Genomic DNA, 116,177 nt, shown 5'->3' on the forward strand with positions numbered 1-116,177 from the left:
ACAGGCAAGGATTCTGCTGCCTGCAAAAAAGATATTTTGGAGGTTGGAACAGAAGGGATGGCTCTAAAACTGTGAGCAATACAGAGAAGGTATATAGAAAGAGGGTCCACTCTTTTTCATAATACCAGAACTGGAGATGTTAAATGAAACAAGATAGTGCCAGAATTGAAGTCAAAAGGAGGTATTTCATCACAGGCACTGAAGTATGGAAAACATTGGCATAGGTTTGTGAATGGGAAAAGTTAGCATGGATTAAAAATTATTATTACTTACTTATATGGAAGAAAATGATGTTTTGACACAAAGGTAATATTTCTGGCAGAGGAGTTTCTGACCCAGAAACTACTCGAGGCTGTGAAGGTGCTCTAGGAAGGCCTGTAACTCTTCAGGACCTGTTTCTGGAGAGGAATGCTGAACTGGATAAATCTATAGTGTGACCCACTATAGCTTACTTACATCCTTATGGCCAGGAGAGGTAGCATCGGGAACAAAGAGGAAGAGGTGAGTGCAGAGTACAGGCTGTACGACGCTGGTAACATGCTGAAGTTGTCAGCCCATGGTGATATCCCGGCTGCTCTGCTTTCATCACTGTCTTTACCATGTAACAACATGCAAGATCACAGCTCTCAGAGGGAATGCCTCTTTTACTGCACCTGTGCTGCTAGACTGCAGAAAGAGTTTGTGCTCTGGCAAGCACACTCAAAACAGCAGATGACTTTTCTCCTAGGCACTCAGGTGCAAGTACCCTTGTGTTTCTCGCAACAGTTCTGCTTAATGTCGTTGCGTTTCTAGGATTATCTCCATGTATTAGTGTGTGTCTGAGTAACTGAATAGCCATGACAATAGCCTTTTTTTCCACTAGATGTCTCACAAAGCCAGTGATTGCAGTCATTCTGCTCAACTGGCACTTCTTTCAGATAAAAAAGTTTGTAGTCTTTAAAATAAAGGTTTTTAGGAAACATAAATGTTTTATTAATCTGAATGCTGATGCTTGAAATAGTACTGCATAGTAAGCTTAATATTCCAAAATACATTTATTAATCTAGGTTTCAGTGGGAATTTATTGTTACAAGCTGGACTTTCTTCAAGGAACCAAGTCAAGCAAGCTGTAAATATCTAACGGGACCAGAGGGGACATGAATGAACAGACCAGCTCAGGAGCTGGTGCTTCTTGGGCTGTAATGCAATTCTGCACAGCTCACAATCCAAGGGTTTCAAAGCCAGTCACATCTTGTTATTAATGGTGTTTGGGTTTTTTTGTTTCTTTTGGGAAACTGCCTTCTAAGGAAGGCTTTTGCTTTCAATCTTCCAACTCTTCCCTCTCTAAACATATATAGGATCTAATACAGAGATACCCACATCCATACAAGTTACTCTGCTTGGGGTATAAACATCTGGTTATTAACTCTTCCACTGAGGCTATGGAGATTTAGTTGCCAGAGTATTACTATCTTTTTGTTATTCTACCTATAGCCAAGAGCTGCTGCTCCTGCTTCAGGAGAGACCACAGTGCTCGATGCATGAGCTAAAAGATGTTGCAGTTACTGACTCTTCGGCTAGTACAGTGCCCTGGAATTCCCCTTCTGTGGTATCTAGGCAGATAAATTTGGGAATCCCTAATGTTGATAAACTACAGTTGCAGTTAAAAGATAAATTTTTATTTTTTTGCAGTAGGAATACTGCTCAAGAACTGGCTTAATAAGTTTAGTGATCTTTTTTTTTAAATAAATGCAAAGAACCGTAACAGCATTTTATCTGACATCCTTTACAATACAGACCAGAGATACAGGCCATACAGTTGCTAATGCAGGTACTCAGAAAGGTCTCTAGAGCTGTTGAGTGGAGTGTTTGCCCAGAGTAGCATAGTTTCTAGAAAGATACCCAGCTTGAATTTGTCCAGTTTTACTTAGACACTGGACCTGATTATGCCTTTCTGCGTTAGGCTGAAGACTATCAGGACCAATGTTGATGCCTAGGAACAAGGTTACTGTTTTTATTCTACATGATGATACACTTCAAGACTCATCATGTATCTACATGGTACAAATTTATTAAAAGATTTAGAAAAGAGACTGTGGGAACCAGATTTAGGTTGCCAAGAAGAAGCTTGTGTTCGAGAATCTTGACTCTTATATTCTTCAGAATGGACCTCCCTTCAAGTATCCTCCAAATAGTGTTCAAAAATGTGTAGAAGTGGCACTTCAGGGTATGGTTTAGGAGACATGGTAGCGTTGGGTTGACAGTTGGACTTGATGATCCTAGAGGTCTTTTCCAACCTGAATGATTCTATTCTATTCTATTCTATCTGCTCAGTTAGAGCTTGAGAAGATAACATAAAATTTTTTAGAGCAGTATGTTTAAGTGGGAGGGGAAACCTCTGTGTCTTCACAGCCCTGCCTGGCAGAGTCTTTGGTAAAGTCAAATGAAGAGTGAGGGTTGTCTTCTGTAGTTAATGTTTCTCTGGAATGATAGTCTCTGTTTAGGGGTGGGTGGCTGTGTAAACCCAGATAACAAGATAAGTCCAGATAATCCAAAATAACTGCCCAAGAACTCTTATGGCTGTTGCAGTGTTAGAGTAAAATCAACTGAAAATTTCATAACAAGATTTCTAGTGCTCCCGTTTTTCTCCAAACTGTGACAAGTTGTCTTCCCTCTGGAGAATGAAAATACTTTCATATTTTCGGCATGTTCTCGGCAGCTGCTGCCAAAATCTGGAGTCCTTTGACTTCATACTTCAACTTATGCCATGTCTCAGGGGAGACTTTCTAGCAGGCCTGAGGTGGAAGAGGCACTAGAGACTTTGGCTGCACAATGGGTACTGAAGGGACATTTGCCATGTAGTGGTAAGAAGGCAGTTGCGGAAGTGGTTTAGATACTGACCTTCAAGTTAGAAAGCAGCAAAATCTGGGACAGCAGAAGGAAATTCAGGAAACTGAAGGAAGAAAAGAGCTTGTGAAAGATGGTTGAGACAGAAACTAAGAGCAGATTTTCTTGAAGTTGGGAATGTTTTGAATAGACCCAAATGAGCCTGTTAATTCAGCCGTATTTTTGGAAGGTTGGGCAATGGCTGGAAGGGGCTTTTCTGGCCAGTAGGTCTGACCTCCTGTGGGATACCATCTCGCCTAGACCTAGTCCAGCTGCATCTGGATACTACTTTATTCTTGTCCCATGATTAATCCTGTTTGAGGACTTGCTCAGACATTTACTTCTTTGCTGATTACTAGTGTTCTGATTTTCAGATTAAATTTGCTCTGGTGCTGTTTGCAACCATTATTTTTTTTATGTCAGCACTTTCCTTTATTTTAAATAACTTTTTTCCTTCCTCATTTTTACCACCAGATTACAGTCATAGACAGAAATCATTCTCTCAGCCATCATTTTCTTGAAGTCTTTAGTCCAGTCCTGTGAGATAGTGTCTCTCTTTTTTCCTAAGAAATGCCTCTTCCTTAAACATTTTCTATTTAAACCTAGTACATTCATAAATGTTTCAAAACCATTATTGATTATCTGTGAAACCAGCATAACACGATTAAAAAGAAATGAGGCTATATTATTGTAATTTTCTTTTAAATATCTGTAAACATACCTGTTCTGTCAGATAGAAAACAGAGACTATCCCAAGCCTTTGTAAAGTAGGCGTTCAAGCTGAAATATGTTAGTTCAAGGATTGTATTTTTACCACTTGTTTTTATTCTGCATTCTGCTCTGCTCTCTTTCTGTGCAAGTATTTTGTTTGTTGTTTTCCACTGTAACAGATTGTTCTTTTCCCATTGTATGTGGAGGACTTGAACTTTTATATCAGAAAAATATTTGCTTAATGGAAGTAATATGTCAATTAGTCAACTATCTCAGTTACTGCATTTTGCATTTCAGAAGAACCTAATAGTTTACTTTTTTTCCCACTGAGTTCATTTTACAGTTTGAAAATGTATTTTCTTCCAAGTATCTCATGAAATGACACCTGAGTAAAAAGTGCTAGAGGGGCATCAAGTTTGCAGAGCTAAAAGAGTTTTTCTTTTCCTTTGGTGATTTGTTGTCATTGTTGAAAAAGGCGTTTGCGGTTTTGTTCTTTTGATGTAGAGATCTAGATGAAAAAAAGATAGATGTATATGATTAGCTTAATAAGTACACTCAAGCCTGATCCAGTACACAGCAAAGCAAAAGTCTTCCATTAGCTTTTATGGGCCTGATTTGATGCCCTTTAAACATTAGCATATCCTCCAGTGCAGTAGTTGATAAATTGCTGCTGATCGTGGCCTTTGAAAATGGAGTATGCCGGGTTTTTACCACTTCCAACAGGACCCCACCAAGTTAATAATTATGCATCAATATCCTTCTACAAAGCTAAGTAAAAGAAACATTTGGTCTATAGTATGTTAGGTATGATTTTCCCCTTGCCAGTATCTCTTTAATTGCACTATCCCTTTTCTGTTTATTATTTATAGTTGTAATTATATTCTTTCAGTATGCATAACCTGTTGGGATATAGTTGGTATGAAAGGCACCGTAGGAAATAAAGTTTTATAGCATAAAGAATTGTTTTTAAATGTTGGACATATTGGCCATTGATTTCATTTTTATTGCACTCCAAAATCATAAGCCACTTCAACAGCAAACCCTCATATCCTTAACAGCAAATAAGCAAGGAAGAAATTAATAATATATTTTATTTATGTTGCTTCCTGCAAGTTCCATCGAAATGCATCAGGCAAAGATTTAATCTTCATTGCACTGTGTATCTAGTCATCGCACATCCATAATCTACTACAAAGTAAGTACAAAGATATTTGTATTGCTGCATTAAAAAAAAAAAGTGAGGAGCTGTGCTCCCATTGAATAAGGCCCTTCTTTTTGTTTATGGACATGTATGATGAGTTATATGTTCCAGTGGAGGGGGGTGAAATTAAATTGTATTTAGGCACCTAAGAAAATGTATTTGGATAGCCAGACCATTAACTTAGGTTTCCAACAGGCTTTGACAATAAGGGTTGATGAGACTTCTTCACCAATGACACACAAGTGTTAGAACAGCCTCTTGCTTACTCCTACCACAGTCATTGGACATATGTACCACAAAAGACTTAAGAATTCAATTTGAATGTCTTGCCAGCACTGAGATGGCTATATGGATGTTAGTAAAACGAGGGATCATTCTCTAGCACACTCCCTTTCCAATCCATCCTTCTTCTGAATGGCTTGTTTACTTCATTCTTGCTAGCAAAATGACCCAGGGACAATTTGAGTTGTTTGGGTTTTTTTAACATATATGGTTTTGTCTAGCCTTTGCTGAAAAGCAGATTTGAGGGCTTATTATCAAAATAGTTACACAGTCAGTTTTAAAGGAGTAACAAAACAGGAAAAGGGACAGGCGTAGGATCAGAGTAACAAACTGAAGCACTGTTGTGGCAGCTTTTCAGGCAGCGGAACCCCTCCACAAAGCTACAGCCAAATGCTTATATTAACCCAAATGCATATATTCACACTTTCCAGTGCCTGTTTTGCCTTGACTTTGTTTATCTTAAGGATCGGGAACCCACTGCAACATAAGAAAGATTCAGAGGTGGCCTTTGTGATGCCTAGAACCATCACACAGATGGTTCTAGGCACTGCACGCATCTGTGGCACAGATGGGCCTGAGGCACCATCCAGACCTAGATCCCAGAGATCTGGACTCTACTGAGTAGTTTTGACCCTGCATGGCTGAGTGTCTTTCAGAAAGTCACTTCTCTATAGCTTGGTTTTCTCATCAGCTATGCAGGTGTAACCCCTTCCTAGTAAAACACTTTCAGCTCTGCTGATGGCAGTCTAAGAGCTTGGGATTGTTGGTATTGTAATGCAGCATGAGGGTGTGTCCCCCATACTCTAGTGACATTGCAGATAGACACTGCACATAAAGCAGCTCTGTGAAAATAGTCAAAGTTGTTCACCAACAGCTTAATGTTGAAACTGATCTGAGGGAGTTTTCTTCTAGAACCAAGTGACAGCAAGCAGAAAGGCTCTTCTAAACACAGTATAACATGTAAAACAATTCTCTTTCTTTCAAAGGATTGACTTTGTGTCTGTCATCTCTGATGCTGACAAGGCAGAGCTGGACTCTTGGTAGCCAGTACTTCCTGGTACCCAAGGCAGGTTGGTGTCATCACACTGAAGTTTTCTTCTATGGTTGCCTGTAATACCCAGGAAGAACAATACAGGAGACCTCTCGCAGTCCTATGAACCTTTATCCTCGCTGACCTTCTGAATTCTTTTTGTCCTACAACACCCAGAATTAATTTTTCTGCCACATCCAGTGGGCTGAAGCAAGGGCTGTGACTGAAATACCAGGGTAGCTCATATGCTTCATTACGATGGTTTCTAGCTATTTGTATCAGTTACCTTCAGTCATGTTTATAAGCTTCCTTTTTACTGCAAAGGCTAGGAACTTACTTTAAATGGAAGCTGTACTGCTGGATTAATCTCATGACTCTGGTACATGGGGATCTCAGTGTGGGATTGTAATGTTTATAATATGAGTTGAACCAGATACTCTTGAAGAACAAATGAAGATCAGATCAATTGGTAGTTAATCTGGGGGCAAGAAATTTCAGTGAGTTCTGTTTTTGCTGGTATGGATCCTCCATCTGTGGTCATTCATTGCTAAGCTTAACCAATCTTCCAAAGGTGCCTTCTTGTTCACCACAATTAGTAATTTTAAATGTTTCACCCCAAGCCTAAAATAAAGTCAAAGCTCAGATCTTGCCTCAGGGCTTCTCTGTCTTGGCGCTCTGCTGCTCTTCTGACCTCCCAAGGCCTTCCCCAGCCCATTGCTGTGGTCAGCTGCTGTCTTTTCCTCATTACTCGCAGAAGACTGACTTCTACAGGCTTAATCAGTATTGAACTGCACCAGGTGAGTGCCTTCTCAGAACTTGACATGATGTTCACAGAAAATGAAATTAAAACTCTGAATTATTCTAAATCTTTGTGTGCATATTCTCCTTGGACAAGGGTGAACTTCACATCTCATACAGGACTTTGCTGCTCACCAGCTTTTAAGCCATTGGGGATTGTTGCCAGCTTCCCTTGCTGACACACGTTTCCCTTGAATGTTGTAGCAGAAGCTAGGATACAGCTTTGCCAATCAAGCAGTGATATTGAACAGCAATAGCACTATACATGATCAGAAGTATTTTTCCAACAGGCAGCGCTTGGCAGCACAATGACCCCTCTCATAAGGCGATGCCTATGGATGTGCAGAATACAAAGTCAGTCTGTGTGCAGGAGCTGTTTAACAGAACACCACTATGCACTTTACCAAGTATAGGCGACAGCGGAAAGGGGAGCAGGGCATGGAAAGTCAGACTGAGAACAAAACTTGTTTCTTGGATACAGAGTCCAAATCTCATAACAGCTAAGCTCATCATGGAAAGACCCATTCAGAAAGAGCAGTCCCCCTGAAAATGCATTACAGAAAGCATTCTGACACAGAAAGAATATGTGTATATCCTATTTACCACATGGTAAATTATTATTATTACACAATCCATCTATAGGATGGAGGCCCTATGCTATAGGCAAAAGGATCAATGCCTGTGCAGAGATTTCTGAGAAATAAGCTCTGGGGTGATGGAAGGTTATAGAGCTGCTCAGAAGTGCCTTTCTCAGCAAAGGTGATCAATCCATGGGATGTGCGCAGGTATAATATAATGCCCACATTTAACAACAGGTTTCCCCACATACCCCACAGAAATCTCTTTTGCCTCTACACCAGTGCTACATAAACTGTGTGAGAAAGGCGATGTATTTAGGAGTCATCTTGGTTTTTTCTCTGAGTCTGGGCAGAAGTCTGAGACTGAAAACCTTGGAGGCACCATCCTTCATAAGAATTGTTCCTAAATTCCTGTTATTATTTGATGATTCACTTTCCACATGAGAATCACTCTAGTAGATTTCATGCTTCTCCTTTTTCTCCCAGAGCTGGACTAGTTATCCAGAGGGCCCAATGTGGGAGGTGATGCACAGAGTGGTTAAGAGATATCTTCTGATGATGATGGCAGCGCATCCAGCTAGGTGCCATGGGGGTTTCTCTGCCTGCAAGGTTGCGTTGTGGTGATGAGGTGATAACCCATCAATGTGTTCTGCCTCCTCCACAGGGAGTCGATGAGGTGAACACCCACAGAGGAATTACCGTGAGGTAACCAAGATGCTGCAATTCCATCACCAGGGAGGAACCTTCCTGGGCAGACAAGCCTTCTTCACAGTGTCACCTTAAACCAGTGCAGTGAAACATGTGCTTAGGACTGCTTTGCTTCAAACCAGGTGTGTCTGCTGTCCCAGTAAATGAGGACTGCTTTAACTGCTTGTGTGGAACAAACCTATCGTAGACTAAAATACAAGTGTCCACAGAGAAATTTGCTGGAGGTTGGCTGAAGAGGGTCTGTGCTTGAACAAGTCTGGGCAGCAAGGCACCCCTCTTGGGAGTCCTGGTACAGTATGGCCGTGCAGTGTCTTTGCTCAGCTGTAACAGCTGGGCTTGACTGGGCAGAAAAGGAAAGAGCCATCTCTCCTTTGAGTCCAAAACCCCACTAGGAATCCTGGTCTGTGAAAGAAACTTCCATTTCCGTATGCTGGGCTTTATATGCAGGTTTTTTTCTGTTTTACATCATTACGGTGCAGAAACAGCTGCCCACAGCAACAGATTTGGCCTCCCAGCATCTCTGTACAGGAGGGCAGGAGACTGCTGCTGCGGTACAGCAGTGCAGCCCCAGGCTCATGCCCTGTGTCTTTAGTAGATCAGCAGGGAGAGGAGAGTGAGCAGATTCTCCCCAAGTACCGAAGCTGCTTTTGACATATATTTTCCAGTAGTAACATTACCTGTTAGCTTAGTGTATTTAAATGACTAGAAATCCAGGGAATATAACAATGATGCACTGACGAAGACACTGACCAAAGATAGGGTGAGTCAGCTGGAGCTAGTACTGCTAATGCAGAAAAGTACTTTCATCCTTCATTGCTATCATATGCTGGGGGTGTGTGTGTATATTTAACAGCTTGGGGGTAGAATAGGACTAACTTCATTACCTCGAAGGAAAAATATTAACCATCTGTTACTGAAAGTATATGTTCCGCAATTGCATTCCACATCTATTTCCTTTGTTTTTTAAATTATTTCTACAATTACATCACCCACAGCTTTGTGGCCCTTTGCAGTCAATGAAAAAGTTTCTCTGTGGATAGGATTCACTCTTTTGTCTCTGTATCATCAAATGTATGTGGGAATTTGAGAATCTAGTATATAAAATACAGTGCAATAACAAAAGATATGACAATTGTTGGTATGAAAAAGATGAAGTTCATGTAGCATGAATACCTCAGAGAAAAAAGAAAAGAGTTCATTTCTGGGGAGAGGGAGGCAAAACAGAGAAAGAGAGAACAGTAATATAAATGGTCTGATAAAATGCAGAAATAGATCATATTTCTAGGCTTGCCCTTCTCATTAATTCCTAATAAGAAAACACACACATTTTTGTAGTGATTTAAATCCAGTCACAACATCAGTTGCTTTTCACTGATGTATTTACTGTTCGATGGCCTGAATTTAAAAGAATGGTAGAATCTGCATATCCTGCATTATCAGCTTGTGAACCAGGTGGTATTCAAAGACTCAGCTGAACCACACTGGTAAGGCAATATATAAAGGCAATGAACCTGCAGTTGCACCTTGTCCTTATCTGTGCTAGTAACAAACTTCCCACTGGCTTTAACCTAAATCTGTGTTTGTCTGTTAGGCTGGAGAAATTATTATTAACTTAATGCTGTGTAATAGAATTGCTAGAAGGGAAAGAAGAAATAGCAAGGACAAATTTGAATGTGAAATATAATTGTTATATGTTACAGAAACAATAAGTAAGAGTTCTTGAACTGTAAAATAACCTTACAGTTCACTCTTTAGCAGATTCCTGTAAAACCGAAGATCAAGAAAAGGTTTACAATTTCTCTCTGCAAATTTCCTTGTTGCATTAAAGAAAATTAAGACAAACAAGTAACATGGTTTTGAGTCTTGAAAGTTTTCGAAGGCTTGCAACAATACCATCAAATTTTAGACTTTTGCTGATAAATCTGTCCTTTGAAGGGTATGCATTTCCTTCTAGTTGCTACCAACCCTCCTCCAGAAATGTTCTTTGGGCTGAAACATTCTACTTAAAATTGATATTTCCTTGCACAGTGATATTTAAATGACAATGTGAATGAAAACAGCAATTTGAAACTAAACATTGATATTTTGAAATGAAGCACTTTAGTTAGATTTAAAATGTTGTTTTGGAAAATGGAAATATTTTCTCAAAATTTATATTTTCCCAGGGGTGTATGGGACTCTTCAAATTACAGAATGCATGAAACTTTCCTCCTACACTAATTCATTTACTTGGCCTCGGAATTTGAGAATGAAGCTAAGGCAGGTCTTTGAAAGAAGACTGAGTGGCTAGAAAGAAGAATAAACTCCAGTGTATCTCTCCATCTGCACAATATTATTTCATATTGCACATTTTCTTCACTTTGCAGAGCTTTTCAGAGCAGGAACGGAAGCAGGCTATACATCTGTGCAATGTTAGGCATAAACATATCCTGGTTTCTGCCACAGTGCAAACAAGAATCAAAATGGTTTTGTCTAGTTCGCTGTAACATTTAGTAAGCCAATATATAGGGCTTCTACCCATGTCCAGGGGAGGTAGCTTTGAACACTCTAGCCTACCATTTTTTTCTAAATACTTCTCAAGAAAGTACTAGGAGCTTCTGCTGTGCTATAGCACGTTCCAGGCTGCTGCAGTTGTAGCTCTGTCACTCATCTGTCTCAGAGCACTGATGTCTAACATGTTTCAGCTCTTTCTTCAAGACCATGACTTCCCTGCACTGAGTCAGATTTTCTGTACATTTGCTTGTGGTGAAAAGAACTCATACTCCAGACAAACTCAGCCCCCTTGTGCTGGATCCAGAGCTGATACTAACCTTGCTAAGCTCAGAAGCTCTGCTCTAATATCTGATATGGTAAATTGGTCTTATCCTGCTCCAGTTTCATAGCCAAAGATTTGGAATTTTACCTTACATGACGGTTTTCATCCAAAGGAACCACTTGTTTCAGCTGGATATGCTGAAGACATGCTGAGATGAGAAAAAGAATCTAGACAAGGTTAGTAATGAATGACAGCCAGAGCTGTGCTATGCTTAAATTCTCAGTGTTGACAGCTAAGACACTGGGATTACCTGTGTAGTAAGGACTGTACAAGGGCTGACTGTTTAAAAGAAAAACAAATAAACGACAGGCTAACTCAGCCCTTCCCAAACTGCATTGTCCTGTGTCTCACCTCTTTCTAGTCTTGCCCTAGCAAAGAGATGCATGTAGCCATCAAGCCTCGCTTTTCAGCCTGCTCCAGGTTCATTCCCACCATGCTGTGCTAGGATCTGCACCAGGCTTAGACCACAGCACAAACCACATGTGCTCTTGCTCGTTCCTCTGCCCTTAGCTCCCTGCACCCTAAATCTGAACATGCTGATAGGAAAGCACAGTCTGTCTCCATATGTTACAGTCTGCTGTGCTTCACTGTCCCGCTGCAGCCAAGAAGACAGCACTGACTCTTGGGTGCACAGGAGAACCCAGATTTCACCTGGGTTTGTGTCCTTCTTCCCTTCAGGTGCTAGCTTGGAAGATTTGCACTATCACAGCATGGAATGATAAGTCTGGGCCTCATTTTGATTTTTTATTAGTAGCTGATTGATGCTGGTAGTCAAGTAGAAGATAAGACTGTTATCCCAGAATACAGTGAAAAGCAAATTGAACTGACAGTTGCTGCAGATACCCTGAGTTAGCTTCTCAGGGAATGAGAGAAGATTCATTTTTCAGGACTTTGCTGTCATCTTGCCCTGTGAGCAAAAGCAGAGTGAGTGCAGCCATGTCCAGCTGTACAGGTGCCAGGCAGAGCACTCCAGCTCTCAGGGCTCCCTGCATGAGCTCAGTATAGCACTTGAACATCCCCTTTCTTCATCACTTGCTCTTTTTCAATGATTTTGTGGTAGCGCAAACACCTCCTTGTGAAGCCATAAGGCCTCCTGACTAAGTTATACTGGATAAGGGAGAACCCAACCCCTCACTTCCCCACCAGGCTTCAAAGGTGTGTATGTGTGTGCGTGTGTTTCTATTACAGTACACCCTCTCCTCACACTGAAAAAGTGGGGTAACATCAGGAATATAAGTTTGTACATGGATGTCATGTTCAAAGAGTTACTTTTTTTAGTAGGGCCTGTTGCAATAGGGCAAGGGGTGATACTTTAAATTAGAAGAGTGTAGATTCAGATAAATATAAAGAAGAAATTTTTTTTACGATGAGGGTGGTGAAACACTGGAACAGGCTGCCCAGAGAGGTGGTTGATGACCCATCCCTGGAAACATTCAAGTTCAGGCTGGAGTGGGCTCTGAGCAACCTGATGTAGTTGAAGATGTACCTGCTCACTGCAGGGGGGTTTGGTGACCTTTAAAGGTCCCTTCCAACTCAAACCACTCTATGATTCTATTATTTTTACCAGGCTAATTCCTTTAAAACACATATTTTCTAGTTCCAAGGTAAAACACCGTAACACCTTTATAACATCAGGCGAGACTGCCACACCCATTTCTGGGCTGTGAGGGGGAATAAACAGTACTGGAAATGTTTCTTCTAACTCCGCTGAATGGCTGTCCTCAAAGTGGGACTGGGGAGGCAGGGGGACTATGAATGTTCAGAAATAATATTTTTGGCTTAAAAATAATGTAAAAAATACCCAAAAGAATCCATTTGCTTCCCACTGATTGCCTTTTGCTGTTGGATTCCTTAGGATTTGTGCAGAACACTTTTTTCTCCAACTTAAACTACAGCAAATGTGTTCTAAAATTAAATCCTTAATTCTTCACATGATTGCGTAAACCAGGATCTGAAGCTTTACAACGCACATGAACCAGCAGGGTAAGCTGACACACAAGAAAAAAAGAAAAAAACTTTCCTTCCTCTCCTGGCCAAGAAGCAGCCCATTTGGGACCCAGTCTTGAATAACAGGTTGGTCTCCAGTTTGTTCCTGGAGTAACACAGCTGTCTCATGCTTCCTACCCAGGAAACAGGGATAATAAAAGAGTAGCCCAGAAAATGGTGTGCTAAGAGTGCTGTTGTTGAGGTCAAGGCATGAGAAATGCTAGAAAAGCCTCCCACAAAGAGTCTGTTGCCTCTGTACCTGAGTATTACAGTGTAGACTGGCATTGAGCCTTTCACTGTACCAAAGTGTCCCTCTCTTGGATGGTTAATACCCACCCTCCTGTCCTGAACGTGCCGCTCTCTCTTCCATCCAGATCAATCTCAGGTCAACCGTTGGATGCTGCTCTCCTCAGCAAGCAGAAAAAAATCACTTCAAACAAAATCTTTCACAGACAGTAAAGGAAATATGAATTCAATGCACTACATGTATTCCTTTTCTTTGCTGAAACATGTATTAAGTCCACAGCTTAAACCACTTTGATACTCAGGCTTTATGGCCACCCCAAATGTTTCCTTTAAAAAACTGAGGGATCCAGTTCAGGAGAGCTGTAGTTCTTAGGTGGTTTCTTTACCTTCTGTTGTGGTTTAACCTCAGCCAGCAACTAAGCCCCACACAGCCGCTCGCTCACTCCCCCACAATGGGATGAGAAAGAGGATCAGAAGAGTAAAAGCGAGGAAACTCACGGGTTGAGGTAAAACCAGTTTAACAGGTAAAGCAAAAGCTTGCACATGCAAACAAAGCAAAACAAGGAATCCATTCACTGCTTCCCATGGGCAGGCAGGTGCTCAGCCATCTCCAGGAGAGCAGGGCTCCATTATGTGTAACGGTTACTTGGGAAGACAAATGCCATCACTCCAAACGGCCCCCCCCTTCCTTCTTCTTCCCCCAGCTTTATATACTGAGCATGACATCATATGGTACGGAATGTCTCTTTGGTCAGCTGGGGTCAGCTGTCCCGGCTGTGCCCCCTCCCAGCTCCTTGTGCACCCCCAGCCGCTTGCTGGTGGGGTGGGGTGAGAGGCAGAAAAGGCCTTGACTCTGTGTAAGCCCCGCTCAGCAATGGCTAAAACATCCCTGTACTGTCAACACTGTTTCCTGCACAAATGTAGAACACAGCCCCATACTGGCTACTATGAAGGAAATTAACTCTGCTTCAGCCAAACCAGCACACCTCTATATTTGACTTCCTATCTTTAGCACTCTCCCTAGTCTTGTACCATATCCTCTGACATTACATACCCTGCACACTTACAGACTTGGCCCTAATTTTCCCCCCTGGAGTTTGGTCTTTGCTGGTTCCGCTCCATCTGGCACTCGCTTCATCTGTCTACCAAGATGCATCCTCTTTTTGAGTGTGTCTCTCAAATCTTCCTGTTTGCAGATAGAGTAAACCAATTTCAGGACTGTATCCGTATATTCATCATTGCCTTGCAAACAAAGTGGATTTTATCTTCTCTGTTATTTTATTTTATCTTTTCTTTTATCTTATGTATTTGTACAGTTTCTCTGTTTATAGGCAAGGCTGTGCTAAACTGTCTTGCACTTGCCTCTGGCCAAGCATTTTCTGACTCGCTGGGTGATAAAGCTGTATTATTATGTTGTGAATGCTAGTACTACTTCCTTGCATGCAACCCTCACTAATATTTTGTTCTGTTCTTTCCTCCTAGTGATCCAAGTTGGGTATGAAATTACCTTGATTATGCATTGACCATGCACATGGTTAATTAAGCATATTTGCATACACTATTTTGGCAACTGCACAATAATAATCTTGCTTTGAAATGATGACTCTCACCATTTAATAGATGGACTTGTTACACTGAAGATCATATCATTCAGTCACTAGAAGTTATCCATTTCCCATCTCCACCAACTGGAAATATGTCCATTTTTACCAAACAGTAGTTACTGAGCTACACAGGCTTCCAACAGAAGAAATGGAAAGCTGGGTCTTCTGTCGAGGACATCTGGTAGACCTAATGCCCTACAACCAGAATTTGCAAGAGTCTGTGTCTAGTCTATAATTCTCCCTTGTTGTGGGGAGAAAGGGAGGAACAATATAGCCACTGATGGTATAGAGGCCTTTCTCCTTAGTGCTTCCTTCAGTTCAAAGGGGAAAAGTTTAGCTGTGGTGTCCCACCTCTGCCCATCCTTTCTCTCCCCAGTTGCATGGGAGAAGCAGCTACCATCACAGGAAGTAGTTTGATATCTCAGACTGGGCTGCAGCACTTCAGAGTGGAGATGGGGAAGGACAGCATCAGCTATACCTACTGGATAGTGCCAGACCGTGAGGGAGGGGAAAAACTATAGCATCCTCTTTCATTTACTTACACCGATAGGAGTGAGTGGAAGGTTTCAGTCCCTTTGTTTATAAGAACTGCTCTTGAAAAGGCAAATGTCCCAGTTAACTGCAGCTGTCCTTCAATTTTGCTGATTATCCATGTGCTGATTTTCCCTTTCTGTGCTAGTTATTTTCTGGGGGTTATTTCCTCAGAGTTTTCCAGCCTTTTCATCCCCAACATCTTCCAAGGTAGACTCTAGCTGACTCATCAAATCTAAGAGAAGAGAGCAGTCGCTTAGGGCTGGATTGTGAATCTCCAATCAAAGCTGAGCTGGACAGGAGGAGCAGCATCACCTCAGGTGGAGATCAAAATGTAGACTTTAGCCTTACCACGTTGCCCCCCCCTTTTTCTGGAAAAGCTCATATCTCTAGGCTATGTAACTTCCCCCCGCCCCATTTGCCATCAGCCCCTGATGGCTGGCTTCCGCAAGAACAGGAGGAACTCGTTTTTCTCCACTCTGTTGCTGCCCATTTCCTTATGTATGTAAGGCATCACTTTCCTTCTCATGGTAGAGGGAAATTTAAAGTCTTTTTATTTCCTTCACCCGCTAAATTGGAGCAGTGTCAATTTAGTTCTCAGACAGCATGTCACGCCAGCAAATATATAAATAAACCCCAATGATCCCCTACAGCTTTCACAGGCCTGCACTTTAGCATTTGATTTCTGAGGCTCCTGCTGTAGCTAATTGAAAAGGTCTGTTTACATTTTGTTTCTAAGTGCTCTCCATGACATACAAACTATCTTGTGTAAGTGCAACATGGGCAAAGAATTTGAAGGCTTATAACATGGCTAGGTATTCATAAGTGTTTAAAGAGAAATAGAGTCCCTGAGCCCAAGCTCCCAGTGCATGACTGCATTTCTGAGTCCCATTTTTTGTTTGAAATCCTTCTTGTTCATAAGAAGACAATTAGACAATTTTTTTACTCCCTAAAACAATTTTGCTTTTTGTTTTTCTGGAGTTCATGAACAATGGGTTTGCAAATAGCAAGAGAAGTGGTTACAGCATGTGATTATAACCAGCAGCTGAGCACATCTGGAAGGATTGTCACAGCCATAGTGACACCAAGTCTTTTTCACTTGAAGGTGACAGATCTGCCAATGGGGTTCAGATGTCCGTGCTACCCCAGCTGCTTCAAAGTTAGGGGCCTGACTGCAGAACGGTTTACTGTTATGTGGGTGTGTTTGCATGCAAGCTGTGGATTTTCTGGTGTGGGTTCTGGGCTCTGGTAGCAAGTGATGCTGCAGTGCAGTTGTGAGCCCTGGCCTGAAAGCCAGAGCATCCTGGGGAGAGCAGAGGAGGCAGGGCACTGCAGACACCCTCTTACTGCTGTGGGTTTTTGGCTGTGCTGGACAGAGAAAATAGTAGTTATTTAAGAATTAAAGTCTGCATCAAGTCAGTATCAGATTAATAGTGAAAGGAAAGGTTACAGTAATGGTTTTCAGCAGTAAATATTGATGTAATACCTCTCAAAAAGAAGATGAAACCATTTTAGGCTCTTAATTATGTGCCACATGGGCATCATGCAATAGATTTGGTTCATCAAGATCAAGATGAACTGACAGGCTATGGAAGAGGGAAACATATAAAGTTTATTGGGCAGGGAGGTTAAAAGAGTGAGCCTGGAATAACTGAAATTTTATTGCATGTAAAGAAGACAGCATTAGATGAATCGAAGAGGCTCTTAACAGAAAATAGCATGGCTTACTTCTGGGATTGGCACAGGAATAGAAATAAATCAAAGAAAAATTATTCCCAGAAAGCTACAGAACTGTATTCCTGGGGAAAAAGACCTGAATATGACACCAGCAAAACAGGGTTCAATACATTTTAAATTGGCTTAATCCAAGAGGCAGCATGATGTCTCACAGATACAATACAACAGATGCAAGCTTCTATTATTTCTGTTAACAAAGTGCATCTGGAAGCCTGTAAAGATCTGACAAGTTTTTATGGACTTAAGTTTGTTCTGTACTTCTTTCTTTTGAAAATATTTATTTTATTTCTGAAGGTAGCCAAAGGGAGGACAAACACACATAAATTATCTCTATGTAAAATGAAAAGTCAAAATAGTTTGTAATGTTAAATATCATGTTAGAAAGTTCTAATGAATAGGAAGACTTGATCATCATTGTCTGTCACCTGGATGAGGTGAGAAAAAAAAACCTTGAAGATTTTGAGGAAGGGTTTGGAAAACACAAGAAACATCAACACTGGAATTTTATTTCATGAGTAGGCTGTTCATCTCTACTCCCCATGCTGTTGTAGGGTAATATGCTGGGGCCAGACCCTTGGTCACTGTAGGAGGCTGTGTTTTTTTGAAGCTGATGCAGTCTCCAGGGAGATGTCCTGACTTAAACCCACAGAGGATCTGGCCTAATATGTTACAAAAGATAATATGGTTAATGTAAAGAGGGCATACGTCTATATCCTTATTGGCCATCTGTCTGTTTGGCAGGAATGATGTTGACATCAGGAAAGGTGGCTGCAAAACAAAGACATTGGTGGCATTTGTTGCTATGGTAGGTCCAGAAGAAGCCATGAGTTACATAGCAAAAAACTGACTCAGTATCTTCTTTTAATAATATTTTCTGCACCCAGTGGCTGTGAGATTTGACTCTTTCATGTGCAGGGTCCTTTTGTGGAAAAAAAATTAATCCTGTCACCTAGTAACTAGAATACTGAAAAATAGCCCAGTTCATTCCACTTAACCTATAGTTATTTATATGCCCTTTACCACTGCTCTGTCTTGAGCTTGATTCTGAACTGAAAAATGGTAGTATAAATCCAGAATGGCTCCACAGATATGGGTAGAGATGGGTAGATTAATCTGAGTGTAAGCTGTTGTATATTCATTTTTCAAGCTGTGTAATGGTCAGAATTTACTACCTTCTCCAAAGGAGGTAATTTATCTAATTTTTGATAGAACTCATCACTTACTAGAACATAAAAGTAAAGTAGTCTGCTATTTGATATAGTTAGAGCAACCATTTTTCTGTTTTTCTTGTTCTGTCTGGAAATTTTGTCTGGACAGAATTTAAGAACTTTTGCACATTTTGTAGGATTCCTGGGTATCAGCCCTAATGCAGCAGCAGGTCTGATGATACTGATTAAGTATCCACATTCCATCTGGTACGCGTGGTCTTTATACAAGCAGAGCAGGTGCTACACAATGCACATGCAGATGTGTTTCTGAAAGGAGAACATTGATAAAAACACAGCAGTACTAATGAAATTGTAATATTAGAGTACTGTAATAGAAAACAGTTTTAGAGTTGTGGCATATTGTAAGGAAGTCCTTCAAAAATGTGAAGTTCTCAACTCTTAGAATACAGAACCTTAAAAAAAGAAACTTATTCTTTTATCTTTTCCCTTTAGCTCTTTATTTTCAGTATTGAAGATTATTTAGTTTGGCCTTAATTTTACATTCCTTGTTGCATCATATCTCCGCAGATATTAAGACTATATAGGAAATCCTATTAATTTGTAGCATGTGCACCTGAAGAACTAAAAAGAGCAGTCTGTAGGGGGCTGGGTCAATAGCTTTCTCTCTGTCTTTTCTTGGTTAGCCAAAACATAATTTGTTGCTTCTTAAGCTTTTATGAGAAAGTAAATTTGATGGGTTCTTCTTCCAGTGTCCACATGAGATTTCTGGACTCACTAAGACTACCCAGAGTTTTGCTAGTTGCTCTGTTGAGAGCAGCGTAGCTCAGAGAACTTCATGCTGTTTCATAGCTGAATAGAAAGTCCCATATATGCATAGATCAGAATATAGGAAGGGAAGTTTCCCAACTATAGCAGTTGCCCTTTCTGCCTTGAGTTCAACTGCTGTAGGAACAGAGGGGTTGCAGCTTCAAGCAGTTTCAGGCAGAGAGGTGCTATAAATTATGCCTAAACCCATGACTTTTCTCACTTTTACTCTTCTGATTCTTTCCCCCATCTCACCACAGGGCAGGGGCGGGGAGTGAGCAAGCAGCTGTGTGTGTTTTTTTCTCCACCCATTATTCCACACCATTTATGTCATCCTCAGGTCCCACACTATCCAATACATCCTCATTAACCACCACCCCCTTCCCATCCTTTGACACAATACACAGATATCATTCCCTTAGTGTATGGACCATCCCTGTGGGATGTCTGTAAAATGTCCACAAATGTCCACTGAGTTTATTTAGTCCATTTAGACTTTGAGCTCCATCTGTTCTGGTGGTCACTCAGGGCAGGAGAGGTGGTGTGTTGCGTAGAGTTACTGGGCACCAAAGCCAGCTCAGGTCAGGTCACTGCTGCACTTGCACTGTTTCTTGTAAGGCTTGTCCTCCATTGGCTCAGGTGGTTCCTGCTATAGTAATTCCCATAACATGTAACTCAACTCATACGTTACAACAGTTTAAAGGTATTTCCATTACAATCTCCACCCAAGTCCCTTTGGACCAGACCATAGCGTCTAACGTTGCAATGAATGCCTACCCTTGCCCCTGCTCCAGCTTGGACTTATCTACAGACTGCGGTCCTTTAGGGTTGTACCTGCTCCAAGTAGAGCCTTATCTATGAGCCACAGTCTCTCCAGGGGTGTACCTGCTGTGGCATAGACTTATCCAGAGCCACAGTCATTTTGAGGTACACCTGTTCTTGTGTGGCCTTCTCCATGTGCCACAATGCCTTCAAAGATACACCTGCTTCAGCATGGCCTTACCTGCAGCCACAGTCCCTTCAGAAGTGAACCTGCTCCAACATGGCCTTGCCCATGGCTGCAGTCTCTCCAGGGGTGTACCTGCTCTGTTGTGGGCTTATCCATGGCCACATGATTTGAGGTGCTCCAGCATGGCCACATGCACAGCCACCGATGTTTCAAGGTGTACCTGCTGCAGTATGGACTTATCTACAGGCAGAGAGGCTTTGAGGTGTCCCTTCTCCAGCGTGGACTTATCCTTGGGACACACTCTCCTCAGAAACATACCTGCTGCAGCACAGGCATAAATAAGGCCACAGACACTTCAAGATTTACCTGCTCTGGTGTGGACTTATCCATGGCCACAGACACTTCGAGGTGTCCATAGGTCACAGTCCCTTCGACTCGTGTTCACACTGGAGTCCAGCCTGTGCAGCACAGCAGCACAGAGACGGCAGTGATGCCCTGGCCATTTGCCAGCCCAGACGCATTGCTGTTGCTGTTATCAAAATGCTCCCAGGCACAGCAAAGTAAGATGATCAGCAGCACAGCAGTACAGCAAGCATCAAAAGCAAAAATCAGCCACTAATGAGCACTAGACTCTAAAATACAGTAAGGCAAGCAAGCCCCACGGCAAGCACAGGAGCCAGCCGATTAAGAGCTAAACAGCAATTACAGCTATAAATTTGATCTAACACATTCCAGTCAAACCTGTTATCTAGAACCCTTCAAGCCCCACATTGGGCGCCAAAAAGGAATGTCATGGTTTAACCTCAGCCAGCAACTAAGCCCCACACAGCCGCTCGCTCACTCCCCCACAATGGGATGAGAAAGAGGATCAGAAGAGTAAAAGCGAGGAAACTCACGGGTTGAGATAAAACCAGTTTAACAGGTAAAGCAAAAGCTTGCACATGCAAACAAAGCAAAACAAGGAATCCATTCACTGCTTCCCATGGGCAGGCAGGTGCTCAGCCATCTCCAGGAGAGCAGGGCTCCATTATGTGTAACGGTTACTTGGGAAGACAAATGCCATCACTCCAAACGGCCCCCCCCTTCCTTCTTCTTCCCCCAGCTTTATATACTGAGCATGACATCATATGGTACGGAATGTCTCTTTGGTCAGTTGGGGTCAGCTGTCCCAGCTGTGTCCCCTCCCAGCTCCTTGTGCACCCCCAGCCGCTTGCTGGTGGGGTGGGGTGAGAGGCAGAAAAGGCCTTGACTCTGTGTAAGCCCCGCTCAGCAATGGCTAAAACATCCCTGTACTGTCAACACTGTTTCCTGCACAAATGTAGAACACAGCCCCATACTGGCTACTATGAAGGAAATTAACTCTGCTTCAGCCAAACCAGCTTAATAAACAGAGATGAACTTATCCCTCAAGAATTTGGTGGAAACTTATTGCCCTTTGCAGGTGAGGCAAAGGAAAATGGTTATATTGTATAAAACATCTTTCAGCCCAAATAATAAGACTCATGGTTTTATGATAAAATGAGTACCTCACTAACTGACTAGTTTCAAGCAGGAGGCTTTTCCGATTATAAAAAAGAGGTAAGATTATTTCAAGTTAGGCTTATGAAATAAATAACAGAAGTTTCTTTTGTTTTCTTGGGCAAATATGAAAAAGTTAAAGATTTCACAATTTCTTCACCATGTAATCCTACTTTGGTGCTATCAGTATCTTAATGGTCTTTTGATTGGATCTTGCTATCTGCTATTTTTAAAGAAACATTATTACTCTGTTAGGGAAAACATGAAAAATGGCTTTTAAAGGTCTTTTAAAACTTTTATGATTTTTCAAAAGCTTATTAGAGGCTTGTCAAGCTCCAAAGCAGTTGGAATTAACTCTACAGTATTCTTGCTGTGTTTCTGAGACAGTGAATTAATCTGTGGCCAGTGAATTTTTCACTGATCTTTGGAAAGAGACAGAGGAGAAACATACTAGATGAATCAGTGCACAGAGTTAGTTGGAGACCTCTTATCTTTTACTTTCATCCAAATTGGGATACTATGTGATGCCTACAAGTGGGTTTTTAAATGTCAAGTCCCAGAGGTAAGCTGGTATGTGGTGGACTGTGTGGCATCCAGGGTGATCTATTAAAAACCTGAGGCTTTGAGATCATGACTGGCCTTCTACAAGGCATGTTGTCCTCATTCTGAAGTTTTCTCCTTGGTCCTCTGACTTAGAAAGAAAAATTCAACTTCTTAAAAGTTTTGCTCTTTCCTCCAGTACTTATATTTCCCTATGAAAGGAGCAGAAGAGACTGACTGAGTGGACTAGCAGATCTTGTGGTCTTCCACCTCTCCTTCAATGGCCTTTCCAGAAGTGTCATTCCTCTGCAAATCCATCCTTTACTGCTCTTTCCTGCAAGTAAGGAGGACTGTGAGTTTCATGGAGAACCAGGTAATTCACTGGGGCACAATGAATAGCTACTAGTGTGTAAAGGAAATGAAGCTGCATACATTCATACTTCTCCCTGTTGTTTGCCTCACAGGAGTATCATCAGCATAAGGGAGAAGTGATAAAACTGCAGCAGTATTCTCCCCTTTAGACTTCACTTCTCCCTAGCAGAGATTAATAAGAATCACATTCCTTCTGCACACAGAGTAGAAGCAGACAGTAGTGCACTTGTCTATAGTGTATGAGTACTCCATCCAACAGAATGGGAATTATCACCAAATTTGAAAAAGCCAGAAACTATGGTACTTAAAATGTGTTATTTCTGCAGAATTCATCCCCTCTCCTCCTCTCACTGTAAATAAACTATGCAAGTCCAAAGAGTTCACTGTAAAATCTAGATGGCTCTTTGTGATCCATCACTTCTTTCCTCATTCTGAGACCCTACTTGGTAAAATGGAGGAAATATCCCAGGAGATTACATCATAAGCAGGAGCTATGTACCAGTCTGTGACTTTAACAGATGAGAGGTTGGGAAGAGCGTACATATTACATTAAATAGAAAAACAATGAAAGTCAATCTTTGAAGTAATATTTTTTGAGAGCAGCAGAAAGACTGAAATGGGAAAATGAATATGAAGATGGTGCCTGCACTCCTCAAAGCACAGTCGATCATTCATTTTTCTTTATATTATCATCATAAACTGAAAAGAAACAAGAAAAGGAGCCTATATTGGGCAATACATCATTTCCACAACACCTCCCACACTTGCAAATACTGAATATGTAATATTTAGTGCAAGCAAATTTTATGAATGTCTCAAGCAACACTTAGTTTTGTAAAAGAGGTCATTTATTCTTTCTGCTGCTTTTCATTACATTTACCATATGTCCAAAGTTCAGCAAGAATTTACTTGTTAACAAGAAGAGAAGAATGTGCTCCACTAAATCACCAGGAATAAAACTGGCAAATATTGACCTATCTGAGATGAGATGGTGAGATGTGAGAGAGATGCATAACAATACACTTAGATTTTTAGGTGAGAATTTTTTTGAAATGGTATCTTTTTGCTTCTGCTGTTTCTTTATGAGCTGAATAAGGTACAATATAAAGGACAATCTGAGCTCAAAACAATACTTTCTCCACCTTACCAACATCTAGCTGAAGAAGATAAAAGGAGAAGGCAGACAAAGTTATGAAAATGGGAACCTATAAATCCACAAACAACTCTAATGGAAAGAATAACTCAACAACTTTCTAATAAACCATGAGTGTAAAAAGCTACCACTCAGGTTGCTATTTCCAAGTGGGTCCTTCTGCTTATGAATCTGCTAATCTTGAGGTTAAATTTACTCAGATTGACTGATCTTTGGAGCTTACGTTGGGCATTTGTAGCATACTGGCATCCTAATCCATTGCCAAAGTACTGTAAACTAATTTGCTATATACAAGTAAGAAACAGTAGTATTTACAAAAAGAAGCTTGCAGGATAAAAATTTAGGATTTGAAAACATAGACTACAACATCCATTTTGGAGTGCTGGCATGAATGAATGATTGCTAATCACATTAATTTTAAATTTTAAAGTCATAAAATTGGCCTACGAATGGAAGAAAGGAACATTAAATGTTTATCCATTTTAAACCTGTTGTTTTACCAGTGTAACGCATCATAATTGTTATTTATAAAAATACTGCTGATGCTTGGCAGTGTCGTCCTGTGACTAATAAAAATGTGTAACATGTTAGGAAAGAGCCCTTTATAACATGATAAATAGCAATGTGGTATAAAAATGTGAAAATGAGTGAGGGTAAAAAAGTGAGAGAACAATCTGGAATGTCATGGTTTATACTGGCCAGGTGACTGCAGAGCTATGACTGTTATTTATCTGTTTCCTTATCATCCTCCCTTTTGTTCTCAGTATTTATTTGTTACATGCTCAAAAGTTTTAGGCACAACAAGGATTTCTATGATCTCTATTTGTCTCTGTGTGTAGAACTACAAGCCTTTACTGGGGTTGTAAGTCCTGATACAGTACAAGTAACCAGTGAACGGTAATTGATAAAGATAGCCTGAAATACAGTAGGAAACAGGGAGATTGGGAGACAAAGCTGACATCACAAACTCTCATCTGATATAGGTGTGGTCAGTAGAGGCCTTTCTTTGTAGCACTGTTATCGCTTGCAGATATATGGGCTGCTCACATATATTGATTTTCTGTCTATGCCACAGCCAATCTGTATGAGAGACAATGAAGAAGAGAAGCACTCTGAGTCCTTGGAAAGTGTGATGGGCTTAAACTGTCAGTTTGGTGAATAAATATATGGCAAATATTTATTGATGTGACAAGACAGAAAACATGTTGCTTTCTTTGTGTTTGTATTTTCAGCATTTAATATGTGTAAATGATTAGTATGTCTATGATGTACAGTTGTTACTATATTAAAATATGAGTAAATGGCAGGCAGTTTGTTGTGGGGTTTTTTTTGCCCCAAATGAATTAAATCTAGGCTCCATAGACTGTCTGATGGAAAACAGGGAGCGGAAAAGAGCCTTGAAGGCTCAGTTCAGAGTGAGATCTAAAATAAGTAGATGGTGTCAGAAGTTAAGACCCTGACTGGATAAAGTAATCCCTTCACCATTTCAAGGGAGTTTAAATTTATGTTAACGTTTATGTGTTTCCTAATAATATTCTAAAGAAGAAACCTTACCAACTCTGCAGGGAAACTAGAGTTTCTGTGACCCTTGCTCCCTGAGTTTGTTGGGCAGCCTTCCCAACCTTCCTGACCTGTTCACATGTAGACTGGCTGTAGGGCCATTTTTTCACATACATAAAGCTGCTCGAAGTATGTGTTGTGGACTTCTCTGGTGCCCTAGGCAGCAAAATTCTCTTAAATACTCTCAGTCACCATCCTCTGTGCAATCAGAAACAGGTTTATCCAAGACACTCTACTTAGTTAAGCCAGAGGGAAACAGCGTACACAGAAGAGTTATGACTTTAGATGGCATATTGTAACATGAACTCCATGCACATCTATGAGATTTTGTAGAATCATAGAATCAATTAAGGTTGGAAAAGATCTCTAGGATCATCAGGTCCAACCGTCAACCCAACAGTACCGTATCTCCTAAACCATGCCCTGAAGTGCCACGTCTACACATCTTTTAAATACCTCCAGGGATGGCGACTCTACCACCTCTCTGGGCAGCCTGTTCCAATGTCTGACCACTCTCTCAGTAAAGAAATTCTTCCTACTGTCTAATCTAAACCTCCACTGGTGCAGCTTGAAGCCATTTCCTCTCGTTCCAACACCCACCTTACTACAACATCCTTTCAGGTAGTTGTAGAGAGCAATAAGGTCTCCCCTCAGCCTCCTCTTCTCCAGGCTAAATAATGCCAGTTCCCTCATCCTCTCCTCATAAGACTTGTTCTCTAGACCCTTCACTAGCTTTGTTGCCCTTCTCTGGACACGCTGCAGCACCTCAATGTCCTTCTTGTACTGAGGGGCCCAAAACTGAACACAATATTCAAGGTGCGGCCTCACCAGTGCCAAGTACAGGGGCACAAACACTTCCCTACTCCTGCTGGCCACACTATTCCTGATACAAGCCAGGACGCTGCTGGCCGCCTTGGCCACCTGGGTACACTGATGGCTCATGTTCAGCCGACTGTCAACCAGCAACCCCAGGTCCTTCTCCACCAGGCAGCTCTCCAGCCACTCCTCCCCAAGCCTGTAGCATTGCATGGGGTTGTCGTGACCAAAGTGCAAGACCCAGCACTGAGCCTTGTTAAACCTCATACAATTAGCCTTGGCCCATTGATCCAGCCTGTCCAGGTCTCTCTGTAGGGCCTTTCTACTCTCGAGCAGGTCAACACTCCCACCCAACTTTGTGTTGTCTGCAAACTTACTGAGGGTGCACTCAATCCCCTCATTCAGATCATTGATAAAGATATTAAACAAGAGCGGCCCCAAAACTGAGCCCTGGGGAACCCCACTCATGACCGGCCGCCAACTGGGTTTAGCTCTATTCACCACAACTCTCTGGGCTTGGCCATCCAGCCAGTTTTTAACCCATCGAAGAGCACACCCATCGAAGCCATGAGCCGCCAGCTTCTCTAGGAGGATGCTGTGGGAGACAGTATCAAAGGCTTTACTAAAGTCCAGGTAGATAACATCCACAGCCTTTCCCTCATGAACTAGGCAGGTCACCTGGTCATAGAAGGAGATCAGGTTGGTAGGCAGGACCTGCTTTTCATGAAGCCGTGCTGCCAGGGCCTGATCCCCTGGTTGTCCTGCACATGCTTGGTGAGCTCACCCAAGACAAACTGCTCCATAGTCTTCCCTGGTACCAAGGTCAGGCTGACTGGCCTGTAGTTCCCCAGCTCTCCTTCTGGCCCTTGTAGATGCATGTCACACCGGCAAGCCTCCAGTCATCTGGGAACTCCCCTGTTGACCAGGACTGCTGATAAATGATGGAGAGTGGCTTGGCGAGCTCCTCCACCAGCTCCCCCAGTACTCTTGGGTGGATCCCATCTGGTCCCATAGACTTGTGAGTGTCCAGGTAGCTCAACAGGTTGTAAACTGCTTCCTCCAGGATTATGGGGGATTTATTCTGCGATCCATCCTTGCCTTCCTGCTCCAGGGCTAAATACCCCAGAGATAACTGGTCTTACTCTTAAAGACTGAGGCAAAGGCGGCATTTAGTACCTCAGCCTTTTCCTCATCCTCATTTGCAGTGTTCCCCCCTGCATCCAATAAGGGATGGAGAATCGCCTTGGCTGTCTTTTAGTTTTTAATGTATTTGTAAAAACATTTTTTGTTATCCCTCACAGCAGTGGCCAGATTGAGTTCTAGCTGGGCATTTGCTGGTCTAATTTTCTCTCTGCAACACCTAAAAAAATCCCTGTACTCTTCTTGGGTTGCCTGCCCCTTCTTTCAAGAGGGGCAGGTAACAAAAGGGGCCGGTAACTGTAAGTTATAACTGGAATAATAAATGTAAACAGATACTATATTGCAAGTTAATTAATTATTTGCTTTTTTACCAGTTAGATAATTATTTATTATACCAGTTAGTAGAAGCAGTATATAAATTCATGAAACATCATTATTTTCTAATTAAAAGTTACAAATTACTGTGATTTGTATGTTATTGCTATAAAATGAAATGTAACCTGCTAAAATAAAGTTTGCTGGTTAAGTGACATTAACATTTATGAGGCTTGTATCTGAAAACTGGTAAGTAATGGTCCTTTATATTCCATAAATTTATGAAGTTACCAAGGTCAAGATTGTCACTTCTACGTAATTCTGTATATTGCTGATATAGATTGGTATAACTCATAGTCGGTGTCTCTGTGCTGAGAAGGGGTTAATTCTCCCCACCGTGGGGGGGCGGCTGCCTTTCCAGCTTCCCACGCGCTCTGCCGCGTGGCGGGGGGGGGGGGGGGCTGGGAGGGGCGGGGCCGTGGCGGGGGCGGCTGACCCCGACTGGCCAATGGCAGGTTCATTCCATACCACGTGACACCATGGCCAGTATATTGAGGGGGGGCAGTGGCGGCTGGGGGAGGGGTGGCCTCGGGTTGGTGGGTGGTGAGTGGCTGCGTTGTGGGTGGTTTGTTTTGGCGGTTCCTTCCCCTCCCCCCGCCCCGCCCCGGTTTTTATGCCTCTTGTTGTTCTCCTTTACATTGCATTATTAAACTCTTCTTATCTCAGCCCACGAGCGTTACCCTTCTGATTCTCTTCCCCATCCCACCGGTGGGGGAGTGAGTGGACAGCTGTGTGGGGCTGAGCTGCTGGCTAAACTATGACAGTCTCATATTGAAATTAATATCAGGATGGTAAAATAGGTAGAGTGATCTTAGCATACTAAGAGGACCTTAAAAGGTCAAGAGTTTATGCACTTCTTTCAAGAGGAACCTGTGAAAAATTCCTGACACTATAGTGGATTATGGATGAGTTGACATAATGCCATGTATTCAGAATTAATCTTTTAAAAAGTTGCAGACCATTAAGGAAAAAAATACTGAGAACCACAACATTTTTGAGGCTTTAGTTAAAGAGAGAAAAATCCATTCTTCATGAATATGAAAATGTACAGATTCCTAATTTCCTAAACTCAGCCCTATGCTGTCATAGTAAAAAGAATTATAAAGGTGTAAAATATCCCATTTCATCAAAGATGCCTCAATTTTTATACTTCTACCACAGAAGACTCCTTCACTGGTTTTCTTCTAATCTTACTCTGAACTAAATATGTCCACACATGGAGCTACTCTGGAAAATGCTATAAATTTTCACAGTCTTTTTGTCCCAAATATCTTTCAAGTGAAGACAAGCCCCAAGGCAAAGATGTGGCTTTCCCCCAGTGAATCACAGTGGAAAAGCCTCGTAACCCCACTGGCCAGGCTTCTATGCTCTCCAGTCTCTCTGTCTGTTCACTTAATTGCCCACAGAGGAAGGCTTCCTCACTTTTACCAAATAGTTTTGGGGTAAACATCCTGCTTTAGCTCCTTCCACAGCAAACTCTTTCCTCGGTGATTTATGGTAAAATCAGGTGTTGCAAATAATAGTAGTGATATATTGTTTACTATGAATGAATAATGGTCTAGATATCTGCTAAGAACACTTTGTTTCATCGTGAGACTTGATTACACCGGACCTCCAAAACCTGAAAGGAAGGCTATGACCATGTTTGAACATTTGGTGCTTTAATTTCATATCTATTTTTATCTTTTCAAAGAAAAGGGGTGGCTGTTGATTTCAGCACTTGCAAATCACAAGTGACATACCAGTATAATGCAGTTGCAAGCTGAATCAATCTGTATGTAGAGCTTTTAGAGGGGTCTGCATACACAGAAGTATAAGAAGGTGTTTCTCCTGCCTGCCCAGGACATCATTCCTTGCATTCCTGTTCCTGTACACACAGAGAAGGGCCATGTGTTCCCTCTTAGAGAAGAGATACGAGGGAAAAACTTTGTGCTCTGTGTTGTATCCCTTTGCTTCCCAGAGTAAGAAACTATGTGGACTGGAGCCCAATTCCCTCCCATAGCTACAGCAGGGGAGAAAGGATGGAATATTTGACCTGAACACAGGCCTAGTACATACAAATTAATGTGCTGGCTTAGTTAGCACCTTCCCTGGTAGAGTACGTGCAGCAGATAATGATGGAAAACTGCCTCCACCACCACTGGACTCCTGGGCTTACGGATTTCCTAAAGATTGTGTCTTAGTCCTTGTCAACAACTATATACAACTACTGATGAACCAGGCATGTGATGGATAGTTTACAGATCTACATAATCTCAATGGCAAAAAAATCTTATCACTGGCACAGAGATGGCTCTGAGGCTGGATCCATCAAAGATCACTGATTAAACTGAATCCAGACAAAACTAGTTTCAGGTGAGGACAGAGGAGCAACTGGATGAATATGGTGTGTCATTAGTAACAACTGTGCTTCTCTGGCACACCAAAATCCAGCACAATGAAGTAATATTTTTTTCATCTGTAACAGGACAATGTATCTCAGAAGCTGGTCTGAGGCTGGCAAATGAGTCCCTCATGAAACTCAGCACTCTCAGAAGTACGTGGCACACTTCACTCATCTTGCTTTCTCCCAGATCAATGAACAGCAAGGCATACATTTATTTTTTAACCTACTTCTAAGTTTTAGTTCTAGATACTCTGCTAAAATGCTTCTCCCTCTGGAGAGAGGTGGCAATAACAACTATGTGCCGACCATTATTCATGCTAATCAGTCTGCTACTGGAAGACAACCAAAGTGTAAAAATCTTACCAGTGAGAAAGCCACTGGGATTCTTTCTGTTATTTAGAGGGAATTAAATGGGCTTGCGGTGGATTACCTTGTTCATAGGGTTTTCAAGAAGAGCACCTGTCCATACACCCAGAACTGAATAACCCACTCCACCCTAGCAGAAGGCAAGTTTCCAGCTTGCATGGATGCAGAGATGATCTTCCCGAACTGTAATTAAAAATCACAAAATCTGTCTTAATCTCACAACTGCCTGAAATTTAGTGGTGTGAACTTTTGTGATCCAATCAATTTGTCCTCAATATGTCTAACTACTACTTCATCACCGATTACTTTTGGTAGATAGGCATACGTGAGAAAGAAGACAAACTACAGTGGCCAGTATGAGTGCTGCCAGGAAAGAAAGTCCAAGGAAAGAAGACGTATGGAGGGGAGAAAGAAGGAAGGAAGGAGATCAAGGAAGAAGAAAAGCAGAAATAGTAATGTATTTGATGACAGCACACTGTACAAGTAACAATTGGTTGGACCATATATAAAGGACAGACTTAGCTTTTCTCCATCCCTGGCTGTGATCTTTCTGCCATCTTTTACCAATGAGTGAGCAGTCCCATGTGACTTGTGGGCAAATGCGGAGTCCAGAGTTCATTCCCTGCCTTGTGAACTGCAGTTCCCTGACCCCACTGGGAATTCCTGCCATAGGCCCTGCACTTCTCCCACAAGTACTGCAGTTCCTCCAGCTCCACCAAGGCAGGCTGACAACGATGTGAGAGAGACACCATGGGCATCTCAAATACACTAACAGAATCACTCCTCATCTCTAATTCCTGCAGCCTTGAGCATGCCCTCCTGGCAGGGATCACTCCAAAACTCGCATGCTGTCCTTTCTAAGGGGACCAGATTTCTGCCTCCTTGCCTTGTCCCTGAGGGATGCAAGGGCTGTCCTTTACCCCATCTCCTGCGAGGACTTTGATTTCCCCCTCCAAGTTCTTCCTGAGGTGCTTGCTGTGCTTTTACAGGATATGGGCTCCAACTCCCTTTCTCTGATCTTCTGTCCAAAAGGACTTCATCACCATTTCCTTGTCTCCTGTCGTACCCCGAAAGGGTACATCTTTTCTTATTTTCCTGTCTCAGTGTTTTTCACGCAGCGAGACCGCTTTTCTTCTGATCTTCTCCCATTTTTTCCCCACATGCCATAAAATTACAGCCTGGAACTCATTGAACAGAGTATCAGTGTTACAAATTTAATAAAATTCAAAAAGGGACTGTATAAACATATGTAATTTATATGGACACCAAACACACTCAAAGTTATCAAAGTGAACAGCAAAAGAAACAAATGAAGCTCATTTCCAAAACAAAGCCCATGCAAGCCCTCAAGACATAACAACTCTGATGTTTCAGGGTTTACACTGATCTCTAACTAACCAAGATTAGGATGAGACCTAAAGCAGCAGGCAGATAATCCCACATCCGCCTAATACGAAGTTTCTTGCACCTTCTTCTGTCTGTTAAATTTCAAAGATGGGACACCGGACCAAAGAGATTTGGTCTGTTGTCCCATCAACGATATATTGCTCTGAAGGGATGCTTTGGGCTCCTTCTTGCACGTCCCTTCCTGTTTTTCTTGTGGGATCCTCAAATTCTGCGGTTTCCCCTTGCCTTCCTCCCCCAGCCCTCCCCATCCCCTCTAATCTCCACAAGGATTTCTATATTCGTCTGGGTGGCTGGATAGGTCTCAGCCTCCATCTGGGGGGATTAAACTTAATTTATCCTTTTAGCTCAGCAACAACTTCTTCACCGAATCCTCTCCCTAGCTTCGCCTTCGCCTCAGACTTGGCTACCAGTTCGGCCCCGTCCTTCCCGGGGAAACCAGGGAGAAAAGGAAGAAACCCTGAGCCCGAGTGTCAATGGCCGTGCCCCTGGGGGGAGGAGCAGCTGAGCCGGGGTCCCGCAGGATGGGAGGGAGCCGAGGACATCCCCTTGCGTAGGGGGAGGGCAGGCATACGGCAGGGGGGTCTCCGTTGAGGAGGGGGTGACACACCGCCCCATGGTGCCCGGTGGGTGGGGGTCCCCAGTGCCCACCTGACGGGCAGGGCCGGCCGGCCCGGGGGTCAGCCGGCGGGGGACGCACCCAGCCCTCCCTCGGGGCCGGTCCGGCGCCGGGGGGCTGCGGGACGGCGGGGGGCGGGGGCGCCCCGCAGGGGCGGTGCCGAGCCGTGCCCCGCGCCGCCGCGGCCGCCCCACGGGCGGCGGTAATCCCATCAAAGAACCGGACCCAGCCTCCTCTCCGCTTCCCTTCTCTTCCCTTCCTTTCCCTCCCCGTCCCTGCCCGGCGCGGGGACCAGCCCCGCTCCGCTCCGCTCCGCTCCGCGCCGGCCCCAGCCCCACTCCCCGCCCGACAGCCGTCCCCAGGGGACACGCGGCGGCGGCGGCGACCCCCGCCCGCGGGCCCCCCCAGCTCCCCCGCGCGGGCGGCGGCGTGGGAACGCGGCGCACATGGAGATGCCGGGGCGCTGCCGCCGCCGCCGCCGCCTCGCCTCGCTGCTCCTCCTGGCTTCGTGCCTCGGGTGCGCGGCGGCGGCGGCGGCGCCGCGGAGGAGCATCCCCCGCCGGCAAGGTAGGGTGGGCGGCGGCGCCGGGGTGCGGAGATGCCCTTTCAGCGCCGCCCTCGCACTCGGCAAAGTTTCGCGTCCCTGCAGAACTTGGCGCTGCCGCGGGCCGGGGGCGCGGCGGGGCGGGGGGAGACGCCGGCGGGGCCGGGCAGCGGCGGCGGGACAGCGGCGGGCGCTCCTCCGGGAGCAGCCGGGGGCGCTCCTGGGGGGCTGTCGGCCCTTGGGGCGGGTCGCGGCGCTGCTCTGAGAAATGAACTCCTCGGTGAGCTGCGGAGCGGCTGCTCCCCGCCCTTCCCTGCCAGCCCCTGCCTTGTCCTCCCACCCGCCGCTGGGAGCGGGTGCCCGGCAGCGGCAGGGAGTGTGCCCTGGGAAGCGGGGAAGTGGCGGCATCGGTGTACGAACCGTTTTCTCCCGCATTTTACAGTCAGTGCGTTCGCTCCGGTTACGGAGCAGGGCGCGACTGCTGCTGCTGCGGAAGCGATTTGCAGAAATTTTACCCGTTTCTCCCTGAAGTCCGTAACCTGTGGTGCTGCGTGAGCGGAGTTAGGAGCCAGGTGAACCTCTGCGCCAGTCAGAGATTTCCTGTCGCAAGGCTGTGCCTTGGCTGTGACATTTGTGTGCGTGGCAGCGAATAACGTAAAGCATAGAGTAGTAAATGGAAAAGAAAAATGGCTAGGGAAGCAATAACTTAATCAAAAAATTGTAGTTATTCTGTAACAAGCATGATGTGGGCTGCTTCAAGGTGCTTCTGGCTGGGTGTTACCGGTGACCTGCGGGCGAATTCCCACGGCTGTCATGGGGTTTTGCATGTTGATCAAGGTGCTGGTACATGGTCCTTAGTGGTTGAAAGTTAAAAACCTGGGCTCTGAGCAGCTTTTATAGCCCGTGCAGACTGCAGCGTATGGAACAGTAAGGTAAAATGTAAATAAACAGTGGGTTGGGACAGAGTGCATGGTGCATTTTGACATTCTGCATGCTTGAAAAATTGTGATGGTTAGAGGAAATATTGACACCCAGGACGGTTTCATGCACTGAGACTGTCCTGGAGTTTTTAAGGCCAGCACCGATTTTTATCACTAACTTCCCTGGTATCATACCAGTGTAAAATATAGCAATTTTAGTAGATCGTGCCTTAGCTCACAGAGTGTTTACAGGACACAGACCCTTTTTGTATATGTTCCACAGTGTTAAAAATTTTGAATTGCTGTTTTTAGAATCAGTGCTGTGCATTCTCTTGCTCTTGTGAGGAAAAAAAAATGCCTTTACAGTTGGAAACTTAATACTTAAATACAGCCTGAGCTTAAAGCCCTTACTGGACAGATGGCTAATTTTACTGGTCTGACCTTGTCTCTCAGGGATCTAGTCCCATGATCCTTGGTTATTATAATAGCTACCACTAAGTACTTGAGGAAATCAGATAGACGGTAGTTGTGAATGAGAAAATTAGTAGCTTGCATTAAAAGAATAGATATGTGAAGTTGGGGATGGGAATGTGTAAATATTTTTAAAGATTACTGTACTGGCGTACTTGTTTCCCCTAATCATGGAAGAATGACGGACCTAGTGGAAATGTATTCCTATGCATTTAATGAAAACGGTTTAAAACTTGGAAACAAATTATTTGTAGTACTGTGGAGGAGATGAATTAATCTGATAACATTGTGCATACGTTAATTTTGTTAGCTACACATTTTATGTTAGGTTTTTTATAACATGTTATTTCATGTTCATTGACTGATTCAGTTGTTCTTTTTCCACTTTTTTTTTTTTTTTCTGTATAAGAAGTAGCCAGTTTTATATGGGAACAATTTTTTTGAAATCTGTGCGAACATTTGAAAATCCACTTGTAGCAAGATTTGAAAAGGGAAATCCCCCAGATAGTTCGGGTGCAGCAGTATATGATTTAAATCCCACCTGCATTCTGCCAAGGTCTATTGGAATTGCAAGCTTCCAAGAACCCCACGGCTGGGTCCCTACTGTGAAAAGTTGCTGTTAAAACGCTGAGAACAGGTATAGTTCCAGGTAGCTCATATGTCTGCCTTGTTCTGCAGTGTATCCCATGCTGGGTCGTTAAGAGTGGAAGGGAACTGACGTTTACTTGCACATCCAAAAGTAATGGGTAAAGAAGAGATGAGATAGTAAACAGTTCTTTACAATGTTTTTTCCTTTCACTTTGCCCTTTTAATAGCAATAGAAGTGAGGCTTGTACAGGAATTGTAACTGAGGTGAAAGCAAAGGGTTGTATTGAGAGACAAGTGATAAACCAAATTCATCTTCACTAAAAGGAACTGACTGGGAGGTCCTGTGAGCCAAAAGAAAAAAAGAGAGCCAAACACATCTCCATTTTCCCAAGTTTTTCATTCAATGCTGACCTTACAAGGATCAATTTTGTAATCCCAAGAAAGCAGCGGAGTGAGAAATCTGTCCATGAAGTTAAAAATAAAGTATATAGTAAAATGGCCACAAATGGAACTTCTTAAATTGAACTTCGGGAAAAAAAGCTGTTGTGCTCAAATTTGAAACATCCTGATGACTGCTAAACTCATTTGAACATTTATTTACAGTTATGTGATACTTTTGCTGGAGACAAGGAAATAGGATGACAGACACTTTGGGAAGGGCTTAAAACAAATCCTTAGACGCCATGCAGTGAATAACGTAGTTGGGAACAGATTAGGCTGAGATTCTCTAAATCTTGTGCTCCCAGAAGCTGTCATTTGTGCTGCTGCTTTGACATTGTTTTCTTGATTTTGCCTTCTGCAAAGGCACAGGTTTTCACTGCTTCTGTTTGAAGTTTCAGTCAACTGGTTGAAGGCTGGAAAACCTAAATCTAGCTCCCAATGTGTAACAGTGCTACTAATATAAACACAATGATACTGAATTTTAATGGATCTATGGTTTTAGAGGCTTATAGCGGAAAGAGCCAACCACTTAGCTGATTTCCTATGGAAGTTCATGGCATGAACTTGTTGCACTATATCACATTGTTACTTTTTTAGTATCGGAGGATAAAGTTCCAGTGCCCTCTAAAATATTAAAACTGTTGAGTTGGTCTGCCCAGAGAAAATAAAATATTCATACCTGATGTCTAGGAATCTTTTTTTTTTAATATATATTATGCTTGCCAACTAACATCAACAAAGAATTGGGCTTGTATTGTATCTATTTCCCAGATGTCCATAACAGTAGACGTCACTGGTGTAAATGCTGGAGGAATCAGGCTGCTTAAGGTCTGAAGGCTTTATAAGAGTGTAGCACTCAATATCAGGGCCAGATTTTTGAAAGAGCCCAGCTCCTTGGTCAGCACTACAGTAAAGCACTTTTTTTCCCAAAGAACTTGGCACTGTGATGCTTGAATTCTTTAGAAAATCTGGATATAATAAGAGCTGCTGGATATGGAACACTTTTGAAAGTCTAGCCCTATTTAGGTATCAAAATAGGTCAATCTGCTGTAAAAATCAGGTCTACAGATAGGGAAAATGTAGCAGTCTTTGGGAAGGAAGGTGCTTATTTGAGTTTTTTAAATATTACAATTTTTTTTGGAACAATGATAGAATAAGTTGTAATTCACTGCCATAATAAATTCTGCATGTAAAGCATGCAAGGGTGAGACTGATCTGTGGCAGAATGTATAGTGTCTGAGGAAAGGCATGGGTCCAAAGCTGAATGATTCCTAACACTAGGGATGCAGAGCTGGTGCGTATCTGTGAGCTGAAACTAATAAAGAAGATGTAAATAATTTATTTGGGGGAATAATACACATATAATACACATATAATACACATATAATTCTTTTAATGTTTCAGACATAGGCCAAACACAGGCTATCAGACCCCACTGCTTCAACAGCAAGAAAATCAACCAAGTGCTAATTATATATGTATGTCATTTATCACATTTGGGTGTAAGCTGTGTCACAAGATTGTGTGACATTTTCATTTTGATTGGGCTTGATCTTGTACCTGTGGTGCCCATCTCCTGGTAAGTCCTGCTAGTGCTGATCAATCCCATCACCATCTCCCACAGATAGGAGCATTCCCCTAATACACTCTGAGACAGCAATGGGAATGCACTGAATTATTTCACTTGAGCACGTTACTTGCTATGTCACTGCTAATCACTAATTTTAAAGTATGTTTTCTCATTTTACTTGGTCTTATTTGCAACAAAACATGTTCTGTCCTTTCCATCCTGAAATCATTATTTCATGATTCCTCTGATTACAGAGGAAGCTAATCGCTTCCTTGGTAAGAAGGAAACCTTCAGTAAATATTTTTCTTGGGCACCCTTTTGCCAGTGTCCCCTCTAAGACTACTACATAGACTTCTACTGGTGTTCAGAAAGGTAGAATTAGCCAAGAAATTTTAAAAAATTGGTGGACTTATACCTATACCTGGTATTGGAGTTCCCAGTGATGCTTTGGAAGCAGGGGTTGTGTGGAGTTAAGGCACTAGAATGAGCCTTGGGAAATCTCTCTGTGCTGAAGCTGTCACAGACTTGCTTTGAGGGTTTTCCAGTCCTTCCCTGGCCAGATTTTCAGTTTTCAAAATGGGGTTAAGTGCTTTTGTGCTTTTATCCTTTTCCAACCATGTCACAGTAGGCAACAGTAGGACTTCTGTAGGGTGCTCAGCTCAGCTGCACCCCAATTTTAGTCAAGGCTGCTAGGCATTACCTTAGTAATAACATGTAGATGAACGCCTACATATCTTCCAGCGTGCCCTGCAGAAAAAAACACACTCTTTTTTTGTGGGAGATAAACAGTGACACTGGACTAGGTAGGGTACAGCACCGTGTACAGCTTGTTAGGAGTGAGCACATCTGATGATCAGATTCAGCTTCTTGAACTTAATGGCAGGGGTTCTGACTGTCAGTCACCCAAAATCATCCTGAGGAGCAGGAGAGTACCCTGTTGCCTTAAAACAGAAAATTTCAGTGAATGAGTTCTCTTCAGTGCCCCACAAACTCATCAATTAGCTGCGAGTATACTTAGAAGTTTCCCATTCCTCAGGTCATGCTTATATTGGCAGTCAACCTTATGCCTGTTTCTGCCTATATCCCTTTAATGTGGTCTTTAATGAAAATTAAAATAATTTAAAAATAAGGTGACTAATGTTGTTGCTTCATGATGGAGACTCAAGACCACACTGATAGGATCTTTTCACAGCTTTTCTGCCACAACAAAGTGAAACACTAACGTAAGTGGTTATAGAACACTTTTCTCATATTAATAAGTTATTAAAATATACCAACGATGCCTGTAATCTGAGTAAATTACCTTGAAGAGGTCTTTGCAGACTTTATTATTTCATATATTAAAGGGTATACAATTTGGTGCCTATTTATCAGTGAACGTGCAACAGTGGTCTGTGACCATGTAGTAAAAGACTTTCTAAACCACAAGCACACAGGAGACTATGTTAGCTGTATGATCTTGAATAAAATTTCCTAATGGTTTTCTGTGCAAACAAATGATCTATCTAAAAAAACCTCACCAACCAAACAAAACCCAAAATCAGTCCTTCATAATTAATTCCAGCTGAAAGAAAGTACTTTTGGGTAAGAATAGACAAGGTTTGATTTCCTTTGTATTTTTTATTTGTAGTGAGGGTGCTTAGATGTGAAAACCAAATTATTTATTTCGTATAAAGTGAACATCCAAACCACAGCCAAAGATGAACATTATTTTTTCAGACTTTTCAGAGTCGCTGAGCTGAGAACAAGCACAGCCGAACTAATCTTTGAAAGTAACTGCTTCAGGAGAGCATAAACCACTGAAAATTGGAGGCTTAGGGGGAAAGATCCATCACAACCAGGTAACTAACTCAAACCTTGGTAATAGTATGGGGTGTGGTGATCCATAAAACTCTCCAGGTGAGAGGTGTATAGTGTGAAATACACCACGTTAGCACTAGTTCTACGGAGCACAGTGTAACTACATCCACAAAAGGAAAACTCCTCAGGATATTGGCCTCCAATGAAAGAGAAATCCATACAATATTGATGCGGGGAGCCTTTTATTCAAAAGGAAGAGGACAGCTATGGGATCCTGGGAGAAACCTTCTGTTAGTGACTTTCTGGTTATGTAATTGGATGGTCAAAATACACCAGCTTTGTTTTCTGAAAAAGATCTTTCATTCAAGCATTTCTAAAAGATATTCTGGATAATTTTTAGACCTAGAAGAGAGAAACCATGTGCAGGTGCTGACATATTCTGCATCTGGCTTTCTCTGTGTATCATCAAGTGGTGATGGGTGTCTTTCCATTTATATAAGTTAACCTTATATTTAATAAACACTTTTTAAATAACAGTGCAGATAGCAGTCATGTTAACACTAACTGTTCTGAGAAGGAGACACCAAGGGGTTCTGAGCTTCCCCATATCCTCAGAGGATAGCCAGACTGGTGTAACTCACACAGAAAGCTCTCCAAGGCTGTGAGAATCCCAAGCCAAATTATTCTTCACACTTCTCTCGATTTTTAAAGTAATTTAAAATTGCTGGAACCTTTGAAAATGATGGTACATTTTGAACTTGCATTTTGAATTGTCTTTCTAAAACGAGGGGAAATGAGCATCTTGTGAAAGTTGAGCATGCTGCTTTCAAATACAGAAATCATTCCAATTCTTCTGATGTGTTAGAGGCATTATTGCACATAAAAAGTTTTAAACCAAGACTGGCTTCGTGTTGCTGAGCTCAAAAATCTTCTGAAAAAAATCCTAAAGGTAAAGATTATAGAGAATTTCACTCAAGTTAAATTATTTCATGAATGAGAAATTTCAACTAGAAGATCATTTTAGGAAAAAAAACATGAACAAAACTTGTCAAACTACAAATGATGGAAACTAAGTGTCTAGGGCAAGAACTTTTGTGGTTTAATTAGAGAGAGCAGAAGCCAGAATTTGTTCCTTGGAACAGAAATGTTTCACCTCTGTTTCATATTCTGCTTTCTAGATAATCTCAGGAGAAGACAACATGTCTCTAAAAATAATAAGGCTTTTTATGAAGATGGCTCTTTACAGAGATGGTGGCATTGCAGCTGGTACTGCAGCTACAAACACAGATACCAGTGTCCTGCTTAGCATTTTTAATTCCCGCTCCCATGTCATGATGTACCCTCATGAACCTGTTGCATGTGGGTTGCTACTGTTTTCATCTTAATTGGACAGTCATAATGGCAGTGTTATGGTATGACCAACTATACAATCAAGAACTGCATCTCTCTCCATACATATGCTAATGGACTCAGTAGGCTGAGTTGAAACTCTTCAAGCCATTTACCTCTGTGGAGTTGTAACATGTTGTGATCATGGGGAAGATGGAAGAAGCAGCCTGCAGAATATAAGGGGAAGAAAGTCACTGCTGGACAAAGGACTAGCAGCACCTAAAATGGGCAGAAAGGGGAAAAGAAAGAGCTGTTTAACCAGCTGCTGCCAAGAGAAGGGCACGGCTTGTACGGTGAGGCAGCCCTGGTAAGGGTTTGGGCTAAAAGATTGGACCCTGCAAACTGTGGTGGGGCAGGGAACACTTTGACATGATTAGGGAGTACAGTGCTTTGTGGACATTGTAACTGTACATGGGTCATTACCTGTTTGTTCCCTTACGTATTTTGTCTTTATTCATGCTGAGATATATTTCCATGTCTTATTGTTTCTTGCAGCAAAGAAGTTTTCATCCCTCCCAGTCATTCTGCCAGCTTTCACATCCCACTGCTTGTCACTGGCATTTTGGACACAGAGCTGTGTCCCACACTACATTAGTATGGGTATTCAGGTTTAAAAAACATGCCTATTTCTGTCGTTTAATGGAGACAAAGAATTTCCTCTGTGGTTTTTGCTGATACTGCTGGTGAATGGAGAGACTTGGTGACTGCAGAAGGTAGTGAAATTATCCTGTTTCTTATGGAGGAACTGAATCAGAGAAGAATTTCCTGCTCCTTGAGAAAATGACAAATTTCCTCCCTGACCTGGCCTTCAGCAGCCTTTAGTAAAATCACAGCTGCAGTTGAGCTGGTTTCTCCAGTCAGGTTAAGAACACTGTGCAGTGGCAGCCCTGGTGTATGTGCCCTTGCAGCTAAAACACCAGCAGCATCCTGGGCTGCATTAGGAGGAGTGTTGCCAGCAGGTCAGGGGAGGTGATCCTTCTCTACTGAGCACTGGTGAGACACATCTGGAGGATTTAGTCCAGTTCTGGGCTGCCCAGTACAAGAGAGACAAGGTTGTACTGGAGCGAGTACAGCAAACGGCCACAAAGCTATTTAAAGGACTGGAGCGTCTCCGTCTCGGGGACAAATTGAGGTTGAGAGGAACAGTTCAGCCTAGACAGTAAAAGACTCGGGGAGATCTTATCAATATATATAAATACCTGATGAGGAGGGTAATGAAGATGGAGCCATTCTTTTCTCAGTGCTGCCCTGTGACAGGGCTGGAGACAACAGGCACAACCTGAAACACAGGAATTTCCATTTAAACATAAGAAAAGTTTTTTTTACAGTGAGGGTGATTGAGCACTTGCCCAGAGGGGTTGTGGCATCTCCATCCTTAGAGATACTCAAAACGCAACTGGCCGAAGTCTGGAGCAACCTGCTGTAGCCAAGCTTGCTCTGAGCTGGGGTTTGGACTAGGTGATCTCCAGAGGTGCCTTCCAACATCATCCTCTCTGTGATTTTGCAAAATGTCACAAGTATCTTTTGAAGCTGTGTATTTCAGTTCTCACATCTAGCTTCCTTTGAGCTGTCCTCCATCCTATCATGGCCTGAGAACACCACCTTGACATACTGCTATACTGTCTACAGAGGAAGTGGGTGTTTGCTTTAGTTGTGATCAATACCAAGATATTTTGTGGGAGGTCACTACCATTTTTGAGGTGGTGTAGCCATATGAGGCCTGTGCCGAAACCTTGGAGACAACCAACCTGCACATTTATTTGTGTGGTACTCTCTGGGGCATGACCAGCTTGTTTGTGTCCACCAATAATGAGCTTCAAAACAATTACTCAGGACTTCTAGGGATTGTGGGAACCCAAGATGTGGCATGTCCTGTCCTCATCCTGCACACTTGTTGCTTGTCAAATGGTCAGCTTTGTCCTCTTTATACTTTAATCTTTTTGTGTGTGTGTCCATAATACATGTATGATTGTCAGGTTTTTCTATATGAACACTTTTCTAGAAGGTCCCCTTGAGTTTTGTTTCTTATACTAAGTTTTTTCTTCAAGAGCTCAGTTTTGTATTGTGTATCAGTGAGAGGGAAATCTGCTGTAGATAAAGCGAAGAGATTAAGAGACATCAAGGAGAACATTTTTCAAGTAATATAACCAATTTTGCTATGGTTCCCATTGAAGATAATAAGCTTTAGATAGTGGACACCTGGAAAATACACCCATAAGTGATACTGATTGATGGGAAAACAAATTTTCAAGTTATTTATTAGACTTCTTATAGCTTATCTGCCCTTTTTATTTATATATATATTTATATATAATGAATCTGTATTTTTTGATAATAAATACAAAGTCTTTGATATGTGGTTCTCTTATGTATTTTACCCATGGTATAAATGCTCAGAAAATGTAGCAGGCTGACTTTTATCCTTATTTTTATAATTTCATTTCAGAACAGTAATAACCTGCTTAGTAGAGTTTATTTTCATCAAGGATGCCTAAGACTCAGCTAGGAACTTTAAGCACTGTGTGATCAGCTTTGTTAATATTTTCCTCTTTCTGCTTCCAGTAGTGTTTTGGAGAGCTGTGTTTTCTGGAGATCCTCCAATGTTCGTACTTCCTAACACCTCAGATGTGTAGCCCATGAGGGCTGTGGAAGTGAGTTAAATTCTCTTATATGACACCTGAATTGGTGCAAAAGGGGAGACAGAAGCCCTGGGGTAGGAAGGTGGAAGTAAATGCCTGGAGGTAAAGGGATGGAAGAGGATGGAGGTAGCGGGGCAGGAGAAGATGTGAGACCTTGCCCTTGCTGTTGGCAGTGAGCTGCTGCTTTTGCTTAGTGGTGAGATGAAACTGCACCTCTGGATGACACAGTTTTCCATGGGTGCAGAGTTTCCTCAGTGGCTCACTGGGTCTGTCTCACCCAGGCAGCATGTCCCAATCTACTGGGATGCCTGGCTGGAAAGCTGCTGCTGCCCATCAGCAGAGGGGCTTATTAATTGATTGCTGTTCCCAGTGTAGTCCCAGTATAGAAAATCATGGAGCGAGATGGGGTTGGAGGGTATGCCAGGGGATGCACTTGGCATGCTGGTTGTTATCCAGCCCATCCTACAGATTATTAAAGTCTATTGCACAGACATGCTAACAGCTGTTGCTTGTTTTCAGGTTCTTTCTAACACTTATGTTAAACCTCCCAGAGAGTTATTTTTAAAAGTTATTTGAAAAATGGTGAAGTAGCTGATGAGAAGGCAGGCAGTACCAGGGCAGGCAGGGCTGTGGCAGCAGCTGCTGTACACATCTGTAGGGACAAGGCAAGTCCAAGCCCAGCCAGGAAATCCCAAGCCAGGAAAATGTTGAGTTTTGCATTCAAGCAGCCTGTAGACTGGAACAGGGAGAGGTGAGCCTCAGTGCTTCCTGTTCTTTGGGATTAGGGACCTTGCTACCACCTTTGTCTTCCAGGCCAAGATGCTACAGAGGCATCAGGAATTAGGGCAAACATGTCCCAGCACTGGGGTTTTGACAGCTGAAGCACAAGCCTGGTTTTAGGGGCACAAGTGCTAGATTTTGACTCAGGCTTGCAGGAGTGCACCTGAGTTTATGTAGGTGGAGTGTCTTGGTGGGCTTTTTGCAGGCGTCTATACTACATCTATATTGGAAGTGGAAACCGCTTCCATTAGGAGAAATATTTCACCAAGTTATCTCAGGTGCACGTACAGTGTATGCACTGGTGTTAGTCAGACTGGCCTCTGATCAGTAATTATTGAAAACACAAGCCTGTAAGAGTTATCCAGAGATTGCCCTGTCTGTTCCTCTTGACAAAGGCAGGACACGTATAAACTAGACCTTTACTCAGAGATAATGGTGCCCCGATTTTAATAACCTTTAGCACCAGGAATTCCCCAAAAGCAGTTCCAGTGTGTAACCATCCACAGCTAGAAGTTTATTTCTATATCTAGCTCTTAAAAAAATTATCTGAAAAATCAGTTTCTGCTTTTCCTTCTCACACATGGAAGTCACTGTGCACTGTGCAGAGCTCCCCTACTTTCTCCCTCCCTTCTCTGCAGAGTTGGAGCCTTCCCAGGAGCAGAGCCTTGCTCTGGGGAGGAGCATGGGGAGGGGAACAGGGCTTCCTACCTCTGCTCTTCTCTTCTGCGATCTGCAGGGCCAGGACAAAGCAGGAAAAGCAATGACAAGGTCACCATGGACACTGTGCCTGTTCGTTTGTAAAGGGATTCACTGAGTTGCACTGTAGCTTAAGTTCTGAGCTTTGCCTCCTTCATTCTTCTTCCCTGGGCTATAAATACCCTGATGACAATCACCTCAGATGTACCTGAGGCAGATAATAGATGCTATATACTGCATCAGAAAAAACATCACGTGAGTCCAAGCCTGCTATTATTATAATATTGAGGGGTTTTTTTCATTGTAATTATTACAGTATTTTTAAAGGGCTAACTGAGATTGGGTTAGTCTCTCCAAAGGTTTTTGCTCTCCGGTGTGGGTCAAAAACTGTGATGCCTCCACAGGGCCATACTACCTACAGTCTCTGCACCAGTGCTCTCTGTGGCAGTGTGGGGGTGACCCAGTGGATTTCCTCTTGTGGGAATCTAATCCATTAGCAGTGGTAGGTGACTCATTCAGAGCAACAACTGTCAGGGTTTCTCAATTTTTTGATGTTTTCAATGTTGATGTTGCTACTCAGGGTGCAGGATCAGGAGAGACTTGCTGAGATTTTCCAGTTTCAAGTCATCGTCCTTTGTAATTGTTGTGGCTGGGAGATTCTTGCTCTCTTACATACTGCTGCTGGGCAGTGGGAGCTGGAAAACACTTCAAAGAGATTAGAAGATGGCACATTTTTTTCATTTAGGATTTCCTGACCTTTTTCAGTTTGTCATGCTGTCTTCATTCCACCGTGGTGTTTGCATAACCTCATTCAATCTGTAAAAAGAATGAAAACGAGAAGAACTTATAGCTGTTTATTGTTTTACAAATGAGAATTTCACCAATATTTCAGTCAGAGATTGAATGTGCCATAATACACTTTGTTTCACCTCTAGGAGTAGACAGACGTTTTTCATGAAAACAGCTTTTTCAATGATAAAATGCTGTCTCATTAAAACTCAGGGTTTTTTTATGAATTAGTGAACAGAATTAAATAATGTTTGAGACAAAAGAAATCCAAAGGTATTTATCTTCCTGGAAAATGTTTTGTTTGGAAAGCTTCAATTTAGAATTAGTTTGAAATGTCTTTCAAGAGGGTTTTTATTCCTGTTACCTTATACTGTGACATGTTAGTAGTGACAGCCAGCATTTCATCAACAAATTTCTCGTTTCATGGGACAAAAACAGGAGACACAGCGACCTGGAAAATAAGGCGTGCTTCAGTCAGTACCTCTTAGTTGCTACCCACAGTGATTTAAAAGTGAAATAATGAAATGGTTATCTCATTTCATTCACCTATGTGTCGTTAACAGTAGTACAGAATATACAGTATAAAGATTTTAATTTTCTAAACCACAAACTGGTAAAGATGAAACAAACCATCTGTTTTCCCTTAAATGAATTACCATATTATTGCATGGGGATTGTATCAGTGAATTATTTGTATTTTATTTCAGGACCTGCAAGTACCTGTAACTACCTGCATGCCTTGAAACAGCATAAACATCTAAAAAGGAAAGAGAAGATGAAATACAAAATAAAATTAAAATCCTAAAATAAAATTTTCCAACCCCAATCCTTTCAGATATTCCATTTATGAGTATTTTAAAAAATACCATTTTCAGTCAGTATTATTTTAATCTAATTTAAAATTTAAATAAATTTTGAAATTTCCTCTGAATAGTAGTACCAACTGTGACGAGCTTTATCCAGGTTATCCAAAGCACTTCAGATGTGAAGCTTGTGACCATAAGAAATGAATTTGTTTTGAAGTTGGGCAAGTTCTTGTGATTATTCACATCTGTAGTAAGATTTTGGGGTCACTCCATGACTCGAAAGAAGGAGGAACTTGCCTGTGTCTGCACAAGCAGTTTTCTTGCCGTAGCTGGAGGAAAGCATCAAGCTGAAGCAGTTACTCCTGAGCCTTGCACAAGGCTAGCATGGTTAGGCTGGGAGCAGTGGGTGGATTAACTTGAAGTGTTCTCATCAGGTACCCAGGCTAACTCTGCTTAAAATTGCAAGGGTAGACAGGGAAGTGACATCTCTGCTTGTGGACTTAGAGATGGCAAGGAGCATCCCAAGGCATTGGAAGGTCATTGACTTACGCGGGCTGGGGACCATTCCCAGGAGGCACTTTGCCTGTTGCCACCCTGATGGTAGCCTGAGGGCATTTAATTTATGGGCAGAGGCTCTTGTATGGCGCAGTGGGAGCTGCAATGGAAATGACACTTGTATCAATGGGGTAAGCTTTTTTACCATATTCAGTTTGGGTTGCTTTTGTGAACCAAAAATTTAAATAATGGTAATTACTTTAAAATGATAAAATTAACTCCAACTTAGAGAGAGGGGTCTTAAGCTCACTTGGAGAGCTTATTTGGTGACTTCTTCACTAGTTCAGCAGTTTTTTGCATCTTTGCAGAAGTACAGAACAAGAGAGATCTACAAACAAGAAACAAAATAGCTGTAAGCAGAAAAGTAAATACAACGTTGGCAGGTCAACATTGTTTATCTGCAGACAAATCCTCATTAACTTCTTGTATTTGATATAATTTTAGAGTGTATAGTCATAATATGTGTAAGCATGCTCCCCCTTGATTAATGGCTTCCTTGCATGGACCAAAGTCATAATTCCATTACCAGTTTCATCAAAACATTTTGGACAATATTGGACTTTCTGTCCATGACGGGCCAGAAAGGAGAATGAGTGTGTTTGTACAAAATGCATTTAATTTTATTTTTATCTAACTTGGTTCCTTGGTCTTTATGATCAGAGCTAATCTCCATGCCTTAGGTATTCACAGGTTCCAACTGCAGAAGACATTTGCAGGTGGGATCATCACTGAGGCAGATCTTAGGAGTATGTACAAGTAGTAGATATATTGCACCCCTCTTGTCTGCAGGTTCCCATCCACCAGGCTGCAGAGGGGAGTAGGCTCCATTGTGGTTTTGCACTGTGCGTGGTGCTACCAGATTAACAGATTTCATGCTGAATTTTGAGAAGAAAGGTATTTCTGACCTGAACTGTAGGAGGAACTACAAATACCCAAAGATTTTTACCCTTGAAAACTACTTTTATTTTTTATAGTCTAAATATGACCTTTGACATAGACATAAATGTTTAAACCAGTTCTAATATCCATTTTTAGTGTGCCTTATATGTAATGTTCTGTAAAATCTTGCAAAATATCTCAAGCGTGCATTTATCTCAAAATAATTTGCTAGTAAAACAGTGATTTGTATTGCAACAGTTGAGACCAACCAACAAATCACTTTGATATAGCATTGCAGCATGATTCTTTCAAAGCCACAACATCTCCTGCATCTCAGTGGCATAAACATTGCTTGTGTCAGATTGTGCAGTCCCTTTGTCATAGCTGCGAAGGGAAAGTCCAGTCCAAAAATGGACATTTTTTACTTTCTGGCGGGTTGTCTGGAATTCAGGCTCTGGCAACCAGAAGTGACCCTGAATCCCCAGATGCACATCAATATGCTGCAAGTTCAGGAGCAGTGACAGCAGAGGACTGTGGGGTCTACCACACTGCATGAGATGCTCCTCTCTGCCTTGCGCTCTATCTTCCCCAAGAAATAACTCTGTGCATGGGACAGGGCTGGCCCAGGTTCTCCTCTTCTTCTTGGCTCCCCATTTAAGCAGGGGGCAGTGTGGTCCCTGGCAGGGTGAGCGCCATGTGACTACAGGATGCAGCGGTGTGGTGAGTGGATCCTGCACTCCCCAGACCTTTGTTTGACCACTGACCATCATCTGAGGATGCTCGCAAAGACAGTGCTAGGTGCTGATGGTGCTTAGCCCTGGTTCCCAAGCGTGCCTCCTGCCATGGTCTTTGTTGTGTTAGGGGAATTCACTGACTTGTAGGGAGAATTAAACAAGGAGGATGGAAATATAGACCTCTTCGGCTCCTTGCTCTCATTTTCCCCGGCTTAAGTTTGTATTTACTTGTCTCCAGTGACAATTTATAGGCCAGAGTAACTGAGGTCAGTATTTGGCTCTCTGTGTCACTTTTATCATCTGCAAACTGGAGATAGTACTGTTTAGTTGGCCTGGGTGAATAATTCATGGCGTGGCTCCTTATTAAACAGATGTTGCTTCTCTGTTTGCAGATAATCTGCAAATGGATGGCACTTTTTTCAAATATATTTGTTATTCCAAATTATTTACCAAATACTTTCTGTAAATAATTTCATTGGCCTATAGTGTATCCAGAATATTTATTTGAAGCCTACCTTATATATTTGTCATCACTGGTTAAATTTTATATCTGCAACTATGCCTCCCAGCAAACTTGTCTCATAGAGCCTCCCCAGAAAGTAATACAAGGGTGGCAGGGATCCATAAGACTAAGTCTGTGTTAATAAAAAAAATGGGGGAGGGCCCGTTTTCAGAGAGCAGGTAGCATGGCATGGTTTGGCTCTCATCCATATGGCTGAACTCCTTTCCTTACCGAAAGGTGTCTGTACTGACATACAGTTGTGGTTTGTGAGCTGTGCTATTCTCCAAACCATTCCTGGGAGACTTTCCTAGGAGGCTGAACCTGTGCCACAGACTGTACAGGCAGTATGGATGGGTGGATGTCCCCGTCCTTGGGTCCTAGGTAGTTTCCAGTGTCTCAGGAACATGCTTAAAAGCCTATGGGTCCTCCATGGCATTGCTCGAAGCACTGGATGGTTATTTGCTTTCTTGAAGATCCATTTAGCATGTGCTTGGTTCCATCATGCCCATTCCCTGGGAGCCAGGGGAAGGAAGGTGCTGGTGGTGTCCCTCGAAAGGAGCTGGGAGGGTATTGCAACTACCTATTTTACCCTCTGGGAAATGAGACAGGCTGGGAGGGAAACTGGGAATCTGGCTGGTGGCTTGTGTTTACAGAGTAGGAGCCTGTTAGGGCAGACTAATTCTTGCGTGTGCTCCCATTAACTCAGGTTAGATCAGGCAGGTAATGGGGACAATTCAGGCAGGTAGAGCCGTAAGTATATTTTCCCTCCTTAATGTGTATGTGCAGCCCTGCCCTGTTATGGCTACACAGACTTCTTGGGGATGTTATAATAGTGCATTAGCCTTCAGAATTTCATTCAAGTTGAATTGATAAGCAAGATCCTTGGGGTGTGTAGAAAATACGAAGCTCTAGTACACCATAGGTAGTCCCTTCTTCTGAAGGTGTATTGGGATTTTTTGTCCCCTGCTCTGTTGTTTCAACAATTAAAGGAAAAAATTTTTAAAGTTCTTGGTAAGGAGCCCATCACATGCAGTCCTTGCAGCCTTGCCCAGGAGCCAGCCTGATGGGAATTTTTTTATGTGCTTTTATGGCTGAAACTTCAGGCATAGGGGGCAAAGGTTGCTAGAGAGAAGCTAGGATCTCTTGAATAATTTATGTATTTATCCTTTCATGATTGCACCTAGCATTGTCCAGGATTTCTTCTAGCATTGAAGAGAAATAAATAGATAAAAGGGCAAGGAAAACAAAGAGTCGTCAGTGCTAACCGAGAGGTGTGGACCCTGACTGGCTGTACTTGCCCACTCAAATGAAGAACCATAAAGCAAAAAGTATCCTAGCAGTGGGAAAATATAGGGTCAATCTGAAAAGGAACAGAATATCAGCTCTACTCATGTTTTAACTACTAGGGTATTGATGCTATCGATAACTCTGCAGAGTTTGTAAACTATTAAGTTTTGTATTTAGCTTCAAATCAAATATGTTGGTGGAAGTGAGAAGTGTAAATCTGATGTAGGCTTGCTTCACATCTAAAAACGACCTTTACAGTAGCTTGGTTTTGCTTGATATTTTGACAGAGCTAATGGAAAAAAGGGGGGGAAAAAGGTTTTCCTTATCCTTTTCTTAAAATTTTCATAGGTCAGGGCATGCAAAAAACCTAAGTATAGTAAAACTGTTGCCTTGAAGAAAAATGAAGTTATTGTTAAAGTGTCTGAATCAGTTCTCTGTTGCAGTTGTTTTTTAGGTGGGTTTGATTTCAAGAGTATGGATGATGGTGGTTTAGAGAAGTTGTGTTAAAAATCTTGCTCAGGTTACAGAGCAGACATGCTCCTCCACCTGCCACTCTCTCAGTAAATGCAGTTGCTAACATGTTACTAGAGACATGGATCTCAAGGTTTTCTTCCTCTCCAGCCTTTTTTATTTGCAGTAGTTGAATTAAATCATAGAATCATAGGGCGGTTTGGGCTGGAAGGAATCTTTAAAGGTCATCAAACCCAACCCCCACTGTAATCTGCAAATGCAGGTGGGAACTGAGGGGTCCTTTGTGCTCTTCTCATCAGGCTAAACTTGCTTCGTACTTAAATCATTGCCCTTCCCATTGATAGCTGTCATGAAGGAATTCAGGTGGTGATCAGGAGATCTCTTGTTGCCTTGAAGGGGGTCTCTTGGCCAGTGCCAAACTAGCAAAGGGCTGAGGAGGAGGCATGTTCTGGGTTTGGTTTAGTTTTCCTCACACCAGGCTGTTCCTGTTGGCCGTGAAGCCTGTGGGAGGGTGGTGGTGAGGGGAGGGCTGACGTTGTCCATGAGATGTCCTGAGTTGACCAACAGCCCCTTGCCACTGAGAGAGGGCATGTTCCTTTTCACCCCCTCTCTTCTGGTATCCCACTTCTGCCTTGGAGGGCAGAGGTGGAGAGGAAGAAGGTGCAGCAAGTCAAATCTGAGTAGTGGGCTATGTTTGACTGTTTGGAATAAGGGCAGCACACATCTATTCTTCTTCAAAGCCATACCTGCTGGGTGGCTAGAGAGGTTTTATGTCCTATGGCTCTTATACAATGTCATTTTGCTTTGAGCAGATAGGCTGGGGCCTCCTCTTGATATAGTGCTGGATTCACTGAACTGCACAGCGTTCAGCGTGCAATGGAGGATGCCAAAGCAGCATGCGAGCACCATCACAGGCTATACGGTAAGTGATCCTCTATGCTGCTAGTAGACGACTGCAATACCCTCCATGGCCTCAGACTATGGACGCAGCACAACGAAGCAAGCAGGAGAGCCTGCTCTTGTGATGAATCGTGCTGTTGCCCAGAACGTGGTCAGGGAACAGTGGGCTTGAATGGATTGAGCAATAACTTCAAGAAACAAGTGGTTCAGGTTTCAGAAGCAGGCTATGATGGGCATTTGGGTTGGATGCCAAAGGCTTGTAGTAGATACAGATTGCTTTTCTGTTTTGGTTTTCATGCAAGGATCTTGGCACTCTCTGCAGCTGATAAAACAATAGAGTAGAACAGAGCAGGTCGATATTTCACTGTGGAGGTGAAGGGAGATACATGGTGATTTCAGGGTTGTTCAGATCCTTTGGCTCTTCCAGCCTGAGGATTACTTTAGCAGGAATAACTTTTCCAAACTACACCTCTAAACTTTCCCAGAGCGGCAGCAGGTGCAGGGAAGGAGAGTTTCATGCTGTCTCTTTCCTTGATAGATGCTGTTCTGCATAGCATCCATGGGAGTCCAGCCACAGCCTTAAATATCAAGAGACTTTTAATCCCTCCTACCTCTGTAGTGAATTTCCCTTAAAGAAGTTGGGTGATTTTCCTGTTTTACTCAGCAATTTTGTAGGAGAGGCTCTGACCCCCTGTAAACCTCTGCCAAATTACCTTCTGCCTGTTAGGCAAAGCGGAGTGGCTAGCCTAAACTGGGTACTATGTTTCAGTGTGCAAGCAGAAAAACAATGAGCACTAATCTGCCATTTATTATGGTTTGTCAGGTATTGCTTTAACAGGTCTTCCATGGCAATGAAACTCAGTTCCAGAATGGAAGTTAGTCAGTGGGGAATTAACACCAAAGACATGGGATATTGACTAGAATTGATTGGTTTCCCCTTTAACAAAAAAACAAATAGCAGTTGTTTTTGTTAGCATTTTCTGTGGAGGTGTTTCAAATTTCCAGGAAAAAAATAATCCAAAATTCAATTATATGTAAAAAGGTGGGAAGCAGAAAAAATCTGACTACCTTTGTCGTTAATGTACGCTTAAAGAGTGAGAAAATTCCCTGAAATAGGTATCTCTGGTATGCATGCCTCTTCATCCCATGGTCTTGTAAATGACACTAATGTAGCCCAGCTGCAGGGTTGGTTTTATTTTTATGAAAGCCCTTGTGATCTAGGACACAGAGGAGCACTTGCTGTGGCCAGAACCTTCCTCAGCCAGGCTTTGTGTGTAGTTGGGTACATTCTTCTGTGTGAAAATGGAGGTGCAGTAAGTAAGTGGCTTTTCTATAGGTCATGATATTTTTCAAACAGTTTCAATACTTTATAGTCACAAATCATAAATAGTTTTAATTGTTTGTGCAGTACAGCAAGCATCCAAGCCCCAGTTTATTTTTAAGCCTTGAGCTCATGTGTTGCATGATGGTTAAATCAGTGACAAACAGCACTGATAGAGCTATACCCAAACCATCTTCACTTCCTGTTAACTCTTGACCCTCTGACGTCTCAGGGTCTCTGTGTACAGGAAATCAGATTCTCCCTGGCTCATTAGTCTCCAGTACACGGCAACAAGCATGGAAAGACATTTATGATACAGCAATTTTTATAATGGCATAATCACATAATGTCAATATCTTCCTTATCTGAAGTAAAATGCGTACCTTGTGCAGATCACTCTCACAAATCAGCTGTCCAAACTGACCGTGGCCAAAAGATACACAATTAAATTAGCCAGTTCAAGTCTGCCCTGAAAGCTAGGCTGTGTTTCACCTCACTTCAGTGTATACACTGTAAGATAGTGTCCTTTGGTCATACTGAGAACTTCTAGGAAGAATGAAGGGAATGTTAAAGGGTGTTAGCTTTTCACCCTGTTGAAAAAGCATGGGATCATGTGCTCTAATGCTGTCCGCAATGTGATAACAATGCACTTGTTTTTACATCATTCTGAAACATTGTGTTATTGCTTTAACTGGCTTGATTATACCTTCTTCTCAAGGTCTTTTACTCAGAGGTTGAAGATGACAAAGCAGTTAAACAGCTCTCACACGATGTTCCCCTAAGTTTGGATATGCTTAGCATGGTGAGTATTTCTTTTCATCAACAGTCAGAGTGCTGGAGTGGAGCTTGCAAGTGGGAACTTGCAACTGTCTGCTTGCTGCTGGTTTGTGAATTACGGCAAGGATGCAAGCCCCAAATCTGCAGTGGGTATTGAGCAAAAGGAAATCACAATGTTTTTCTGTAATCCAGTCAGTGTGGTACACTTTTTGTCCTTCTTGTCTGACTAGTTTATCGTGTAAAACTATTGGGACTTGCTTGCGTTTTCCTAGTACTGACCTTTGGCATCTACTAAAATAGAATTTTTGATTTTGAATATGCATTTTTATGTGCACTTCCACACAAGGAAGGACAATTGCATGACTCTGTTCACAGTCGGCTGCAATATCAGTGTATCTGTATTGCAGCGTCTGAGACAGGTAAGCGTGTCAGTTAAATGAGACACAGTTTTCAGTGTATTTCTGTCTCTGTGTGAGACTGTGGCCTCCCAAAATACAGAATTTTAGTTTTAATAGTGTTGCCTCAGTTGCAGTTGTGCAAGTCAATCTCCTAGAAGATTCCCTCAACTTCTGTTTTTTTGTTCTTGAAAGCACTATTTTTCCTCCTTGCTTTACATCTTCCCCCTTTCCTTGAGGTCTATTTTTCCTTTTATCTTTCCATTGCTTTCTTACTTTGCTTTATTTCTCTCTCCCCTTCTCTTTCCTCCTTCTCCTATCCATTTTCCTCTTCCTTTTCCATTCACAAATGAATATCGCAGATCCCCTCTTGCTGCATGGCTGAACAATTGGTGCCGAGATGAAAGGAATTCCTCCATGCTTCTGGATGGTTTTAATATTGGCTGCTTTTAAAGGTTGTTCTCTAAACATGCTAGTGCTTCCTCAGTGTGGAGAAGCTGCTTTTTGAGTTCAGCAAGGCAGAAACAGAGATTTTCCAGCCTCTGCTTGGGAAGGGAGTGAAGGATTGTTGCAGGTTGGGTGCTGTGAGGGGAACACTTTCATACCATGCTCTGCAAAGGGCAGTCTGTCCACAAGACAGCAACATTACTAGCACAGGAATGAAAGGCTTATGTGTGCGCACCGAGGAGAATTGCAGGCTTTTCAATCTTTGTTTGGTGATCGTTCTTCACAATTCAATTTATTCCTCCTTTCTCTTCTCCTTGTCTTCATGCTCCTTTATTTCCTCACCCCTCTTCCTTCAGCCTTCCCACCTGACATTCAGTGATATTCATTCACTGATATTTCCTGATCCCTGCTGGTCAGTGCTCAGAAACCTTCCCTGTGAGAAGTGTGAGTGAGAGGGTTGCTCATGTTTCCTGCAGTCTCACATCACTCTGGTTGTTGGTTCTGACTCCTGCAGGTTTCTGGGATCACAGCAAATGAAAGAATCCTGTTGCCGTGATATGTTATTTCTTTATTTATGCATTATATTCTCCCTCTGATCTTTATCTCTGTATTCTTCACTTGGGTTTTTTTCCCCCTGAAAAAACATTCTTCCTTGTAGTGCCAACAAAGATCAAACAGCACTTCGTTTTTTTATCTTAATCCTGACAGCAGAAATTCTTACTCACTGGGAGAACAGAGTCTGTATCCCAGTACTCATGCAGATGAATAACTGCAACATAGACTTCTATATGTTGCAGCATTGGCCTTGTTTTAATTCTCTGACCTGTTATTTATGTGGTTTTGCCATCACTTTTTAGTATGTTACTTCATTAACAAGTTCCTATTTTGCTTTTTTCCCAGGGTCAACCTGAAGGACAAGCAGTTTTTGTAAGTATTTCTTCACATGAAACTTGGCACAGCTGTGATTTAAAATGAAATTGAATTTTCCTGACCTGGTCTTTGCAGATTCACACATTTTTGTTGATCTCAAATGTTGATTCTACTTAAAACTTATACAGGATATTTTGTAGTCAAAATGTGCCAAATGGTAGCTAAAGCTCAAAATCCAGAGATGAAGAAGGTGGACACCTGTAGGTATAGTGGCTCCCTCTTTAGCAATGGATAAACTTTCCTTTCAGTCATCAAAAGTATTTATGGATGTCTTGTTTTGCTGGAGAGAATTTGTGTAAAAAATGAGCGCTATATCTGGGCAGTGAGGACTTACAGGGGCCAGGGACAGCTGAGTAGTCAGACACAGAGTGACAGGGAAGAACAAAGCAGTCCAGCAGTGGGAGAGGAGACAGAGAGGAGAAAAACTGAGCCAGTTCAGTGAGAGCGGAGGAGGAGGAGCATGGGAAGAGGCCAACCATGGAAGGCCCAGGAGGAAGGCCTGGGAGACTAACAACTAGTATAAAACTGGTTTGAAAGAAATACCATCCCTCTTAATGGCTTTGCAGCTGGTGAATTATTCAGATTAATTATTTCCAGTTGTGCACTCAGTCCAGTCTGCTTCCTATGAGCAGTAAACAGATTTGGCTTATTGTGAGGGGGGAATCAAGCAGGAGGGTGCTCGTGTTTGGGTAAGAAGAGGGCAGCAATTTCAGCATTTAACTGAAATCCCTAATATCAACACACTCTTGAAAACTTTTTTCTCTGAGATCTGTTCTAGAAATGGAGAAATCCCACAGAGTTGGTGGATCTCACACAGCTTTCATGATAGGAACTAAGGGAAGTTTGGTTGGACTGTAGGAAGCTAATGTCTGGATGAGACCTGAGGATGCTCTTGACCAGGACTATCTGGTTCGATCCCAGCTGAGCTGAGTCTGGATTGTGGCATTTCAGAGTTCAGGTTCCATGCTGGGCCCTTTTCTTCTGCTTGATAAAAATAACACTTCTGAGGGGTGCTTGTGGAGAAGTATGACTAGCTGGGATTAATCAGCTCCCAGCTGTCATTAATCCTCAGGAAGTGGTGTTCTTGATGAAATGCTTTCTGTTATATTCATACCAAACTCAACAGAAATCTGCAATAGTTTTGTGGTTAAGTCTGCGTAGTTCATGTTTTCATCACTAAGCCCCCCCTCCTGGTGCTGGGTATGACCCTGCTGCTTTCTCAGAGGCTTCTCTGGACATAGCAAGGCTGTCGTAGCAAGAGCTGAACTGGGCTGCCTGTTCCTGTGTGTGCATGTGTTCATGTGCCTGTGCATTAGCAAAGTGGATAATGTATTATAGCTGTATTATGTCATCTTGTAACAGACAACACATAAGTGAGAACAGCCAGAAGAAGTGCAGATGCAATACAATTTAATAAGGCAGTTGTTCTACTGGGTATAATATTAATGAAATTAAGCACAAATACTAACAAAAACAAAAACCAAAAAAAAAACACAAAAAAAAAAAAAAGAAAAAAGCAAGAAAAATTAGCAGGCTTTAAAGATGGGAGGTTTTAGGTCATGCGCAGAGTCCTGGAGAGCAATAGTGCTCCCTATCAAATCACCAGTCACACTAGCACAAAATGGGGAGTGACCAGCTGAGACCAGTAGTGCAGGGAAGGAGTTGTCAGGGGATCAAATGTCATTAAACCCAGCTCAGTTTATACAGCTGTGCTGTAATCCAGGGTTTGGCACTTTTTTTTTGGATTAAAACAAAACAAAACATAAAAACCCCAGGTTTACTTTGGAAAATAATTTGTAATCCAAGTTTCTGTGAGGCTGCTTACTGCACAGCCTCACAAACAGTTTCAGCACGCTTGGATTGGAGGGAGGGCAAGCTGCGTGGCAAGGCAGGGATGCATATACCGTTTCAATGTACACCTGACTGCTCTACCATGGAAAAGGCATCTCGTTGCTTTACCCCATTCAAGAATGTGTGATTGTAATGAAAATACCAAGTGTCATTTTGCAGGGTTTTAGCAAGTGTTGTGCAAGTCAAGAAAGTGAGGTCAGTGCCTAGTAAAGCCTCATTGGCAATGTAATGTCCAGTTTGGGGTATCATGCTCGAAAATACAGAGGGAATCTGAATGGAGAGAAAGACTAGAAAAATGATGGGGAGATAACTCTTCCACATACCACCTAACTTCCTTATTTGTGAGGCCACTATGCCTCTTCTGGGATGGAAAAGGCTTGAGTATAAGACTCCTCTCCTAAATACAAGCAGAAAAAGAGATTAAATATGTAATTTCAGGCTCCTGGACAGTGGGGTGCAAGGAAATGTGTTTCTTCTCTAGAATCTCATTTGAAAGTGTTTTGGTGTGAGGTGGCTATTCCCTGAGATTACCATGGGTAGCTTGATGATGTCCTGAATCTGTAAATATTCACTAATGTCTTCATCGTAGATGATTAGAAGATACTTGATCTCAGTGATACCCACTGTACGTCCAACAGCTGTATTCATGGAGATCTTGATTGGCCTTGCAGTCAATGAGATTTGTTATTTGATTTATTGTATACTTGAATCTGGAGGTAACAATATGAGGCAAATACATGAATATCCCATTGTCTGCAGAGGGCAAGTTTCTGAATATTTTGAAATTATTAAGACACATAATAAAGGATTTTTTTTTCTCATAAGAATGAATGTAATAAAAAGGGATACCAGCAGGAGCAAATGGACACAGTTTAAATAGATGGAAAATATGTATGGCATGGAGGATGGAATGGCAGCAGCAGGATCTCAGTAGTGTCATTGGGAGAAAGCACTGGGTTTTCAGCCACTAGCTTTTCAGATCACATTTTGACAGAGCTATCACTTCAGCTATGAGACTGAAAGACCCAGATAAATCTTCCGGTGTGAGTGTTCTTGCAGCCTCTCTCTGGGCAGTTACTTGTCCAGCATTGACATTATCATTCAAGCAGATCAAGGGTGAATGATGGAAAAACAGGATAATGGTCAGGTGGACCATGTTAATAGGAAATCAGTGATGGAGCTCCAAAACCACAGCTAGAGAAATGACAGATGGCAGGGTGTTGCTGAACAATGTTATAGTAATAACATAATTTCCCCAAAGAACAGAGAGGGAGGTTTGTCCAAAAGACCGTCACAAGGAAATTTAGCAGTTAATAACATTTTGGGATTGCTTACTATTTTACTGCAACTGGAAATGCAGATTTAAAGTCTATTCCACATGAGGAGAAAGGAGATCTCTACGTTTTCACAAGCACTGTTTTTAATGTCATAGAATGAAAAAGGGAAGAAAAATCCCTGTAGAAGAGTTTTTTTATAAGTGCTTTTTTTCACAACAAAACAGTCTGTGGTGTAGAACCTGGTATTTCTGTTTACTTGTACATGCAGTCAAAATTTGTGAATCTGAGATTTGCGTCTCTCTACAGATAGGCTGCAGGTAAAGAATACTGAATTCCTATACATACATACACATGCTCTATTAAAGACCAGATCTGAATGTCTGAAGCTGATCCATGCTATGTGCACCAGCCAGTGATAAAATGTGACTTTTTGGTGACATTTGCTAATTTCTGGGAGATTCGAGCAGGATCCTTTGAACAGTATTCAGCAGTACAAGCTCTTCACATGGAGGTTAGCATCACCTCCTTTACAGTAGTTATACGTGGGTTAATCTTTCTGTGTTCATGACAGAAGGACAAATAAGGAAAATGCTCACTTCAGGTCAAGGCTGATAGCTAGGCTAGGAAAATTGTGAGAGGCAATGGGACTGGTCTCTGCTCCGTGAGAAATTAAAGACCATGAGTTCACACTGAAACAACTTGCTCCGTTCTCAGGAGCTTCTGTGGTCTCTGGATTTAAAAGAAAAACAAAAACTAAAAAAATAAAAAAAAGAAAGTGCACCAGACTGATACTGCACGCCAGCAATTGGCTCAAGGGAGGGAATAGTATGTGACTTTGACTTCACCAGCAAAAAAGGCGGACAGCGAATGCAAACAATCTGCAACCTTGTGAGTTATGCTGAGAAATGGGTCCAGGTCATCCCTGTGGATTCCCCTGGGGCAAAGCTGCAGCTTGAGAGGAAACACGTGGTGTTGTTTGTTGCTTCTGCGCTGGGCAGAGCTGGGGACGATCCTCCTAGGAGTTTACATGGAACATGGTGTGTAAGGTCCCCGAATCCCAGCTCATAGTGCCGTCCCCAGTTACATGGAAGAGATTGCACAATGTTGTTGTCTTGTCTTCTCTTGACTCTGGTAGGAGGTTGTTATCAGCGATCTAAAGCCAGGTACTCCACACCGCGTTAGTGTTGGAGCATACGGCTGGGCAGGGAAAGGACGACCCAGCATGCCCAGAGACGTGACAACCTTATCCCAAGGTAATGCTGCATACATGGCTTTCTGTTGCAAAAGTGGCAGGGTACATGTCTGTTACATGGCATGTCACTCACACCTAAATCTCTGTCATGTGCAGTATCATATTTTACTATTACCTTTCCACAAGTACGGGGTTTTAGAGGGGCAACAGGTAAAGGGAGAACCCTCTAAGTTTGATTCCTAAGTCTGTGGGTGTTGGGTTTAAGTGTGTGTTAGCCTGTCTGCTTCTCTGATGCTGTTCCTTTGCATTTCTTCTGGCTTAGATAAGTGCATGCCCCCTGAACCGCCCTCTCAGCCCCAGATCGTAGTGGTTTCTGACTCAGAAGTTGCGTTATCCTGGAAGCCCGGAGTGAGTGAAGGAAGTTCTCCCATCCAGTACTATATGGTGGAGTTTATCAGGCAAGTGTGCCAGTGGTGTCTGAAGTTCAGTGTTTGTGCACTACAGGGTTTTTACCTAAGCTGCTGTATATAGATTCTTCTCATGATTTGTTTACTTACTGTGTATAGAACAATTAGTTTTCCTCTCAATGTGTATTGAATTACCATAAAAATTTGAAGACAAAACCAGAACTAACCTAATTTATTATAAAATCACCAATAAGTTGTACCTTCTGACTGAAGAAAATAAGCTCTTATTTGATCTGTTCCCTCTAATAAAGGCCTGGGTGAATGAAGTTTTATGTTTCTTCTGTCATCAAATGCTGTTGAACCATGCTGAGAAAAGGGTCTGTGGTGGAGCAGTTCCCCTGAACAGGGGTACCCTGGGCTGCTATAGGAAACAATCCAGCAATTGCAAACTCACTATGTTGGGCAGTTTTATCTGACAAAATTCTTTTGGGTTTTGAGCTCGCAGGACTTCCTTTGTTAGCCTAATGCTAATTAAGTTTACATGAAATTTTAGCCTTTCTGTTTAGATCTTCTGCGGGGAGGTGGAGTGTGGGTGGTTCTTCTTCTTTTATGTTGAACTGTCTAAAATTTGCAGTAATAGAACTGAACTGTGAAAAGTTGCCAGTCAAGTTGCTTTTATAAGACACATGAAAGGTCAGGAGGAGGTGGTTGTATCTGCATACACAAACAAATATTTGTACCTTACTGTTCATATGCTTGTGTAAGATAATACCTGCATACAAAGCTGTTTATTTTCATGTACTTGTCCCTGTGTTTACACTTACAGTGGACGCAAAATTCAACCTTTGGAAGTTTAATCCTTTGGGTGAACACTTCATGACAGGTTTTAGTTGAGGTTCCTGGATAAGAAGAGAGAATTTCTTCTTTAACTACTTTGAGCCATAAAGGTCAAAAAAATTGTTCTTCAGAAAAGCACATTAATTTTTAAAAAAGAGCTGCTGTTGTTGAAACAGACAGAAAGAACTATTGGTTTTCAGTGCTCAAAGTATGGTTACAGTCTAGAAGATATTGATATAATGAAAATAATTCCCAGGCTGAAAGCCTGCTTGTGAACTTATGTTGCATTTTGTGTTTGAATCAAAATGCCCTAGATTTAGTGGGAAACCATCCAATGTTGATTGCACTGGGAGGCAGGACATGAGTGCTGAAGATATACCATGGCTATCTTGTAAACTCTGCTATAGCATTACCATACCATTTCTCCAATATCTATTTTTTAAACACAATCATTCTCTGAGCCCTTCTCTCTTCTCCCCATCTCTTCTCTCTCATTTCTTGGTGGATGGGTGAGGGATTTTTTTGGGTTCTGATTGACCGCACTTCTGTTGCCCTCGTGCCTGTGCTGGAAAGTGGAGCCTGCAGGTTTGTATACACCTTTTCATAGCACCAGGAGCCTGCTAATGGAAGAAGAAGCAGGCACCATCATCTCCATCTGACACACTGAAAGTGCACCCTTGAATGTTTTTGTTCAGCCAGAGAGTGGAAAGCTGCCTTCACTGTTTAAGTAGAAAGATGCGAGTAATTGAAATTTCAGCATTTCGTTGTTTTTAGACTTCAGGGAAGAATTTGCTAACAGCACAATGTTTTGATTACACTGTTTAGTTTGAGGTTTAAAGCTAAGCTTGATGTGTATTTGTTAATTTTGGGATTATGCTCTTGGAATCTTCATTATATATTTGGAGTAAGTTCAGTGAGCCATAAGCCCTAATGGCAGATAGAGGTAAAGATTTAACTTTAAGCCGCATTGTCTTTTGCTGCATATAGTTTTAGTTACTATAAAATGTATTAACATGAGTTAAAGCTGTTAAATTAGACTGAAATTAAACCAACGTAAAACTGAAACAAAACAGTGCAAGTAGATTTAGAATTATGTCCTCTTATGTCAAAAAAATACAATATTATCCTATGCCTTTGCAAAACTAATAACTTTCTTATGCAAATCAGTAATTTTTCTTGGGTGCAGCACAAAGCTCTAAAAACTATGACATTGTTTAAATCATTTCAGTCCCCTTAGAATGAACTTTTTGACTTCAACCCTTGAAAACCCATGCTAGAAGACTGGGATGAGGGAAAACCAACTCTCTTTATTTGCTCAACTGTGATATTGGGGATTAAAGCTTCATGAAAATTCAAAACATTAATTTTTTACATATACCAGAATCTAATCAGAACCAGAGCTAACCTGCAGTCTGTTTCTGCTCAGGGTCTGAATATGGGCCTTTATTTAGGCACTTGCATGGATTTGCTTTGGGACTTCTTGGTTTGCTGTAGGCTGTGGAGGGCTGCAGGCAGTTTCAGATGTAGGATGCGCTCAGGCTCTGCTCTGCTCTTGACCATAAGTGGATGCTAACAAGACTACAATCCCAACTTGGCTAAATGCTGAAAATCAGGAGGGCAAACGTAGGTCTTACTGCTCACTGCAGAGGTCATAGGGAATGTGTAAAAGAATGTGTTAAACCCAAAATAGGTAATGGAATACATGGAAGATTGCAGTATCAGTGTTAATAGTCTGTTGCTTGTGCTGAGAAATATTTTATGACAAACAGCGTTCTTATGAAAGCCCCCTAAGCAAGACCCTGGACTTAAACATACTAGTTTGGATGTTCTTCCTGAAGATACCAGAAAAAAAAAGTTATTCTCAACAATGTCTTCATATTTTTACTCAAATACTCCAAATACCTAAATTTTTAATCTGTTGAATGCCTATCCAATCTTCTAAACTTGGAGACTAATTTATCCAAATCTTTATAGTCAGCTAGCTTCTTCAGAACCACATGTGTTTCAGCAGCATATCACTTAAAAGGAGTAGGTCACTTTCTTTTCATCTCCTTGATACGTAGATGGACTCAGCACCTTTCAATATTAATCTTGACATAGAGGGGAAATTTTTCAATATCTCAGTAGTGACATGAAACTTCTGCTGCAATGAACTATATGGGTTCTACAGATAAAACTGGGGAGATTTATCAATATACAGATGTCAAGATGGAGCAGGTCCAGCACAGTGTCCTGAGCATGTTTCTTGATTAGTTTGAACCTTCCTCCTAAAAAAAAATCTACCCCTGAATCCATTCCATATTGAACTAGCTGTGCCTGGTGCTGCAGTGAACTGGGCAGTTGTATTTGCTTTCATTTGCAAAGAACCCAAAACAACAGATCTGACCATGGAGACACCTCCTAATGCCCAGCAAAAATACCTTTAATGCTGCTTTCTTGATTAATGCATGAAACAGATCTGTCTGCTTCAATATTTACCTCACTATTTGTGTGGGTTAAATCTTTGAAAAGGTAGTTAACTAAGAAAGAGGACTGGAAGATGTAGAAATCAGGGAGGAAATTCTTAGCAATGTTAGACAGCATCAGAGTAATATTTAACAAAAGAATGAAGTTAGAAAATTGTCTACTTTTCCTTTCCTCAGAGTTGAACTGGCATATTGGTTGATATATTTTGTAGGAAGCGTCCAAATAAAGCTAAATAATAATAATTACTAAAAATAATATCTTATAGTGTGTTATTTTCTGCATTGAGTATTTTCCATAGCAAATAAAAGTGTATAGTACTTGTCACCATATTTATTATTTGTAGGAATACTAAAAAAAATATTGGTAGAGCTGAATTTGCCACTTGGGATGAGTACAAACATGGCACAAAAGAAGAATCAAAAACCATATTAAAAATGGATTGCTAGCAGGTGCTTCACCCTGTTAAATCATTTCCAGGTGATTTTAAGAGAAAGGTCAAGTGAGTATAAAATTGCTGTTTTCCATATCAGAAAAATTTCCTTTCCTAAATTGAGTCAGTCCCCAGGTTACAATATAAAGCAAGGATCTACACGTTTTGGGTACATTTGGGGCAGAATTCTGCCCTCATTTTTTATCTGTCCAGTCCTATTAACTTTACCCGTATCTTTATTATATTAAAAACACTCTGAATTTGTCACTGACCAGATTCTTACTGCATGGCCTTTCTGTGTTGGAGATGCACAGCTGTAACTTCAAGAGCAGAAAATGCCCATGGAAGTTGTGTGACTTCTCTACGCGCAGATACATAATTTGGAGCAGCCCTGTGAGGTCCTGGCTGGAGACAGAGAGATCTGTGCTAGTCCACAGAATGTAGCTCTGCAGAAAGATGGAAAAAAAATGCCATTAAAATGAGCCCTTCTGGTGTAAAAGTTGACGCAAACTGAAATTTGATGCAAAAAGGACCATGGAGACAGTTTTCAACACAGTGTTCCCAGCTTAGAAAACACAGGAGCTGGCTGGCCCTGGACACTGTCACCAGCTGAGTTTATTGTGCTCTTCCCCCATCTGTTTGCCATTTTTTCATCTTGTACTGATTTGTTCAACAGGGAATGTTCTGGAGAAATAGCAAAGGTCGAGTGATAAATGTCGCTCTTTCCCTCTCCTTCAGCTGCAGATGCTTACTTGTTTGCAGGCATTTCCTTTATTATTCACTTCTGTAGAAGGAAGTCTTATGAGAGACAGTCAGTGAAGTAGAAGGCTAGCCTATGGTTTCTGTTATCTCCTGAATCTTCGTAGAGTGCAACACGTCCTTCATGTCCCTTCCTCAGAAGCATGTGTTTCCATTCAGGCACAGACATTGTCAGGGTCTGTTGCAAAGAGACTCTGAGGCAGCTCTTGAGCTAGCAGGAATGACTTCGACTGGAATTAGAGCCAAAAAAAGATGTGTACAAAAAAATTGAAAACACTACTAAGCAAACATGTGGAAGGAAGCAATGTTAACAGCTTTCATTTGGAAAGCACTGCATTTTCATTTTGGCCTGGGCTCAGAGAAGGAAGACAATGAAAAAGTAGCCAAAATAAATGCCCTCTTGTCTACCAGGAAATGGTGGAGGAGAGTAACTTAAGATGGTCTGTTTAGCTGTCATTACGTCTTGTGCATTTGTCTGATTTTATTTTTATTTTTAGCAAGACAATGAAATATTTGCGCCTTGCGTGCCATTGCGCACAGGAGCCAGGCAGCTGCTGCTTTGTCATTGCATTGGCCCTGGTGGCACAGAACAATGAAACCTCAGTGATCAATAAATCTTGTATTGACTGGTAAAAGAAAACATACATTAACTTTGGCATTTCCTTCCAGCTGCAAATAAACCAATACAAAATTCCTGCCTTCTGCTATAATTTTCATTGAAGACTGTTAGAGACATTTGCAGCTAGTCCTATATAAACATTGGTAGATTCAGGGAGCACATGGAGGTTATTTCCTGTAATAAATATCACAAAGACATCTTAGAAAAGGATACTGGGATAATTTTCTCTGAAAGTAATATCTGTCCCTATTTTACTCTCATAGGCTTCAGTTTGAATATTTTGGGTGGCCTAGACTTAATGTTTACATTTTTTTCTGTTGTATTTTGTTTGTGTTTGTTTACTTTCTCATTCTGTTCTCTCTTTAATAAGGAGCCACTTTTAGAGAGAGTAGAAATTGTGTGAAAGCATCAGAATACCCTCTCAAAGCAGTTGAAGTAGCCTTTCTCTTTCTGATGTTCCTCTGCATATGAACTTAAACATTTGAGACCAAACTGCCATGTGAATGGTTGTACTCTCTGGAGATGGATTGTAACAGCACTTAGAGCAAGCATTTATTGGCAGTTGGCTTTCAGTATGAATCAGAAGTTAACCAGGCATTTTCCAAAAGCAGACGTGGGAATTGTGTGGCAAAATCCACATACCTAGATCAGGTTCTCTGCATTATTGTTTTGGGATTTTTTTGTTTTGTTTTGTGGTGTTTTTTTGTTTTGTTTTGTTTTTGTTTTGTGTTTTTTGGTTTTTTTTTTTCTGAAGAGGAGACTTTGGATCCAGATTTTCCAGTGTGGGTGGATTAACCTGATTGCCTGGGAGATCATATGTTAGACTCTCATCCTGCTAATGCTTGTATATGTTTGAAGGGACTTAGTGGCATTGGAGCACAAACTCTTAGAAGGAAATCAGGATCTTTACCTCTGTTGTGAAGTATTGCGTATACAGCCAAATGGGAGATTGGGAACTTCTAGTAATATACTTTCACTTGCAACCTTTGCAATCCAGATCGATGAAATCAGATAAACAGAAATTGATTTATCAAACTTTCCTCTAAACAGCCTCATTGGCTTTGTAAACAAAAACTGAGTATTGGTTTTGTATCACTGTATAGTTTTGATATCATAGGCTTTGCAGCTTAGTAACGATTGCACAGTCTGGCCCCTTAAGAGTGAAGGATTTCAGTGATGATTTAGCAGGCTTATATCTCATTTATTTTGTGTATTTACCAGGAAAGTTTAAAGGCAAGTTATTTATAAAGCCAGCTTTAATTATTTATGATCTTGGCTTTTTTTTTGGTCCTGAAGGCCAGACCTTGACAGCAATTGGACGGTAATAAGAGAGCAGATCCAGATGGAATCCATGGTTCTCAAGGGACTTCTCTCAAATACCAAGTATCAGTTTGCTGTCCGAGCAGCAAACTCCTATGGATCCAGCCCTGCCAGTGCACCGAGCGACATCATCCGAACATTCAGTGAGTAGAACCACATTTTTGTAATTAAAGCTATACAAAAATAAAGTATATCTATAAATAAAGGGTATCTGGCATAGCCTGTGGAGAGCTGCTGGTGGAAAGAGTCACTCTGCAAGCACAGGCACCCCTGGTCTGGCACCTCTTGGTCCTATCTGAGGAGCTTGCAACATCCTGTGAAAGTCAAGCCACAAGCAAAGATTTGAAAAGCTCCAGGCAGAAGTGGTCTCATACCATTTCTCTGCTCAGGAGGTCCTTGCCAGATATTTTTGATTTCTACTTACTGACTTTTGTGCTGGCTTCATGCAGAACTGATAAGTGAATATCATGGGGAGAAATGAGAGGGACAAGTCTACTCTTCATCTTTGTTTTCTGTTATTTGAAACTGAACTGTATATATCACATTTATAATTTAAACAACTTGCAAAGACCAAAGCAGATCTATGCTGTTTTCTGAGGAGTAAGGCTTTTAAACTATTAATCATGAAAAATAATGATATAAACAAGTAAGCATCCCTTTTTTGATCTGAAGCTGCATAGCAAAAGTATTAGTTGAAGATGCATTTGAACATACTTGAATAATCACAACTTGTCAACAATTGTATTCACATTTGTGTAGCGAGGCAGGCCATTCACGTTGCAATAAGGGGTAGGTCCTGTGCACATCTCCTGATGGCCTTTCTTGGGATATAATCTGCTGTCAGTGCTAGTGTCTCTGTGGTCTGACTTTGAGGTGCTGTTACTCATCATCACCCCCAAAGTCATAGCTATATATGAGAATCCCAACCAAGCTGACACAGAACATGTTATGAATTGTACAAATCACATTTCTTGAACAACAAAACCCCAGTGTCACAAAAATAGTGGGTGCAGGAAGCACAGCCAAGGCTGGTAGGGTATGGGGACTAACTGAGCTATATTTTTAATGAGCCAAACTTTTTATTAGGTTTAAAAGGTTTCAGTACTTCTAAGTTCCAGTTTTGAAGGCATTTCTAGGGGACAGAGTACCACACAAGAAAATGCCTGGATAGAATTTCAGCAGATTGATGAACTATAAAAAACTGCAACAAAACTGACTTTCTTCTCTCACCTACACAATCAATTGAAAATCATCTTTAATTAACTGCTAGAAAATGAGCAGCAGATGTTCAGGTTGGACTGTGAGCTCTGCAAGAAGAATTTGCATGGTGCAGAAAAGTGGACCACATCCTTAGTGATCTACCAGTTTAGCCTGCTAAGGATTTATTTCTAAATCGCCTCACTATCTTGGAATCCCTTGTTTTTATTGACACTTATATGGCAGTTTCCATTCTTTTTTCCCCACTGTCATAAATTCAATCCCTTGAACAGTTTGCATGAAGTTTGTTATTGCTGCTGAACTTGTAAGTTTCAGTCTGAAGCAAATGTTTGTGAAAACCAGGAAGGTGCAGCATGGTCTGGGGTTCCTTGGCCCCTGGATCCTCTAGGGTCCGCTCCTGCTGCCTCAGGCATGCTTGTGTTCTCGGTATCCTGTTTATCTTCAGATGAGAGTGGCTGTATTCTTTGGTCAGGAAAGATGAAGTGTTTAGCTCACGCTGACACTAGAGTGGAGTGGCCTTCATGCTGCACTTATTACTGTGGTACTCTAGGAAAGGAACTTTGCCTTCAGAAACCACCTGTTCTGCAGAGACCTGACAAGATGGCTCTAAAACGTGGATTTTTGTTATCGAGCTTGGAATCAAATTCACAGCCAGTGTATATAAACACTGATTTATGGACAGGTTTGTAGGGTCCCTGAGCTTGACTCTGTGCCTGGACCAGATCTGAAAAGTGAATGCATTATGCATTTTGTACTGCTCTCTGAAAAGGCTCAAAAACTGTGCTAGTCCATGGTAGGCGTGTGGGTGCTGCTGTGGCTAAGAGGTTGGTCTCCCTGCACCAAGGGACTGGCAGTGCTTGGGGGAGACCCTTAGGAGTGGGCAGAACTCTCATGGCCTAGGGCCATGTCAAGTCTGTGATGTGCTCTAGCCCTGCACCGGATCACTTTTCCTTAGGGCTACTTTAGCAAACTCTGGGTCCTTTGGCAAATGCAAATGTGATTCCATTGCCTGTCTGCTGTTAGTTACCAGGGTGGATTTTGCAAATAGACTTAAAAACTACACATAACCACTATCCAAGAAAGTCTGTGTTATCTTGTGAATACCTGTCGTCGTAACAACCAGCTTTTAGCAGAGCAAGGAGTGGTGTTCAAACGCAGCAAAGGATGTGTGTCTTTAGAAATAAGTTCTGTGGATTTCTGGAAGCAGGAGTATAATGGAGTATAGCAGCTCTCCCTTGGCTTTATTGGTGACATCTGTGTAAGAAACTAGTTTGATGTTAACCAGATACATAAGTACATTGTGTATTAGTAGAACAGCTAAGCTTCTGTTGTGAAAAAAATTGCTTGAATAAAGCCGTGCATAGCCTGGACATTTAGTTTTCCCCAAAACACTAAAAACCCCTGAAGAGAGATTTAAACCATTGATAAGTTTGATGTAACAACAACAACAAAAACCCATGCTAAGCTTAAAGGCAACCAAGTAAAACTTACTCCTAGTTCACATTATGTATCAGCAGGCACCTTCCCCCTTCTAGTAGCCAGAAAGCCAATGGTTACCTTCCTTGGCTCAGTTAATCATTCACTTCAGTTGCTCAGACATAGACATTGGGTGGATTTGAGGTCCTCTATGTCCTGTGGTTTCCAGCTGTCACTGCAGGAGGACGTGTTCCTCCCATACATCTCCCAGACACTTGAGAGTCCTCTCGGGATATCTCAGGTACTGTAATGCATCTCAGATGGCACCAGATGCCTGAATCTCTCTAAGTGCCAGCAGATACCTCTTAGTCACCTATGGTTGCTGTAAGGGTGTCAGGCCGTTGGCATACCTGAAAATGATGCATCTTTGCTCTTCGGTGTGTGCATCATAGGAATTATTACCTTCATTATTAAACTGGTACCTCCTCCCATGTAAACAGTGAAACACGTCACAAACATTTGATGCTATTTTCTGAGTGCCTGTGTAGTCCTCAGAAATATGTGAAATATCTTAGGAAGCTGGCAGAAGTCCATACAATATCTGGTTCCGTTGCGTTACACTTAGTCCACATAGTGCTGGCACTAAGGTCCTTAGTGTGTTTGGATTTTAAAAATTTGTAGCTTTACGCTTGTATATCTTGGATTTTTGTGCTTGTTTTGAAATAATTAGTACTTTTCTGATGCTTATTTTAACTGAAGGACAATTTCACAGCATTAGCTCAAATGCAGTGGACCTTTAGGGTCCGTGATGCATTGTGTACATCTGTTGCAGCTCTTCTAGTCAGGCTGAGACAGAGACGAGTCCTACAGGCACTGAGTCCATGCTACTTGGGGATGTTTTCTGCCGGGATTTATCTCATTCTCAGTGTAATTCTCTTATTTTGGTTTTAAAAGGTGGCAGGCTTTGCTGTATTCTTGACTGGATTGTTTCAGGTCAGCATAGGAAACTGTTGTCTTTGTTTGCTAAAATGTTCCTCTGAAGGGTTGCTGACTGTATCACCTAATGTGACAGACCTCCTGAGGCCTGTGCAAGTAGAACCTGTGACTTTGATTATAAGCCGTTACCCTCTTACCTAGTAACAAATGCATGTTTGGTTTATGTTTTTTGCTCCATTTGCTCCATTGCTCCATTTTCTGGGAGGAAAGAGAGGGCAAGTTGCCCCAGAGGTTGTAACTTATTTGTGATTTTGTTTAATTTTTTTTTCTAGAGGGAAATGATGAAATAAATCAAGTCACGTTGCCTTTCTTAATTACAGATGCAGGTTGCATGGTGGTTGTTTTGGTATATCAACTCTTTCAATGTGTCATGGACAATTTACTTGAAAAAAAGATTTCACATATCAAGTTTAGTAACAACAAAATAAACTGTCGTAAAAAATCAAACAAAGTGTCATCACCTGCGTTGCTTAAATACCCTTCATTGCCTGGGGAAGCAGATGGGGTTTGCGCTGTGCCTGGAAGGTCACCAGCCTTGGGCTTTGCCAGACCAACAGAGGAAGCACCTTCTGTTAAAAACACCCTCCTGTTTGCCTCCACAGCAAATGTGACAGAAGTGGCTGCTTAATCTGGGTACACCCCTTCCTCTGGTCCTAGCCATCATGGCCTGGCTCATACTGAGCAAGACATTGGCAGAGGTGCTTAAATATTTTGCACAGTGCGTGAATGTGTCTGCTGAGGCTCAGGCACAGGAAAAGGGCAGTCCCTTGGGCCCGAACCTTGATGTAAATGATGTTGGTGTGTCTTGGAGATAGCTAATAGAGAAGATTTTCCACAGAACTGTTTTCCACAGATCTCCAAAAGCTTTACAAAGGAAGCGTTTATATTTATACAGAAAGGGACAAAAAGAACGAGACAGGCCAAGCAATACGCAGTGCCTCACTGTGAGTCACTGACAAGAATAAAACTCAGAATAAAATTCCCCTGATTTATTTTGGACCTGTGAGGGGTTCTGCATGAATGCATTCAGTCTGTTAATACTTCCACGCAATCTGCCTGCATTGCAGTGCCCTGTGGTCTACATCCTATGGTCTCTCGTGTCTCCTGATCAGTATGCTGGTGGCCACCTAATCAACAAAACAAAAGTTTGTGTGGCTTTCTGTTTGTTTTGATAAAGATTTCTTTGGTATAACTTAATCCCTCATTATTTGGAAAGAAGCTGTCTAAGGTTCATGACCCCCCACAGGTTTTACAATTAATTATACAACAGGATTATAAGATCTGGTAAGGGATCTTAAACAGGCTTCATCTCCTTGTACACTGAAACATTGATTTAATTAAATATAGCATGTTTATGATCTCTGTAGTCATTGTTTTGGTATTTGCAGAGTACCACTTCACTTAATTGTCCCTTATGAGATGAGCTCTCCACCAAAGCTACACAGTGCTCTTAAGAGATGGGGTCACATGGGAGTTTCTCTACAAAATGTCCTGTTAGCTTCTGCGCTTTCTGTTTTGCAGTTTTGTTGCATCACATCACAAGTAGGTATCGTGTCACATCCAGTGAGCAAACACCAAATGTAAGGCAGAGCAAGGTGACTGAGAAGCCAATGAGCTGTTAGACGGTCTCATCATTTGTGTGTGTACTCACCTGTATAAATTCAGACATTCAAGAGGTTGGGGCCAGACTCTTCTCAGTGGTGCCCAGTGACAGGACCAGGGGCAATGGGCACAAGTTGGAACACAGGAAGTTCCAGCTAAACATGAGAAAAAACTCCTTTCCTGTGCGGGTGTCAGAGCAGTGGCACAGGCTGCCCAGCGAGGCTGTGGAGTCCCTTCCCTGGAGACATTCAAACCCCGCCTGGACACAGTCCTGTGCCCCCTGCTCTGGGTGTGCCTGCTCAAGGACAGGGGTTGGACAAGATGATCTCCAGAGGTCCCTTCCAACCCCTGCCATTCTGTGATTCTGTGAAAACTGCTGTATCTGCTGGGAGCTGAGTTAGTGCTTTACTCTGCTTTGCTCATGTAATTTCTGTTAAACTGCAAGTCACATTTATAATGTTTATGTTTGAGGTTTTGCACACTGAAATTCTTTTGTAGAAATGCATGTCTTATAAAATCACTGTTGCCAAAGAAGATTCTGGTGCAGTGATGGATGGAAGAAGTCAACCTTGCAGTTGGACTAGATCTTGTATGTCCCTTCCAACTGTTTATTCTATTCTATTCTATTCTATTCTATTCTATTCTATTCTATTCTATTCTATTCTATTCTATTCTATTCTATTCTATTCTATTCTATTCTATTCTATTCTATTCTATTCTATTCTATTCTATTCTATTCTTTCTACCTGGAGTAAAATTGTCCTGTGATGGTGATTAACCTGAGTAACTATACAAGTGCACACTAGGAGTAAGAGGTTTTGCCCACATTTTGGTAACACCTGTTGTTTTCCATAATTAATGCAGGACTGGGACCAGTTCATAAACATGCAGTCTGTTTCTCCAGTAGTAATCCTTTGCCTGTGCATTCACAGTCACCAGCAGAAATAATCTGGACATAGTTTGTCCAGTTGGTCTCATCTCATTACCAGTCATAAAGCTATGAGTTCTCTGCTTAGCTCAGCTAATAGAACTCTGGCCTGAATAATTCTGTTTAATATACAGTTATATTGTGTTATTTACAGATTATTAGGTATACATGCTAGAGTGCAAAGGTTTATACACACTCTCTCCTGGCCTAGCATGTTGTTTTGGTTGCAAGTGTGTATGCCTCATTACCTCTACTCATTTGCCTCTGATTTTTCTGTATGCTGATGTAACAGGTAAAGCCCCTTGATAAGCAACTCCCACAGACTGTATGGTGGGCAGCCAATCAGCCAGTCAGGGCACGCGTTCCTATCTGGTGCACACATACTTGATTTCGTAACTGTCTGCCAGGATTTCTGGGTTGCAGTCATGTCAAAGGAAGAGGGAGTACAATAAGATTTAGACAAGTGCTCTCCTGCCTGTATCAGGTCAGTGAGATATTTTTCCTTTATTCTCCACTGAGGTGGGACATGGCTGACCCCACTTAGACTGGCTCAAACAGCCCGATAGCACTGTGCCTATGCTGCTCCCTCTGAAAGTCTGCTGAGCCTCGTTAGCTTTCACTGGCTCCATTGGGTTGTTTAGCGGTGGTAGTGAAGCTCTCACTACCATCAAGTGGCTTTTTCTGCATTGTCAGGTCTCCTTACCACAGAAAGCCACTGCCCAGCAAGACTCTGCGTCCCTGCATGTTGCAATGTGAAGGACCTGCTAACCCACGAGAAAATGTGGACAGCTTGTGGTTGCTAAAATAAACAAGCACACATGGTCAGCTGGTACAGAGGCTTTGTAAAGCAAGAATTACCTATACTGTTTTCAAGTGACTGCAAAATATTTATTGAAAAGGTAAAGGTATGAAGTCAGTTGTTTTAATGGTTATCAAATGTTTGTATTTTCTTAACCTTGCTGAAATGACAAGTAACGATAGTGATGGTGTTGCCTGTGGTATCTTTCTTCATGACTTCTGGCAAATTTTAATAGCTAAAAAGCATAAATCATTGTTGAAGCAGAATTTGCTATGCAAAGTGCAGAAAAGCACAGATATTTCCTATGAGGATCCTCTTACTCTTTAAACTGGCTGTTCCCAGCCTGGAGTCCTTCACAGCACAGTTCAGTGCTCCAGGGAGAGGCAGGGGCAGATTATGCAGAAGAAAAACACATGGTGTTTGTGTATGTTTCTTTATTCAATATTCTAAATTATATTTTTAAAAATATCCTAAAAATACACTTAGTATGCTAATTTTAGGAGCATTGGAACAGTGGAGGTAGATAAAGTCCTAAGCGGAGCATGCCAGAAAAGCTCTCGCTAGATGCGTCCCTTTTACTGTTCTAGTTATTTGGTCTCCAGGAGGGCAGATATGGCACTGTATATTTATAAAAGGGAAAAGTTTGATCTAAAAACAATACAGTTATTAAAACATTGTCCATGCCAAAAAACTTCAGAGCTGTTCTCCTGAAAGAATGATAGATAAAAGTCAGTTTGCAGTGGGAGAACTGAGCTTTCCCTGCTCTGTTTGGGAATCGCAAGAAGTGACTTAATGAAGGTTTTCACTTTGTTTTAAGTTGCATGTGTATCACTTGGACAGTGTCTCCCATCTTCAGGCTGACACTTGCATTGTCAGCACAGGATGAACATTAACACCATTTCAGATTTCAGTGTGGTGAATCAGAGGGTAGTAAGATCTCAGTTGCTGTGTGTAGAGAAAAAAATACATGAACTGAATATGCCAGTTGTGTCTTTTTAGGCTCTGAGGAGTTAGGAAGTGGAAGCTATGGGCATCGGTATATCACAGACACAGTGACTGGTGATGATGATGGATTTGATATTGATGACTCAGACTACGACATTTACATAGAAGAGGTAAATATCAAGATTCCACCTCTGCGTTTCTGTTTGCTTTATAGTCTCAATACTTCATAGTGTTTGATCTTCTCAGGAAGTTTAATATCTGATATTATATTCTCAGATATAATAAAGTGGTTGTTTCTTTTTTTCAGTGAGGATGAATTTGTTACCTCAGATCTGTATCTTGGAAGGTATTAATTTATTTTTCATGCAGCATTTTAGGTTTTACCGAATTCATGTTTCTTTATTTCCTTTCAGCTCAGACCGCTTCCTGCTATCAAAGGGGGCAACAGAAAATTTCTGGTTGAAACTAAGGTCACACCAGAGTCTAGTTCCAGGCTCCTGTCACGGATCCTTACAACCACTTCTGAACCTACTACTTCCACTCTTACCACCACACGGCCGTCAACCACAGTGAGGGCGACTATGGCTCGGGCAGTGAGGAGGGGAGGCCTGTCTTCTGCAGCACGCCTCTTTGATCTCTCCTGTGATGAGGCCATCTGTTCTGCAGACAGCTTTTGTGTCAATGACTATGACCGGGGCGGCTCGCGCTGCCACTGCAACTTGGGAAAAGGAGGAGAGACATGTGCGGAAGGTAGGTTTGTGCATGCCCACTGCTGCCGCCATCTGTTTGTCTGGGGCAAGGAGCTGCTTCACAGTAAACCGAAGTGTGCTTTGGGAATAGCTGGCTGGGCTTAATGGATCCCTGAGGACAGCAGCAGCTTCCACATCCCAGTTCAGACATTGGCCCTTTTGCTTCTCTTTCCTCAGCTAGATTTGAAGAAGTTATTCTTTGATGAAGCTGAATGCAGACCCCATATGAAGATGCACAGGGAAGGTTAATTCTCCTTCCCCTACCTAGGAGTGAGATGGTGGTGGAGCCAGGCATGTTGGTAGGCACCCAGGCCTGACATCATCCAGCTATGGCATCCACAGCTTCCAGCAGGGACATTCAACCAGCTTTTGATCCTTGCCTTTTGCCTGCAGCTGAATCCCTGAATGATCCACATTTTCAGCATTGTTCATTGGATGATGCTGACCCTGCAGGGATGTCAGACCGACCCCCATTTTAAAATCATCTCTAGAGGAGTCTTTCCCCATGGTCTGCAAGGCAGAAGTGCTGGAGTGGTAGCCCCAGCACTTGTGTTAGGCAGCCTGGGAAAAGGGAGAAGCAAAACCCACTCCCCAGATTAGAAAGCATGACCTGAAGCCTGAGTCAATGTCCTGTCTCAGTCAGGACTTGCCACACATCCTCTCACCTCTCTGCAGGGCATCTCAGTCAGGGCAAGAGCTTGCTGAGCTGAAGGAGGCCATCCTTCTCTTTCCATTGCCACCTTCCTGTTGTCTCCCTCTGCAGACCTAACCTTGCCCTTTCGCTGGGTCTGATGTTGAGCTGATCACCTGGTGAGCCAGTTGAGCTCACTTACCAGGCCAGAAGCAGGCTGCTCTTTTTGCCTCTGGAGTTATCTTTCTTCTGGTTTGGTGATCAAAGGGTCACGTGAATGCCAGAGCTCATGCAAAGCAAGTGTCCCATTGCTTGCAGTGGTGCTGTCACACCACCTAAGAAAGAGCTGATAAGTCCGTCTGCATGCTGATCTGATCTGCCAAGGCTATGCCACACAGCACAGCATTAGGGTCACAAGTTTCTTCTGCCATTTCATGTTAGACATTCGTGATGCACAGTGTTGTGTATTGGGGAACAGACACTGACGGTGTTTGATCTTCTCCTGGTGCTGGCGTAGAGCTCATTCTGAAAACAATCTGTTGTGACTCAGCCACATGGAACAGCTGCAGATGTGATTTTTGGCCTTGATCAAGTATGAAGAGACAAGGATTTATTTGAACTGACATAACTGTATACAACTTCTACAAGTGGGTTTGTTCACGTCTGTCCAAACTCACCATTTTTCACAAGGGAATGTGTTATTCCTTGGTAAGCAGTAGCATCATGTACCAATATTCCCTTATACTGAATTTCTCCACAGCAGCCAATATTGTTAATTAATATATTAATCTGAATGAAAACAGACTTTTCTTTACAATCAACAGCTGCATGGCGCTCTGGTCCAGTCAGTTCTGCTTGTGGTCAGGGCATGAATTAATTGCTGCAGTTGCACTCAGGTTTATAGCACCAGTTCTCTTCACCTCAGCTGAAAATGTATGCCTTGCAAACAAAAAGGCTGAGTGCTCTGTATCCAGGTCCAAATATACAAGGAAAACCCACTCAGTATTCAAAAAGCAAAGGGGAATAGGACTCCTTCCTTCCTCATTAGACTTAGATCCACTGGAAAAATAAGAATTCAGGCCCGAGACTGTGTCTGTTCTCAGTGCTTCTTAGGAAAATGAGCTCCAAAGGTAGCAGTGAGACATCTTTCTGATTTTCTTTTTCTGTGCTGAAGCCAGGATGGTCTTCTAACATAAGACAAAAAAGGGTGAGGATTGAATACACCAGCTGGCAAGAGCTATATGAAGGGCCACTGTTGCAGCCAGGGATGGAGAGATGCCTGCAGGGACTCTTCTGCCCATCACTTCCTCTACCTTCAGCCCTGAGCTGACTAGAGAGAAGCACTGAAAGCTGCTGGACTCCTATGAGACATCCAGGGATTCTGCAGATGCTGGTTGCAGTAACTATGGAGGAGCAGTGACTAATGCGATGTGGACTCTGGCCACGTTTCCCGCATATGTTTTTATAATCTCACAAAACAAAAATTACTTTGTTGTTTCTGTGTTAAGTGAATTCTTAAAAGGAGATAAATATGAAGTAGATGGGTTCTGTCTTCTATAACAAGGATGAAAATCTGGAGAAAGTTCCACTGAAGCCAGTGATTAAACTGTTGAGCAGTATTTGGCCCTCAGTATCCTGTTTCTTTCCAAGTTCACCAGGTCCTTGGGAATAAAAGAATTAGTTGTGAAAGGTGGTGGGAGGACAAGGCAGTAGGTTAACTGATTGTTGACTGCTGCTGACTAATGGTTGTCTCTAGAGGAACTCTGTCTTACATTTTCACCCGATGTTATCTAGCACTAAATGTGTATATCGATTTTTATATGGGAGAAAACTGCTAATTAACATGCTTCTGTCTTTGTTTCTCAGATATTATTATCCAGTATCCTCAGTTCTCTGGATACTCATACATCACCTTTGAACCACTGAAAAACTCCTACCAGACGTTTCAAATTACCCTTGAATTCAGGGTAAGTTTAAGCAATTCCAAGCTCACATAGGAGCTTTAAATTTTGTTCTCTTATTCTGATGCTGTGGAAAATGGAACAATACCTTAGCTTTGGTATAGCTTATAATATAATTGTGGTGAACCTATACATAATCTTGGATTCTAAAGATCTGGCCTCACCTTCAATGAATGCAAATGAGGTTGGTAAACTCAGCTGAAATGTTTGCATCCATTATTGGCAGGCAGTGGTTCTGTAAGTAGAAGAGATGTTCTTAAACCATTTAAGCATTAAGGCAATGTTCTTTGAGGTTCTTCAAATGCAGAATTCAGAATCAATCAACCAATTTCTCATTCTGCAAGTTAAAAACTCCACCTGAAAAATGCTGTCCCTTTGGAGAAAAGTCCCCAATGCTGCTTGCATTTATCTTTCACTGTGACTTTGATTTTTCATGGTGATGCTGTGATTGCAGGCTGAATCAGAAGATGGTTTGCTGTTATACTGTGGAGAAAATGAACATGGTCGTGGTGATTTTATGTCACTAGCAATCATCCGACGTAGCATACAGTTCAGGTAAAGCCTCCACCTTAAATATGATGTAAAGAGAAGGGGCCATTGCTGCCTCCTGGGACTTTACACACGTGATAAATGTCTGTGTGTCTTTGAATTGTGCCCCATGCAGTGCAAAAAATGGACAGTATTACTTAATCTAACAGTCCTTCAGTATTTTTTTCTCTCATCCTTCTTTAGTGTGTCACATGTGTCCTGTTGAACTCTTTTTAATCAGACCTTGGTGTAAAGGCAAAATAATCTATTTTTTTCCAGACATTAGACTGGGGCTTATTGCTATATTATCAGAAATGCTAGTGAGCCACTACATTTGCTAAGCATTTGCTATATTGAGCTGTGCAGAGTCAATGTCTTGGCTTCACAGCAAAAGGACCTGCAGATAATGTAGCAAAATAAAGGACTTCATGCCAACAAGTGGCATAGAACTTCATCTTAAATCCCTTGTTTAGATGGGAGTTGCAGGTTTTATAAATAAAGATGGAAGGGGTTTCTTGCAGTTCCATAGTTACAAAATGTGAAAAAGTATCTCAAGGATCTCCTTACTTGGGAGGGTGAGTCCTTTGAAAGCGGGGAATAAAAAGAGGGTGATGTGCCTTAGTTGTGTTTCTGTTCACCTGCACTGAATGGCAGTCAGAGAAAATAGCATGTTTTGTGCACATTCAGCTCCACCGAGACTCTCTGGGATGTCTCCATATCAATCAGTACTGAGTTTCATATAGAATTGCAGGGTTATTAATGTAGCACTGCCTTTCACTGGGAAGCTAGAAAAATTCCCAATAGAAATTACTGTGATAACGGGAACTCAGGTTGTAATACCCTCCATCTTGAAAGAGTTTCAGCTGTTGTCATGCTTTGCAATGCACTTGGTATGGCCAGAGAATGCCAAATCTTCTCCATGGGAGAAAGACAGATAATGAAGTTTGAAACAGAACAGATCATCTAGACCTGCTGTATAATTTTCCTGTGGTCTGCAGTGTGAAACAGACAGGTTGCCAGGAGCAAAGGGAATATTTGGAGCCTAAAAACAACTTTCAGTTATTTGGTTAATATAAGATTGTCACCTTGCCCCCTCTATCTCATGCTCCCAGGTTCAACTGTGGCACAGGAGTTGCTGTCATAACAAGTGAAAATAAAATCAAGCTGGGAAACTGGCACAGTGTCACGTTGTTCAGAGATGGGTTGAATGGCTGGCTCAGGATGGACAATGATGCTCCAATGACAGGAAAATCTCAGGTAGGTAATCCGCACCTGCAGCTCAACCTTGGGCTCTCTCAAGGTTATGATGACATTTTTTCTTGCCTGCAGAAGTCAGATCAGATTTAAAAGGTACATTTTTATTTATCAGTGTTGGGGCATTTATTGAACCAAGATGAGTGTACAGATTACTCTTCCACACACATAGTCTAGATAAATATGCCAGTGCTGAATCCCATCACGGTTTCCCTGTGGTTCTCCATACTTGCTCTGCCGCCCTTCTGCTGCATTTCACTAGTCTCAGATAAAGGCTACTGTTAAACATTTGCCAGGTTTTATAGCTGCTGTCCCTGACTGCTTTCTTTTTCAAGCCTCAAAGAACTGTTCTGCTTCCTCAGCCAGAAAAATTAGACCTATATGTATATGTGTGTATGTTTATGTATAATATGTGCATAACCACAGAAGGTTTGTATACAGAAGTGTAATTACGTGTATACCGTGGACATAGATTTAAGCACAATAATGAAGATAGAGAGTCTACCCTGACTTATGTTAACACCAACAATTTCATTTAAGGCCACCAGGATAAAATATAATAGAGGAAGATGTCTTGACTTGCTCATCTGTTGCCAGCACAGAAGACAAAAATGAAGTCAAGGCACTGAAAAAAGAGTTAGTTGCAGATTGCTTCAGATGTCTTTCCTCTTCACTTTGATAACCACTATTAGCATGCCATTCCTAGCTCTGAAAAAAGCTGCTTCAGACATCTGAAGATGAAGCAAGAAAGCTTCTGTAGGTATGTTGCTGATAAAGGGAAGACAAGGGAAAATGCAGGCCCTTTCTGGAAGGAAACAGGAGACCTGGTTTCCTGGCATATGGAGAAGGCTGAGGTACTCAATTACTTTTTTGCCTCAGTCTTCACTGGCAAGTGCTCAAGCCACAGCACTGGAGTCAAAGAAGGCAGAGGCAGAGACTGGGAGAATGAAGAACCACCCACTGTAGGAGAAGATCAGGTTTAAGACCATCTGAGGAACCTGGAGGTGCACAGGGCCATGGGACCTGATAAGATACATCCATGGATCCTGAGGGAACTTGTGGATGACGTTGATAAGCCACTATCTATCATATTTGAGAAGTTGTGGCAGTACAGTGAAGTTCCCACTGACTGGAAAAGGGGAAACATAACCCCCAATTTTAAAAACACAAAAAAGGAAGACCCAGGGAACCAGAGAACAGTCAGTCTCACCTTTGTGCCCAGGAAGGTCATGGAGCAGATTCTCCTGGAAACTATTCTAAGGCACATGGAAAATAAGGAAATTATTGGTGACAGCCAACATGGCTTCACTAAGGGCAAGTTGTGCCTGACAAATTTGGTGGCCTTTCACAACAGGGTTACAGTGTTGGTGGATAAGGGAAGACCAGCTGACATCATCTACCTGGATTTATGCAAAGCATTTGGCACTGTCCCACGCAACATCCTTGTCTCTTAATTGGAGAGATATGGATTTGATGGATGGACCACTCAGTGGATAAGGATGGTCACGGTCAAAGCGTTGCAGTCAATGGCTCCATGTCCAAGTGGAGACCAGTGATGAATGATGTTCCTCAGGGGTTGATATTAGGACTGACACTGTTTAACATCTTAGTTGGCAACATGGATAGTGGGACTGAGTGTACCCTCAGCAAGTTTGCTGATGACACCAAGCTGTGTGGCACAGTCCACATGCTGGAGGGAAGGGTTGCTATGCAGAGGGTCCTTGATAGGCTTGAGAGGTGGGCCTGTGTGAACTTCACGAAGTTCAACAAGGCCAAGTGCAACATCCTGCACTTGGGTTGGGGCAACCCCCAGTATCAATACAGGCTGGGGGATGAAGGGATTGAGAGCAGCCCTGCCAAGGACTTAGGGGTACTGTTGGATGAGAAGCTCAACATGACCTGACAATGTGTGCTTGCAGCCCAGAAAGCCAACCATATCTGGACTGCATCAAAAGAATTGTGACCAGCAGGTCGAGGTGTGTGATTCTGCCTCTATGCTCTTGTGAGACCCCTCCTAGAGTACTGTGTTCAGCTCTGGGGCCTCCAGCACAAGAATGACCTAGACCTGTTAGAGTGAGTCCAGAGGAGGGCCATGAAAGACGGTTGGAGGTGTGGAACACCTTCCTGTGAGAACAGGCTGAGGGTTGTTCAGCCCAGAGAAGAGAAGGCTCTGGAGAGACCTTATAGCAGCCTTCCAGTACCTGAAGGGGCCTTCAAGAAGACTGGAGAGGGACTTTTTTCAAGGATGTGTAGTGCTAGGACAAGGCGTAATGGCTTTAAACTGAAAGAAGGTTGATTTAGATTAGATATAAGGAAGATATTTTTTACTATGGGGATGGTGAGACACTGGAACAGGTTGCCCAGAGAAGCTGTGGATGCCCCATCCCTGGAAGTGTTGAAGGCCAGGTTGGATGAGGCTTTGAGCAACCTGGTCTAGTAGAAGGTGTCCCTGCCCATGGCAGGGGCTTGGAACTAGATGGTCTTTAAGGCCCCTTCCAACCTAACCCATTCTGTGGTTCTATGATTACTTTACACTTCCATGTACAGGCACTGAAGGGAAAAAATGTTGTGCATTGAGTTCTCATCAGCTGAAAATGAGAGAGGAAAGCATTTCAGCATCTGTCATGTGTCACTATGTGATACCCATGCTATGAGGCCATGCAAAGGGCAAATATGAATCAGGAGAGATATGTTCAGTAAAGATTAATGCCACTGAGCAGCACTTTGGTAATACCGCATCTGGCTAAGCATGGCTATGATCACCCATAGCCAGGAAAGATGACATCGAAGAACAAATGGTGCAAGAAAAGGCTAGTAGGAGGGTTATGGTCCACAGAGTCTATTACAAGAAGTGTTTGACAGTGGACACACATTTTTCTAGCTGCAGCTATATCAGAAAAAAAAATTAATTACTCCAGGTGCTGCTTGCCACCAGAACTTGCTGCTCCTGTAGTATTGTTGCTCCAGTAAGTCCTCCTCAGCCCTTCCTAGTTAGAATGAGCTGGACTAGTCTCAGCAGAGTGGTAGTCTTTTCTGACCTGGTTCATTTTGACTTGAACAGTCTTGGAGAGCACCCACGAGAGAAAAGGAGCTTGGCAGACCAAGGAGGTCAGGAGCATCAAAGGCGATGGAAGATGGCAAATGTTTGGAGACAGGCTAGAGAGCTGTATGCCCACAGCCCTAGCATATGCCCACCATGAAACCCTGTGGACATCAGAACTCTCTTTAGCCACAGGCTTCTCCTGAATTATTTTTCCCTGCTGCAACTGAGATCTGTTTGATGTCCTTCTGCAGTGCACTGTGCAGTGAACACCTCTAGACTCAATAACCTTGGCTTATTTAGCCTGGAAAAATATAGGCTACGGGGATATAATTTATTGTTATAAATACCAGGGAGGCAGGGCAGGGGTGAAAAATCCAGAGAACTTCTAGGCCAAAGGTCATCACTGGCAGAAGGACACATAGGTAAAAATTGGCCATGAATAAATGTGGGAATTTTTAATGCTTTCTTCTAAAGGGCAGTGCGGTTTTGAAACAGTCTTTGAGTAGGAGGCAGAAGATATATATTTTGATCAATTTATGGAAGGAATTATGACTCCAGTTTCCACAGTAGTATGGAGTTTATTCAATGGTCCAAAAAGTTCTGTTCAGCTGTGGTTTTTTTTTTTTTGTTCCTTCCTGTGTACTTTAGCAGTGTTAGTAAACTTGTATGTGTAAATTTCTATAGGCAGGTTAAGGTATGAAAAGGATGGGGAGTAAATTTAGTGCTGGCAAAGTGAGCAGAACACCACTGAAATTGTAGTTGCGTGACTTTATGCCTTGTCTTGGTTTTTACTGTTGGTTTTTTGCCATTTTATTGTTATTCAACAATAAGCACTTGCTGGCTTCTGTCCAAAAGGCAATATCCCATTGGTCTCTGTCCCTCAGGGCTTACAGTTTAGAAGACAAATTATTTTTGAAAAAGTAAAGGACAAAATTGCAGCAAAAGACAGATCACAATCTCTCCTCAGAACACAGTGATTTTTAAGCTTTTTATTTTGCATTAAAGTCCATGTTATCATGATGGATGTGGGTGCAAAAAAAGTAACATTTAAAGTGATAGACGGAACAGAAAAATTACTAATGGAGAGGAATTACCGGTGAGCAACCTGCACATCCCCTGACACAATTCTTTGTGGAGGAAAAAAAGTTATTATACACAGCATTGCTTAATTAGTTATACTGTGTTATATCTGTTCTACATCATGTGATTCTCTGTTTTACTTTCAGGGCCAATATAGTAAAATTACATTCCGGACTCCCTTCTATGTTGGTGGTGCCCCCAGCATGTACTGGTTGATCAGAGCCGCAGGAACCAACCGTGGGTTTCAGGGCTGCGTTCAGTCACTCAGCATCAATGGAAAGATAATTGATATGAGACCCTGGCCATTAGGGAAAGCTCTCAGTGGTGCTGACGTTGGTAAGTGTAATGGTATGGGGTCTTTAATCAGTGATAAACCAGGGGTTACCTTTTTTGCCTGTTGAGAAAAATTGAACAATGGTCCAGGTTTGAGAGTTGGAAAGTGTGGTCTCTATTTTTGGCATAGTATTTCTCTGTGCTTTTGCACATTGCTTTTGCCGGGTCTGTAGTAGGAGAGTTTTATCACATTGTACAAGTAGTCCTCACTGCAGGATACCAAAAACCCTGTGGTTGCTGTTATTCAGCATAATAGTAAAACCAGTTCTCATGAGCAAACAGGAAACTCAGAGTTGCTGGTATAATTATGTCTGCACCAGTATTTCTGCCAACATCTCTCAGGATGCCTCTTCATGTTCCTGTCTGTCACAGTCATATCATCAGAAATCAATAGTATGCATGCTGTGTTTATATTTAAAACACTGTGGACACAACAAAATGTGTTTTGCCTAAAGGCATCATTGCAGTTGCCCAAAGCAATGCAAAGATCTTTCAGACCCACAGGAGTGCTATGGCCATTACAAAGGGCTTTTCTCCATGAAACCCCGTTACTGCTGAGGCCAATGGGCTTTCCTGTCGACCACCCGTTGTTTCCATTTCCATTATGCTTTAAAAATACCATGGACTGAATTCTTTCAACAGCTTTAATAAATTGGTATTATAACATTATGTCCCCTTCACAGATTATAAGATGGAGAAGTAGGGAAGTTAATTAACTAGTCTTGTCTTATTTATTCATCTCCCTTTCATCCATGTAATGGGCACTTGAAAAAATGACAGGGCAACAAAATTCTTGCTTTAATGACCTCCCAGTCTAAACAGTTTAAGAGTAAGAGTAAACCCAAGTCAGAAATCAAGCAGTAAAAGCAGGAAATAGATCCCATATCACTAAACCTCCGTGCCATGCTTCAGCCACAAAGTCATCTTTCTTCTCTTCTATAGCTCTGCCTTTGGCATCCCAAGAAGGAAGTGATTAATGAGAAACTTCCTAACAATCACCTGTATTCTGTAGATAACACGACCAAACTTCTGTGCAATACGGGGGTGGGGACAGACTGGCCCAAGAAACAGATGCTGAAAAGAATAAGGCTTTGGAAGAATAGAATGAGAATCTATGGAATTTAGATAGATAGATAGATAGATAGATAGATAGATAGATAGATAGATAGATAGATAGATAGATAGATAGATAGATAGATAGATAGATAGATAGATGAAAGTCCTGCTAAAGTTCTCTGAGCCCTAATCTCTATCACCTTTTGGGTGACCATCCATGAGTGCTTCACATACTACTGCATTAACAATCAACATCAATGAAAACAAAGGCTAGGTTCTGCCATGTGTGACTTAAAACTGAGCAATAGAGACTTACTGTCCTTATGTGGCTGCACATGCTTATGTGAATCTATACCAGAAGAGACTCGCAAAAAATATGCCATATAAATTAATTACAACAAATAAATTGCAAGTGAGCTCTACTGGGGTTAAAGCATGTTTTTTGCTAGCCAGTCTTTGACTTGTTTCCTCTTGGCACAATGTATAAATCAGGGGTGCTGTGGAACCTGGACTGTAGAGCTGAGGGTAGGGGGGAGAGGGGTCCATCCTGCCCTATCTCTGCTGGCTGCAGTAGAAATCCCACTGGACTGTGAGCTAAGAGGCTGACAGGGGTGGCAGAGCTCATGGTTCAGAGCAGGCACAGCAGGACCCTGTATTCCCACTGCAGCTTCCCTCCTTCATCTGCCACTGCACCCAAGCAGATGCAGCCAAGACCTGTGATTTGCCTTTTTGATGTAGTCACCTGTGCTGGTCCAAAGGCTGTGATAAGTCACTGAGAAATTGTGAGAACAGCCTGTCCTTAAATACCAATACTGCTCTGGTTCAAACTGTCCCTCAAACCAGTGAGCCTGTGACTTGTTATGTTACCATTATCTTCCTTGTCCTTTTCTCTTTCTCATAGACTTTGTTTAACTTTGATCTGTTTGAGCATACTGCCATCATTGATTAACAGTGCGGCAGACACAGTGAAGATGAGCGTTGTCTCAGTTTTCTGTTTGTGTCTCAAACTCAATACATCTAGATCCTTGTTTACCCAGATGTCTTGACTCTGTTTCCTCATCTATAAAACCAAGCTAGTGTTACTCATTCCTGTCACTGTCATGATAATTGATGAGTATGTGAGGGATCTCAGAGACTAGATACCCATCCTGCTCCTGTTCACCATAGCCATGACGATGCAGCCCAGAAGGGAAAAAGATGGCTCAATGAGCACTGAGAGCACCCCTGCTCCCACAGCTGGGCATGAGGAAGCTGTTTGAAGGGGTAATTGTCCCCTTCAATGTAGAATGAGAATTTGTTCCTTTCTGGGGGACTTATATATTTTGCTTATGCTCCCTGGGTTAGCCCTGGAGCCCTGCATTATGACTGCTGTACTCATACCTCCCTGCTCTACAACAAAAAATGGGCCTGGTGGAAGATTTGTAGATGTGCAATATGAGACAAGTCTGATCTGGCAGGCAGTTGTACCAGATGACCTGAGAGTTATTACTGCCCCTGTCCTGAGTCAGTGAGAAAAGGTTATTTTCCACTATGGACAGCAGAGTGATCAGGATGAATCAGCACATCAGCCATTTACACCTGCATACTTCTCTGTGCTTTTCTTTCTGGCTACGGGATGGGAAATCAAACTGTAAAGCTGGCACCATTGTAACAGTAGTACCTTATTGAATGTATGTAGAGTCCTGGTCTGGAAACTGTCTTTACAATCAGAGTGCTGTATTTAAACAAAACAAAAGGGGCATATCCCCTTCTTGCAGTAGTTTTGCGAGCATTCTGTCAGTCATCTCAGGTAACAAAACTGTTCTCCAGTATTTATTGTCAGAGCTCACCTGCAGAAATCACCTGTGTCATCTCAGAGGCGATCTTTTAATGTGCCTCAAAATAGATGTTCAGTTCTTAGTTTGTCATAAGCACTGGGAAAGTGCCCCTCCAAATCACATCCTTAAACTTGCACACCACAAATGTCTTATCTGGGCTTTCTTAATGTATAGGATAAGTTTGTTACTGTCAACAAGGAGATAATTATTTAATCAGAAGCTAAAAGAAAAGAGAAAGTAAACAAAATCAACAAGAACTTAATCAGATGTCCTTTTGACCTTGTGTAATCTAACCATATAGATACAGTTTTAAGAAGTAAATGAGTACATTGTTTGTTCTACAGTAATTTCAGCTTAATTCCAGCAAGAAATAATTTTCTTATTACTTTAGGTGATGTGCCAGCATATGTAGAAACGCTTCTTAAAAAGCCCACATGCTGATGATACGAATCCCTTTTAGTGCAGACAAGAGGTCTGACAACATCATTTTGGTTAAAAAGATTAGTTGATGATGATTAACACCTTCCATGCTTACCATTACATGAATTTACAATGAACAAAGAAGCGCTTCAAGTAGTTGAAATCAAACAAGTCATAGTGCTTGTAAACAATCTAGAGAGATTTCTGTGTTACGAGAAAATTAATATCAGAACAAGAGCAGAAGAATAGTAATCCAGGGAATGGACAGCTACAGCTGTCATGGTTTGTTAGTAAGGGCAGATTTTTGCTATATTTTTTAAGGTGTCTTGCTGGTCTGGTACTAAAAAAAGTGCTAAAAATCAAGTTACCTTGTCCAAATTGCACACCATTTGCCAAACTGGAAAAGAATCTAAGCAGGGGGGCAAATTGTATTGGCTAGTAACAATGATCAACAGCCAAATAAATCTTTGACAAACTTCTCTGATAAATCAATGTTCTGGCTCTGTGCTTAGGTGAGTGTAGCAGTGGCATCTGTGACGAGGCATCCTGCATCAACAGTGGTACCTGTACTGCAAGCAAAGCAGATTCCTACATTTGCCTTTGCCCTCTCGGATTTAAAGGTCATCATTGTGAAGAAGGTGAGAGGATGCTAGGCTGCTTATATTTCTTTGTGTATACATGTTACTTAGTGCTCAATGTGTTTTCCATATAGTGACAACATATAGGAATGTTGTCAGAGTGTGCAGAGATGCGATGAGGAAGGGCAAGGCCCACTTGGAATTAAATCTGGCAATGCATGTCAAAGATAACAAGGGCTTCTTTAAATACATCAGCAGTAAAAGGAAGACTGGGGATACAGTGGGCCCACTGCTGAGCAAGGAAGGGGCCCTGGTGACACAGGATGCAGCGAAGGTGGAGTTACCGAATGCCTTCTTTGCTTCAGTCTTTACTGCTAAGGCTGGCCCTCAGGCATCCCAGCCCCCAGAGAGGAGAGGAGAAATTGGGACAAAGGAAGACTTACCATCAGTTGAGAAAGGCTGGGTAAGAGATCACCTAGGCAAACTGGATCCTCGCAAATCCATGGGTGCTGATGGGATGCACCCGTGAGAGCTGAGGGAGCTGGCAGCTGCTGCTGCTGAGCCACTCTCCATCATCTTCGAAAGGTCATGGATGACAGGAGAGGTGCCTGAGGACTGGAGGAAAGCAAATGTCACTCCCATCTTCAAAAAGGGCAAGAAGGAGGACCCAGGAAACTATAGGCCAGTCAGCCTCAAACTCCATCCCTGGAAAGGTCATGGAGTAGTTCATCCTGGAGGTCATCTCCAGGCATGTAGAGGACAAGAAGGTTATCAGAAGTAGTCAACATGGATTCACCAAGGGAAGATCATGCTTGACCAACCTGATAGCCTTCTGTGATGGTGTGACTGGCTGGGTCGACGAAGGGAGAGCAGTGGATGTTGTCTATCATGACCTCAGTAAGGAATTTGACACTGTCTCCCATAGCCTCCTTGCAGGCAAGCTATGGAAGTGTGGGTTGGATGAGTGGACAGTGAGGTGGATTGATAACTGGCTCAGCAACAGAACTCAGAGGGTCGTGATCAACAGGGCAGAGTCTGGATGGAGGCCTGTCACCAGTGGTGTTCCCAGGGGTCTGTGCTGGGTCCAGTCCTGTTTAATATATTCATCAATGACCTGGATGATGGGACAGAGTGTAACCTCAGCAAGTTCGCTGATGATACCAAGCTGGGAGGGGCGGCTGATACACCAGAAGGCTGTGCTGCCATCCAGTGAGACCTGGACAGGCTGGAGAGCTGGGCCGAGGGGAACCTGATGAAATTCAACAAGAGCAAGTGCAAGGTCCTGCACCTGGGGAGGAACAACCCCATGCACTGGTGCAGGCTGGGGGCTGAACTACTGGAAAGCAGCTCTGTTGAGAAGGACTTAGGAGTGCTGGTGGACAGCAAGCTGACCATGAGCCAGCACTGTGCCCTTGTGGCCAAGAAGGCCAAGGGTATCCTGGGATGCATAAAAAGGATTGTGGCCAGCAGGTTGAGAGAGGTTATCCTCCCCTTCTACTCAGCCCTAGTGAGACCACATTTGGAGTGCTGTGTCCAGTTTTGGGCCCCCCAGTTTAAGAAGGATGTGGAACTGCTTGAGCAAGTCCAGCGGAGAGCTGCCAAGATGATCAGGGGACTGGAGCAGCTCCCATATGAGAAAAGGCTGAGACACTTGGTTTTGTTTAGCCTGGAGAAGAGAAGACTGAGGGGGGATTTCATCAAAACCTACAAATATCTAAAGGATGAGTGTCAGGATGATGGGGCCAGGCTCTTCTCAGTGGTGCCCAAGGACAGGACCAGGGGCAATGGGCACAAGTTGGAACACAGGAAGTTCCAGCTAAACATGAGAAAAAACTCCTTCCCTGTGAGGGTGCCAGAGCAGTGCCACAGGCTGCCCAGCGAGGCTGTGGAGTCCCTTCCCTGGAGGCATTCAAACCCCGCCTGGACGCGTTCCTGTGCCCCCTGCTGTAAGTGTCCCTGCTCAAGCAGGGGGTTTGGACAAGATGATCTCCAGAGGTCCCTTCCAACCCCCGCCATTCTGTGATTCTGTGATCCAAGGAGGCCTTATGCTATTACACTGACAGAGGGGAGTAGTTGTTACTTCACCTGTTTAAAATCATATAGTGAATCCCTCCCCCAGCATTCACTTTGGGGCTACATCCACCTCCTACATAATCAGTGATTCTCAAACCTCTTTGCTTATTTAAACTAACTGTAATTAAGCATTTCACGTGTACTTTTCAGAAGTTAAAATAATGTACCACTCCACAGCTGCACATTAACTCTAAAAAGATCCCCACTTTTTTCCTAAAACCAGTGTCAGTTGTATATTCTGAAATGTAAAGGATCCAATATAAATTTCCTGCTGAAATCAGAGAAGTACAAATAGTTAAATGCATACAGTATTGTTTTCTGTGCTGCAGGACTTTTCATGCCACCACCCATTGTGTGGATGCTTGCTACTTTGAAAAACACTATGGTGAATCACTAAGAAAAACAAGCACAAAGCTTTATAATACAAATACATCTCTGGGTTAGGAAGGGATTAAGGAAAGAAGCAGTGTTGGCTAGGACAAAAACATATTTTTAATTTGGAAGATGAAATTTTTAGGTTCTTTTTCTTAATGTTAGTTTCAAGTACCTAACAAAGGGAACTGACACTGGTTGGTAGGAGTCAATCCCTTACCTTTGAGCCTCAAGTGACCTGCTTGTGTATTCTGGATTTCCAGCACTCACCTTGGCCATACCTCAGTTCAACGAGTCCTTAAGGTCATTTGCTAGCACACCCTGGCCCTTGGAACCACAGAATTACCTTTCCTTCATGGAGTTTGAGATGACATTTCGTCCAGATTTAGAGACTGGTGTCCTTTTGTACAGCTATGACACAGACAGCAAGGACTTCCTCTCCATCAACATGGTGGCTGGTTACGTGGAGTTCAGGTTCGACTGTGGCTCAGGAACAGCTGTTATCAGGTAAACAGTGTTGTTTGTGTTTCCTTTCCAACAGTACCATGGTGCTGATCCAGGAGAGGAGTGGGCTGGACAGAGTAATAGCCTATAATGAGGTATGGGAGCCCATCAGTCTCTAGTGTCTACTTCTTCTAAGGAAACACAGAAACGCTAGAACTGTATCCAAGGGGGCAGGATTTTCCTTTCAAAATGAAAAGTTTATGTTTCAAAGCTTTACTATGGTGTTACCTGTCATGCCACCATCTTTCTGCTGATGTTACTTTTGTTTCTGTATGTTATTGCAGAAATTCCCTTCTTGCCTTCATGACATTGTACCATAGCTTATTAGGGATTCTATAAATATTTTATGCATATACTTTCTAGCCAGAGGATTGCACAATATTGGCACTTCTGTGAGCATCCGCCTCCCTCGTCTCCAGTTTCAGGCAGTAAGTACTGGGCTGGAGGTGTCACAAGAAGATACACCTCCAAGTCCCCTCTTTCCTCATAGTGCTGTTTTTTGGGAGACCTGAGGCCAATATCCCATTTATATAACTTAAGCAGTATAAAAGATAAATATATGGTTTAAATAAATCACCCTGACTCCCAGACAAAGACAGACCTTCTGAGAATGATTCATCACATCCTAAAATTAGTGTTTAGGATAGGAGCAATGAAATGCCTCAAAAGCGGCTGCTCTCTCTCTCTCTGTGTAACTGAGTGCCCAGCCTCTGGGCAGCTGTGCCCTGGGCTCTTCTGAAAAGGCAGTTGGCCAAACAGAGGTACTCAGTACCTTGGATGTGGTCCAAGAGGCCGCCAGTTTGACCAGGATGACACAATATTTAGAAATAGTCTACATAAAGCTTATGCAAAACATGTACACTGCCTGCAAGTCTTTCGTACCATATATTTCGTGTGGATGGACATCAGGAGTTTTGGCTATACTGTGATTAGGAGAAACGTCCTGATTTTCTGCTGAATGTGGACTCAAGCAAACAAACCCATTCAGATGACAAAGGGAGAGATGAGATTTCAAGGGAGCAAATGCAAAATAATGCACACCCCAAACAATGCACAGCTGTTGCAATACCATTAGTATTGTCAGACAGAGAAAGATCCTGGAGTCATCATGGATAGCTCTGTGAAAGCAACAGCTAACTGCTTAGAGACCAATATAGAAATGTTAAGTACAGTGCAGAGAATTATTAGGAATGGAATAAGGATTTTGCCGCTGCAAAAATCTACAATGTACCCTGTCTTGAAAAATTGCTGCCGTTCTGGTCCCTTCATTTCAGAAGAAATTAGCAAAATTAAAAAGGAGGGGTAGTGCTGATATGCAGGAGAGGGAAAGAAACAGCTTCCACAAATACAGCAGGACCCTTCAAACTGCAAAAGAAAGAGTTCAGTGGAAGTATGATAAAGGTTCTAAAATTGTGAATGACATGGAGATAAATAAGGAATTATTATTCTGCATTTTTTCAATACAAAAGAATTAGGAGGAGCCCAGTGAAACTGCAAACCGAAAAATAGCAAACAGAAAAGATGACTTTTTTTTTTTTTTTCAGGCAGCACATAAATAAGTTGTGGAAGCTAATTGTCACAGTATGTTACAGATGCCAGAACTATAAATAGCTTTAAAAAAAATTAGACAAATTTGAAGAAAGCTCCATTGAGGGAGATCAAACACAATTGTACGGATGCAGCCTCTGACTCAGGAAATTGCTAAATGACAAGTTGCCAGAAGCCGGGAGGGTATATCAAGAGAAGAATCTCACCATACTTGCCCTGTTCTTTTCTCTTGCTGAAAAGCAGCAGAAATAGCTAATGTCAGAGACCTTTGCTCCAACCCATAATGGCCATTCTTACAACAGCCTTCAATCTTTTTCTGATTACAGCTGTCTAATTCCTATTACTGGCAACCATAAGGCATTAAAGCAGACATTTTTTTCCCCCAAGAATATTGTAGGACTTCAAAACACCTTGGGCTAAACTTTGGCTGAAATGTAGGCTTGTAAAATGTGGCAAGAGCCAAAATCACATGCCTGGAAGTGGGAACTGCCCCTTTCTATTGGAAAGCAGAAGAGTGAGCAGGATGCCAGCGAGCACCTGGGTCACATGCATTGGGGAAAAAGAGTGTGGTGAGATTTCTGGAGAATGGGAGAGACTCATGAGACTGGCTGGCTTTGTTGAAAGTTGTCAGGATGTCCTGTTCAGGACCTTTTTCTAGATAATATGTGCAACCTACATCCTGTCATCAGCTCTGTCAGTGATTAAATAAGATCATTTATTATCTTATTAACCCTTGTATTATTATCTTAACCCTGGGTTTTGTGCCTGCTTATCCAATACCCACTTAAAAGTCTGCCTTGATCTTCACCATACTGTTTCGCGCCTACCCTTTTTCCTAAATGGGGATAGAACTCTGGTCGTCCTGACTATCTCTTCCATAGGACCAGGCCATTAAGTATGATAATATAGTTAGAACAGAATTCTAATGTCTTTATAATTAAGGATGAAGCAAGCTTATTTATGTATGGCAGCAGCAGCAGTAAGAAAGCTGACATTGGTGAAGCTTGGGTTTTGCCTGGAGTGTCCCAGGATGGAAGCAGCACAGTGTGCACAGGGTGCTTGGGAGGGAGCAGAGATGCTGGCTGAGCAGATGGATGCATGCAGAACTTGAGCTATTTACCAGGATGTCTCAGAGGAGGAATTCTCCTCCCTTGGAATTTTCCTTGGCCAGGCATGCACAGGATCAAGGTCTCCATAATTTGGTGTATTTTTCAAGGTTCAGTTTACACGGCGAAAAGTAATCTTTAACCCCACAGCACATGAAAAGCCAGATTCACAGAAACCTGTGAATCCAAGAAGTAGCTTGCAACTCTCAAGGCTTAATCATCCCTAATTGTAATTAAATCCAGAAGACCAGAGCAAGAAGGTTAGCATGATGATAACCTAATCAGCAGAGGAGATAAAATGTGTGTGTTGCCACTTATTAGGTACTAGACCTAGCTGCTTCCTTTATATGTATATAATCACCTTGAAGAAGTCAATAAGTTCTGCTACATATTGATTTACCCAAGGTAGTAAACCCTAAATGCTACTACATAAGAAAAAGTACAAGTGAATAGCATTGCTCAATGATATTTTTTTGTGGTGGTTTTCTGAACCAAGTGTCAAAATAATATTGCCAGCATCATCCAAATAGATGAAAATGCACTTTGAGAAAATTTTGAGGAGCAACATAGATACAACAAAAATTTCAAAGCTCATGCTGATTTTTCAGAATAAAAGAAAAAAATGAAGTTATTTTCACATTTTCAAAATTACATACCTTTTTAAATCAGCATTTCAATCACTATTGACTCACTGTTTCAAATCACAATTTTATCAGTTCTTTCATTTTATCTCTTTTCATTTTTAAATGTAAGTAGTTTGAAAATACAAAACATTATTTCACCCAAAACAATTTTGTATTTTTCCTTTGAAAGCTAGAAAGGCTTCAGGTGTCCTAGATAACAAAATTTCTGATTTTTCCAGCTTGTCCAGTGAATCAAACACAAGTTTTCATTGCTCCTGGAGGAAAGGCTGCAAGATAACGTTTAGCCATAAAAAGCTTTAACCAGTGTAGTAAAATGACATTTGAAAACAAGATACAAATTTCTGTGAACTTGTAAAGGGGAATCTGGTTTTGCCCTTTATACAGGCTACTATTCATATTAGTGTTGAACTAGTAAAGATTGTAAGAACAGTTTTTAAATGCTTCCTTTGAGACTGGTGAATGCTTTGCACAAATGGGGATTATTGTTCCTAGCCAGGATCTCATCACATCATTAGGATCGTATTTTAGTTACTTACCCTTAATGCACAGCAGCTGGTCTGTGTGTATGTATGTGTGTGTGTGTAGATGTCGCCGTAACAGGCTGCATAAATAGAGCTGATAAGCCAACACAAAGTAGTTCTGTTTTAAAAGAAGACTTAGAATGTGGGACTAGACCAGCATTAAGTAGGAAGCTTTGTCTCCAGGTTTATGTCATTGTTCAATGAGGATCTACATCTGAGACAAAAACTTGTCTTTATGTATTATACATGACTGAGCAGAAAAATTAGCTCAGAGGAATATGAAATGCATGCTGGTTATAGAAATGTTTCATTTATAAATAAAAGTAGAGTGTTTGTTATTTGCTGTAGAAACAAGGCCTTATTTTCCTTTGCTGATGAGGTTCAGAAAGTATGTTACTTCCTTATAAGGAAACACAGTGATTTATTTTTATTTTTATTTAGAAAATCATCCCAGAGGACTTGACTTATAACATCACAACAATATTTGAAAATACCAGAAAGGCAAAAGTATAAAATACTTGAAAGTTTTCTTCCCCTTAAAACAGGAGTGAAGAACCCGTCAGTTTGGGTCAATGGCATGAGTTGCGAGTGTCTCGCACAGCGAAGAATGGTATCCTACAAGTGGACAAACAAAAGCCAGTGGAAGGGATGGCAGAGGTGAGCCAATGGGATGGCTTGTCATGAATATGGCTATTAGACTATAAAATGACTGCACGGTAAACTATACAGGCTGCTCTCAAAGCTCTTACCAGCTCAGAAAAGCACACATGTTAGGGCAACATTGTCTTAAGCCCAAAATTGGAAATTTGCATATGAAGTCTTCCCTCTGAGGACAAGGATCTTTGTAAAGGCAGCTGAAATCATAACCTTACCTTCTCTTGCCATGTAGCTGGACTTTTTGTGTTTGGTTCATACTTGTTTTTGAGGTTCTTTTCTTGATACTTACTGGTTGTGGCTAACTCTGTTGAATGTGTGCACTGTGAAATGCATCATCCAGAGAAGGGTGATATTGAGAATTATGTGTACAAAGTCCTGTTTTTACCTCTCTCTAAATATTGTACTGGAAAGTTTGGGCAAAAGAGAATTGTTTCTTTGTCTTCTTATTGCAAAAGTAATTTTCATGACAGAGTAAGGGCTGGAATACTCAGACAGTGGATAACTTGCATTTTATTCTTCCCTCACCAAGAGGTCATAGTGAGTCAAGTTTGTAATAAGGTGAAATTTTGCTTGTAACAAGCAGGGTATTCACTCTAAGCACTCAAATACATACACAGACATACTTTTTTATCCCAAGAACCTGAGACTAGAACTGCTTAGAAAATATCGTTTATTCTTTCGCAGTGGAAAGTGTGGCCAGAAAACCAGACTCCAGATCCTGTTAGCAGAAGAACCTGCAGGTTTTTCTGCAGACTGGGAAATTATTTAAAGCTTAGACTTTTCTTGAAAAATGTAAATGAATTGAAATTCCAGTTGCCTGTCAAGAAACAGATTGAGTGGGAAACATTCAAATGGAGCAGCTGAGACTGCTTTAGATAGACAGGTCAAGACGAAGACTCCCACTTTTTTTCCCCAAGTGCTGCAGTGCAGCTGTAGAAGGAGGTTGGTTGGGAGCTGCCAACAAAGAAATCACAGAAGTCACAGGAACTTTGCAGGACTGGAACTACACAGTTATCATGTCCTTAACTGTTAAACATCTTTCAGTTCACTCCAGAACCCTGACTACTCCCATCAGGTATCCTGAGCAACAGCTTCTGGTAACTAATGCGAACATTTCTTTCATTTAGCCCCATAACTTGCTATGGATTATCTTTTTAGATGTTGGAAACATTAAATGAGTCTCCATTGCATGGACTTTGTTCTGATTTTAACTTTATGAACCTCATTCTGCTTCTAGATTTACATCGATGTACCTCAAGCTGTTGCAAATAGAGCTGGATGTGCAGTCAGAAGTCACGAGTCAATCTCCTTTCTTTCTTCCTTCAGTATTCCCATTTTTAAATACTTGAGTTTTTTCAGCTGGTTCTGATTAGGATAAGGCACAGTCAGTAGAAAGTGTCCTACAGTGACTTGCCTGAGGGAATTGTACAAAGAAATGCAATTAACAGAAGTAAAGAGGCATTAAAGTAAGCTATAACATCTAGTGTAATCTGAAGATACAAGCATGGTTCCACCTACACTAATAAAAGGTTATCCTTGTGTTTCTTGCAGGGGGCTTTCACACAGATTAAATGCAGCTCTGAAATATTTATTGGTGGAGTCCCTAGTTATGATGCTGTGAAAAAGAACTCTGGGATCCTCAGACCCTTCAGCGGGAGCATCCAGAAGGTATGTGCCCAGAGAAACACACTAGAGGCATTTATTTCCATCTCATCCAGTACACACTTTAGGCGGATACCTGCCATTATACCACTGGCAATATTCAAAGTAATCCAAGATTCCAACTCAGGAGGCCACCAGGTAGTGCTTAAACACATATTTCACAGTGAAAAGTCAATCTAACTTCAATAGCCAGTATTACCACTGCTAATCTCCCTATTAATTTCCATACTCTACTAAGTGAGCAGAAGCCATATGGGATCGAGTTCAGAATGCACAAAGCTCTGTCAAGATTAGATTACTCGGAGTGCCCTGAAGCATCATATAGAAATAAATGAACAGAAGAAATGCTCAAATACTTCAATGTTTGCACACTGAAGCAGCTAAGTGTCTGATGTAACCAATACAGTAATGAGAGAAAAAAGAAGGTGCAAATTAAAGTGGATCTCAGTCCAACTAGCATATTCTTACACCACACAACAGTTGTATGCCTCACTGCCTTCCCCTCTTATGATTTTATATGAGCGCATGAATGGAGGAGATCTTTTTCATTGTTGCAGACATTAGGGATGTTCCAGTGGGGTCAGCTGTGCATGGGTGTATTTCTTTTCTGGAGAATAAAACTGTAAATTCATATTAAGTCCTAATAAATAATCAAAAGAAAGTTAAAACTGAACTAACATATGCTCTCCTTAGACATACTTAAAATAACTTGGCTAAAGCTGAAATGTTCGCTCTGAATCCTCAGAGTTTTAAATGAGTGAATTATTGCATCAGATTTACTTAATAAATAAAAAACTCTAAGAGTGCATCTCATAACAATTGATCAAGGTCAGAAGGGTAATGGCAGTGTAGTGTACACAGTTTCATCACTTTGTCCAACATTTTTCACTATCTTTGTTAGCTGTCTAGCAGAAACATGAAGTTCAAGAAAACTGGGCGAGTGTGTAATAGTGATGGGAACAGGTCAGTCACATGAACATCATCAGAAAGCTGGGCTTGACTAAAGACAGTGCATTTTGGAGTGCAAGATAAGGGACCCTAGGAGCAATGAACATAGGTCACACTTATAAGGTGAGGGGAGGTACCCTAGAGTAGGGAGGTACTGATAAGGATTGGGAAATGCTGACGGTGAGCCCTTACTCTGTGGTGTAGGTAGGAAGGTGGATTTGCCTTCTCAGAGGCCTGTGATGTCAGGGAAGAGTTAATAAGTAACTTTATTGTGGTCTGCTAGTTCCTACATGAAGGTGAGATTTCTTTGAGTACCTGACTCTGAAATAATGTAGAAAAAGGCACAATGAGAAACAATGGCTGGAAGCTGAAGGTAAATTTAAGCCCAGGAATAAGAGACACATTTTTAAGAGTGAGGGCTTGTTAACCTTTGGAGCAAGGTAGCCAGAAGTTAGAAAGAAGCTGAAAATGTAGTGGAGTCTTCACTGGCTCATCTTTATGACAGGACTGGATGTTTTTCTGCTGTTGGAGTTGTTTAGTGCTGTTTCAAACAGTATATATGCTTGATGCAACCCCTTCTCCCACTAGGACCCCCTAAGGTGCATCATCTGAGTTATGCAGGAGCCAGAGTAACTATTACCATTCTCACTTCTGGCCTTAAAATCTATTTGTTTGTGATAATGGACTCCTTATTTTGATGTAGCTGAGATCAAAAGCTGTACCCACGTGTAATGTCTCTGCTAAGATATCAGCTGAGATTATACAAATGTCAATTTATATTGCAGAGCATATGTTGCTGACACACTGGAAAAATCCCAACATTTAACAATTGTCTCCAGTTTATATACAGTTTTGTGAAGTCATTTATTATGTTTTTCATCCATCTTAACTCTAGCTTCTTTCAGGCAAGATGAGATACTAGAAAGCAATAGAAAATGTGAAAAACAAGCTCTTCTGTTTAATATTTCTATTGTCAATGCTCATCTCCTGGGGGGTTTCCTGATCTCAGAAATTCTTTTCCTCAGCAGTGCTCATCTAATTTTACCATCCTAGCTCATGGCTCAGCTACAAAGCATTGCGCCAGTGTTCAGACACAAGACTGGTAAATCCCACACAGCTTTATTCCATACGGGGGTTGCCTGAGGCTATGTCACAGAACACAAAAGAAACTCATCTCCAGTGGGTCAGGGTGAGCAACAGAATGAGTTGGACCTCTGTGACTGGAAAACACACATTACAAGAAATCGGGTTTTGGCCAAGTTTAGAGGGTTACATCTCTCTGAAGTCTTTTAAAGAAGTGTTCTGACTATCAGTACAATACTGGGAATTTGGAATTTTTCAGCATGTGATTTCCTTTTCCGCCCCCCTCTTTTTTTTTAACACATAGATTATCTTGAATGACCGGGCAATTGATGTGAAACGGGATTTGACCTTTGCAATCAACCTAGTGAATGCTGCCCACTCTTGTGTGAGCTCACCATGTGCAAATGGAGGCACCTGCGTTCCCAAGAAGGACAGCTACGAATGTGACTGTCCCCTGGGCTTTGATGGGCAACATTGCCAAAAAGGTAACGACTGCATTTCAATCCAGAGATCTCGAGCTGATCACAAAAATAAGAGAGATTTAGTGCTACAACTGCTGTTGTACACATCCCTTGAAATAGAAAACCTGGAGGCCAGAGCTCCCTTTGCATTCGTGCACATGCAGTATACCCAGGGAAGAATTTGTGTTGTTATTTAGGAACATGATAACTGTTATCCCAGTACAGAGCTGTGATCCACAGATAGCCTGGTATCTGGTTGCTTGTGGTGGCCAACACTGAACACCTCATACACCTACCTAATTATGCAGTGCTATACAAAGGGGGAATTCCTGCCAAAGTCCTCCAGCCAGTGATTATGTTGCGTCCTGAAGCATAAGAATTGATAACCCTTGTAATTTTATCCTCCCTAGGGCTCACACAAATGCTGTTCTCATATACAGAAAGGTCTAGTCCTTTTTTAGACACTGACTGCTCTGATGGTTATTTCACCATCTGCACAAACCCTACCTGGGTATGGCAACGGAGACCACCAAGGCAGCAAACCTGCCCAGATGCTTGATAGTCATCTTTCCTCAGAGCCACTGTAATAGTTCAAACCTTAGATTCAGGAAAGTGTTCAGACTGCATGAAGTGTTTTTTAAAAAAATGTGCTTTGGGTTATTCCACTAGATGGAGATGTTTCCCTTCTGTCAGGCTTGATCTTGAAAAATTCCTAAGGGAAGGTTTTGTAATGTAACAGCAAGCTCAGTTCAAAAGAGCTGTCTGACATTATTGTCTTCACCCACTCCTTCATTTTTCACAGACACAAACTTCAAAGTTAAAAGCAGTGGTTTTGGTGAAATCATGATTAATAGAGTGGCCTTGTCTTCCAAAAAAGACAATATCTTAGAACAAAAACATTTTCTTAAAATACAGTGCAAGAAACGCCTTTGCTTACGTTGTTGTGGTCTTACTAATAGCTGGAACAACGTAATTTGTCCCGGTTTCTCTGTGGGGAGGAGGGAGAATTGCAATTTTGGCTTTCTAGGTATGTGCAGGGTGCTAAGCTCCTGACTTCAAGATGGTATCTGCAACAGTACTGAGGTCTCCAGGGAGAATCAAGTCCTCCCTGTCCTAACCTCAATGGATGTCCAGGCTTTTAGAGACACTCTGAAGCACCTTGTGCCTTTGGCTTAGGCTGGATCCTGGGTGTTGCTTCCTATGTGAATCCAACCTCAATTAATTTTTTAAGAGTGTCCAAAAGCATGAGTGACCTGTCTACTCTTCCTGATGCCTGTGGCTGCAGTTGAAGTGCCTCTCAATGCTCTCTGCACTTGTGCAGCCTCAGCTGCCACTGAAAAGCCAAGTTTTTGCTGATGGACGTGCACAGAGCATGGAGGTCCTTCCAGAACCTCAGTCCACAGCAGCCTTGATGAACCTGGAGCAGATTTCTCAAAATAATCCTACCTGTGTCTCTTCGGTTCACTATAGACACAGCTAAGGCAGGATGCATGTCTGTGTCGCGTCTATTTCAGAATGGGGTTTTGGTTAGTGCACTCAGCTGGTATGTGAGAGGCTGAAGGTTCTGTCTCCATTCTGCTTGCTGGTGGGCTGCTGTAACTCCTGCCCTGAAAAAACAAACTGCTTGTGAGGGACTCTGCCCCATTCTCCAAAATTATACATGCCACTCATAAAATTCAACTTAAATGATGCTGGTATGAGGTATATGAGATATTGATTCATATCATAATGGATCTTTGGCCAAGGATTCAACAGAGTTTCTGCTGGCATTGCCGGGTTTTATATCTTCTGTCCAAGCTGTGGGGAACCTTAAAGGTATTTTTATACTTAACTGTAAGATGGAATAGAACAGTGAACTGTTGCTCTCCCCTGGTTAGAGCTCATTTCTGGGTAAACCATGGTGAGGCACTGGGATTTGATTTGAAAACTAGGACTAGCAGAGGGGTTTGGTGCTGGTCCTACTTGTCTGGACTTCTGTGTGTTTTGAGCAGGCAAATATAAATACTTGGGACAAAACAATAATAAAATAGTGCTACCGTCACAGGTGATTGTAGTTGCTTATGCAAATGGAAAGTGGAAATCATGCATTTGCAGAATGTGGGCATGAAACTGGAGGGAGATTTTTATGCTGTAGAAAAATAAAACAAGAATATTTTTATTTTGTTTTGTGCTGACTCACTGCAGAGTGTGGAAGTTACTGCCTAAACAGTAAGTACTGTAAATGATGTGAAAACTGCTTTGTCACTGTGTCTGTGTCTGTGGCTGCTCTAGCAAGCTGGATTCTGGATTTCCATTTCTGCAATAAGGCAAAATATTTTCTGGGATTATATAGTGCTTCCTTAGATCTTCTCCTGTTGATATTTTAAACTGCGTCCAGAGCACCTGTCAAATGCAGAACAGTGGCTGCAGAGCTGGTCCCTGTATTTTCAAAGCATCAGGGCCACACAGTTGGCTGAGTGCTTTGTAGGAGTAGGTGCTACTCAGGCTGCCCTGCAGTTCAGAGCTCCCTCCTGCTTGCCGTGAAAGCTTTGGTGCCTCTGCCAAATTGTGATGAGCAGAGAGTGAAGGTGTTTAGTCCTAGATTTCCTTACTGGCCCTGTTCCCTTCCAGTTGCAAAGATTCTGCATGCGTCCAGGGTACTGCTAAAATTTACTCAGCTTTCTGCAGTCAAATTCAGTGTAGCAAGTGAAGAGCACACAGAAGAGCAAGCAGAGATTAATGTCCCTCAAACTCCATAGAGGAAATCAGAGTGCTAGAGCACAGGCAAGGGCTGCTGCATGGTGTGAGTACCTTCCCGTACTGAAGGCAAGAGCAGTGGCACTCTAGTGCTGGTGCAGGATGTGACAGGGGAAAAAGGGCCCCTTTCATGCTCTGCTGCCATCTGCCATGGTCAGGGACTGTCCAGTGCAGAAAGCATCAGACCTGGTAAGGAATGTCTGGCTGAGTGTAACACATCTTTTGCAATCTTCCAACCACACTGGCAGGCTGCAGGCTGTGGACGGCCTCTAGTGGTTTCTTTAGACACATTAGGCAGCTTTCCTGATTTCATTATGGATGAAAACAGGCATTCGTCACTAAAATTCTCAGTCTTGGCACTTAGAGCTAAATTTCATATTGCTGTTGTTGGCTGCCAGACTATACCAATTGTTGCATATCTGTGTTACAGTGAGCTCTTAAAGCCCAGCCAGCCTCTGCATTGCATAAAGAAATTAAGCATCCGTGCCCCGAAAAGCTTGAAACTTATATAGATGGGATTAGCTGTGGGTTGAAGGGATTAGTTCCCAGGAAGAAAATAGGATAAGGCCACTATTTTAAGGAATTTATAAAACTGGCTTATATTAATGCAGCAGTCAGTTATGAGAGATCAGCAGCAAATTGCAGGATGTTCACTTGAAAGAAAATCTGTTCAGGCCAGTGCTCATAGGGTACCAAAGGCTGTGTATCAAGAATGTTCAGTGATTTGTATCACACACCTGAGTTATTTTGCCAACATCTCCATGGGCAGCAGTATACCAGCTCCAGGTCTGCTTGCAATATGTGCTGCTGTCCCAGCAGCTGTACACCACAGCTGTACCAGGGGCTGTCCCAGCATGTGGGACACTGGTGAGTTGAGTAAAACACCCTCCAAGGCAGCACTCTAGCAAGCCAAAAGCATGAACCAAGGGGCTTTGCAGCCTCCGTCATACAGCTTTTAGTGCTTTCGATAGACCTAAAGTGATTAGGGGCACCCTGTATGTCCTCCCCGGAGATAGCCTCCCCCCCACATTGCACCCCAAAGGTGAGCCCTGAGCGGGCAGCTGCCTCTCTGTGCAAAGTCACATATACAAAAGGAGAAAATGGGGAACTCACAGGTTGCCTGTGCTTCCTCCTGGCCTGGCTTTGCAGGGGTGAGAGGTCCCAGCACATACTCTGCACACGGTGCTCCATCAGGAGCCAGGGAGGAGTTTCTTAGACTAAGAACAAATGGTGGTAAATGTATAAGTTTTGGCAGGAGGGTGGCTTGAACCATATGGAGAATCAAAAAATGTGGAAACAGGGATAAAAATACAATTTGCAATGTTTTCCCAGTACTTGATATTTTCCTGTGCTAACATTTATGGTGGAGCAATGCATTAGTCCCATGACATGAAAGCTGTAAGTAGAGGGACTGCCAGCAGTTCAAACTACCTCAACTTCTGCCCCTGTGTTTGGGTATGAACTGGCAGTGCCTTTTTGCAAATCAGTGTGAGTTCAGCTCAGTTCTGTGCCACCAGCAGGTACCTGCCAATGTGGGAGTAAATCAATAAAATCGTCTTGTCTCTGTTTTTTCCCTTCCATTTCCATATCAGCTACCTGACAACCAGCTTGGTTTGTTTTTTATCTACTTTTCAGCCATTACAGAAGCAATTGAAATCCCACAATTTATTGGTCGCAGTTACCTCATATATGATAATCCAGATATTCTAAAAAGGTAATGTATCTCCTGTGAACATAAATATTCTGTTTGGTAACCATTATAATGCTAGGAGCTTCATGTGGGAGGATGTTGTATATTTCATTCTTTTAATCTGTATTTATTTGCCATATTTCCAAATTTCAGGGAAAAAATACATGTTCTATGCATATGCTTATGGCTCAATTTGTTATAATACCTGAGCATCTTGCAACCTGTAGAGAAATGGCATGTACACATCTGGCATGAAGAACTGGTATGTGCTTTCTGAGAGCAAAGAACATACATACAGAGCCTGTATCTGTAAAGACACTATGGATTTTAACTCCTGCTTTAGCCTAAAATTTAGGTCCTTAAACTTCTTTTTGGCTGCTCTATACCCTAGAAGATGCCCAAATTCCAGCAAATTGTGTGTTGTTTCAACAAATTCCTCATTCTGCCTGTATTTCAGCCACTGGCTAGAGGAGGCTTTGCATATGTCATCACCTGCAGCTTAGTACCTCTCACCTACCAGGACTTTATGATTTGCCCTTCTTATGCTTTTTCCACTGGCTTCTGAGGGCACCAAATCTACCTGATGTTCGCAAAATCTGATTGTTGGACTGGATTTCACAGTAGGCTTGGGGAGAAAAAGGATTTTTTCTTATTTGTGTGGAGTAACCAAGTAGCTATTGTGTTTGGGATTCTAGAGGGACAAGTTCAACACCCCCACTCTGAAATGCTGGAAATGGGGATGTGAACCAGAGTCACTCACACATCAGCATATAGGCAAATTGCAAGACAGTAACCCGCAAGACCAGCAGAGAAGAAATGCTTGATCACCTTCTATGTTTTTGAAAAAGTCTGTCCCAGTTCAGTATTATACTATGATTTCCTTCTACATTAAACAGGGTATCAGGATCAAGAACAAACGTGTTCATGAGGTTTAAAACCACAATGAAGGAAGGTCTTTTGATGTGGAGGGGAGACAGTCCCATGCGACCTAACAGTGATTTCATTTCTCTAGGCCTTCAAGAAGGAGCATTTATATTCAGGTAAACTTTCTCTCCCTTATATGTGCTGCATGCAGTACACTCAGGGTTCAAAGGAATTGCCACAACACATCCAGTGCACTTGTTCCTTGGTATAGTGTGAGACAGTTACGTCCTTAAGGTTTTGTTCAGTGATAGGTCCTGTTGTTGTCTGGGAAAGGATGTGAGTTGAAGAGGTAACATGCTATATGCTTTGCATCATTCCCGCTCCCTCCTTCCTTCCCAGTTTTTAAAATGTCTATTTTTAGTGTAATTTTCTAAAAGTCACTTTATGAGGGTATGATTACTATAAGTAAACCCCAGTGCCTCTTGAAGCACTTGCCATCTCAGTTAAGCAGAGCAGGTGTAGGGTTTGCAGAGAGAACAGGGGTCAAGGAAAATCTCTGCTGACACCTTTGCTCACTGAAGGCTCACTCTTTACCAGAGACCACACATGGGAGCAAGTCTCCCACCTTCTCAAACCCCAAATATCCAACCCTGTGACACAAACCCAGCTGTCACCAAACTTTGTTACTGCCACCATCAACAGAACCACTTATTTAAGAAACAAATATTACTGTCAGAAAGATGAAATTGGGGATTGTTGGGAAATGTTAGGCTGAACTTGTGTTCTCTCTCCAGAATCGCTTTCTCCCTTGCAAACACTTAGGTGGACTGCATGCAACTTTTTGCATGGTGCTTTTTAGGGACTCCTGCCTTTTGAAAGCCCAGTCTTTCCTCATGATCCCCTTTTAGGTTGTGTAAGACAAATATTGAAATAACAAACAGCAAATGCCATCATTATTATGGATTGTTGTGAGACACTGCTGATTAAATTAGAAAGATTTTGTTAATCGTTCAAGCTAATTTGAAGCTATCTTTTACTTGACCTACCTGGTGGTTGTTTGCTACCGTGGATGCATAGACAAGTTGTACATTTCTATTTAAATCAATTTCTTTTAAGCTTTTTAAATGTGATTTTCTGTGGTTAGTTTTGCAAAAGCTCTTAGTTTCATCATTGTTTTATAAACAAGGAACTGACTCTGCAGAAATGGTACATTTTTAAAACATCTTTGGGAGAGCCTGTCTTTCCAAGATGTGTGGTAGTAAGTGGCCAATCTATTCTGTTTGTTTTCTAGGCACAGTGCATTTTTATTAGAGTTGTGTCTATTCCCCCAGAGATGAAGATACACAAAGGTTTTATACCCAAACAGCTGAACTTATTGAAATATCTGTACCTTCCACATGCATTTAGGAAGGTGAAAAATTAAGATCCCAAATCAAAACTCTCGTAAACAATCACTATCTACTGAAAGGGAGCACAGAAGAAAAAGTTGAAAGGACAAACGCAGAAATAAAAAGTATCATCTTATTTCAGAAAGAATGGTTCTCATGCTACTTTTCCACCTTTTGAGATGTGAGGTCAGGAGAATATCAGGGCTGTGAATTAGTCAAAAGTATTTTCCTGCAGCCCAAAATTAGATATCTGTGTTCTGGTCCAGTCTGAAATTCAAAACATACCTTTTCTTTCCCATTTTCTTTGGCCTAGCAGAGTAGCTTCCCTGTACAGTGTATCTGCTGCTGTAAATCCTTTCTGTTGCTCCCTGCTTCTGTAGAAGGTTACATCACTATTGTAGGGGATCCCTATTCATTAGGGGTATGAATCTCATTTTTGTAAACAAAGGTCTTACACTTAGATACTATCCTGAACACCCAACTCCTTCTGTAGCTCTTGACCTAGACTGGTGTCTACCTGCTGGATAAAAGGAGATGCTTCTTTGAGACTCACTTAAATCTCTGGGGAGGAGTCAAATTTAGGACAACCTATTTGCTCTGGGCAGCTCACGACTTAATGTGCTGTCCTCAAGTAGCTAACCCTGGCCATGAACTTAATTCCAGTTTCAGCCTTTTTTGAAGAGATGGTGGTGTTGGCTTTAATCTCTCTAGCCTGGTACAGCCTGAAGGCCAATAGTGGCTGGCTCAAGCTAATTCATCCTGCCTGTTCAGGCAGCTGAGCACCCAGTCGCTCACTGTGTTGTAACATCTACTTTCCCTTCATGAAGGTTGGCCCAAATTTCTGGGACCCAGAGATTAAGATGCCTGAAGTGTAAACATGATGGGGTCATTATGTCTGCCTAGTAATTTTAGTAGCAGCAAACACAAAAAAATTATCAGGGCTGCAACTGAAGCAGGGAACTTCATTATTATCTCTGTGTTTATTTATCAGGCTTCATCCTTTCTAACATCATAGATCTCAACCTTTCCTATAATTCAGATGATTTATAAATTTGTTATAGGTCCCGTGCTTATTTGCTGTTGTAGTAATTTATTTATTAACTTTGTTTGCAAACACCCACTGCTCTCTCTCATTAGGCCAAATGTCTGTAGGTCACTGACCTTCATAACCTCCCATTTTGGAGAGGAACTGCCATGCATAGGCACCCTTCTTGCTCCAGTGGGATGGTGGTGATGGTACCCACTCTGACCTGGGCAGGAGGGAGTTTTGCCTGTTGCTTCAGGAGCCTGACTTTGCAAAATAAGAGCATTGCTGCTGGGCTTCCAAAGGATTCCACCGGTCCCCCCTGAATCGAAGCCATAAGGGGAGCTCTGGGGTTGAGCAGGTGGGGCATAGAGTAAGGACGCCTGAGCAATTTGGCAGACAGCTGGTCTGTGCAAGGGAGGCAGTAACATTTTAATATTTTTTTTTAATTGTAGCTACAATTTGGGCAGTGGCATTGCTTCCATCACAGTGAATGGCTCTTTCAGCGATGGCCGGTGGCACAGAGTCAAGGCTGTTCGGTAAGTGGCCACGCTTCATCTGGGAGGTGTTCCGGAGCCGCCCTGCCATTAAAGTGCTGGCTGGTGTGTCTGAATGCTGGTCGGGTATGAATCTCTGTGGCTCCGTGCTCTCACGTCGCTTAGGAGTTGAAGTTTAGCAACTTGGCTGTTTCAAGAAGATGTACACAAAGATTATTGTATTAGAGGTGACAGTGCCAACTCAGCACAGCTCAAGGCAGGCTGCCAAAGTCACACAGGGCTATTCTGGGGCTATGACAGACATTCTATTAAACCCATACCATTTGGGTTAAGAGTATTTTTCTTTAATATCTGCATTTTGAAATCCCCTAGTGAGTATTTTGTGGACTGCCACAAGCATTGCAGCATGGACAGTGTATGCCTGCTTTTTCTATTTGGAGGAGGTGCAGACATCTTGCAGAGTATATATAGCTCATATTTATAACTCATTACCTCATGGGATGCAAGTGTGCCTAGTAGGGAAAGCACACATCCCTCTACTCACGAGATGTTGATTCCCTGGAAATCGCAGGCTGGCATTAGCACAACTTGTTACCAAATTCAGTGAGAATAGGAGCTCATCAAGTGCCTCTTCTGTCAATACAGATGTGTTACTGACCATATATAAAACAGAAGTGGCCTAAAAGCTCTAGCAAGAAACAAACTGCTTATAAGTATGTTTTACCTTAGCTTGCCTATTTCTTCTCTTCTGTTGAAGCTTCTGCTGTTTAGTTGTTATATTGCATCTGATTTGTAACAAAATGTTAAAGGAACATCTCCATCCTGCCCTCTCCCCCAGCTGTGCAATTTACTCCTTTCCCATTTTTTTCTCCTCTGAAAATGTGTCCCACACCCTTTGCAAGTCTCTGGCATCTTATTCCCTGGAAAAAAAAAACACCCTGAAGGGTCTGGATTTCCATAGCACACCACTGTCTGTGGAGCTCCTCAGCATCAGTCCCAAGCCTTTGCTGTGAACCCTGCTGAGCACTGAGTCACCCTGTTCTCCTGGTGAGGGGGAGATGCTGCTGCTCCTCCTCCCAACTGGTTATAGGCTGGGTGCATTAAAGTGGTTGGTTTTTTGTTTCAGAGATGGACAGTCTGGCAAAGTAACTGTGGATGATTATGGTGCCAGGACCGGTAAATCCCCTGGGAAGATGAGGCAGTTAAACATCAATGGAGATCTGTATGTAGGTGAGTGCTCACCTACACAGGACCCAGACACATTTTTGTGCTTGCAAGGTCTGCTGCAAGGCAGGACATCCCAGCTCCGTTCATCTCAAGGTGAAGGGTTCACACCTCTGGTCCTCTGCAACCTCTGGTCCTCCACAGCCTGGTTTTTGTGGAGAGGCCTCTCTGCATGGATTAGTGGGGGGGGGACTGGTTGCCAGCACAGTGGGGTGCACTGTGGTACCCCCAGCAGGTACTTAGAGGAACATCAAGTGGCATCTTCAAACCCCACACCTCAGTGGGAATCTGGGCACAAGCTTATTCAGCTCTTACTGATGCTACAATTTCTGCAATAAATAATTAGCATCCTAGGCTTTCTGTACTTTCTAGTGCTTAAAAGTTGTATTTAAAAACCACAGAGCAACCTGTAAATTAAAATTCACTTCTGAGGTGTGCTAGGAAGGATAATGGCATTGCTGGGTGTGTAGTCTGCCAAGCAGGAGCAGACACAGATAGTTTCTCATCGCTCCCTTTCCCCCAGGTGGCATGAAGGAAATAGCCCTGCACACGAACAGGCAGTACATGCGGGGCCTGGTGGGCTGCATCTCCCACCTCACACTTTCAACTGATTACCACATCTCACTGGTGGAGGATGCTGCCGATGGGAAGAACATCAACATGTGTGGGACCAAGTGACAAGAGAGGAATCCCAGGGTTGAGGACCTGTCGTGTGCTTGCGTGTGTGGCTGAGTGCAAGTTGGCTGCCACAGCCCTCTACGGCTGGCCCATGTTGTCCATCTGGGAAGGTGACAGAGCCAAAGGGAAACCTGAAGGAAAAAACCCCACATTTTTCCCTCTCCTCTGCTGAGCAAACCAAACCAAGTATTTTGTGTAGAAACCATCCCCTCTACCCGTTAAGAGTTTATTGAAAGCTAAAGGGTGTGTTTTGGTGCAAATGGCAAAGAAATGTGTGATGTTACAAGTAGCTCAGTGACTGTGTTGTAGTCCTTAGATTATCTTTTGTAATATCAGAGAAAGCAGTCTTGAAACACCTGCATTCACCTCACTCTGCAATGGTACAATGACAGTGTTGTTAAAAGACTACACCATCAAGCAGTGTATCTTTGTATTCAAATGTATGCCCTGGAACAAGCAGTTCCCCTTGCCACTCTCTGATTTAGCTAAGTTATATTTCATCCTGTGTAAATAACAGCTCAAGTGACTGGTTTCAGAATATTGTTGTTTGTTGAGGAGGAAAGTTCTTAAAGTCTACTTTTTTATTACAAGCAACAAAATTAATGAACCAATTTTGTAGAAGTGATTTTATACTTGTATATTTTTTATAGCAGCAGCAGACCTGCTTACATGTATAACTTCTAACATTTAGGTGTACTATACAATTAGCTCTTTGCACAGTTTCCTGAAAATAGCAAGGTGACCTGTGGTTTAAATTTGTTATACAGGAGGCTTAATGTCTGTACTGTAGAGTTTTGTTGGGGATATTTGTGAGTTATGACCAGTTTTAAATCTGACTCTATGTTTTGTAAATTTTGACCATATAAAATTGTACATTATGAAGCCTTCCTGGCTTAAACAGATTAAATGATTAGGGAAAAAAAGAGCAAATGTTTGCTACTGTGGTATTATAAATCACTATTTTTTTGGCTGAAAAATGAGAAAAGGGATGTGCAAGAGACCTTGATGGGTCACAGTCCTATTAAAATAAAATCTTTTCTAGGCACTGGACCAACACTTATGCAACCTTGATTGCCAAACTGTAATTTAAGCCGGCAAAGAGAGTGCTGTCGAGACACTAAGGAAATGGTCCAGAATTTCATAGTATGGAGATTTTTCTTCCTTAACTCTTTATGTAAAGTGGATTAGTGAGCCGTCAGGGGGGAGAAGAGAGACTCACTCTGCAGCGGGGTGCCCCATGGCTTGCCATGTGCCAGCAGTGAGAGAAGCACAAACCTCCTCAGCGGTGCAGGCTTGTCTGAATGCCTATGAATTAAAAGAACCTGATGTGTCAAAAGCAATGGAGATCAAGAGGTTTCTGCTGAATTTTTACTGTGCCCAGGGTGCTCCTGGCTCCCTCATAGCTAAAACACACTCCTGAGGCTTGTCCCACTTATAGCTGACCATGAGCAGCTGCAGGCTGGAGTGGAAAAAATAATGGCTGTTCCAGATAATGGCACATGCAAAGTAAGTGCCAAGAACACCCCAGCCCCTCTTCTGCATGCTGAAAGTGATACCTTGATCACTTAGATGAAAGATCTGCTGCTCCTTGTAGACATGGCAGCAGTGGTCAAAAACAAATACTGAGACTTGTTAGAAATAGGGAGAAACAGAAAAAATACATGTTGGTACCGGCATGTAACACGCATCTGTGCTCTGTCCTCCCTTCAAGTCACACTTCAGAAAACTGTCCGTAGAAGACATGGGCCGCTTGCAGAGGAGCTAGAGACACATATACCTCTCCTTCCACAAGAAGTGCAGTTTTGTGTGGCTTGGGGAGCCCCACATGGACAGAGAAACCTGGCTGAGAAAAAGCAGGACTCAGTATATGAACAACAGAATCATTAAGGTTGGAAAAGAGCTCTAAGATCATCAAGTCCAACCATCAACCCAACTACCATGCCTCCTAAACCATGTCCCAAAGTGCCATGTCTACAAGTGTTTTTTAAAACCTCCAGGGATGGTGATTCCACCTCTCTGGGCAGCCTGTTCCAATGCTTGACCACTTTTTCAGTAAAGAAATTTTTCCAATCTAAACCTCCCCTGGTGCAACTTGAGGCCATTTCCTCTCATCTTATCACTAGCAATCTGGGAGAAGAAACCAACACCCACCTCACTACAGTCTACTTTCAGATCATTGTAGAGAGCAGTCAGGTCTCCCCTTTGCCGCCTTTTCTCCAGACTTAACAACCCCAGTTTTCTCAGCAGCTCCTCATAGCACCTGTGCTCTAGACCCTTCACCAGCTTTGTTGCCCTTCTCTGGACACACTCCAGTACCTCAATGTCCTTCTTGTACTGAGGGGCCCAACACTACATACAGTATTTAAGATGTAGCCTCACCAATGGTGAGTACAGGGGGATGATCCAATCCCTACCCCTGCTGGCCACACTATTCCTGATACAAGCCAGGACGCTGTTGGCTGCCTTGGCCACCTGGGCACACTGCTGGCTCATAATGACTGTCAGCCAACAACCCCAGGTCCTTCTCCACCAGGCAGCTCTCCAGCCACTCCTCCCCAAGCCTGTAGCATTGCATGGGGTTGTTGTGACCCAAGTGCAGGACCCAGCACTGAGCCTTGTTAAACCTCATACAATTAGCCTTGGCCCATTGATCCAGCCTGTCCAGGTCTCTCTGTAGGGCCTTTCTACTCTCGAGCAGGTCAACACTCCCACCCAACTTTGTGTTGTCTGCAAACTTACTGAGGGTGCACTCAATCCCCTCATTCAGATCATTGATAAAGATATTAAACAAGAGCGGCCCCAAAACTGAGCCCTGGGGAACCCCGCTTGTGACCGGCTGCCAACTGGATTTAGCTCCATTCACCACAACTCTCTGGGCTCGGCCATCCAGCCAGTTTTTAACCCATCGAAGAGCACACCCATCGAAGCCATGAGCCGCCAGCTTCTCTAGGAGGATGCTGTGGGAGACAGTATCAAAGGCTTTACTAAAGTCCAGGTAGATAACATCCACAGCCTTTCCCTCATGAACTAGGCAGGTCACCTGGTCATAGAAGGAGATCAGGTTGGTAGGCAGGACCTGCTTTTCATGAAGCCGTGCTGCCAGGGCCTGATCCCCTGGTTGTCCTGCACATGCTTGATGAGCTCACCTAAGACAAACTGCTCCATAGTCTTCCCTGGTACCAAGGTCAGGCTGACTGGCCTGTAGTTCCCCAGCTCCTCCTTCCAGCCCTTCTTGTAGATGGGCATTGCATCAGCAAGCCTCCAGTCATCTGGGAACTCCCCTGTTGACCAGGACTGCTGATAAATGATGGAGAGTGGCTTGGCGAGCTCCTCCACCAGCTCCCCCAGTACTCTTGGATGGATCCCATCTGGTCCCATAGACTTGTGTGTGTCCAGGTAGCTCAACAGGTTGTAAACTGCTTCCTCCAGGATTATGGGGGATTTATTCTGCGATCCATCCTTGCCTTCCTGCTCCAGGGCTAAATACCCCGGAGATAACTGGTCTTACTCTTAAAGACTGAGGCAAAGGCGGCATTTAGTACCTCAGCCTTTTCCTCATCCTCATTTGCAGTGTTCCCCCCCGCATCCAATAAGGGATGGAGAATCGCCTTGGCTGTCTTTTAGTTTTTAATGTATTTGTAAAAACATTTTTTGTTATCCCTTACAGCAGTGGCCAGATTGAGTTCTAGCTGGGCATTTGCTGGTCTAATTTTCTCTCTGCAACACCTAAAGAAATCCCTGTACTCTTCTTGGGTTGCCTGCCCCTTCTTCCAAAAGTGGAAAACTTTCCTTTTTTCCTCAGTGCCAGCAAAAGCTCCCTGTTCAGCCATGCCTTCCCTTCTGGTTCATCTTATGGCACTTGGGGACAGCCTGCTCCTGCTTCTTCAAGACTTCCTTCTTGAAGAGTGCCCAACCTTCCTGGATTCCTTTGCCCTCCTGGACTTCCTCCCAAGGGACTGTTCCAACCAGTGCCCTGAACAGGCCAAAGTCTGCCCTCCAGAAGTCCATGGTAGTGGTTCTGTTGACCCCCTCCTTACTTCGCCAAGAATTGAGAACTCAATCATATCATGGATGCTAAGCCCGAGGTGGCCTCCGACCACCATACCTGCCACCAGCCCTTTTCTGTTTGTGAACAGGAGGTCAAATGAGGCACCTTCCCTGGTAGGTTAACTTACCAGCTGTGTCAGGAAGTTATCCTCCACACACTCCAGGAACCTCCTTGACTGTTTCCTCTCTGCTGTGTTTTATTCCCAGCAGGTGTCCAGTAAGTTGAAGTCCCCCACAAGAACAAGGGCTAGGGATTGTGAGACGTCTTCCAGATGCTTGTAGACTTCTTCATCTACACCTTCATTGTGGTTGGGTGATCTGTAACAGACCCCCAGCAGGATATCTGCCTTGTTGGCCTTCTTTCTCTTCCTTACCCATAAGCACTCAACCGTATAATCAGAACCTCTAAGCTCTATGCAATCAAAACACTTCCTAACATACAGAGCCACTCCACTGCCTCTCCTTCCTGCTTATCCCTTCTGAAGAGCTTATAGCCCTCCATTGTAGCACTCCAGTCATGTAAGTCATCCCACCATGTCTCTGTTATGGTGACTAAGTCATAGCTATCCTGCTGCACAATGGCTTCCAGCTCTTCCTGTTTGTTGTCCATGCTCATGCACTGGTGTAGATGCACTTGAGCTGGACTATCAATTTCACCCCCAACCTTGGCATAGCACCCCTAGGCTCCTCTCTAGTGAACCTGGTTATATCCCCTTCCCCCTTCAAACCTAGTTTAAAGCCCTCTCAAATGGGCCTCTCCAACATGTGAGCAAGAATCCTTTTCCCCCTTGGCAACAGCTGGACTCCATCTATGGCCAGCAGGCCCAGTGCTGTGTAAACCTTCCCATGATCAAAAAAACCAAAATTCCACCTATGGTACCAGCCTCTGAGACACATGTTAATGAGGTGAGTTTTCTTGTTCCTTTCAGTATTCTTCCCTGCCACTGATGGGATTGAGGAAAACACTGCTTATGATCAAGATGTGGCTTTAAAATGAAAGTAAATTGAATTTGACACCATGGGGTGTAAAGCGGAAATGTTCACAGTTTGAAAAAGGGTGAAAACTAAAACCTCTGGAGGCTGAAGACCTTGCTGCTACAGCAGCTCTGTGGTGGTGGCCAGACACAGACTGTGCTTGGGCTGCATCTCAGCCGCCAGCTGCTGGAGAGGAAAGTCACATTTTATGCGCTTGGGTGTGTTTCCCAAATGGTAGTGACCTGTCCTGACCTGGCACAGGGTAGGGAGATCTGGCTGGCTGTAACCCGAGTTCTGGTGACTTGCCATGCCACTGGTGACAGGGGACAATGCTGGGTCCAGAAACAGCATTAGTGTCTGCTCTGTCACATGTGCCTTGCCTTTCCCATCTTTTCCTTTCTATTACAGAGTTTGGAGAGTGGCTCCAAGACAAACATCTGGTGGGATAAGTCTCTATTTTAAGATAATTTACTGCAGAATAACAGGCATTTTGGTACAAGGCGATACTTCTCCAGAACAAAAGCTACTCTTTGAAATGCAGGGGCGGGGAGAAGTGTGTAGGCAATACCTCCGTTGTCATTGTGGAAAAGGAAGAGCAACAAACAGCAGCTCCCCAGATGCCTGTTTCCAACTGTGCGTATCATCACATGGGAATTAGGAGCTGGTGGCATCACCCTGCTGTGGTGCAGACTGAGCATGAACGGCACAGCTGCAGGGTGCTGGCCAGGTGTCGGGAATAGTAAAGGGCTGGGTTAAAGGCAGGGGTTTCCACTCAAGGGGCTCAGCAGGAGAAAGGTGCCAGAAACACAGGAACATCTGAGCAGATGTGGGGCTCGGCTGCCCCCCGCCCTGATGCCGGGCCAGGGAGGGAGAGGGGAAAGGCGTGGCAGAATTCTTAGTCATTTTCCCAGGAACTGGCCTGGTGTACTCACTGTCTCTGAGCCTGTTTATCAATCACATTATTTATTGCTTGGGCTGTATCAGACACTTGGCATAACACTGGCACTGCAGGATGAACCCATGCCCCTTGGCAAAGTCATGTTCTTTTGTCACAGGTACCTGTGCAAACTGGCAATGAAGCCATCAGTCCCAGGTGCTTGTGCCTCTCTGCAATTTAACCCCCTTCCTAAAATTGCAGTCCTTAGTTTCCTTCCAGATTTTTCCACATTTGTCCCAAAAGACATCCATCTCTATTTTCTAGGCTGAACACCCCCACTTGGTGCCAGCTTTGGATGGCTATGTGCTGGGTACTGGCAGTCAGGCAGAACTGCTCCCTGCCTGCCCAGAGGACAGCCTATTTCACTGCTCTACAACACTCCTCCATCTCCCTGGGGACAGCCGCTTGGGACTCAGCAGTTTGTTTTTTTTCCTTCCTTATTTTGCTTTAGGATGACCTGAGTAAACCTAATGCAGCCTGCCACAGGAGCTGTTAAAATTATTATTTCATCATCCAGGCTTTGCTTTTGAGAAAACATTTTCATTCTGTTGATAAAGCAAAATAAGCCAGATGGGAAATGCATTGACCCAGCTCTGTATGTGCAGATCCCTCTGTGGCAGCATCACTTCTCAAGGGGAAAAACTGTTCACTTTAAAGGACTAGATAAAATGCAGGCATGGTTTACTCATGGAGAAAACTAGCCACATCCTATCAGCTAGATGTGTCTTTTTAATCAGCATTTTATTTTCTGGGGAGTGTGTATGCACACAGTGGGGTTTTCCCTTCTATCTTGATCTGATGTCTGAGTCAGGGCACTGCCTGCTCCAGCGAGCACATCCCTCCCTCCCACTCTGTTTTTCTATCAGTTTGAGTCACTGCGGGCACCTTTGGTCCCCTCGTTGGGCAATGATGCGTCGTCCCTGCCCCTGCACTTGGGCGTCTCACACATAAACAGCAGCCCGGTGCTGGCACCTGCGGTCACTGCAGCTCCTCAAGGGCCTGGCTTTCTGCCCCCAGGGGCACGACCCGACTTGCCTGTGAGTGCCCTCTTCCCAAACCCCTGTGACAGAGACTGCCTGGCAGCGCTGCGGCCAACTGCCCTTATTTCTTTTGAATATCCGTTCAGTGTCAG

General features: G+C 42.6%; 1 protein-coding gene across 1 annotated transcript; it reads left to right on the top strand.

Annotated features, from left to right (window-relative positions):
* The first annotated feature begins 32,450 nt into the window (after positions 1 to 32,450).
* EGFLAM (EGF like, fibronectin type III and laminin G domains) lies at positions 32,451 to 110,136 on the top strand. The gene is made up of 23 exons (XM_064438636.1): positions 32,451 to 32,830; positions 50,937 to 51,046; positions 53,064 to 53,147; positions 54,865 to 54,891; positions 59,158 to 59,275; positions 59,537 to 59,672; positions 66,029 to 66,195; positions 74,011 to 74,126; positions 74,370 to 74,706; positions 77,203 to 77,303; positions 77,752 to 77,852; positions 78,938 to 79,082; positions 83,349 to 83,538; positions 87,341 to 87,466; positions 90,115 to 90,358; positions 94,720 to 94,831; positions 96,383 to 96,499; positions 98,829 to 99,009; positions 103,357 to 103,435; positions 104,308 to 104,451; positions 107,143 to 107,226; positions 108,311 to 108,414; positions 108,932 to 110,136. Exons 1-23 carry the CDS (start codon positions 32,710 to 32,712, stop codon positions 109,084 to 109,086), a joined length of 3,099 nt encoding a protein of 1,032 aa, XP_064294706.1. The 5' UTR covers positions 32,451 to 32,709; the 3' UTR covers positions 109,087 to 110,136.
* The last annotated feature ends 6,041 nt before the right edge of the window (positions 110,137 to 116,177 follow it).

This window comes from Phalacrocorax carbo, chromosome Z (genome assembly GCF_963921805.1).
Source record: "Phalacrocorax carbo chromosome Z, bPhaCar2.1, whole genome shotgun sequence".
Taxonomy (NCBI): Eukaryota; Metazoa; Chordata; class Aves; order Suliformes; family Phalacrocoracidae; genus Phalacrocorax; species Phalacrocorax carbo.

Coding starts and splice junctions, on each gene's coding strand:
- EGFLAM (XM_064438636.1), top strand. CDS start 32,710: ATGGAGATGCCGGGGCGCTGCCGCCGCCGCCGCCGCCTCGCCTCGCTG. Junction 59,673..66,028: donor TATATGGTGGAGTTTATCAG/GCAAGTGTGCCA, acceptor TTGGTCCTGAAG/GCCAGACCTTGACAGCAATT. Junction 87,467..90,114: donor AGGTCATCATTGTGAAGAAG/GTGAGAGGATGC, acceptor CTGGATTTCCAG/CACTCACCTTGGCCATACCT.